The sequence below is a fragment of the Schistocerca cancellata genome, chromosome 6 (genome assembly GCF_023864275.1).
Source record: "Schistocerca cancellata isolate TAMUIC-IGC-003103 chromosome 6, iqSchCanc2.1, whole genome shotgun sequence".
Lineage (NCBI taxonomy): Eukaryota > Metazoa > Arthropoda > Insecta > Orthoptera > Acrididae > Schistocerca > Schistocerca cancellata.
In genome coordinates, this window is record NC_064631.1 from 349773015 (window position 1) to 349917193 (window position 144179).

General features: G+C 40.0%; 1 protein-coding gene across 2 annotated transcripts; it reads left to right on the forward strand.

The window, feature by feature from the left end:
* The first annotated feature begins 15907 nt into the window (after positions 1 to 15907).
* Positions 15908 to 69737, forward strand: LOC126191295 (ankyrin repeat family A protein 2-like). Of its 2 annotated transcripts, none has more exons than XM_049932120.1 (5): positions 15908 to 16441; positions 16512 to 16641; positions 17095 to 17318; positions 23346 to 23433; positions 50290 to 50425. In XM_049932120.1, exons 1-4 carry the CDS (start codon positions 16259 to 16261, stop codon positions 23397 to 23399), a joined length of 591 nt encoding a protein of 196 aa, XP_049788077.1. In that variant the 5' UTR covers positions 15908 to 16258; the 3' UTR covers positions 23400 to 23433; positions 50290 to 50425. The 2 variants fall into 2 exon arrangements, with proteins under 2 accessions (XP_049788077.1, XP_049788076.1); XM_049932119.1 differs by lacking the exon at positions 23346 to 23433 and adding an exon at positions 69398 to 69737 and having other exon boundaries at positions 15909 to 16441; positions 50290 to 50437.
* The last annotated feature ends 74442 nt before the right edge of the window (positions 69738 to 144179 follow it).

Below are 144179 nucleotides of genomic sequence, written 5' to 3' on the forward strand. Positions count from 1 at the left end.
TTTCGGCACGCTGCATTGAATGTCCACTGGAGATAGAGTGTTGCATAAAGGAGTGTCTCCCGACAGTACGCACTTGGCTGTTTTGACGTGTGGCTGCTGGAAGTCACGTGACTGTCCCTTCAGTAAACACCACAGTCTAACATAACAGTCGCGACACTCACTGCTGTAAAAGTTGTTGCCGTTTGACAGATGGAGCGACACTAGCGCTCCAAGCGGCAGGTAAGGTGAACATCAGACGCGTTGTAAGCATAAAGTTTGTTTACATCCATTTCCTACGTAATTTCCGAATTATTCGAGTTATTTTCTTGCCTCCAAGAGTTTGCTTAGTATCGGAAGGCATATATGTTTCTATTAATGATTCTAAAATAAGCGCAAGTATGGACAAAAACCATGAATAGTGTGGCAAGCTACAACACATTCGTGAAGAAACAGTTGTGACATTGGACAGAATTGCAGCTTACCACGTTGATATCAAAAGAATATAAACACACAGATTCACATGTAAGAAGCACAGACATGTACCTCTACATGCAAAAGCGATCGACAGCTCGTTTATCGTTCTGTAGGCCTACTGTGTGTGTCATTGTTGTCTGTTGCCACAAGTACGACCTTAATCTTTATACTATTCAAAGTGGGGAAAGAACCTGCCAAATAGGGGCAGAAATACGTTTAAAACATTATAATGAGCTGATTCCATTACATTTCACGAAAAACCAAATATTTGAATAATTTTCAAACAATCTGTCTGTAGGCACTTTCCTTGTCCCATAATAGTTTCGCTCGATCTGCACATTCTGACACTTCACACGCTTTTGTAAGACATGAACAGCTGCACTTAATCTAACCACTTTATCGTCAAAGCACGTCTGTGCTGACGATTCTCACGAATCTGGCACTGATACATGGAGAGCTGAACTGGCTTCTTCTGTGTCATACGACTGTTTTACAGCTTTAGATTGACTGTCGGATCATTGTGGCAGTTTCCTCTTCATCGGCAGTTGAGGTGGCTAATTTAGGATGTCAGTGTGGGTACTGCATTCCACACGAGTTTGTTATTGTCTGCGTTCATGAACTGGTTTTCTTCGAAAGGTAGCGGACAAAACCTAATATTATTACACAGGTAAACTGGGTCTTTCTTCATAAGGTCTTCTCGTCTGCTATTAACAAGCCATTTTCTGCTCCTAAAACGATACATTCATCATTTATACACATATAGTTTGCAAGTGAATCCTGACGATACAGTTTAGTAACATGATAGTATATACCTCTCAGGATCCTTAGGAAACCTACAAAGAGACAGCTGTGGTGTCTTCTTCCTGTTGTTGCTGCAATTTATTGCGCTACAAACGCTCCCGATGGTAAAAACCATTGTATAAATCAAAATAATCAATCACTATTCGCTTTCACGATCGCGCCGAACTCACAGTTCAACCTACCAGCCGCTTGGGGCGCTGCTGGCGCTGTAGGCAACAAAATCGAGGCGAAGTGTCGCGACTGTTATGTTAGACTGTGGTAAACACTTTGCTGCCAGGACGGTTTTCATGCAGAGAAGCGTCTCGCGGACCCCGAGGCATCATGACGTCACATCATGACATGACGTCGTCTCTCACGCTAGCCAATATCGCTGGTAGTTTTCGAAACGCGGATATTCTTTGAACATGACATGCTAATGCATTCTGGGTGTGTGTGTGTATAATGGCTGGTTTTGTGATTTGTGTGCGTTAAAGCTTTTCAATCACGGAAAAAAATTGATAATACTTGCTGCAAAAGCACATGTTTGCAGAGGAGAAAGGATAGTTTATATTCCAGATAATGGTCCTTAAATAACTTCCGTTAGTAATCGGGACTAGTGCAGCAGGGGATACAACCCGTCGGCTTTGAACAATGACGTCACAAGTCGCCAGAGAGCATGTATTACAGAGATAAAAGAGCTGAGGAGAATGTTGAGAAACAAAGGAATGCGAGAGAGATAAACATTGATCTTGTCAAAAGCATAAGTGTTTTTTGACTTTTTAAAAAAAATCTCACGAGGTAGAATAAACTGATCCTACTTTATTAAGCAATATCTTGTCAAAAGCCGAGAAGCGATTGTTCTTAATGTTCTAGCTCCCTTCAGTACGTAATAAGTGTTTTTTGACTTTAAAAAAAAAATCTCACGAGATAGAATAAACTGATCCTACTTTATTAAGCAGCTCCCTTCAGTACCTAATAAGTGTTTTTTGGCTTTTTAAAAAAAAATCTCACGAGATAGAATAAACTGATCCTACTTTATTAAGCAATATCTTGTCAAAAGCCGAGAAGCGATTCTTCGTAGTGTTGTAGCTGCCTTCAGTACGTAATAAGAGTTTTTTGGCTTAAAAAAAAAAAATCTCACGAGATAGAATAAAGTGATCCTACTTCATTAAGCAATCAGTAAAGAAATGATTTTTTGACTTTTAAAAAAAAATCTCACGAGATAGAATAAACTGATCCTACTTTATTAAGCAGCTCCCTTCAGTACCTAATAAGTGTTTTTTGGCTTTTTAAAAAAAATCTCACGAGATAGAATAAACTGATCCTACTTTATTAAGCAATATCTTGTCAAAAGCCGAGAAGCGATTCTTCTTAGTGTTCTAGCTCCCTTCAGTACGTAATAAGAGTTTTTTGGCTTTTTTAAAAAAAATCTCACGAGATAGAATAAACTGATCATACTTCATTAAGCAATCAGTAAAATGATGCACCCAATATCAAGCGATCGCTTTTAGATTAACATTCAATTATTTTAATGATAGTGCTTATTAGAACACAGAACTGCTTTATTATCTATGCCTCGAAGTGAAGACATTACGATCTATGACTAAGGAATGACGTCATTGTTCAAAGCCGACGGGTTGTATCCCCTGCTGCACGGGTCTAGTGCAGCAGGGGATACAACCCGTCGGCTTTGAACAATGACGTCATTCCTTAGTCATAGATAGTAATGTCTTCACGTCGAGGCATAGATAATAAAGCAGTCCTGTGTTCTAATAAGCGCTATCATTAAAATAATTGAATGTGAATCTAAAAGCGATCGCTTGATATTAGATACAGATGCTTCAGTAGCTGATAAATGTTTTTTGGCTTTTTAAAAAAAAATCTCACGAGATAGAATGAACTGATCCTAAGATACAGATGCTTCAGTAGCTGATAAGTGTTTTTTGGATTTTTAAAAAAGAATCTCGCGAGATAGAATAAACTGATCCTACTTTATTAAGCAATCAATAAAAAAACTAAACTAAAACATAACAGCAAAAGACAAGTGAAAGACAAAGGTTAAATAAACAATCAAAACATATAAAATGAAACAGGTTGCAAATGTAACGTACGTGTATTTCCACCTATTCGTAAGTAGGATCAGTTTATTCTATCTCGTGAGATTTTTTTTAAAAAAGTCAAAAAACACTTATCAGCTACTGAAGCATCTGTATCTTAGGATCAATTTATTCTATCTCGTGAGATTTTTTTTTAAAAGCCAAAAAACACTTATCAGCTACTGGAGCATCTGTATCTTCTAATGGGTGCGGGAGTTCCGACTCCTGGGGAGGTGGGTGGGAGCTGGCGATCTTTTTTCGTTTTCCAGCTCTAGTGTCAGCATGACATTTTCGAATGTGTACTTCCGAAACCCCCATCACAACAACATCCTTCACTTCGCCTTTACACTGATGACACAACTATAATTTGTATCCCGTACTTCACTTCGCTTTCACACTGACACTATATATGTCAATTCGCGAGCAAGATAAAAATTTTGAGTATAGCTATACAGCTCAAGTAACGAATGGGATACTATTAGCGTCCAAGGCAGAGTAGCTGATAAGTGTTTTTTGGCTTTAAAAAAAAATCTCACGAGATAGAATAAAGTGATCCTACTTTATTCTATCTCGTGAGATTTTTTTAAAAAAAGCCAAAAAACACTTATCAGCTACTGAAGGGAGCTACAACACTAAGAAGAATCGCTTCTCGGCATTTGACAAGATATTACTTAATAAAGTAGGATCAGTTTATTCTATCTCGTGAGATTTTTTTTTTAAAGCCAAAAAACACAATTGCTTAATAAAGTAGGATCAGTTTATTCTATCTCGTGAGATTTTTTTTTTAAAGCCAAAAAACACAATTGCTTAATAAAGTAGGATCAGTTTATTCTATCTCGTGAGATTTTTTTAAAAAAAGCCAAAAAACACTTATTAGCTACTGAAGGGAGCTACAACACTAAGAAGAATCGCTTCTCGGCTTTTGACAAGATCAATGTTTATCTCTCTCGCATGCCTTTGTTTCTCAACATTCTCCTCAGCTCTTTCATCTTTCTAATACAAGGTCTCTGGCGACTTGTGACGTCATTGTTCAAAGCCGACGGGTTGTATCCCCTGCTGCACTAGACCCAACTTTCCTCATATGGGCGTAGAGCTTCTTTCGCATTTTAAACTCTGAACTGCATTCCTCACACTTATAGAGCGTTTCTTGGGAATCACTCATGTTTACTAAAACAAACTAAACAATAACAAGAAACAATAACAAAACGGAACAGCAGCAACGAAATAACAAGAAGCAACAACAAACAACGAAAGCAGTTAAATGGAGCACAAGGCAAACATCAACATGAATGGCGTCTTCGAACAGGATGCCTCGTCATGTGAAACCAACTTCCGGTCAGTAAACGTCAAAACAGCCAAGTGCGTACTGTCGGGAGACACTCCCTGTTGCATAACTGCCGATCTGCAGGGTTGCAGAAAGCTAGTGCAACGTTTATGTTCTGAGTAACGTTCTTCCTTTGTGTGTGGTGTTTGTCATATATAGGCCATAGCACACTGGCAAGGTATTTTGTAAAATCTGCCTTTCACAATAACAGATTATCCTTCACTGATCCCAGCAGGTCAGAAATATTAGGTGGAGGGCGGAAATTCACATTCGCCTTAAAATTACTAAGAATTATTTCTGTTTTGTAGGAAATATTTCCAAAGAAAGAAAGAAAAGCTAGAGACTTTGCTGGCACATTTTCCTCTTTATCCATTTCATGCTTCTTGGTTTTAAAGGAGAATGCCCTATTAATTTGCTGGGTCGAAGATCGATTGTCTCAACAGTTAACTGTGCGAGCTCTTTAGGTAACTAACTACCTGCATCTGATGCTGTATAGGCCCTGCATACAGTGGTTTTAAGTGCACTCATGGTTTGGGGTGGGTGATGGCAACTTGAAGAGTGCAAGTACAAATCATTGTGAATGGGCTTATATAAACACGATATCTATAAGAGATACCACTCTTCCATCTAACCAAAACATCCAGGAACGGGAGCCCATCGTCTTTCTCTCATTGCATAGTGAATCAAATGTTCTCATGAATGCAGTTAAGATGATGTAAAAACTCCATTAACTTTTATTCTCCATGGGACCACACTATCTAAGTATCATCCATGTACCTCCAAAAAACGATTAATTAAGAGCCACCAATTCAAGTGCTCTTTCCTCAAAATCCTCCATAAAAAAGTTAGTCTCCAGGGGAAACAAAGGACTGGACATGGCGACGCTGTCAGTCTGTTCAAAATGTTCTTGATTGAAAATAAAATAGGTTGAGGAATGAGCATGCCGAAATAATGCAGTGCTGCCTGTATGAAACTGTCTACCACCTAGTGTGATTAATCAGCAAGAGGCAGCTTTGTAAAAAGAGATACTACATCAAAACTAACTAAAAGATCCAAACTACTTAGGTGGAGAGTCCTCAGTCTGTTGATAAAATCGGCTGAGATCCAATATGATATGGAGATTTGGCAACCAATGGTCTCAACAAAAAAGCAGTATGTTTGGCTATATCATATGTGTCATCATCAATATTACTTACTATAGGCCATAAAGGAAGACTATCTTAGTATACTTCAGGTAGACCATACAGTCTTGGTGGTACACTGTCATGTGGTCCTAACTGCTTGATGGTCTCTGGAGGTAATGACGAAGAATTCAGGAGTGTACACTATTGATTAGATTAGATTAGCTTAGTTTTTCATTCCATAGATCCATGCTGAGGAGATCCTCGTGGATGTGAAACATGTCAACTTTTTTTTTTAGCTGAAATAACAATACTAATAGTATGGATATATACAATACATCATCTGTTTCTATTAAAAAATTCGTCAATGGAGTAGGAGGAGTTGGCCACTAGTAAGTCTTTCAGGCTCCTTTTAAATTTATCTTTATTTGTAACTAAATTTTTTATGTTTGCTGGCAAATTATTGAAGATGAGTGTTCCTGAGTAGTGGACCCCTTTTTGAACTAAAGTAAGTGCTTTTAAGTCTTCGTGCAGATCATTTTTGTTCCTGGTATTGTATGTATGAACTGAGCTGTTTGTTGGAAAAAGAGATATATTATTTAGGACAAATTTCATTAAGGAGTAAATATACTGAGAGGCAGTGGTTAGTATACCCAGTTCTTTGAAGAGGTTTCTACATGACGTCCGTGAATTTACTCCACAAATAATACGTATTACACGCTTTTGTACTCTGCAAAACTTTTGTTTGACTTGATGAGTTACCCCAAAATATTATACCATGTGACTTTATGGAATGAAAGTAGGCAAAGTATGCAAGCTTTTTCATTTTTATGTCGCCTATGTCTGCTAACACTCGAATTGCAAATACAGATTTGTTAAGGCGTTTCTGCAGTTCTGTGGTGTGCTCCTCCCCACTGAATTTATTATCAAATCGTAATCCCAGGAATTTAAGGCTGTCAACCTCTTCTATCTGCTCTTCTTCATACTTTATGCATATGCTGGGTGGAAACCTCTTACAGGTTCTGAATTGCATGTAGTGAGTCTTTTCAAAGTTTAATGTCAATGAGTTGGCTTTAAACCATTTATTAATATCCATGAAAATATCATTAGCAGATCTTTCTAGAACTACACTCGACATACTATTTATTGCAATACTTGTGTCATCTGCAAACAAAACGAACTCTGCTTCTGGCAGTGTAACTGATGAGAGATCATTAATGTACACAAGAAAAGGCAATGACCCTAAGATGGATCCTTGTGGGACACCACATGTAATTTCGTCCCATTCTGATGATGACTGATGACTTAATTCACTAGTCCCTTGTACTGACACCCTTTGTTTCCTGTTAGCTAGACATGACTTGAACCATTTTGCAGCACTGCCCGTGACACCATAGAATTTTAATTTATTTAAAAGGATGTTGTGATTCACACAATCAAATGCCTTTGACAAATCACAGAAAATACCTGCTGCTTGTAATTTGTTATTTAATGAATTAAGTACATTTGCACTGTAGGTGTAAATAGCCTTCTCGATATCAGAACCCTTCAGAAATCCAAACTGTGTTCTTGATAATATGTTATTTGTAGTCAGATGGTTGAGAAGCTGCCTGTACATTACTTTTTCTAAAATTTTTGAGAATGCTGGCAAAAGTGAAATCGGTCTGTAGTTTGATGGTATCTCTTTATCCCTTTTCTTGAATAGAGGCTTAACAACTGCATCTTTTAGCTAGTCAGGAAATGTCCCAGTTATAATTGACTGGTTACACAAGTAACTTAGAATTGTACTAAACTCACAAGAACATACCTTAATTAACTTTGTTGATATTTCTTCGTAACCACTAGAATGCTTTGTTTTCAAAGATTTTATTATGGAAGTTATTTCTTTTGGTGAAGTGAGATACATGTTCATGTAGCTGAAGCTATTTGTAAAGGTTAGTTTCAGATATTCAAGGGCATTATTTACTGATCCTGACAATCCCATTTTATCAGTAACGGATATAAAGTACTTGTTAAATAGATTTGCCACACTATGCCCATCGGTTACTAATGTGTCATCTACCCTTAATGCTATTTGCTCCTGTTCCTTTATGGTTCTACCAGTCTCACTATATCCCATATTGTTTTTGTTTTGTTCCCAGACATTGCTATCTTCTTCTTGTAGTGCATTTGTTTAGATGTCTGAATCACTTTTTTTAATATTTTACAGTATTCCTTGTATTTAGCTAAATCATCAGTATTGGAGCTGTTCTTGGTCGACAGATACATTTTCCTTTTTGTCTTACAGGAAATCTTTATTCCATGTGTAATCCATGGTTTTATTATAGACTTCTGTTTAATTTGAGTAACTTTTAGAGGAAAACAGTTTTCAAACATGGTATCGACATTGTTCATGAATGTATTATTTTTTCAGTCATCTGTTGCACATGTGCTGTAGGGTCATGATCAATCTTCCCATACATAGTATCACTAATTAAGCATACATCTTCTTGAAATACAAACTACGAGGTAACAAAGCAGTTGAGTTACCTTTATCAGCCTTCAGCACCACTATGTCTGGATCCTCTCGGGCATTTCGTAATGCAGCCCTTTCTTCAGAGGCTACATGACTGCATTGAGGAGGAGCCTTCAAAAGAGCATGGGAAGTTTCCCATCTTATTTCTTTGGCAGCATTCATAGGAAAGCTGCACACAGCTTCTTCAATACCACTCACAAAACTTATCAGAGGTAAGGCACTTGCTGCAGGTGCAAAACTGAGTCCTTTACCAAATATAAATAGTGTTGCATCTTCCAAATGTTTCTCTCTGAAGTTAACCTCAGAACGTTGTGTAGTTATTCCCTGTGGCGACGGCTGTTGTGGCATCAAAGGACCAAATTTGGACACAGAACTTGCATCTTCATATACCCAGTCAAACTTGGCTGAAGTCACTCCATCAACCAAAACCCATGATAGAGGAGAGAAAACTGCTGCAGTCCTCAGACGTAGGTGGAACAGTTCTTCTGAAATGGCAGCAAACCTTTGTCCTGTATAACAGATTCTGTTTTTAACAATAGCATGACCAGTCTTCTCTGTTACCTTCTGAGCAGTTTCAGTCTTAAGAAAATGTGTCACTGCGGCAAATTTTGGTATTATGCCATAGTCCTGACATCTCATTAAACAACTTAAAGAATGTAATTCTCTTACCACATATCTTGTCGAAACTTCTTACATGTGAAGCCATCTCCTTCCCGTAAAGGCGTTTGATGTGAACTTTAAAATTTTCCCAGAAAATTAAGTATTTGAAGAGATTTCAGGACTATAGCCAGTCTTTGTAAACTTCACTCTGTAGTATATTGACTGGATACCTGCCAGTCATAATCAGGTGAGCTATCGAAGACTGATGAAGATGCTTCCACTCTCCCTTATAAAGTGCGTTGAGAGTATTGCCTCGTAACTTTGTAGAGTTGACATTTGCAGTTGCGCCAGCGAGGGAGCTGTCGCCAGGTGGTGTGGTTCTCCTGTCACTGTGACTCTGACTCATGTGTGGCACTATATAAGGCAGAGCAGAGAACGTCTTCGTCAGTCTTCGATGGCTCACCTGAACATGACTGGCAGGTGTCCAATCGAAATGTCGTGGAGTGAAGTTTATAGCGACTAGCTGCAATCCCAAAATCTCTTCGAACAATTAATTCTCAAGAAAAATTTTAAATTTTTAATGTCATTATTAATGTTCTATAAGCAAATGTTGATTTTTAATTATTTAGAGAGAAATATGCTATTTACTCATTCCAATATTCCATGGCGAATGATACATAGCTTCACATCAAAGTTACCAATGTGAGCCAGTCCTTAAACAAAATTTTGGAAATCAGTAATTCAAACATATTTGCTGAGCTGGGGGTGCTCAGTGTGTGGGGTTCTTGACGCAAAATTCGCAGAAGCACAGAGGTGTGGGTGAGAACCTCCCATCTTTGATTTTGGTATGCAGCATAATGTCATGATTCCTGATATGGCCTTGGAGAAAAGGAACTGCTCATGCTACTGTCAGTGAAATACGACATGTGCCACTGTCTCAGCTTTCATATGACACTAGAGATGAAAAAGTGCTGACAGATAAGGAGTCAGTGTTTTTGTCCAGAACCAGCAGTGCCCCACTGCTTACAGGATGGATTCCATGTTTTGTGTCAAATTAAAGACATGTTAATGCCATCAGCAAACATCCTAGTCTTTTGTAACACTGTAATAAATACCAACACAATATTAAATAGTCATTTACATTTTCAAGAACTGGCAATAAATCTCATCTGTTTTTGGATTTCAGTGCAAACGATAAAGTGCTCTGACTGCTTGTCTTAGGTCTCATCTCTACTCCTAGCTTAGTCATTGTCTGACATCACTGTGTCGTTAGACTTCACACAAGTCATATCAAACCATCGAATAACAACACTTCAGTGGAGGGATGGTAACGAGTGTGTGGTTTTGCAGGAGTTCTGATTTGGCCTTTCTTTGAGCTCTTTACGTGAGATACACGTTCATGATGCTAAATCATTCTACTGCCTATAGCAGCTGTATGTTCTATAAACGTTTGCAATAATGTTCCGCAAAAAGAACGCCCACAGATCTCTGAATTTCTTTGATATCTCCCTTCAGTCCAATTGTGTCAATAGAAAGTCCACTGCATTTTTCTTACATTGTAGTAGAAGTAAAGAATAGTTATAGCGCGTCTTTAAAATTTTACTAGGGGCATAGTTACTATACATCTCTAAGGGACATGCACGTAAGTAACGAGAATGGATCTAGAGAGATCCTGAGTACTTCCTCCACTTTGCTTTGTGTGTGTGTTTTTGTGTTTAGCTCTTCCCATGCAACACTTTGACTTACAACTAACCACTGAGATAGTGAGGTGGCATACCAAGCCAAACTGATGTATTGTTAAGGAACTCAACTAGGTGTGCTGATGGACCACCATGCCTTGGTAGTGCTCTTGTCTGCACCATTCATCTCCCGTTCTCTAGGATGTGCTGGAGTGTAGCATCTACTGCTGGTGATATACCCCCCCCCCCTTTCCCCCTGAAATGTATTGTGCAACAAGATTACTAACCATTACATCCATAACATGCATTATTTCTGCGACAAGATCTTCTGCGTTTTTGACAGCTGCAATCAACTTGTCACATTGCATAAATGTGTTTTGCTCTTGGTGTGGTTGTGTGGTGTATATAGCTTCAAATAAATGAGGAGGACCAGGCTTTTTAATAACTGCCATTCATCCCCCACATTTATTTTTCATGGTGAATTCTGAAACAGGAAATCTGATTTTTATCTTTTACTCCTCCTCCTTCTCCTTCAGAAACTATAGAAAGAGCATATATCTACTATATTTTGATTTGCCTGGATAACATCTGGGTGGGCTATTGGTTATTTTAAACCTAGGACAATAATGAATTTTCTATTATGTTTCAATATAAGTTTGAAGTATAAGTGTACCTCTTACATTTGCGAAGTTCCCCACCATTTTAATGGTGACCACGAGGGCTTTGACTACAGTGTCATCACGAACAGCAGCACTGCCACAACACTCTAACAAGTCAGACTCCAGTGGGGACAGTGGGTCAAGTAAATCAGTTGGATTTGGAAGAGTGCAAGACCTCATGGTGCAGTGTTTAAATAAAAATGCAATTGTTCCTATTCCATCTCAGCAGCTGTGGCAATAGTTTAAAAACTAAAAATGAGCATAGCACAAGCAGACTTAAACTTAGAGCAAGTCAGATCTTTAATCTCAAACTTAGGGTGATATATCAATTGTTATGTCAGAGAGGCAATTGTTTAAATTTTGGCCACTTAGGGTAGCAACATTTTAAACTTAGGGGTAGTGAACTATAATGTCAAAACTTTATTGGTACTTATGACATGCGGCTTGGCGAACATGCAGCCTGTTCAAATAACTCTCAGGTCAATCACCTTCGATTTTATACTTAGCACAAGTGATCTGGTAACCATTCAGCTTGTGCTCATATTCCAATCTTGACTTGTGATGTCATTTGACTATGCTTATATTCCCACATCATCAGTCTTGAATTTTGATGTCAGAGAGATGCGGAAAGCCAAATAAATTTGGCAATAACGCAGACTGTACCTGAACATAACCTACTCAAATCACAAAAAATGACATAAAACACGTACAACACTGCTCCCACACACAACTACATTGCCTAGAGACATGTAGGTGTATGGCATTATTCCTTCCTGGGAACCCTGTAACCCTTCACAACATGACCCTCTCCATGTACTTCTATCCTGACTTGTGGTAAACCTTCAAAATCGTACTTTTCCTCAGAGCACATAAACCAGCTAGCAATACTTTCTACTATCGACACATCAGCCTCGCCTTGGTGTTTTGATAGGTCTTTGAATCCATCCTCTCCCAGTGCATCCATAAACACCTAAACCAACACTTTATTCTTTCTTTAAACCACTGTAGCTTCTGTCCCAATTTCTCCTCTGATCAGCAACACCCGTACCTCACACATCTCCTATCCCATCACTTAACAACAGGAAACCTGCATTTTTAATCTCCCTTAATTTCGAAAAAGCCTAAGTATACCATAGCATTCCAACCTCCTCTTCAAACTGAAGATACATTGCACTTCTGAAAACCATGTCCACCTGACTGGTTCCTTTCTATATAATCGTCCTTCCATCGTCTCTATTAAGGGTGCAAGTCTTCTACCATACTGCAGGTGCGCTCCAGGGCTCTGTCTTCTCTTTAATGTACTTTATTTTCTTTTACGCTAGCAGGCCCAGAGGACTGCCTGCAGTTACAAGACCCTTCTTCCACTGGTTTTTATTTCCTGTTTTCTGACGCCAATCACGCACTACACCGATCTACAGCAAGTCCTCATGGACTCTATTTCTACACCTTTTCTTTGATCTGGCTAGTGGTCTTCTTGCTTAGGGAATAAAATCCATAGATTTCAAAGGCCATCAGTGTTTATCCATCCGAGCAGCATGCTCTGTCCATACATGCCATTTTTCATCAGACCTACAATATCTGGTGTGTTTTAGACCTAATCCAACACAAAATTATACAGGATCCTCCATTCCCCAACGATCGCATCTTGTACCAGCCCATAGATCTTCCTTAAGACTTTCCACTCGAAAATGAGAAGAATATTTAAGTCTTACTTTTTAGATCCTCCAAACACTATGTAGCCTACAGGTTGGATCAGTGTTTCATACAGCTAGAGATTCAACCTTGCTTTGATTTCTGACTTCCACAATGTGCCCTCTGTAAAGTTTGTCCCCCCTCCCCCCATCCTGGTGTTTGAAATTATGAGCCCGTTTGAAGGATTGGGTTCTGACTACCAGTAGGTGCTGTAGTTCCTTGAATAGGATGAATCCTGCTCATCGCCAGACAGCCCGACACTTAGTCTTTGTTGGCTGCGGTGGCCGAGCGGTTCTAGGAACTTCAGTCTGCAACTGCGCGACTACTACAGTCGCAGGTTCGAATCCTGCCTCGGGCATGGGTGTGCGTGATGTCCTTAGGTTTAAGTAGTTCTATGTCTAGGGGACTGATGACCTCAGATGTTAGGTCCCATAGTGCTCAGAGCCATTTGAACTTGGTCTTCGATTCTTTCGGAAGGAGACTGATTTTGTTCGCTGCCACATTCACCCTGTCGCCCTTCCACACTAATTTTTTCTTAGATTTAGACAGCAGGCCATGTTGTCTGTAAATGCAAGACGTGTGATTTCCTCATCTTCCGCCTATATTCCTTTGAAATTCTTCTGGAAAGCTTCCCTTAGAAATTTTTCTGGAAAGCTTCCTTTAGAAATTCTTCTGGAAAGCTTCACTCATCCTGAACAACATTGGTGACACGCCTTTTCTTTTTCTCAGCTCTATGTTTATGTTAAAACTATCTGTGGCTTGCTTCTGGAGCTTCAGTTTGCGTTTTGAATCAGTAAAACAAACTCGAAGCATGCCAATGGGTTTCTTGGGTATTTCAAACTCGGTTAGGCAAGTCATTAGGCTCTCTCAGTGAATGCAGTCGTATACCTTCCTAAAATTTATGAAGAACACATGAAGATCTTCACTGTATTCCCACCAAGTGAGGTGGTACAGCGCTTTACATGCTGAACTCCCCTTTGTGAGGATCATGGTACAAATCCCCATCCAGCCATCTAGATTTATGTTTCACCATGATTTTCTAAATCGCTAAAGGCAAATACTAGAATGGTTCCTTCGATAAGAACACGACTAATTTCTTTCATGATCCTCCACTAATACATTCTTGGTCTCCAGCTCTAATGACTTCATCATCCATGGGACATTAAACTCTAATCTTTCTTCCTTCTTTCGCCATATTCCCACATCTTTTTGGTGAGCTGTTGCAATACATAGATGTTGTCCACAGTCGAACTCCCCTATTCGAAACCTCCATTATATTCACCAGCTACTTTACCTTCAAATGGCTTGATTTTATGCAGTATATAGTTGGACAAGATTTTACAGCAGACCATTTTGTCAACTTTCTTATGCATGGGGCAGGTAACTGCTGTCTTCCAATCTCCTGTGAACTCCTCTATTCTCTCTCCTCTTCTTAGTATCCTCTACACAGCTGATATGCTGAAACCACCCCTTAAAGTGCGCCTCCTCCAAGATGCTGATGACAACTGCTTTCCTAGCTGTGTACCCAACACTCTAGAAAGTTCGCAATCCCTTCAACTCCATCTTAACTAGTTTTCGTCCTGGTGTAAACAGTGGCTCCTGAAGATCAACCTCCCCAAAAGACTGGCAATAATTATGGGACAAATCAATCATAAGTTGTATATCCATGACTTTTATCTAATCATTTATAGCTGTCCTGTTCTGTTAACTAATACACTAAAACATTTTGGACCAACCCTCGACCAGTAACTAACATGGGTGTCTTACCTACTAACCATACAACAGAAAACCCACAATATACTAAAACTACTAACTGGCTGAACATGGGGATTGTGGCTCTCCACTGTACTTCACACCTACAAAATGTAGATCCATCCTATTCTCTCCTGCATGTGTGTTGTCTGGATATTAGGCTCTAGCCTTAAAATCCTTGAACGGCTTGCACTCCATCTTACTTTCCTCATCTGTTTACCTTCTCCCACATGTATCCTCTACCATCACATTTAGTTCTTACTTTTCCTTTCAAACAGTGAACATTTTCACATACCTGCAACCTAGTTTCTGACAACTCCTCTCGTTTCCCTTTTATCATAACATTTATTATAAATCCTGGAATGCAGCCACACATTAATAATCCATCCCACTGACCCTACACCTATGCACACTTCACACCCTATCCCCATACAATTTCAACCGACTGCCCCTCTCACACGATGAAATCCATCGCTATATTTATCCATTCTATCAACTATAATATCTTCCCAACTATCCAACTCTGTATCACCCTCTCCCTTTCCCAGTTTCTCTCTGTCTTTTCACATCGCTTCTCCTATTTATACTAGGACTTGACCACATACCACTTCGCTTTCCATCTTCTTACCGTCCATTCAAACACCTACCTTCATTTATATAGATACTATTCAATGACCCTTATGTTCATATCCAGCTCGTCACAACCATTTTTCCCCAACGAAGGTCCTTCAGATTTTTAGCGAAAGAGCAGTACTAATTTTCACTGTTTTTAAATATCTATTTTTATTTTCACCTTTCAATCTTTCTGATTTCAAATAACAAGCAAAGAAAATCAGCAGTGTATTTTCGTGTAAATGGGACCAAACATCCACCGTCTTATTTTAGAAACGATTGTAATTTTTGTCATGTTTGTCACGTCTTAATGTAGAATTTCTTGCTTTTTTTTTTTACTGTAGAGCGGTATGTTGACCCTCTGCCAGTCCATCCCCGCCTTATTAGACGAGGGTGATGAAATAACAATGAAAAATAAAAGTGGAATACCAAGTACCGCATTTACAAATGAATGAATGAGTTAGCCAACAAGCAACCGCCACTTTCTAAAGGGAGTCACTGCTTTATAATAAAGAATTAATCACATTGCGATCAAATTAAGAAGACAATTCCCAAAGAATTTCCTTTTTTCCTCAGTACACTTTGAAAGTATGCAATTATTCGCCGTAACTTAGCATACAAACTTTGGAAGTGTTGTTGGTAGAATGTAAACACGGGTTGTTGACGTGTGACAGCATCCCTAGAGTTTGGATTCTGTTTCGTAACAGCCGTCTGTTATTATAAGCTGCTGCTGGCGATGTAACCACGCTAAGTACTCGAATAATGCTGTGATGCGTGTGAATACAAAGTAAATAGTGTGGTACAAAATGCGAGCATCTCTCAAGAATATGATTTGCGAAGATAATTCATGAAGAGGTCGTGACATATCAGCCGAATTAAGTCGTATTGCTACTTTGTAGAGTATGTCAGTGATTCTTGGGAGACATTGTTATCACTGAATGACATAAGTACAGAAGTCACAGGAGAATTAGGGATATGGATGTGGGCCAAGAATTTTCAGAAAATCTCAGCCACAAGAAACAGAATGTAGGCTGTGAAGTAACAACGAAATCAGTAGACAGCGGAGATAGCTCAGTTAACCATGGTTCAACAAAAATGAGATGGTCTCCAAGATCTTGGCAAGATGGTACTCGTAAAAGTGCGTTCCAGCCCTACAAGGTATGTTTTAATTATAATGAAATATGTTCCGTTATTGTTCAGTATAAGATATAGATACTGGTCTAATTAGCCCACTACAGTGCTGACAAACTTGCAACGAGGGAACATCCCGACTGAAACGCCAGTGACGGAACAAGTTGATCTCGGTTTTCATCACAGAGCTGGACTTGGAGAAATAAATGAGGCCGATATACGTCAAGGTATAACTGCACCCATAATTTTTATAGAAGTGCATATAATGACAAAACTATTACTGGTAGTTGTGTTGAAAATTTGTAAACGGTCACGAATGAAAAAGTTTCAAAGAATAGAGTATAGAAAGTAGTAACAGGCATTTCTTATTGCCAGTTCTTTTGGGAACAGAAGTTTCAAAAAATGTGTTCTATGTCTATTCCATGTCTTGAAAATTACTTACCTATCCATTGGAAGATGCTAAGTGGTACTCAAGTGCGATTTTGCCAAAGTGTGATGCTGTTTGTGAACAAGTATTAGTAATTTACTTTGAATATAACCTTTTCATGGTCACATTTAGAAAAGGAAACCTGTTTCTTCGATTGTGATAAATTCATGTTATGAAATAATTATCTGTGATTGGTAACATAGTAAGCTCAATGCACTGTTTATATTATGATAATGCACAATATTATTGACAGAAGCAGATGTGGATGCTGCAGATACAAATGGTCTAACAGCCCTGATGTGGGCAAGTTCTTATGGCCAAGTGCCAACTGTGCAGTTACTACTGCAGCATGGAGCAAGCATCAACAAGCAAGGGCCTGAGGGTGAGACAGCACTGCTGTTGGCAGCAGCTGGTGGACATCATGATGTTGTGCGAATCCTGCTGACAGAAGGAGCATCTGTTAATCATGCTGATGATGTGAGTTTAATGGTTGACTTTATTTGAAATCTTTGTGTGTTTCTATTATTTAATGGTACTGATTGTAGCATTGGGATACCTGCTGCTTTACTCATCAGTATTCATGTTTCACTGACTATCAATTAAAACATTCCTGCATATTTGCAATTCCTTCCTGATACTATATTACTAACTCTGCTAATTAAGGGTTATGAAGTAACTTAATTGTGAATTGAACTGTACATTACTGTATTATAGATTTAAATTTATATGAGTTTACTGCATATTATATAAGATTGTTCCAAGATGAGCACATTCTTGTATCAGCAGCCCATATACAAATTTCATTTCATGTACACACACACACACACACACACACACACACACACACACACACACACACACACACCTCCCTAAAATCTAGGTTGTGATAGCAGTCCAATCTGTAGTGTAGGCAGAGATCAAAGTTAGGTTGGAAGGTGATGGTTTGGTTCTGATTTGATGAAGCCACTGAACGTGAATGCGAAACAAAGATTGTGGGTACATATTTTCCTGTAGTGTATTCACATGTCTGTCTGTGCCATATTTAATGTACTTTGAATATTTAACACACTTTTGATGGTAAAAATTAAAACTAAGGTAAATTCAGAAAACACATATTACACAATAGACTATTCTCCAATGGGTATCATGGTGCATATTAGGTACATATCTCATACTTAATGTATAAGGGTCATTTGGAAAGTTCTCAGAATCACCATGTGAGGTCAGTTATATTCATTGGACTGTTGCCTGTAGACATGTACCACTCAGAACTCTTGGAAGAGAGCAGTGGTGGTGACCTGGCTCTGTTGTTGTGATTAAGTACTTTGTAAAGGAAGGTATGAAAGCAAAGGATATTCATGCCGATTTCCAGAATACACGGGGGGGGCCCTGCTCCTTCATATTCAGATGTTGCCAAGTGGACAAATGAATTTAAATTTGGTCAGGAGAGCTTATATGATGATCCACAGAGTGGTCGGGTAAGATGTGTCACTACTCCAGAAATCATTGCAAAAGTGCACAAAGTGCCCATGGAGGATCGCCGAATTCAAAGTGTGTGAAATTGCTCACACTTGCCAGATGTCATCTGAAAGGGTATATCACATTTTAACTGGCTAAGTAGAAATGAAAAAATTATCTGCAAGGTGGGTGCTACGACTCTTGACGCTGGATCAAAAACGTGCTGTCGCCATGGCAAAATTACATGAACTACGGTTTGACCACACCCACCTTATTCACCTGATATGGCTCCGTCAGACTTCCATCACTTCCCAAAACTGAAAATTTTTCTTTGTGGATGAAGATTCCCTTCAGACGAAGAATTGATAGCCGTAGTTGATAACTATTTTTGTAGGCCTGGAGGGAACTCATTTTCGAGATGGGATCAAGGCACTGGAACATCGTTGGACCAGGTGCATTATTCTACAAGGAGACAACATTAAAAAATAAAAAAAAGTTTCAGTGATGTAAGTACTTTTTTTCTGTTCCATTCCGAGAACTTTTCAAACCAACCTCATAATAAAACTCTGAAGAGGAGCCATTTTATAACTCTTACCCAGATATTAAATAGCTTAAAGGCCTACTTATTATTAGGCATTTGGCCTAAACTTTACAAGGGACACAAGCAGTCATATGTAGCAAATCCTGGCAACATAAAAGGTCAAGAGAAGTGCCCAATGCCACTCGTCTGCTTTGACCCATGACGTGAGTATGTTGTGCTGCATGATGTGATGGAAGGGAGTGCTGTATCACCAGTACGTAAATTTATTGTCTGGTGGGTTTATGCATTCATGTTTGCATTAGATATTTTCCCCTCGATCCAAAATGTAAAGAGTTTTGTTTATTGTTAGCCAAGGGTAAAATGGAAAAATTTAATATTCACTCCACACTGGACAATGATATGATGGTGACCATAAGATTTTTGCAAGGGTTTGGCTTGATTGCCGACTACATGAGGTGTCATATGTATAGCTAGATTATGAAGTTGACTATGGCCCCAGCTTCTCACATCAGTCTCCTGTATATGTGGCTGTGTCACTGTGGATGATGATTGGCAAGCTATACTGGGACCTGTTTCGAGAAATCTTAATTGGCCAATGGAGAGATTCTTTTATGATGTCTTTAATTATGTTTGACAGAAAATCTCAGAGCGAAATACGGTATATTGGAGTAAAAATAACTTATTGCTCCTTTCTTTATTGCAACCAAAAGTTAACACTGTTTGGTATGAATTTGTCTATAGTTTTTGGTATTGTGAATAAGTGTCAATTGTTTATCAGAATAAACATGATAGACTGCAATCTCATTATTTTCAACATGTTCACATATATAATGGATTTAATGTCAATGTGCTTGGTGTTTTTGTGATGTTCTGTGTATTTAGTCAGGTGAATAGCATGGAGTGTTGTTGGTTTGTCTAACTGAAAACTAAGTTCACTGAGAAAACCACACAACCAAACAACTTCAGGAGCAGAAACTGAAGCTGCTATGTATTCGGCGTCCGTTGTTGATTTGCTTACACATTTCTGCTGACGTGAACGGCATGTCACAGGTGCACCTGCTAACAATTTCACATTGCCTGTTATTGACAGACGAGTGTCACAGTCGCCAGCAAAGTTGGCATCTGAGTAGATCACCAGTCTAGTAGAGTCAGCTTTGTACCTTATGGTCAAGTACCTGGTCCCCTATAGATACTTCATAATCCTTTTAACAGGATGCCAATGATCAAGACCTGGACTATGTAAAAACCCACTCACCATGCCCACAGCATACATGATGTCTGGCCATGAGACAGTTGCTGCAAACATTAAGCTGCCGACTGCCTGCTGATAAGGTTTGCTTCCCATCTCCTTTACCTCATGTTGGTCTGCAGGAGACTGTCCACTGTGGAACATGGTTCCAACATCAAAAGAAATGGAGTTCGGTTTTGAATCATCCATCATCCATGTTGAACTTCTGAAGTAAACAATTTATGTATCTTTGCTGACCTATATATATTTCTTTTGGAGAAGGGCTTTGTTCAATTTAAAATCCACAGAAGTATTTTCCATTGCCCACAGTAATTTCAAACATTGATCCCTGTGCTGTCAAAACATTTTCCAGTATTTTTGGAGACTTACAAATAAGCAAGCTATCATCCATATACAGGGTGTTACAAAAAGGTACGGCCAAACTTTCAGGAAACATTTCTCACACACAAAGAAAGAAAATATGTTATGTGGACATGTGTCCGGAAACGCTTACTTTCCATGTTAGAGCTCATTTTATTACTTCTCTTCAAATCACATTAATCATGGAATGGAAACACACAGCAACAGAACGTACCAGCGTGACTTCAAACACGGTGTTACAGGAAATGTTCAAAATGTCCTCCGTTAGGGAGGATACATGCATCCACCCTCCGTTGCATGGAATCGCTGATGCAGCCCTGGAGAATTGCGTATTGTATCACAGCCGTCCACAATATGAGCACAGAGAGTCTCTACATTTGGTACCGGGGTTGCGTAGACAAGAGCTTTCAAATGCCCCCATAAATGAAAGTCAAGAGGGTTGAGGTCAGGAGAGCGTGGAGGCCATGGAATTGGTCCGCCTCTACCAATCCATCGGTCACCGAATCTGTTGTTGAGAAGCGTACGAACACTTCGACTGAAATGTGCAGGAGCTCCATCGTGCATGAACCACATGTTAGGTCAAACTTGGAAAGGCACATGTTCTAGCAGCACAGGTAGAGTATCCCATATGAAATCATGATCACATGCTCCATTGAGCGTAGGTGGAAGAACGAAACTAAAATGAGCTCTAACATGGAAATTAAGCGTTTCTGGACACATGTCCACATAACGTCTTTTCTTTATTTGTGTGTGAGGAATGTTTCCTGAAAGTTTGGCCGTACCTTTTTGTAACACCCTGTGTAGTGCCAGGTAAATATCAGTGTCATCTGTTAAAGCATGGAAAACACATTTCTCTGCATTCAGTTGCACAAAGCCAAACATTGTCAGAAACTGTACAAATTTTTGGTCCTACAATGTGGTGATTGTTTGAGTCATATAGACTCTTCTTCAGTTTGTGAACATTATTTGAGCCTTCTACAACGAAACCTTTTGGTTGCTGTATGTAAACTTCTTCTTTCAAATCACAATTCAGGAATGCAGTCTTAACATCAAACTGTTTAATTTCCATATCTTGTGAAGCTGCTATGGCTAATAAAACCCTGATTGAATCATATAGGACCACAGGAGAGAACGTCTCTTCATAATCAATGCCTTCTCTTTGTGAATAACCTTTTGCCATAATATAGCTTTAAAGCGGTCAGTTTTTCCCTCAAAATTCTGCTTCACACGATAGACCCACTTACATCCAACTGCCTTGCGGTTGTGCGGTGGTTTTGATCTTCTTCAAGGATGTCATTTACTCTTCCATTGCTTGTTTACACTTTGATGACTCTTTTGATGCCATTGCTTCTTTGAAAGTTTGATGTTCAAATATAATTGCGGAACAAGCTATATCTTGGTCCTGAAAACAAGCAGGTGCTTGCAAACTAGAGCAGTATCTCAGATTCATTCTTTGATTTTCTTTCATTTTTTTCACCAGTATCATCCTCTTCAGATTCCTCCTGCACATCTTTTGCAGTATGGTCTCCCAGGTAAAATTCAGTATATCTCCATTCTATGTTTAAGCTATAGGTTTGTTCTGCATTGAAAGAGACATTGCAGGTTTTTACTTAGGATTGTAGAGGCAAGAATTGATACTATACCCATCATAGCCAATTTCTTTTATTTACTATCCCATTTTGATCTAGATTTATCAGGAATGTGTATGTATGCAGCTGATCCAAACTTCCACATGTGTCCTAAAGAAGGAGGTGTAATATTGTCGTTTGATTTACATGGTCGCCGATTTAAGATATATGGAGCGCAGTTTACTGCCTCTGCCCGCAATTCGTGAGACAAGTCAGCGCTTAATAACATAGTGTGTGCACACTCAGCAATGGACCTGTTTTCTTGTTCAATTCGGCCATTCTGCTGTGGTGTTTAGGGACTTGTTTTCTCATATATTATATCATTTTGCTTGAAATAGTCTTCAAATTGCTTATTTATGAATTCGATTCCATTGTCACTTCTTGGAACTTTGATTTTGTTTCCAGTCTGTTTTTCAATCAGTCTCTGAAATTTCAAAAATACAGGGAAAGTATCATGCTTACTTTAAAGAAAATACACAAACCTGTATGAAGTGCAATCATCCTTGAAAAATATGTTCAATTTGGCACCTCCAAGAGATGGTTTTGTCATCCATCCACTCAAATCTACATGAATAAATTCACCAGGAACTTGATCTTGATTCCAAATTTGAATTAAAGATTTTTTTTTTCGTCTTGCCATACTGACATGGTTCACAATGAAGATTTTCAACTTTCTTCATATTGAAACCAGGTATTAAGTTCAGACCAGCCATATTCTTGAGGCCACTGAAATGAATGTGCCCAAGTCTCTCATTCCAGATCATGGTGGAATTCAGGGAAGCAGGATTTGCCTGTAGTACACCAGGACATTTAAACAACATGTGATAACACTGATTGTCCATCTTAGTTTGTGCTGCAATTAGACCTGAATTGCGAACTTGCAGTCTCTTGTCATCAAAAATAACTTTCATTGCTCTTTTTGTGACTGTTCCCGCTGAAAATAAATTTTTCTTTAGCTTAGGAATATATAATGTGTTTTCAAAGTGTGAGGTTGTTATTTGTGTTCAACTAATGACACTACTTAAATTGATCCAATGCCTTCTGCTTTGACGATCAAGTTGTCTCGAATTTGATGAAATGAGTCATCTGACAAAATTGGCTTAAATGTGTTTTGCTAAAAGTTTTCTGCACTCAGATTTAAAATGTCCCTTGTTAGACATAATGTTGTTACCGGTATTTGAAATGAACTTGCGTGTTTTGTCCACATTAACTGCTATGAAGGCTGCTGGGTTTTCATCACATTTAAAGGTTTTTGTATTGATCTTCAGCATGCGAGTCCCGGGCAGTTGAAAAAAATTCAGAGAACATATATTACACAATAGACAAGCCTCCAGTGGGTATCCTGGTGCATATTAGGTACGTATATCATACTTAATGTGATAAAAATCTAAGGAGGGGCCATTTTATAACTATTGCCCAGATTTTTAATAGCTTAAAGGCCTACTTATTAGTAGGTAGTTTTCCTAAACTTTACAAGGGACACAAGTACAGTCATATTTAGCAAATCTTGGCAACATGTCAGGCCAAGGGAAGTGCCCGATGCCACTCATTTGCTTTGACCCGTGATGTGAGTATGCTGTGCTGCGTGATGTTTCGGAAGAGTGTGTTGTATCACCAGTGAGATAATTTATTGTTTGGTGGGTTTATGCATTCATGTTTGCATTATATATAATTAGTGTGGATTTTTTCCGGTCCAAAATGTAAAGGAGTTTTGTTTATTGTTAGCCATGGATAAGATGGAAACATTTAATGTCCCCTCCACACTGGTCAATGGTATGACGATGACTGTAAGGTTTTTGCAAGGGTTTGGCTTGATTGCAGAGTACATGAGGTGTCATGGGGATAACGAGATTATGAAGTTGACTATGGCCCCGGCTTCTCACATCAATGTTCTGTACATGTGGTTGTGTCACTGTGACGATGTTTGGCAAACTATACTACAAGGGACCTGTTTCGAGAAATCTAAGTTGGCGAATGGAGAAATTGTTTTACTTAAATATTACTTTTTTTATTGTTTACATTTCTGTGCACATAAGAGGTAGGTGTGTGAGGTAGGTTGCATTGGTTTTCTTTCTGTAGGGAAGTGTATACTGGTTGTGCGAAGTGCAGGGTTTGTGTAGCGGGGAACAATGTAGGTGTAGTCACTGATGGCTTATTTGACAAGTAATTTTTGTTTTATTTGGATGCATTATTTATGGTTTGTTTGTTTTTGTGTCTGATTTTTTTTGTTTGCATTTTAGTCGGTAAAGTGAATCGGGGGGGGGGGGGGGGGGGTGTTCAGGGTGTTCAGTTTGTGTGTGGGGTTTTGGTTTTGTTTGCTTCGTTAGAGCTATGTAGGTTATGTGAAAATTGTGACGTTGTGTTTGGGTTTGAGGCGTCTGTGGCTTTGTTTGAGCTATATAGGTCAAGAGAAATTTGGTAATCAATGTTTTGGAGTTGCGTATATTGTTTTTTGGTACTGAGAGCTATGTTGGTCAGTGAAATGTATGATTCCTGTAGTTTTTATGTTTGTAGCACTATGTCTAATGTATGGAATTTTTTGTGTTTTATTGTAAATAATACTTGTTTTGCAGTGGTACTGTTTTTGTTATTGTTGTATATTTAGCTTGTCCCTGCCTTAAACCTCTTACTGCCCATGGTTGTCCCATTAGTTTCATTTTATTGCTGGTGTGAAATATTCTCGTGCTGTTTTTATTTTTGTTCACGTATATATGTAGTGATGTTATGGTTGCCATATTGTGTATGCTGGAAGTAGATGTGTCCACCATCTTGATGATGTCATGGATCAAAGGATCTGGGTGGAATCACACATTTCTGTAACACCAACATGTCATCCTGTGAAACTATAGGCAACATATGAGAGGATGTTATGGGGAGCATTTCGGAATCTTTAAGGATGAGAAGTACTAATATATTATTTCGAGTGTGAAATAATGATGTGGTTTTTATGTTTCAGTTGTGGATGCCATGGGTATGTTTTGTTTACATGTCTACTTTGTGTATGCGCCATAGCTGTCATTTGGTTTATATATTTTTTGTATTCAATTAGTTATGCATGCTGGTTTTTTATGAAGGCTGCTGCTCTACAAAATTTGTTAAGAAGAGTTGTTGTAGGGTCCTTTCTTAGTAATATTGTGGTGTTTATCGTGCTGGTTCACATTCCTTCCAGGGAAACATTTTAATGAATGCTGTTTTTCTGGAGAGGCTGTGCAGTGACTAAAAAGAATGGGTAGGTTTTTTTAAATGACAGTCGTATTGGGGAAAAGATGAGATGTTTAAAATGTGGTAATTAATTGTGTTAATTCTTTTGAGTGCTTGTCTGGGTTTCTTTTTGCAGGAGAGTTTGTAGTGCCATGATTAGTAGAAGGGACAAAATTGGGGTGAAGTACAGAAGGGTAATGGTAGCAGTTGAAGATTCTTGCTTTGGGGAAATTTAATATCATGCAGGAAAGCTTTTGGTTTGTGTTTGGGTCTTTGGTACTGTTTGTTAGATGAATAGGTATGATACTGCTAAATTCGAGTATTATTAAATTAAAAAACCACTTATGGATAGGTTGGAGGATTTAAATTGTCATTTTTTTGTTAATCAGACTTGACTAGATTATCCTCCAGAAACACTTGAAATATGTTAGTGTAGACTGGAAGGACAGAAGACTGATAAAGGAATCATATACAAGACATAACGTTAATGTAAAGATTGACGATAAGGAAATTTACAATACAGGTATTAGACAAGGGTGTGGTTTGATGCTAATACTTTTTGTTATTAGTGCAGAGAAACTAACAGACATAGTATTGGAAAAAGCAAGGGGCATAATAGTAAGAGAAGGGAAACTAGACAGTTTAGCATACAGATTGAAAGGCAATATATGAGGAGGACTGGAATCGAAATGAAAGTGAAGACTACTTGCTTTTAGAATGTGTCTCATCTTTCCCAGTTTTCGAAACCCAACAACTGTGTAATATTTTTTAGATTTGAACACCTGTAAATTACACAATGGATTTTTGTCCCAATTTTCATAGCCAGACGAACAAATGGGCTATCAAATTTACCATGATGAGACCTAGTTTTGCAGAAAAGAGTTTAATTGCTTGAAAGTAGTCATGTAATTACAAAAATTAATTAGCGACTTAAGAGAAAATTTTGGCTTGAAACTGCATAGCCAGATGAAGAGCGGGAAATGGACAAATGAGGTATTTTACTCCTGATGACAATGGTGGAGATAGCCATTGAAAGATTGAGTGTATTATTCTGAACTAGCTGTACCCTGCCATGCTTTGCTGTGGCTCAATTTGCTTAAATGGAAAGGAAAGAGAAGAGAAAGCACATGTTTCTAATATGTATGGGAATTGGATATATGTCCTAATCTCCTTATCTCTGCCCTGTCTCTGTCCATCTCCCCCCCCCCCTCTTTTCTTTGTCCATCTTCTCCAACCCCACCTCTCCCCCCCCCCCCCCCCTTTCAGTCCATTACCTCCTCCCCCGTTTTCTGTCCATCTTTTCCTCCCCCTCTTTCTCTCCATCTCCTCCTGCCCCCTCTCTCTGTCCATCTCCTCCTTCCAATTTTCTATTCTATTTCCTCCCATCCCTCTGTCCATCTCCTTTTACCCACTCTCTCTGACCTTGAACCTTGTGTGTTGTTATTGCAAATTCAGATTCTGTAGTAGTGTTGTACACAGAAGTGTCAAAGAAACTGGCATAGGCACTCATATTCAAATACAGAGGTATGTAAACGAGCAGAATACGGCACTGCAGTTGGCAACACCTATATAAGACAGCAAGTGTCTGTCGCAGTTGTTAGATAGTTGGCGCATGAGCGATGAAACACAGGCTCTCTGAGGTAGTGATGAAGTGCGGATGTTCCCATATGACCATTTCACGAGTGTACCATGAATATCAGAAATCCGGTAAAACATCAAATCTCTGACATCACTGCAGCTGGAAAAAGATCCTGCAAGAAGAGGGCTAGTGATGACTGGAGAGAATTGTTCAGTGTGACAGAAGTGTAACCCTTCTGCAAATTGCAGCAGATTTCAGTGCTGGGCCATCAAGTGTTGGCCTGTGAACCATTCAACAAAACATCTGATATGGGCTTTTGGAGCGAAAGGCCCACTCATGTACCCTTGATGACTGTACTACATAAAGCTTTACACCTTGCCTGGGCGTGTCAACAGTGGCATTGGGCTCTTGATGACTGGAAACGTGTTACCCTGGTTGGAGGTGTCTCGTTTCAGATTGTATCAAGCAGATGGCCTTGTGTGGGTATAGAGACAACCTCATGAATCCATGGATCCTGCATGTCAGCAGAGGACCTTTCAAGCTGGTGGAGGCTCTGTAATGTAATGGGGTGTGGGCAGTTGGAGTGATATGTGACCCCCTGATATGTCGAGATACAACTCTGACAGGTGACATGTACGTAAGCATCCTGTCTGATCACCTACATCCATTCATGCCCATTGTGCATTCCGGCAGACTTGGGCAATTCCAGTAGGACAATGCGACACTCCACATGTCCAGAGTTGCTCCAGGAACACACTTCTTAGTTTAAACACTTCTGTTGGCCACCAAACTCCCCAGACATGAACATTATTGATCATATCTGGGATACCTTGGAACATGCTGTTCAGGAGAGATCTCCATCCCCTTGTACTCTTACAGGTTTATAGACAGCCCTGTAGGATTTGTGGATTTGTTCTCTCTAGCACTACTTCAGACATAAGTTGAGTCCATGCCACAATGTGTTGCGGCACTTCCGCTTGCTCGCAGGGGCCCTACACGATATTAGGCATGTGTACCAGTTTCTTTGGCTCTTCAGTGTACATAAAAATATATAGTCTGTGTGTGTCTAAATGTGTTTTACAGTAAAATTTGTCTAAATGTGTTTTACAGTAAAATGTTAAAATTTGAACTAAATCAAATAGATACATTTTGAACATTTTGTTTTCCCTTTACGTATAACGCCCCCCCCCCCCTCCCCCGCCCCGACACACACATATTTATTTTAAAGAGTTGGGTACCTAAAAATATGCGCTTATTAGAATTCAATATTGTGTCAAAATTTCGAAGCAATTGGTCAAGAACTTTCGGAGGTACGCAATATTGAACAAAAAAACATTTACATTTGTTCCATGAAGTTTCAGGATTGCAGCTGTGTAATGTCAACTTCCTGCCCAATATTTTGGCTGACAACTATTAAGCCATCTTCAGGTGATTATTTTGCACTGTTGCTACCTTTATACCAAAAATAGGCGCGAAGATGCATGTGCAATGGCAGCTGCTACATGAGTGACCACTGTTGAGTTATGTGCTCTCTTTGAATATTGCTCCATCTATGATGCACAGGCACATCCATAATGTGATGCTACATGAGTCCTTTCTGTCAGAATGCACACTTGTGGAGTTGACATTCAGATGTCAATGTTAAGAAAATTAAATGTCACTAGTCATGTCATCAGTCATAAAATGTTTTCTTTTTTGAAGAAATGAAAGAAATCACTGGGTCCCACACCTTATCCAGTAGAAAGTCGCCATCGTGATCAATAAGATCTTGCTCTAAACATATTTCCACCGATTCATTAATAATCAAATCCCAGAAGATTTCCGGCGAGGCTAAGAGTTCTGTGGCAGAGTAATTCTTGGAATGTGCTAAGGAGATACAATGCTCCACTACTGCTGACTTACTGGGCTGCAAAAGGTGAATGTGGCAATCACGTTCTATGCATCTTGCTGCATGTCATTTGATAAGTGCGGAAGAACGGTGAAAAATAACTGTCATGCTTTTTGCACCATCTGAATTCTATCCACAAGAATATTGGATTTACGACAGAAATGCAGGAGGATGGCTGTCTGCCATTTCTGGACATTTTGGTCATAAGGAAAGTGGCTGGATCATTGGGATATTCTGTCTACCATAAGTGCACACTTTCAGATCTGTTTTTGCAAGCGTTTAGCTGCCACCATCCCTGACAAACTATGGGCGTCCTCCGAATGTTGGTGCATGTTGTGTCTGATGAGACAGCCTTGCAAATGAGGTGGAACATCTACAATCAGTGTTCAAAGATAATAAGATCATATCAGCACATCTTTAAGGAAGAAGAAACGTGACCACCCACAAGAGCAAGAGGAGGAGGAGTGGTTCGAGTCCGAGATATTCCTGCCATACATTGGCAATATTTTGTTGAAATTAAGCATAATCTTTAGAAAACGTCATGTCAAAGTAATCTTTCACCTGCCTACTAAGACTTGCACCCTCCTTGGTTCAGCAAAGGGGGTGTGGGATTGCAGAAGGCTGGAATCTACAAAATACCTTGTCAGTGTGTCAAAGCTTACATTGATCAGACGTTGCACACAGTGCATGAAAGATACGTTGAACATGCTCGCCACAGTCGCCGTTCACAGCCCAGTAAGTCAGCCATAGTGGAGCATCGTATCTCCACAGCGCATTTCATAATTACTCTGCCATGGAAATATTGGCCTCAATGAGGTCCATCTGGAATTTGATTATTAAGAAATCAATGGAAATATGTTTAACACAAGATCTTATTAATCCTGGCAGTGGCCTTCAACTGGACAAGGTGTGAGACCCAGTGATTTCTTTAATTTCTTCATAAAGAAAGCATTTTATGACTGATGAAATGCCTAGTGACATTTGATTTTATTAATTTTGACATCTGAAATTTTAACTCTGCGATTGCACGTCGCTACAGAGAGCAATTTAGTACCACATTACACATGCGTCTGCGTGCCATGGATGAAGCAGTATTCGAAAAGAGTGCGTGATTCAACAGAGTTCGCTCATGTAGCAGCTGCATTTGTGCAAATGTTTTTGTGCCTATTTTTGGAATAAAGTCAGTGATATGAACTAGCAACCCCTCCAGTGCAAATCACTCACCTGATGGTGGCCGAACGGTTGTCAGCCAAAATACCCATGACACAGCTTGTAAATGAAGAAGAGCTTATTCAAACACGCCATTTTGAAATATTCTGAGGGGTCACAAATGAAGTATCAAACTGATTAGTATGTGGTCTAGTTTTGCAAAAAAAGTGTTTCATTGAAACTTCATGTCAGAATAAAACTGTGTGCTGAACTGGGACTTTGTCAAACCTTTTTGAACTGGTACTAGGACCTTATTAATACCTTGAGCACCCAGAACCAATCTTACCGATCCATCTGATTTACTCTTTTGGTCGGTTTTGGAATAACCATGCTGGGAGGCAGTCCAATAACTAACACAAAGAGTATGAACGGCATGAAATTTATGTAATGAGAGATAATTACTACTTGCAGTACTGGAATTAAAGCATGGATTCTTGTTGAAACTAAATTGGTGCTATGAAGAGTCTTCCTTGTAGAGTAAGAAAAATACAATGCATTGTACATATACTGAATCACAAAAATGAATAATGTATATAGGATAATTATTCTTACTCTGTCGATGGAGATTTTTAGAATGTCTGATTTTGCAGCAAACTTGGTGCTTAGCAAAAAGTCAGTGGTTCGATTACTACACATATTTATTTGATAGAAGCCACTATTAGGTTGCACTGATATAATTAATTTACCTCTAAGTCTCTGTGGTTGCTGACCATGCAGTCCATCCATGAAATTTTGATCATTAGCACATATATATTTTAAGATGTCTTGCAGGATGGAAGAAGTTACTGCATCCTCTTATGATTGCAGGCAAAAGTCATGGTTATGAAGGAATCTTGGAATATTTTGGCATAATAAATAAGAATATTCTTGAGGTTATGATGATTTTTAATATACATATCTTCTCACACATAGCATTTACTACACACATTGTTGAAGCACTGAAGCACGAGTAAAAATTACATGTCCTTTTTATGTGAGATCTTAAGCATGAGTGCTGTCAAGCGAAACTGAAATGAAAGCTGTTAAAAAATAAATAAATGAATAAATAAATATTCTCCCGACATTGCTGTTCTGTTACAAAGATAATATTAAAAGCCTGTCTTTGCCGTCTTCTGTGGCAATGTACAAATTTCTTATTACTAATGAGAAAGACAAGACATTCATACAAACTAATAATGAGAAAAGATAAAAAAAGATAGGATGTTGGGTGCTAGTCGTTTAGGTGTTAAACAACTGCCCCCACTGTACACTGTGACATTATATGGAGGTGGACAGTGTTAGGAAGTATCATGTGATTAGTTGGTTGCTGTCTATTACCGTTGTGGGTGGTGGGAGGATCAAAGCCCTTTATTTCTCAGTCTTTTAGATGTACTTATGTTATGTTAAGTGAAGATGTCAACTTTACCCTATTATATCTACATACACATATACAAATAATTAAAAGGAAAACAAGTTATAAAAAATTGGTACAAATATCAAATACTGTGCATATTCAACAACACTTGGTACAGTCAAGTCTCTTTCATTATTGTGCCCACGTGCGCGGCAAGTAGTTGGCGGCCTGGCACTGGGTCTTTAACGGTTGCGTCCTTGCTGAATACTTTTAACCCATGCATGTCCATTTCACATGGAGTGAAACAGCAAAGTCGTTTTGTATTGCACTTTGGATTCCTCCACAAATATTTGTTCATTTCTTGGAAATGGTGTGCGTGCTTGTGGTAATTTCAATGCTGTGACAGAAGACCTCCAATTTTACGGTACAGGACCCATTTTTTACCCGTCATAACACGCTTATTCAGCAGAGAGAAAATCCGTCAATCAGCGCCCACCGATAAGGTAAGTTCCTTATAAAACACTTCTCCGTTTATTCAGAGTTGAGTGTAGTTTAGTAAAAATTTTTGTAGGTTTGAGATGAGGAGCACAAATATCTCACACTTTATAGAATTTTGTAGGTACTTCTCTTTGCAGCGGAAGAGGTAAGTGAAGCTGGTGATGTACTGGGTAGAACAAATGAATAAAGCGGCTGCATACTGGTGTAAAAGAATGATTGAATCAGTGGCCACTGTCAACAAAAAAAAAAAAAGCATTTTAATGCACAATGATGGACGCAAAAATTGTCTGCACGAAAGCCATTGTTTCAACATCTTACTTACTGCCAGTGCTTTCGTTTGGTAAGTCACATCATCTTTGTATATATATATATATATATATATATATATATATATATATATATATATATAAAAAGAAAGATGATGAGACTTACCCAACAAAAGCGCTGGCAGGTCGATAGACACACAAATAAACACAAACATACACACAAAACTCTAGCTTTCGCAACCAACGGTTGCCTCGTCAGGAAAGAGGGAAGGAGAAGGAAAGACAAAAGGATATGGGTTTTAAGGGAGAGGGTAAGGAGTCATTCCAATCCCGGGAGCGGAAAGACTTACCTTAGGGGGAAAAAAGGACAGGTATACACTCGCACACACACACATATCCATCCATACATACAAGACACAAGCAGACATTTGTAAAGGCAACGTGGAATGTTTCCCTCTATTATATATATATATATATATATATATATAATAGAGGGAAACATTCCACGTGGGAAAAATATATTTAAAAAGAAAGATGATGAGACTTACCAAACAAAAGCGCTGGCAGGTCGATAGACACACAAACAAACACAAACATACACACAAAATTCTAGCTTTTGCAACCAACGGTTGCCTCGTCAGGAAAGAGGGAAGGAGAAGGAAAGACAAAAATATATATATATATATATATTTGTCTTTCCTTCTGGAAAAGTCACATCATCTTTGTTTTTATATATATATAACTTCTGCACCATTTCAGTGCAGTAATGTGTTCATTGTAAATAATTATTGTAGTAGTTCTGTTACGTGTTTATTACCTCATAAATAAAAAAAACTTTTCCAATTGATCCATAGTGAGGAGGTCCTCCAGGACATGGAACATGTCAGAAAAACAATAATACATGACAAATATTTACAACTGAAACAAATAAGCTAATGTACCTTCCAAAGATCCCAAGTGGAATGATCATCATTTTTTTTAATGAACACTATATGAAAGAATCATGTACTGAATTTAAAATAAGCTTACAACTGAATTTTATTTGCTTGAGGTGCGGTATGTTAAACTTGTCTGGTACCATGCTAAGCATAGTTAGACAAGCAGTGCATAGTGTATTTGAAGTAGATGCCGATGCTTCTCCACCTCCTCCATAAATAAATATCAAGCTCCCATGAATAATGTGAAAGGAATTATGTATAATGTTTTTTATGTAAGGATTTGTGAAACTCAAACATATGGATGTACTTTTGGAATGAAAGTAAATCTAATCTAATTTAATTTAATCACATCACACACACACCCATGACCGAGGGGAGACTCGAACTTCCAACGGGGGAGCTGCGTAAACTTCGGCAAGGCAGTTCAGACCACATGGCTACCCTGCATGGCGCAAATGATAATCCTGTTTATAATGATCACGTACATATACATATATACATATTGTAAAGAGAAAATGGGTGTTGGGATTTTCTTAACCCTTTAACTGCTATGGACGTGTTAATGCGCTCGTCTTTGTACCTGTCCCTGTGTGCTCTGAATGTGTTTATGGGTGCCACCAGTCCTTCTACCTGATACTCTGAACATGTCTACGCATAGACACTTTCAGAGTACCAGGTAGAAGGACTGGTGGTGCACGTAAACACATTCAGAGCACACAGGGACAGGTACAAAGGCGCGCGCGTTAACATGACCAGAGCAGTTAAAGGGTTAAGCAGTGGCTGTACCCTGTGTGTAGGTCTGCCCCGTAGTTGTTCGGTCGCATCAAACCTATATCATTACGATGTCACCTACCTGGCTGTTACTGTGTATACTCTGAATCGTTCATTCATATCACTTATATATAATATTTCTTACAACTGAATTTTATTTGCTTGAGGTGCGGTATGTTAAACTTGTCTGGTACCATGCCATAGCTTATCATTTCTTCTTTCATGCCATGTTGATGCACTGGTTGCTGGGGGGGGGGGGGGGGGGACTTAAAACTAAATGTGTTGCAACTCAGTGGCCACTGATTCAATCATTCTTTTACACCAGTATGCAGCCGCTTTATTCATTTGTTCTACCCATTACATCACCAGCTTCACTTACCTCTTCCGCTGCAAAGAGAAGTACCTACAAAATTCTATAAAGTGTGAGATATTTGTGCTCCTCGTCTCTGTATCTTGCTTTCACCTTAGCTGTCATTGTACATATCCTTGAATGTATCTCACAAGTCCTGTAGTTCACATCCTGTAAACACCTGTATGCATCTGTATATAGTAGGATAACATTATTTATGTAGATATTACTTGTAGTCTCTTGTACATTTCCTTAGTTCAACATTGCTTGTATTCCACCTTAAGTTTATAGTTATAATATAGTTTTTCCTTCTTTCTTCCTATGTGTGTATAGTGCTTGCGAGTTGCGTTTAATTGTGTTAGCTGGCAGTCGTTTATCATGTCAGCTGTCTAATAATTAAATCTTCTGCAGCCATGTTTTCATGTGTACGAGTTGTTGCTTTCACCTCATCTGCTGACGTAGTTCACTGTTGCAGTTACACCACAGTGTGTGTTGCAAGTTCTGCTGCGCTTCACCACTCCCCATGTCATGTGAAGCACTGTATTGTTTAATATCGCTCTCAATTTCACTTACCTGCTACTTTATATATTAAAATACAAGTAAAATTAAATTACTATTATGTACAGTCATTTTCAGTAAAAATACTTGTGTCAAAAATGTTTATTCCACAAATGCCTTTAAGTCCTTGTGGGGGTGGAGACGTTTGTCTTGACCAGCCCTCTCATAAATCAGTCTATACACTCCCAGATACGTGATCTTGGAAATTATATATGGCCCTGTATAAAGTAATGGCCACCTCTTGTTTAACTTTCCTATTTTTGTTGACGTTTTGTTGGGTTCGTAACAGAACTCATTAGCTTTTACTAAACTGTGTGAAATGCTTCTGTTACTGATCATAGATTTTCTTCCTATGTTCAGCCGTGTTTTCTAGTGTCATTACTGCTTGTTATTTTCCTCCTGTAATGACATTTCCACTGCTGGTATTTTTGGGTCAAGTGACTCCCATTTGTCCTTTTGTCTGGTGTAAAACATTAATTCATTTGGTTTACTGTAAAACCAGTGGAAGAATTTGTGAATTGTTAATGACCTGCATGAAAGGTGTGACATTCTACTCATTTCATTATGTGTGTGTGTGTGGGGGGGGGGGGGGGGTTTCTTATGAACTAATTAAATTCCTTGAATATTCTTTCTACGGATGATGCCTTGGGGTGAAATCTTGATACTAAGATGTGTTTTATACCCTGTAATGTCATAAATTCAGTAAGTATCACTCTTGGCTCTCCTATCACCTTCAAGTAACCTTCTTTGATCCTTTTCCAGATGGAGGTTGCTGTTGCACTACGTACAGCATACATCTTAATGTGCTTTGTAAAAACATCATATAGCGCTACTACTATATTACTCCCCCCTTACCTCTTGGGTAGGGGCCAGCCACACCCAGAGATACTAAATCTAGAGGTTTCTTAATTAAAATAGGGTGAAGCTCAATATGTTTAGAAGAGTTACAATGTTTTGCCATCTGACCATCTATACATTTTTGTAATACTTGAAGTACTCGTCATCTTAAATTTGGAAAGTAGCTCAGTGTTTACCTATCTTCTTGGTACATGTACTTACTGCATAGTGTCCCCACACTTCATGGGTGTACACTATGAAATCCTCAATGTACTCCTCAGGAAGACAAAAGCACCATTGTTTTGAATCAGGATGTTTGCAATGGAGTACAACACCTGTATATTCCCTGTACCACATTTTTATCAGTTCGTTGCCTATCTGTGTTGGCTTTTGTTTGACCTTGCTCCATCTTAGGTCCTGTTCATGGTCTTCATTTGTTTACAAAACTTACTTTTTTCAGACTGCAGTATTTTACTTTGCGTAAGAAAAGTTCTTATCTCAGAATCCTATTCCAAAAAGTCACTAAATTCATCTAGACATTGAGGTAACCTTGATAGAGCATTGGCAGTGATGTCCTGACTGCCCTTGATATAAATAATTTTGAAATTAAATTCTTGCAGAAATAAACACCACCTTGCCAATCTCCTGTGCAGTAATCTGCATGTCAACCAAAATTAAAGGCAGTTTTTCAAAGAAAATTCTGCACTGGCTGTATGAATGATTTTTATTAAATCTGCGACCAGTTTTGCACCACTTATCGGCGCATCCTCAGGCAATCTGTACAAAAAATAATATAATAAGAGCTCATATAAACTATTCGATGCCCCAATACTGAAGTGTAAATTAAACTTTTAAATAGCCAGTTTTTTGAATGAAACAAGAAAGTACTCACATATGCTATATATAACATAGTAAGGTTGAACATTGCCCGTAGATTTAATAAAAATCGTTCATACAGCCAATGCGGAATTTTCTTTGAAAAAATGTTGAAGTTTGGCTGTAGTTGCTCGCCCTACAAAACAACATGTTACAAAATGAAAGGGATTGGTGATCACAATATACTTTTGTTCTTTTACCCCATAAAAAGCACTCAAATTTTTTTGAATGCCCAGACTACTGCCAGACTTTCTAATGCTGATACATAGTATGATCTTTCTGCATCAGGTAATGTGCAGCTAGCAAAACTAATTACCTGTGGCAAAATCTTACCATCTTACATGCCCCTAGATCCTGTGAGGAGGCACTTGTGCACAGACAGAAATCCTCCATGTCGGCGTGACTAAGTATATTTGCATTCGCTAATGTCTCTTTAATATTATCGTAATCCAATTGGCACTTGTCAACCCAAAGCCATGGTTTGTTTTTGCGTAATAAATTAAACAGGGCATCACTGTCTGTCAGTGATTTGGGTATGAACTTATAGAAGAATGATGCTAATCCTAAATAAGCTTTAAGTTGTTTCTTGTTCCTAGGTGCTAGGACAACATTGCTTGTGGCATCAAGTTTCTTAAGATCAGGAAGGATACCTTGACCGGAGATGATGTGATCAATAAATTTTACCTTCTCCCTGCCAAAGTCAGACTTTTTAAAATTTGCTGTCACCCCGGAATCTGAAAAAAAAAACAAGAACATTGTAAAACTTTTTCAGTCAACTGAATGTGTTCTGAACAAGTGGGGGTGGTGATTAACAAGTCGTCAACATAAACTGTAACCTTGCTAAGTAGCTCTGGTCCTAATACTTTATCTAATGCTGCAATGAATACACCTGTACTTATATTCAGACCAAATAGTAGGATGTAGAATTCAAAGCTGCTACCACCATGTACAAAAGCTGTGTACTTTCTACTTTCTGGATAGAGTTTGATTTGCCAGTAGGAGCTCTCAGGTCCAGTATGGTAAAATACCGGGTATTATGGAACTTCAAAAGTTGTTCATGCAGGTTGTCAGGCCTGATTCGAACTGGTTCTAGGATCTTATTAATGCCTTGAGTGTCCAGAACCAATCTTACCGATCCATCTGGTTTACTTTCAGGCAAAATGGGGCTACAATAAGGTGAAAATGTAGGTTGGATGGTCCCTCATTTAATCATTCAATTAACTTCTTCTCATACTGCCTGTCTTTTTGTCCAAGGAATGGGATATGATGATACACAAAAAGTTTCATGCGGGTAAAACTCCATTTTGTACTTATAGTCCTTAATAACTCCGGGTTGTTTTTCAAATATATGTGAATACTTAAATAAATCTAAAAACAAAGATGATGTGACTTACCAAACGAAAGTGCTGGCAGGTCGATAGACACACAAACAAACACAAACATACACACAAAATTCAAGCTTTCGCAACAAACGGTTGCTTCGTCAGGAAAGAGGGAAGGAGAGGGAAAGACGAAAGGATGTCGGTTTTAAGGGAGAGGGTAAGGAGTCATTCCAATCCCGGGAGCGGAAAGACTTACCTTAGGGGGAAAAAAGGACAGGTATACACTCGCACACACACACCTATCTATCCGCACATACACAGACACAAGCAGACATTTGTAAAGGCAAAGAGTTTGGGCAGAGATGTCAGTCGAGGCGGAAGTACAGAGGCAAAGATGTTGTTGAAAGACAGGTGAGGTATGAGCGGCGGCAAATTGAAATTAGAAATTAGCGGAGATTGAGGCCTGGCGGGTAACGAGAAGAGAGGATATGCTGAACGGCAAGTTCCCATCTCCGGAGTTCTGACAGGTTGGTGTTAGTGGGAAGTATCCAGATAACCCGGACGGTGTAACACTGTGCCAAGATGTGCTGGCCGTGCACCAAGGCATGTTTAGCCACAGGGTGATCCTCATTACCAACAAACACTGTCTGCCTGTGTCCATTCATGTGAATGGACAGTTTTTTGCTGGTCATTCCCACATAGAAAGCTTCACAGTGTAGGCAGGTCAGTTGGTAAATCATGTGGGTGCTTTCACACGTGGCTCTGCCTTTGATCAACAGACTAACACAGTTGGTGACCGATTTTCCAGGACAAAGTCATAGCTACACATGAACAGACTTTTTCTAGTGAATGTTAAATGAACATAAGCAAAAGTTTTTGTCATTATTGTGTAAAAGAAACACTAATTTTTGTCTATTTTCTTACTACATGATTACGAGTGCAACAAAAGCCATATTACATGAAAACAAGGAGCATAATATAAAAGATGAGGAGCAGAGAATTAAGAAGACCAATTTATTGACCAACAAGGGATGTAAGTGAGCTGCTTGACTACACATAGAAGGTAGGAAATTTGTGCAACAGCTTGCAACACTTAGTAGCACCTCTCTTGTCATAGTTAGCTTTTTTTGCTTTTTCCTCATCATTTCCCTTGTACAAAATTCATTAACCGAAAGGACTCGAAAATTATACCAAACTTTCACTTATCAGTATAGTGTAAATTATTACAAAAATTTCAATTGTGTGTGTCATAATACTTTTTGACAAATTGACAGGAATTTATCAAAAATGCGATTTCACAGGAAATTACAGGTTTCAGGTGCACGATTTATTTGAATAATAATTTTTCTACTGATTTTTATTAAATGTTTCATAACTTCTAGCACATTCGAAATGGCTGATTGAAAATTACGCTTTGTTGATCATAATACAGAAGGCGCAATCGGTCAAGATGGAAGTGATTTTCACGAACAGATAAATGAAAACAAAATTCCAACTGTGCAGCTAGCAGAAAGCCAACATAAATCAGAGATAGGTATCACAGATGTAACAAATGACAGCACAGATACACAGACAACCTATGACAATACCATGACGACTATCAATGAGACTGTTTCACGCATCTCCCGAAGTGATAGATCACTGCAGAACTAAACAGAGGAACGTGAAACAGCAATGTATTTTGACAACATAGGATGGACACTGATTATCAGTAATCCGAATATTAACACACAAAGTACAGCTGATAACAACGATAATAGTACCACCAATGTTCTGTTACTGCAATTACTGACAAATGTGAACACTAAAATTTCCATGATATGAATACAAAATTCAATACAGTTACACAACAGCTTTGTAACCTGTACTCAAAATGTAACTGTTTGTCACAAGGTTTTTCAGATTTCAAAACAGAACAAAAACAAGTGTTGGAAGATTTCCAAAACAGTGTCACTCAAAAATTCAATGATCTGACAGAACTCTACACACAGAGATATCTGAAAATTTTTAAAAAATGGAAAAATAATTAAATCATGAGGTTATTTCTGACATAAGTATTGATGTTTTCGAAGAAAAGGTAGGTTCAATTAGTGACAATCAAGAACACATAGAAAATGAATTAAAGAAAATCACAGGCATGAATAATAGCATAAGAGCAAATCAAAACCAAACATGTAATGCTATAAAGAAAGTGACCACTACTGTCAACAAGCTAAACAAGGAGTATGAAGGTTTACCACAGGCAGTAGAGGAGCTAACATTAGGAGCAGAAAGCTTGGAATTAGAGTCTGAATGTGTCATGAGAAAGATCTCAGACGGGAAAAATTTAGACAATATAACCAACAGAACAGAAGCAGGTACCTGAGACCAAAGTAGTACATTAGTGCAGAAGGTAGATCTGAATGGAAAGTATATGTAGACGTGGTAGAAGAGGCCATAATGAAAAGGGAAACCGAATCATCAAATGAAGGAGGTCAGGTTGCTAATATTCAATTACCTATGCCCAAGACTGATGCATGTGATATCACAAGCCCAATAGCAAGTGCAAGTGAAGATTGCTAAATTCGTATCTCTCTACAGCAGTACCTACAACACATGTGCAATTGCCACACAGTGCTCCATACACTTGTAACAACACACTGATGTCACATAATGCCGCATGTTTAACATCCATCTTCGCTGATGAAGGGTTGCTTAGACATGGGCAGCTTCCCACAGCTTCGACAGATGGAAAGCGGATAAACCCGGTAGTTTTTATCAGTGCATTCCACAAAGTAATTCCGTCTAACTGAATAGAGGCTCAAAAGATAAGATTTGTTGTTGGTTACATTGAAGATGATGTTTTTTGTGTGGACCACTGAAATGGCAGAATGTTGTCACAGTTACGAGCAATTTGAACGTGCTTTCTTAGGCAAGAACTGGTTGGAAGCCATTCAAGAGAGATTAAGACGTTAAGTCTTTAACCCAGCTCCATTTAATAGCAAGCATGGAAGCTTGTGGTTTTTTTTAAATGTATTTAAATAATACCAGATACTGGACCAATCCCATATCACAGATGGATGTATTGAAGATATTAAAGAGCCAACTTCCGCCAAACATTAAGTTAAAAATTAGTAACCACACCCGAACACAATATTGAGTACTTTTCGTCAATTTTGAATTGCATTGACCTGATTTATGGAGAGGCACCATGGCAACATAATGCAACAGATAAACAAATACTTCAACCCGTCTTCGGAAATCAACCTGTAAATAATAATGTTACTACATAACAAGCATGGTAACCATATCTAACACAGTACATACAAAAGGGGAATGGATATGGTAATGAAAACGGGAAAAACAAAAGAGTGAGGTTATCAGAACAACAGGAACAATTACAATGGACAAGCAAACTACGCTCCGACAGTACAAGGCTATCCGCCGCTCATAAGTGGTACCAGCCAGCCGACGCAGTGGCAAGCGGTCAGCAACAATCAAATGCCGCAAACTGTGCTGCAGCCAACCTTTGGACAACATAATAGTCGCAGCCAACCTTTGTACAACATAATAGTATGAACTATAACTTTGCAACTACCAACATGAACTTGCGCAAAGATGGGTCACACGCAGCCAATGACATGAACTGGCGTAACACAACACACACTGTACAGCTCACTGTAATTACTCCAGTCATCGAGGCCAATGCTCCGGCACTGGTGGAAAACTCCTACTGATCACAGCAATGTTCCATAATGCTGACCAGGTAGAGAGTGGGGGCAATACATTTATAAACACATGTTTTGTGAGATACAGTGAACAAGGTGACGTGAAAAATGATTTATACCCAGACATGAGGAGGAAGTTCGGGAAAACTTGTATGAAGAGTAGGTACAGGCAGTTTTAAGACAACGATGTTTGATACGGATGTAGACTTAGCTCTGGACACAGGTACAACGACAAGACTAAATTAATGTCAACTGAATGTTTCCAAGAGTTAAAGAAAAGAGGTAAAATTCCCACGTTCGCAGTGCAGAATTGTAGAATACAGATGGCCACTGGAAACAAATCAAAAGTAGTGAAGTTACAAGTACTATTGCACTGACAATAGGAAACTTTACTGTCAAATGCAATTTCCTCCTCACTGACAAATTAATAGTATATTGTGATTGGGATGGACACGTTTAGAACTTATAAGATGCAAATTGACACAGGAAGTGGTAAATGCTATTTCAGTGTAAACAAATAGGAATTTTCTGTCAATTTCATAAAAATGTCAGACAAGAATGTCAAGCAGGAAGAAGTCTGATGTGACAGTTCAATTTGTATTTCCTACTGTATTATTTGTAAACACGCACTATAATGAACAAGTGCCAGGATCAGATGTAAACTATGAAATGGTGGAGCAAACGGTGAGTGAGTCCAGCACCTTAAATGAACAGGAGCAACAGGAACTTATAGATCTCTTATTTAAGTATTCAATATAATAGAGGGAAACATTCCACGTGGGAAAAATATATCTAAAAACAAAGATGATGTGACTTACCAAACGAAAGCGCTGGCAGGTCGATAGACACACAAACAAACACAAACATACACACAAAATTCAAGCTTTCGCAACCAATGGTTGCTTCGTCAGGAAAGAGGGAAGTAATTGCAGTAACAGAACATTGGTGGTACTATTATCATTGCTATCAGCTGTACTTTGTGTGTTAATATTTGGATTACTGATAATCAGTGTCCATCCTATGTTGTCAAAATACATTGCTGTTTCACGTTCCTCTATTTAGTTCTGCAGTGATATATCACTTCGGGAGATGCATGAAACAGTCTCATTGATAGTCGTCATGGTATTGTCATAGATTGTCTGTGTATCTGTGCTGTCATTTGTTACATCTGTGATACCTATCTCTGATTTATGTTGACTTTCTGCTAGCTGCACAGTTGGAATTTTGTTTTCATTTATCTGTTCGTGAAAATCACTTCCATCTTGACCGATTGCGCCTTCTGTATTATGATCAACAAAGCGTAATTTTCAATCAGCCATTTCGAATGTGCTAGAAGTTATGAAACATTTAATAAAAATCAGTAGAAAAATTATTATTCAAATAAATCGTGCACCTGAAACCTGCAATTTCCTGTGAAATCGCATTTTTGATAAATTCCTGTCAATTTGTCAAAAAGTATTATGACACACACAATTGAAATTTTTGTAATAATTTACACTATATTGATAAGTGAAAGTTTGGTATAATTTTCGAGTCCTTTCGGTTAATGAATTTTCTACAAGGGAAATGATGAGGAAAAAGCAAAAAAAAGCTAACTATGACAAGAGAGGTGCTACTAAGTGTAATCATGCAAGGTGTTGCACAAATTTCCTACCTTCTAATGTGTAGTCAAGCAGCTCACTTACATCCCTTGTTGGTCAATAAATTGGTCTTCTTAATTCTCTGCTCCTCGTCTTTTATATTATGCTCCTTGTTTTCATATAATATGGCTTTTGTTGCACTCGTAATCGTGTAGTAAGAAAATAGACAAAAATTAGTTTTTCTTTTACACAATAATGACAAAAACTTTTGCTTATGTTCATTTAACATTCACTAGAAAAAGTCTGTTCATGTGTAGCTATGACTTTGTCCTGGAAAATCGGTCACCAACTGTGTTAGTCTGTTGATCGGTTTTGGAAGAACCATGCTGGGAGGCAGACCAACAGCTAACACAGAGAGTATGAATTGGCATGAAATTTATGTAATGAGAGATAACTACTACTTGCAGTACTGGAATTAAAGCATGGATTCTTGTTGAAACTAAATTGGTGCCATGAAGAGTCTTCCTCGTAGGCTAAGAAAAATACAATACAACTTACAAATACTGAAGTCACAAAAGTGAATAATGTATATAGGATAATTTTTCTTACTCTGCCCATGGAGATTTTTAGAATGTCTGATTTTGCAGCAAACTTGGTGCTTAACAAAAAGTCAATTGTTCATATATCTAAAAACAAAGATGATGTGACTTACCAAACGAAAGCGCTGGCAGGTCGATAGATACACAAACATACACACAAAATTCAAGCTTTTGCAACCAACGGTTGCTTCATCAGGAAAGAGGGAATGATGAAGCAACCGTTGGTTGCGAAAGCTTGAATTTTGCATGGGACAGGTTTTACACCGGGGGCGGTTACAAGGGTAGGAGCCAGAGGGTAGGGAAGGTGGTTTGGGGATTTCATAGGGATGAACTAAGAGGTTATGAAGGTTAGGTGGATGGCGGAAAGACACTGTTGGTGGAGTGGGGAGGATTTCATGAAGGATGGATCTCATTTCAGGGCAGGATTTGAGGAAGTCGTATCCCTGCTGGAGAGCCACATTCAGAGTCTGATCCAGTCCCGGAAAGTATCCTGCCACAAGCGGGGCACTTTTGTGGTTCTTCTGTGGGAGGTTCTGGGCTTGAGGGGATGAGGAAGTGGCTCTGGTTATTTGCGTCTGTAATATATATATATCTAAAAACAAAGATGATGTGACTTACCAAACGAAAGCGCTGGCAGGTCGATAGACACACAAACAAACACAAACATACACACAAAATTCAAGCTTTCGCAACCAACGGTTGCTTCATCAGGAAAGAGGGAAGGAGAGGGAAAGATGAAAGGGTGTGGGTTTTAAGGTTGAGGGTAAGGAGTCATTCCAATCCCGGGAGCGGAAAGACTTACCTTATATATATATATATATAGAAGCCACTGTTAGGTTGCACTGATATCATTAATTTACCTCTAATTTTCCGTAGTTGCCGATCATGCAGTCCATCCACTAAAGTTTGATGACTAGCACATATATATTTTAAGACATCTTGCAGAATGGAAGAAATTACTGCCTCTTCTTATTATTGCAGGCAAAAGTCATGCTTATAAAGGAATCTTGGAATAATAAATAAAAATATTCTTTTGGCTATGATAACTTTTAAGATATAAATTTTCTCGCATTTTTATACACACATAGCATTTACTACATGCATTGTTGATGCAAGAGTTAAAATTACATCCCATTTTTATGTGAGATCTTAAACAAAACTGCTCTCAAGTGAGATTGAAACGAAAGCTGTTAAAAAATGGAATATTCTCCTGACATTGCTCTTCTGTTACAAAGATAATATTAAAAGCCTATCTTTGCCATCTTCTGTAGCAATGTATAAATTTCTTATTACTAATGAGGAAAAGAAGACATTCATACAAACTAATAACCAGAAAAGATAAAAAAGATAGAATATTGGGTGCTAGTTGTTTAGTCCCTGTGTATACAAATCTCACATTATATATCCAACTAAGTGGATTTTGTACAACGGCCAAACACCTACAGACTTGAGGAGTTCGACATTCTCGTAGTGTTGACGTCTATACCTTACTACCGTAGTATGACTCTTTGAAATTATTGGCCAAAAGTTTGCCCTGGAGACCAGCAACTTTTTCAGACATGTGTTGACCTCTATTTAATTCCTCTTTGATGGAGCTTACTATGAGCAGATAGAGGGAATTGAGATGAATAGCCCACTACTCCTGGTTGTGGTCAACTTGTACGTGGAGCACTTATGAGATGAAGCACTGGAATTTGCTTTCCTGAAAACCATCCACTTCTTCTGATGATACCTTCATAAAAGACTATATCTACATCTAAGTCTATATCTACATCTATACTCTGCAAACCACTGTAAGCGTTTCCTCCTGTGCCATTCACATATGGACTGTGGGAAGAATAATTGTTTGAATGCCTCTGTGTGTGCAGTAACTGTTCTAATCTTATCCTCACAATTGCTGTGTGAGCGATACGTAGGGGGTTGTAGTATATCCTAGAGTAATCATTTAAAGCCGGTTCTTGAAACTTTGTTAATAGGCATTCTTGGGATAGTTTACATCTGTCTTCAAGAGTCTGCCATTCCAGTTCCTTCAATACCTCTGTGGCACTCTCCAACAAATTAAACAAACCAGTGACCATTCGCGCTATCCTTCTCTTCGTATGTTAAATATCCCGTTAGTCCTATCTGATACAGTTCCCAAACATTAGAGCAATATTCTAGGATGGGACCCACAAGTAATTTTTAAGCAATCTCTTTTGTAGAGTGACTACGCTTCCCCATTATTCTGTCAGTAAACTGAAGTCTACTACCTGCTTTACCCACAACTGAACCTATGTGATCATTCCATTTCATATTTCTACAGAATGTTACACCTAGGTACTTGTATGAGTTGGCCAGTTCGAACAATGACTCATTGATATAGGATACTACATTTTTTCATTTTGTGGCATATAGAATTTTACATTTCTGAACATTTAAAGCAAGTTGCCAGTCTCTGCACCATGTTGAAATCTTATCAAGATCTGACAGTATATTTATGCATCTGTCGGATAATAGATTATTATAGATAACTGCATCATCTGCAAAAAGCCTGATTTTACTATTACTATAGTCTGCAAGGTCATTAATATACAACATGAACAGCAAGGGTCCCAACACACTTCTCTGGGGCACACTTGAAGTTCCTTCTATGTCTGATGATGACTCTCCATCCAAGATAGCATGGTACGTCCTCCCTACCTAAAGGTCCTCAGTCCAGTCACAAATTTCATTTGATATCCTATATGATCGTACATTTGTCAATAAGCGTAGGTGTGGTACTGAGTCAAATGCTGCATCTACCTGTTTGACCGTGACCCAGAGCTATCAGTATGTCATGTGAGAAAAGGGCGAGTTGTGTTTTACAAGATCGATGTATTCAAAAACCGTGCTCTTTGGCATTGAGAAGCCCAATCTGTTCAAAGAGTTGAGCTGTATAGTTCTACACAGTCCTCAGCTCTTTTCACCTGAACATTGAATTGATGATGGAGATCAAAGTGGATGGTGAGCTGCCCTCTCTGACCTCAAGACTTTCAGCCATGAACTAAAATACCTGAATACAGTCTTAATGAAAATCGGTTACACTAAGGGCAGATTCGCAGGTTTAACATTCACTACGATCTACAATTACAGCACTATGCCCCAAGATAACGGAAGAGCAGGAAGTCAGTCTTGCTATTGCATTTGTGCCATACAGAGGGGCATTACTGAGGAAAATGGGACAGATTCTCCAGATACACCACAATTTTTTTGGTTTTTGGAGCCTCTTTTTCTGTGTATTATACCTCAGAAAAGTATTTTGCTTGTGCGACAAGGCTGTTTATTGGAAGCATGTAGGTCTAGTGGACATGGCAATACATTAAATGGGGGTTAATGAAAATGGCGACACAGTGAGGGGGTTACTTGAATCATATTTCTTACTGAAACCATATAGGGCCAGTGGAAACTGTGGTACTTTAAGTAGAGGTTTGCTTGGGTCATATTGTTTACTGGACCCGTAAAGAATTATGAGAGATAGTGAGCAATTGGTTACTGGAAGAGGGAATGGTGGTGGTTTGGCTCATATTGTATGTTTAGTATGGTGAACCATATAAAATTATTTGTTGATTCGTGCAAAATAATTTTTCAGGTGTGTGTGTGTGTGTGTGTGTGTGTGTGTGTGTGTGTGTGTGTGTGTGTGTGTGTGTCTCATCATCCATTAGATGATTCTTCAGACCCATTTGTCTACCATGTTGATAGTGTCATCGTCTATACATAATGTCATTCACTAATCCCAATTTCTCAGTCACACAACATCTCCCTGGTGCTAAATATGAATTGCTGACATTGTGTCAGTTGATAAAACCTTATACCATTTTCATGTTCTTTTTTTTCCAGACGGTGTTAAACTGAAAATGAAAATACAGTTTACTAAAATTCTCGATGTCCTGAGGTTGTGGTTGAATGGAAAGCGATACCTGAGTTTGCTGCTATCATCATCTTCTTGTTCTTATTTTGTATATGCTAAAACCACCTCACATGAAGTAAGATTCATTGAAAGCGTGCTTGCAGGTTCATGTGACGGCTCCCAAGCAGATAGCTTCACATGTTTTAGTGTGGCAGTCCGGCGCTATTTCCCTAGTAGGGTAAACTGATTGCTATGTACAGCAGCCAGTCAGGAGGCCTGTTGGCATCTGATGTCACAACCTGGAAAGAGCGCTATGCTGAAGGCACAACAATGTTACGGATGCAGATACAAAGGCACAGCCATGCTAGGGAGGCTTTCAGGTACAACATAGCCTCAGAGTGTGTTTTAGTTGTTGCAGATGTCTGCACAGTAGAGCAAAGAATGTGTTATTACTTTTATTGGTGCATATAGGAATGATTCATTCATATAATTGGAGAAAACTCCCAGTTACAGTAAAAAACCTCATTCTTGAATCAGACTTTTAGCCATGGTACACCTTGCAGCAGATCTTATACCCTGTGAGCTAGCTGTACTCACTCTCTGCTAGATGACCGTCAAATACGCCATCTAGCAAACTTATGGCAAATCTTACTGTGAGACTATCTTTAGGCATTTTCCAGAGTATGTCTTATTGTTAGAGATTATTCACATTCATATAAGTGAAAGTTGGTATCTTCTGTAACTACAGAGTTCACTGCTTATCACAAAAGCAGACACCAAAGCCCACAGATTTTTCTAACAGGTGTTGCACATTGTTTCCTCTTATTCAAAGTAATTTGAACAGGATAGATACAACTAAATTTTAAAAAATCTAAATATTGGATAGCAATGCAGATAATCTCCATTGTTGTGCTGGTTAAAATGGAGGTAGGTGTTGTTTACTTTTCCACCCTTGACTGTTGCAAATTATGTTATTTGTGTTATTGAACACTGAAATGTCAAGGATGCTTGAGTATTACATATTTGCATTATGATTTTCTTGTTGTGACATTGATGGAAAAAGAATAGATAAAATATTAGTCACCACGTAAAAGAGCACACTAATTGCTTAGGACTGCTGTGGATAGAGCAGGAATGGTACCAGGTGGTTAGCTGAACCAGCCTCTACTGATGTAAGTCGTGGTAGTGAAGAAGTGTGTATGTGCCAGTCAGTTGTACAGAATTAGCGCAGTAAGATGGGTTGATGTGGCAGAATGGCAGAAGGAGGTATCATGTTTGGACATACCCTTGACCACACTATGACTAAAGGTGCTCAATTTGTTCGTGTAGCAGCATGGACTGTCAAATGTGTCTTCAAGGAATGGTGTATCAAACTTAGTCATGTAAGACAGCATAAGGAAGTGGTCATAAAAAGATCCTAATTGATGGAGATCAGAGACAACTGTCACACCTTATCAATGACAATCAGTTTCAAACCCAACACAGGAATTGTTGCTGTCAGTGAATGCATATCAATCTCAACCAGTTTTGGAGTGAACATTTGGAAGGGAACTGCATGCAATGTACATGCTGTGACACTTAACCACAGTGACATTTAAATCTGCACTTCTTCAATGAGCTGAATGACAGAGAAACTAGACAGTAGTTGAGTGGAAGGTTTTATTGTGGTCTGATGATGCAATTTTGCCTCTTTACAAATTAAGTGAGGTTTAGTGTGCACTGATGATTCATTGAGCCATGAAATCTGCATTGTGTGGCAGTTTAGTTCAGGCTGGAGCTTGTGCTCTAATATTCTGAGGGTGTTTTTCATGCCATGACTCGAGCCAACTCATTCAGGTTACTGTGAAGATGAGTCTGGATGTTTATTTCAGCATTCTTGATGACCAAATGTTGCCCTTTCTTCTATATCTGTATGGTGGGTGTGTTGTAGACACACTAGTTTTTCAAGCTGACAACAGTCATGTTCACACTGTTGCAAGCATTCTTTCCTCATTTCATGAATGCTTGGGCTCCATATTACACTTTGATTAACCGAAAGGCTTGTGACTATTTGGAACAGTGCATGGAAAGTAGCAGTCAAGGCAACCAAGATTTGGTAGCTCTAAACTCTAAAGGATCTGTTCATCAATAATGGGTTTATCTGGATATGGTATACCTAAATAAATGTGTGGACACTCTTTCTCATGGAACTGAGGCCATTGTCAAGGCTGGAACTTACATTATCCAGTATTGGCGTGGTGTGTGCTGGGGATGGCTAATATTTTGTCTCGAGTGTTTATATTACTGAAATGTACCACACTGTCATTGAGAATTACCGGAAGAGGGAGACTGAGTATAATGCATCATCCAAATATTGAGATGTCAACAAAGCTTCATTGTTCTCACACCATTGCATACTACATGTGCATATGATAATCATATTAGCATGTCACCTCACAGCCAAATTTTTTGTGTTGCAATAATTTCTAATTGACACAATTTCAGTAACTTCTGTGTCTTGTTGATCAGTTGGAACTGTATTTAGTATTGATGGCTTCGTAGACTATAGTGTTGGATTTGTGTTTCATTGTTGTTGCTGTTGACAAGGTATTGGGGGGAAGCAGGCTGACAGTTTCTTTTTTAGGTACAGGAAAAGAGAGACAGTACAACCACAACTGTATATTTGACTGCATATTTCTGTTTTGTTTGTAAACTGTGGGTAAATTATTGATATGACTCATATTTATTGTCAGTGATATACTTATGGATGAATTACTCATTTTTTGTTTGTATTTGGTATTCATGTAAGGTGAGTAATCAATACTTGATATATTGTTATTTAATTATGTTTGAGCAGGTTGGAAATACTGCCCTGATATATGCAGCTCATGGCGATCATCCTCATTGTACAAATGAACTTCTTATAAGAGGTGCTGATCTCACTATCATGAATCTGAATGACGATACAGCATATGGCGTTGCAGTTTCTGAAGGCAGCAAGCTTGGTAGGTATAAAATTTGAGATGCTTCACACAGTTTATTACTATTTTGAGTGGGAACCTAACAACACAAAACCTGGTGCTAGTCTCACAGTCATAATGTTCACATCTGGTACGTATGTCCTTTGCAACATCAACTTTCACGGGTTGGATGGTAGTCTGAAGTATATTTTCATGTCTGACATTTCATTTCCTTCTCAGAATGTAAGGAGATATATTGATTTTCCACTGCTTAGCTTGCTCAGCTATCCAAAACTGCCCAACTGTTTATTTATAACCATATAACAGTTGTGTCATAAATCATCCGACTGTTGCCAGAGATCAGAGTCTCACACCAGAATGTGTTATGGAACTTGTATGGCAAAAGAGTTATCATCTTTTAGCACTAAGGCCCACAACTTGTCTCATTCCTGTCCTCCTGCTTGAATATTGAAGTTGTTAGTGTGTTTTGGATTTTGTCGCTTCTCTTTACATCCTGTTGTAACAATCAATAGCATTTGATAAATCTTTAGTATTGGAGAATCAAATTTGCTGGCCCCCTATTCCCAGTATAATTCATCTTTGTTGTCTCTGTGACAGTTGCTCTTTGTTCTTTAAATTGGTTGTTGATGTTTCTGTCAGTAGCTCCTGTGTACACTTCAATGCATGTGGATGTGCTGTTGCAGGTGTGGGGTGTAAGTCCTTTGCAGGATTCAAATTTTGATGCACTTGGATGGTCAAGAAGAAATCTACTTCTTGGTTGCAGTATGTTGCTGACTCTCCATTGTACAAAAATGAACTCTCAGACTAACTAAATTTTCAGAAAGGTATTAATGTAATGAAGGTTGGGTGTGAAGATGCATAATCTTCAGCATAGCAAGGTTATGTTAATGTTAGATATGTTTCGTCACACAAGGGATCTCAAGTCGAAGCTTTCCTCTGGAATACACAACCAAATAATGGAAAAAGGCTCCTGATTTTTTTCTGTTTGTCATCTTTAACAAAAGGAACAGAGTGTAATTGAAAGCCACCACAATGTACCAAATTATTTCTTGCATATGTTTAAGATACATTTCCACAACTTTCATAAGTTAAATGCTTAACTTTTTGTCTAATTTCTTTTCTGTTGATGTGGGCAATACAGAAAATGAATTGTGACAAGGAAGTACATTAACAATTTTGTGACAAAGTTGCTTGTACAGGTCTCTATAAAGACTATTCAGTCTAAATATCTTCAAATTTGTTAAACAAGTTTGCATTTAGTTGAAGTATTCTGCTTTGCTAGCCTCGGCTGTTATACCTCATTTCCACTTTCATTTGGTTTGCTTGACTGCCTTTCTGATGTAGGTAATTAACAAGTTCCATACTGTTTATAAGCATTGTTTCTTCTCCCTTAGTGATGAATTTTATCACTTTAGTGTACTTGACATATTTCATTCGTATTTTAATCTTTTAGCCTGTGATTTTAACCTGAATACAAGATTATGTGATTAACTTTCACTATTTTATATAGGCTAAGCAATAACTTGCTGATCAAACAAGAGTTCCCAATCTGAAGTAATAACAAGACAATTTAGTCACGCTCTTTCTATCCAAACTTTCCATGCCAACAGTGTCACACTTCGATTTTTCATTACTCACCTTTCAGTTTACGGGTCTCTACTCTTCATGTGTTGCACTAGTGACATTGTACACTGAAGCTCATAAAAGGTTTCTATTTTACATATTGATTCAAATACATGCTATACTATGAAATTCTTGAATTAGCTTTTGGCAAAAGCTACTCAGGTTTGTTATTGTTACATTAGAATATTACAAATAAGATAATCCCAAAGTCAATACTATATAAGTATATAATAGTTATGAAACAGCTAAAAAAAATGGAGAAGCTTATCAGAACACCCAGCAGAAACAGAAATTCAACAAATGTCCAATTCCTAAAATACTGTGTGTCCCAAGGAGGACTTTGCAACTTTGAAAGTTTGTACAGACATATTCATATGATTTAGACTTGCTCTTGGTGTCATCTTGAAGGAAAATAGATCAAGTTTTGAGTCACGTGGTATGCTAGTACAGAATTGTGCCACCTCAAATGCTAGCAGTAGTTGCATGGAAGATGGCTGCATTTACTGGTCCCAAGCATGCTCACTGTGTGTTTTGTTTTGAAGAGTCAAAGTTTACTGAGATATGCTGGAAAAATTTTTAATGTTCCAGATTGATATTGAAGATCAAGAATGTAGATATTTCACCGCAACACTACCTCTCTGACATCTGGAATTTCCTAAATGTCTGCTTTCCATGTAAGTGGATGAACAAAGGTGCACCAATTGTGTGGCCAAACATTCACTGGAGACTTTACATCGCTTGACTTTTTCTTTTGGGGATTCATCAGGGATACCATGTTTGTTCCACCCTTATCAGCTTGCATACCAGAGCTCAGAGCTAGACTCTACCTTACAGTTGTACAAGTCACACCTCACATACTGCTGTGAGTTTGGCAAGAAATTAACTTCCGATGGGGGTGTGTGCCACATAACCACTGGAAGTTATGGTGTAAGGTAAAAAACTTGTATTTTGCTATAAAATGATACCAAAACCATGTCTGTAAGTTAAGTGAATAAATCAATATGAGTTTTCAGGTCCCAAATTCGTGTCTCGGTCTGGCACACAGTTTTAATCTGCCAAGAAGTTTCATGAATTTTCAAAATTGTAAAGCCCCTTTTAATAAAACATTTATTTAGATTACTATCTTATGTTGCACTAACACATACAACACAAATCTTGAAGTTCGCAACAGTTTACCTTCGTTTCTTTGACTCTAAATCACATTTTTAATCTTGTGATAGTTTATGTGGTGCATGTAGATTATTGGTGCATTTCATTGTACCTTTGGTGATGTGGTAGGTGCTTAACCATCATTGGGTTTTTGTCTTGTGTTCTGGCATTATGTGAGAACATAATATATAAATCAGCAAAGATCCTGGTATTAGCCACTGGCATTAGCCACTGGATTTTGCACAAGTTCGAGAACTGTAGCTACCATTTGTGTATGCTCTGATCTGCTTCATTTTCTTGTTTTTTTATTTTTTTATTTATTAATTTTTATTTCTGTAGTTGACCAATCCATGTGTGTGCAATTCTAAACATTGCAACATGTTGTTTTTATTTTATAAGAAAGCTCCTTGCCAGGCTACGAAGGCCCAAGGATGTCTACTGGCGCCTTGTCATCCTCTGCCTTGCGGCATCATGTGGATGCTGAATGGAGGGGCATGTGATCAGTACACCACTCTCCCAGCTGTTTCACAGACTTTCCAAACTGTGGAGCCACTACTAGTCAGTCAAGAAGCATCACATGGCATCACATGGCTGAGTAGCCCCCTACCAGTCCTCCCACCGAGGAAAAACTTGTGGCAGTACTGGGAATCAAACTTGGGTCCTCCACATGGGAACTGTCTACACTAACCACTCAGCTAAGAAAGCAGACCTTCTTATCTTATCCTTACTTTAAAAGATTTAATGTAGTTTTTGACGTTATTGTGGTATACAAATGTGAATAACTCTGTTTCTGTTTGAAATGCAACTTGGTACAGTACTGTCATCACTGGTAGAAGTGAATCAAGAAACATTAGGATTTAACATTGTGTACATGGTAAGGACAAGAGAGGCAGAGCAAAGCTAGATTCGGAGGAGGGTGAAAAAGGAAACTGGCCATGTCCTTATCAAAGGAACCATAAAAAAATGCTGTCAGGAATGTAGGGAAATCATGGAAAACTTAAATGTGTTTGCTAGGACAGGCACTTGAACTTCAATCTTTCCAAGTGAGAGTCAAGTGTCTTAAACATTCTACCACTCACTTGACTTATTACCAGGTACACAATTTGTTCGTTCAGGCTGTAGGCAAGTACCAGCAGAAGGTCCACCTAGCAGCTCCTGGAACGAGAATAACAAGATTGTGACCACATTGATCAAAGTTTAGAAACACAGGAACACAAATCAAAACGATCTGTGTGGTCTGTTGGGAACTCGGATATTATCTTTTGTAGTCCATTATGTGCTTAGCTGTAGGATGTCATTTATTGCTACTGTAGACAGTTTGTCTGTGGTAATTCATTCTGACTGATATTTCGGTCATAGTGTCACCAGTGCAAAATATTTCACAAAACTTTCAGTTAAATTGTTATAGCTCACATGGGATCTTGCAGAATTACCCTTCCATTAGTTATGTATGTTCTGCAAATGACAGGACTGGAGTAAGTTACACACTGGGTCTAAAGAATCAGCAAGTAAAGTGACATGATTAGAGATTTGTTGATCTAGAAAGTTTTTTAACAAGGTTTGTTGGCCAACAGATAATTACTCTGTACCAAGTCCATTGGGGATGTAAAAAAAAAAAAACAATTCTTGATCTCTTTAAGAGCATGACTAGAATAAGTCATATCATTGAAATAAAGGCTAGTTCATAGGTTCTAATTGAAAATGATATATAATTTTATGGACCCTTTGTATGGCGTAAACGGTAATGGTCTGGGGAACAGTAATGGACTGGGGTAGGATAACTTTGGGATGCAGTAGCATATAAAAGGTGGATAGTGTACTTATTTGGGGAGTTTACTTCATAACTGTTGTGTGTGTTCTACAAAGTTCAAAACTGTAAGATGGAGAATGCTAATGTGGAAGGATTGTGATTCATGAAATGAAGATTTTGCTGCTTGCTGGCAGTCACAATATCTGAAGAAATTTGACATAGACCATCAGGCAGGGCAAAGTAAATCAAGGAAAACGGTAAGTTATTTGTTAAAATCCCTAGTTAAATTTCACAGGGGTTTAAAACATGGGTTAAGGGTTTGAGACCACAAGGGGCACAAAGGAGGACAATGATATTGTGTAAACTGATTATCAGAAAATGTTGCTTTGGAAAGAGAGAATGTTCCTAATTTTGGGATACAGAAAGACACAATCAGAGTCATAGTGGAGAAGGTGATTTAGTTACATACTTGGGTCCCCATACTATCGCCTCACTCCTTGTTACATTTCTAATCCATCTTATCACACCCATGACAACCTTCCTCTATCACTTTTTATGCTCAGTTTTCCACCCTCCCTATATACTCTCCCTTTTTCTATCAACATACCTTCTACCAGTTCTCTAACTACACAGTACATAGCGTGAAGTGTATTGGCCACCACTTGAAAAAGATGCATTATGAAATGAAATGTGTATGGTGTCATTGTATATTTGTCAATGTCTAACCAGAGTATGACAATTTATTTCAATCACTCACCTTTTAATTGGATGTTGGCCACATTACAGCAGGTCTCACCAGAAAGTGTTAAGTATGTAGGTGGTAAGGCGAGTTTTGAAAAAGATACTGCAAGTGCAGAAATTCCAATTCAGTGTGTTCTGAAAATCGTTTAATATCATAACCAGTTGCAGTGAACATTTTTAAACCATTAATCACATATGTCTAGCCAAATCTAATTCTTGATTATCTATTATTGGACAAGTAAATAGAGACTATTTTGTGACCTAGTACTGCAGTAAAGTTTATAACTACTGGTATTGTACTGTCAGTTAACACATTCCCACACAGGAGGCTCAGTTCAGTTTGCTATTGCTACTGAAGTTTCTCAATGATACAGACACAAATACTTTTGTAACAAATGACCATGCATACATAAGCACTACCGGTGAAAGTACTTTTTGTTTACTAGTGCATACAGCACACTTCTATAAGATATTTCCACCCAGTTCTTCACAACACTCAAGCCACGTTACACCAAACCTTATGATGTTAACAGAATCATTATGACATTCCATGTAACACGATTTAGATTCTGATGCTTCACTGTCTTGCCATGAACACAGGTCCAACACCTGCCTCACACCTTTGCTGGCAGCCCAGCCTGTCTCCAGTGACAATGTCCCAGTCCAGACTACTAGTGCCATCATTCTAGTTAAATGTTCAAATAGTCAGCAATGTAGGACAACAGTAAGCTCACACTGGTTTGAGAGAGTGAGGGGTGCAAAGTTGAACAGTGATATTGGTAGGTTGATTGAAAATCAGAAAATGTCATATTGAGACAGGAGAATTTTCCCATTTTGGGATACAGAAAGAAGTAATAAAAACCCTGGTGGATAATTTGATTTAATTATTGCACCCTTATGTCCTAATACGATAAATAGTTTGGACAAGAAGAGAATAGAAGCTTTCGAAATGTGGTACTACAGGAGAATGCTGAAGATTAGATGGGTAGATCACATAACTAATGAGGAAGTATTGAATAGGATTGGGGAGAAGAGAAGTTTGTGGCACAACTTGACCAGACGAAGGGATCGGTTGGTAGGACATGTTCTGAGGCATCAAGGGATCACCAATTTAGTATTGGAGGGCAGCGTGGAGGGTAAAAATCGTAGAGGGAGACCAAGAGATGAATACACTAAGCAGATTCAGAAGGATGTAGGTTGCAGTAGGTACTGGGAGATGAAGAACCTTGCTCAGGATAGAGTAGCATGGAGAGCTGCATCAAACCAGTCTCAGGACTGAAGACCACAACAACAACATGGCCTAATACTATTCTCACATTACCCCTGTTACATTTGTACTCCATCTTGCCTCACCAACAGTAACTTTACTTTATATCTTTTACTAGACTTTATTTTCCACCTATTCTATATACTCTCCCTTTTTCTAGCAACATATTTTCTACAAGTTCACTGACTTTCACCAGCATGCAATGTCGTGTCCCTCTCAAAGCATGATATTTTTAACTTCATTAATATGAGGTGAGAAATTACAGAAAATGCTTCATGCCTAAGAATTTTATAAATAATTTGTTGACTCCTTGGTGTGTATAACATTATCATGGAAAGTGTCATGACCTATCAAAAATTTACTGCTGCAGAGGCTACCAAAGAAGCATACCCACAGTGCCAAGTAGCATTCTCCTTTGAGTAACACAGATAAGGGGAATGCTTTTCTTTGGTCTTCATTGTTCTGATTGGTTTGGTGCAGCCCACCTCAAATTTTTCTCTTGCATACCTTCCAAACTTTACAGAAGCTCTCCTGCGAACCTTGCAGAACTAGCACTCCTGAAAGAAAGGATATTGCAGATACATGGCATAACCACAGCCTGGGGGATGTTTCTAGAATGAAATTTTCACTCTGCAGCGGAGTGTGCGCTGATATGAAACTTCCTGGCAGATTAAGGTTCGCAGGAGAGCTTCTGTAAAGCTTGGAAGGCAGGAGACGAGGTACTGGCAGAAGTAAGCTGTGACGGTGGGGCGTGAGTTGTGCTTGGGTAGCTCAGTTGGTAGAGCATTTGCCCGCGAAAGGCAAAGGTCCTGAGTTCGAGTCTCGGTCCGGCACACAGTTTTAATCTGCCAGGAAGTTTCATATCAGTGTACACTTCGCTGTAGAGTGAAAATTTCATTCTAGAAACATCCCCCAGGCTGTGGCAAGACTGTCTCCGCAATATCCTTTCTTTCAGGAGTGCTAGTTCTGCAAGGTTTGCAGGAGAGCTTCTGTAAAGTTTGGAAGGTAGGAGACGAGGTACTAGCAGAAGTAAAGCTGTGACAGCTGGGCGTGAGTTGTGCTTGGGTAGCTCAGTTGGTAGAGCACTTGCCCGCGAAAGGCAAAGGTCCCGAGTTCGAGTCTCGGTCCGGCACACAGTTTTAATCTGCCAGGAAGTTTCATATCAGTGCACACTCCGCTGTAGAGTGAAAATTTCATTCTAGATCTTATACCGTTTCACATTGTTGAAAGTTTTTTCTTGGTTGACAAATCCAATGAACATGTCTTGATTTTTCATAAGTCTTGCTTTCATTATTAAGCACATCAGAACTGTCTGTTGTGTTTACCTATCTTTAAGCCATACTGTTTGTCCCCTAACAGGTCCTCAATTTTTTTTCATTCTTATGCATGTTATTCTTGTCAGCAACTTTGATGCATGAGACATTAAACTGATTGTGTGATAGTTCTTGTATTTATTTGCTCTTTCTATCTGTGGGATTATATTTTTCTGAAAATCTGTCTGCGTACTCATAGATTCTACAAAATAACCTAAATAGCATTTGGCTACCATTTTACCCAATGAATTTAGAAATTCCATAAGAAATTTGTCTGTGCCTTTTACTTTATCTAATCATGGGTCTTCCAAACCTCTGTTAAATTCTGACTCCGGTAGTGGATCCCTTATATCTTTCATATTGACTCCCAATTCTTCTTCTATCAAATTATCAGGCAGTTCCTCCCCCTCCTTCAACATAGTCATTCCACCTATCTGCTCTCTCCCCTACATTTAACAATTAATTCTTATTGCAGTTTTATAATGTTGACACCTTTTATTTTGATTCCATTGAAGGTATTGTGACATTTCAACATGCTAATAAGTCCTTCCAAAAATCATTTCTGTTTCACTCACTTCACTTTTTTTTTTTTTGCAGGCTCTTCATCTTGGTTTCCCTGCCTGCCGTCTCTTTTTTTATTTCATTGCTTAGTGTCCTATTCTTCTGTATTCCTGTCTTTTTCTGAACATTTTTATATGTCCTGATTTATCAGTCGAAGGATTTCTTCTGTTACCCAAAGAGTCTTGGCAGTTACCTTTCTTACACCTATATTTGGCTGTCCGATTTCTGTGACTACCTTATTTAGAGATGTCCATTCTTCTTTTTGTGGTATTCATTATCTGAGTATTTACTGCTTTAGAGAATTTCATTCACTCATCATTCATCTGTACTTCAGTATCCAACTTCTTTCCACACTGATTCTCCTGAGTGATTCTTTTAAGCTTCAGTGTACTCTCCATCATTAGTAAATTCAGTACTAATGTGCTTGTCGGTACACCTTGCAATGCAATACCTGATATAGAATACATCTGACCATCTGGAATCTTCCCTTGACTCCAGGCATTGTCCACGTATACTCCCACCTATTGTGATTTTTTAACAGTGTTTTTGATATTACTAGCTGGAATTTAGTCTCTTTTTCTGTCTCATTTCCACTACTAAGCCCATGATCTACTGTAACTCTCTTATCTATTCTTCCTCCTACTGTAGGATTCCAGTCAGATAACACTATGTACACAAGTTAAGGAGAATGTTGAGAAAATACAACTGTAAAATTACAGTCAGTATATGTTGCATAACTGCTTGTTCAACAACACTGTTTGTACTGGCCACTAATTAAGTAACAATAAATCATAGAAAATAATAGATCGTGTCACCTTTTGAACCAAATAGAATAAAAGACTTCTAGAGGTGGATATCTCTTGGCAATTAACAGTCTGGTGCCCTTTGTAACATGCGTGTCACAGAAACCCGGGCATTTTTAACAAATCTTTGAGTACTTAACATTTCATTCTTATAATGTTATGTAGAAATATGGATGCATTTCTTCTTTAATTTAATTACAGAATGAAGCACATTTATTACAAATTTAGCACACGGGTTTTATTTTAAGATCAATACACATTTAATGAAAAATATTCTTTGTAGCTTCTTGTTACTAAAATTAACAATAATTTGCCCTTGTACAATACAATTTGAAACAGTCTGGCACGCACAGTAGAAATTTACTGCGAGGCCTCTGCCATACAGTTTCTTTTCTTGAAGACTTTCCACTGGACAGTACTGTTTCTTCTGAGCAAACTTTTTTAACACTTTTGTCGAAGGAATTCTGTCAGCTACATGTCTTCACAGAAATCTGTTGCTACACACATTTTGGGGAGTAATGTTATGCGGATGTATGCACCTCTTCTTAGGAAACTCTGCATTCATTTGAAAAAGAAAATTTGCCAAATGGCAGCCTTTGTCATGATTATTTCTTGTTTCTCGCTGCAAGATGCAAGTGTTCACTGCTGCTACAATAAAGTAGGTGGAAGAATATTTTCTTCCATCATTTCATTTGCCTTCTCTCTAAAGGATAGTAAGATATGAGTTGATCATTCCTGTATACACCTGTCTTGAGATTGTGGTCTATGATGGCATTAGGCTGTATCATCTTTGTAATCCATGTTTCTCTATGTACCTCTGCTTCTGTTTTTGTCCTCTTGTGAAATCTTGACGAACATGTCTCTTGTCGCTCCACTTCAGACATGACAAATATTTCCTTCTCATAAATATACAATAACCTTTCTTTAGCATTTTGCTGACTACACCTTGTTTAGGATGTCCTGTATGGTTGGACATGCTTGTTTCCACAGCCGCGGTCTTATCCTCTGACAGAAAATCAAAAACAACTGGAGAACTGTAATTTCTGCCTGTATAAATTGTGTTCCCTTGTTGAGATAGACAGACAAAAGTCTCTGCAAAAGGGAAGTGACTGAATTGTCTTCCTGTCCTTTACCTGTCTAAACTTCAGTGCGTAAATCATATCCTGTCTTCAAATCACATAAAGTAAATAGTTTGATGCTGTATTTCTCTGGTTTGTTTGTTATATAGACATGGAAAATAACTCTTCCCCTGAATCCACACACACCTTCATCACTGGTAAACTTTTCCTCAGGTGAAAATGATGCTGGAGACTGTGAAAGTAAATGACTTAAGAAAGGTCTTATTTTATGCATGGGATCATGACCAGGTAAGTTTCTGCGAATGTTATGAGGTGCTGTCATTTACATGCAGACAAGAGAGACTAGTGAAGAACCTATTTCAGGCCAGAAATGAACCTGAAAATGGTATGGAAACAAAGTTATTTGTAGACAAGTAATCTCATAGTCTGTTTTTCTTTGTTAGCACATGTGGATTATAACAGCAAAGAACAAATACATCTCATGAAATTTTACCCTAGTCCATATGCTCCACATGCTTGATTTTTTATCTTTTCCTTTTATCCGTTATTCATGTCACATAATTGTTAATTTCTGCCTTGATTTGATTCCGGGGGGGGGGGGGGGGGGCTGAGATGTATATATTGAAAGAACTGCTGCTTTCATCCACGTCTAACAAACATTCAACTTTTTCTTTGAATTTAGGCAGTGATGTTGCTCATCTGATGTGGTCTATCCTAGTTCCACATCTGAAGATTTTTCAACACTAGAATGTCTTCTTTTGCACGATGGCTCTAAAGACAGCACTATGTTTGAAGCAATACCTTGATTATTAGCAAGTATATTTATATTATGCACTGTTGGAGGTGGAATTTCATCTGAAAACACACTGGAAGCACAACATACCCATCAAATTTCCCAAGCAAAATAATGTAGAGCAATGGAACTGTAATATTTAAGCATTGTTGTTTTTGTACCTTAGTCTGATTCAGAAGCAGAATCACTGTATTCACTTTCAAAAACGTCCCTTTTGGAACCAAAATATTCCTATAGTTCATTCAAAATATACTTGAGCCCAGTATTGATCAAAAATGTTGACACATTTATCACTTAACACACTGCTAATACAACAGGAAACCCATGAAAGTTGTGGCACCACATGTCAGTGCAGTGGTTTTGAACAAATGAGGGTTGTCTTTGAGAATACTGAAATAAATTCAGAAACATCCATCCGAAGGCAGCATTTTGCAGAATCCAATACACAACCCCCACCCCTTCCCCCCTCAGCAGAGCTTGGACATTATGGTGTACCAATGTATGCAAAACTCTGATTTTGGTGTGACAAATTGATATTGTGGTGAGTGGCATATACTGTCTGCAAAAATCGGATGTTCCATGCTACGAATGCACCTCTGTGTCTTACTGAAAGATTTTGTTCTTGAGACTCTTTGTGAAGGGAATGGAGACATCGGACATGTGAGAGGAGAAGGGAGATTGTATTGTTGTGAGACGCCATTACGGTATATATGAGGGTAATCCCAAAAGTAAGGTCTCCTATTTTTTTATAAGTACATAGACATGTTTATTTCTACAATAGTTTACATCAGTTCGTAGCTTGAACATTAAGCTATTTTTTGACATAATCACCATTCTGTCGATGGATTTTTGTAGACGCTGTGGCAGTTTTTATGCCCATGTCATACCAGCTCGCCGCCATGCTGTTCAGAAAGTTATGAACCTCTTCTTTCACCTCGTTGTTGGAGCTGAAACGCTTTCTGGCCAAATGTTATTTTAACCTAGGGAACAGGTGACAGTCACTGGGTGCCAAGTCAGGACTATAGGGTGAGGGGGTGATTATGTTCCACGGGAACTGCGGCAGGAGAGCAACGGTAGGCCGAGCGATGTGTGGGCGAGTGTTGTCATGGAGAATGTGTATGCCCTTGCTCAACATTCCTCTTCTCCGGTTCTGAATTGCCCGTTTGAGTTTTTTCAGTCTCTCAGTACCTGTCAGCATTAACTGTGGTCACAGCGATTCAGCTCCAACGATGAGGTGAAAGAAGAGGTTTATAACTTTGTGAACAGCATGGCAGTGAGCTGGTATGACATGGGCATACAAAAACTGCCACAGCGTCTACAAAAATGCATCGCCCTAAATGGTGATTATGTCGAAAAATAGCTAAACATTCAAGCTGTAAACTGATGTAAACAATTGTAGACATAAACAGGTCTGTGAACTTATAAAAAAATAGGAGACCCTACTTTCGGAATTACCCTCGTAGTAAATCTTCAAATAGTTTTTTGCACAAAAAAATCCAGTAATTAACGTCAAGTATTCCAGGTCTGTATACCTCCATACTGAAATTAGTTTACTATCACGGTACAGATATTACGAGATGTAGATCGCTCGGAGGTGAAATTTGGAACGATAGTGTGAACCTGCATTTTCCACGGTCAGAATTGGTCGAGAGATTATCTCTGAATTAATAACTTGCTAAATTGTTGGACCTATCATCCAGACTCATCAAACAACATAGCACACAGTTGTGCCAAACGATCTGCGTAGCAAGTAAAGGTTTTAGAGATTTCAGGTGGAGCAGATAACGATGAGGAATTTCCGTGAGATTGCCACTGTGGAATACATCTCTTGCTCTCCTGTGGTTATTAAATCAAAATATTTTTATTTTCCAGGTTTTCCGGAAAGTAAAGATAAAAGGAAATAAGGAACTAAGCTAAACCAACTAAAATGAATAACTAAACCAGTAATTAAAAGAAAAGCACACATAAAGAATATTTATTTATAGTAATAAATAAATAAAGAATATTTTAATTAACTAACCAATAATAATATATTAAACATGGAACGTTTGCAGCATGTCTGCAAACTTAATCGTGTTCAGAATTTGTACTCAGACTGTTGAAGTACTCTGGAGATTCACTGAATAACTCAAAACCTTGGTTACGCTAGGAAGCAGTTTAATATGAACCACCCTATTGGTGTATGCATATGCCGTCGGGGCACTGACAGTAAGCTCAACATGCAGTCAGATGAAAAAGTGAAGAGTGAAGGAAAATAGACCAGTATGTAATCAGTATCAAAAAAGTAACCAAGTATCGCAAGGCAGTCAGATGAAAAAGTGAAGAGTGAAGGAAAATAGACATGTCTGTAATCAGTATCCAAACAGTAACCAAGTATTGCAAGGTCATCATGAATAAGTCCACTGGAGGGCATGTACTACACATCATTGAATTGGGACAAGTGAGCTGAGATGGTCCACGGCAGGCTGTAAATCTGCTATTGTCATTTATTCACGAGACCTTGCATTGGCGGTTGCATCACTCTGTACAGCATGTAATGACCTTGACGCATCAATATAGCCGGTGAGATAACAAGAGGATACTTTGAGTGCCAAAGCTTGTATTTTTACATGTACTGGCTCTTTAGCGTTAAGGCTGTGTATTGCATTTTTGATAAGACAATTCCAAGGTATATTAATGTTGCAGCATAATGGTGACATTTGTCTTGTACTGTGCTGAATGCAATCTTAATCTGTATGTCAAATCTATCTCCACTGTTGTTGCAAATTCCTATATCTTTCATTATTGCTCTGTTTCCCAAATATCTCAATCGTTTACATCACTGTTGATCACTAGGACTGAGGAAACATTTCATCCATTTTTAAGTGTGCTGAAATTATACTTTCTGTAATCAGCTAGTAAAAAAAATTGAATTAAGAAGAATGTTGCATATTTCCATTCATAAACACATCCTTGTGGAATTGCAAGATATCCTGCAACGTCTATGATGTGAGAACTGTGGGTATGACATCACTCTTAAACTAGTAGATCAATTACAGTGTTGTTGAGAGAAGAATCTGTGAGGTTATTGTTATATGCATAGTGACTGGCAGTTCTTAATGATGAAATATATTGAACTTTAAAATAACCGAAATTTAGGGATAGAAAAAATAAATAATAATGAGAAAAAGTAATCATTCGTGTATGGTGCCTAGACACAAATAACACCACAGAGGCTTAACCAGCTTCAAGCTACTGCTCTTTTTCTGGTGCAAGCAAAAACACAAACAACTATATGGACATCCAAACATTCCCACTTGTGACCATAGTAACATTGATGCCACACCCATTGTCGGATGTTTGTGGGGTTATGTTTGTGAGACTGAGGATTTATATTATAAAAAGAATAGTAGCTCAAAAGCTGATCTAGTGTCTGTGCTGTGACATGTCTGTGCCTATGGGCCATATGTTGATCAACTGTACGTGAATGGAAATATGTTCCTGTGTTGTAACTGTGATTGAGATGACAGATCACCAGTACACACACGCGCACACACACACACACACACACACACACACACACACAAAGGTGATTAATGGATTGTACTTTAATCCATTATGGTATTTCATTTGAAAGTTTTCATTTTAATAAAAATTTATTGTCTAAGGATGCAATTATTTTCCTTTTAATGGTGTACTTGAGGGTGTAGAGCTAAGTTGTTGTTTCTATTTCTGCACATTATTTCAATGAGCGACAGAGATGATGTCTTCAGATGTCGCAAGTTGTCCTGTTATGTGTACTCACTGCCTGGACTCCAACTGTGGAGTCCGATCTGATGTTTTTCCCAGTGTATTCGTAACTCGGGTGTCTGGCCCAGTCATATCATATTATTTTGGCGGACAGACTTGTTGCCAATTTCAGGTGGTACCTAATGACCGCTGCTCTGCTCTTGTCGGTGTCTTATATATGGTGGCCATTACTTCCTCCATAACCCAGGCCAACTGCTATATGTGTGGCTGGTGGCAGTGATGGGCATGGTAGAAGAGAGATGATGTGAATATACAGGGTTATTACAAATGATTGAAGCGATTTCACAGCTCTACAATAACTTTATTATTTGAGATATTTTCACAATGCTTTGCACACACATACAAAAACTCAAAAAGTTTTTTTAGGCATTCACAAATGTTCGATATGTGACCCTTTAGTGATTCGGCAGACATCAAACCGATAATCAAGTTCCTCCCACGCTCGGCTCAGCATGTCCCCATCAATGAGTTCGAAAGCATCGTTGATGCGAGCTCACAGTTCTGGCACGTTTCTTGGTAGAGGAGGTTTAAACACTGAATCTTTCACTTAACCCCACAGAAAGAAATCGCATGGGGTTAAGTCGGGAGAGCGTGGAGGCCATGACATGAATTGCTGATCATTATCTCCACCACGACCGATTCATCGGTTTTCCAATCTCCTGTTTAAGAAATGCCGAACATCATGATGGAAGTGTGGTGGAGCACCATCCTGTTGAAAGATGAAGTCGGCGCTGTCGGTCTCCAGTTGTGGCATGAGCCAATTTTCCAGCATGTCCAGATACACGTGTACTGTAACGTTTTTTTCGCAGAAGAAAAAGGGGCCGTAAACTTTAAACCGTGAGATTGCACAAAACACGTTAACTTTTGGTGAATTGCGAATTTGCTGCACGAGTGCGTGAGGATTCCCTACCACCCAGATTCGCACATTGTGTCTGTTCACTTCACCATTAAGAAAAAATGTTGCTTCATCACTGAAAACAAGTTTCGCACTGAACGCATCCTCTTCCATGAGCTGTTGCAACTGCACCGAAAATTCAAAGCGTTTGACTTTGTCATCGGGTGTCAGGGCTTGTAGCAATTGTAAACGGTAAGGCTTCTGCTTTAGCCTTTTCAGTAAGATTTTCCAAACCGTCAGCTGTGGTACATTTAGCTCCCTGCTTGCTTTATTCGTCGACTTCCGCAGGCTACGCGTGAAACTTGCCCGCACGCGTTCAACCGTTTCTTTGCTCACTGCAGGCCGACCCATTGATTTCCCCTTACAGAGGCATCCAGAAGCTTTAAACTGCGCATACCATCGCCGAATGGAGTTAGCAGTTGGTGGATCTTTGTTGAACTTCGTCCTGAAGTGTCGTTGCACTGTTATGACTGACTGATGTGAGTGCATTTCAAGCACGACATACGCTTTTCTCGGCTCCTGTCACCATTTTGTCTCACTGCGCTCTCGAGCGGCAGAAACCTGAAGTGCAGCTTCAGCCGAACAAAACTTTGAGTTTTTCTACGTATCTGTAGTGTGTCGTGACCATATGTCAATGAATGGAGCTACAGTGAATTTATGAAATCGCTTCAATCATTTGTAATAGCCCTGTAGATGCCATACCAAATTACACCCGCCCACCAAATCAGCCATGGCCAATCATAGTATAAAAACTGGTCATTCCATTGATTACGGCAGCACCAAAATACTTGGGCAGTCTTTCTCCTCCTGGGATTGCGTTACTAGAGAGACTACAGAAATTGAGTCTGAGATGGTCTAATTAATATAGATAGTGGCCTACAAATGAGTCATACGTGGAACCCTCCACTGAGCCTACAGAAAGAAAGTGTTTCCATGCAGTAAGGTCCACACCCGACAGTGACAGTGCGACACTAGACCAATGCTCAGAGCCTGGTGCCATTACCCCCCCACCACAGCCACAACCTACAACAGCGGCCACAGAGATAGCAACAGGAGCAGCGTGATGGAAGGAGTAACAGCCAACATATATAGTGTTGTGAATTGGCAGGAGCCAATTCACGGAGTTTTGAGGAAGCCGAAAGGCACGCGATAAAGCTCATGCAGGCTGGCGTGAGGTCTGGAACAGTTCAGAGAAATAAGACTAGCAAAACAAGAGTAACTGGTAGAATACTTAACTTTAATCCACAATGGGTGAACATCTCTCGTTACTGTACAGGCTTCACAATAATAATTATCAAATGCTATGGCGCCTTGCTAGGTCGTAGCAAATGACGTAGCTGAAGGCTATGCTAACTATCATCTCGGCAATTGAGAGCGTATTTGTCAATGTAGCTTCGCTAGCAAAGTCGGCTGTACAACTGGGGCGAGTGCTAGTACGTCTCTCTAGACCTGCCGTGTGGCGGCGCTCGGTCTGCCATCACTGACAGTGGCGACACGCGGGTCCGACGTATACTACCGGACCGCTGCCGATTTAAAAGCTACCACCTAGCAAGTGTGGTGTCTGGCGGACACCACATATAGGATGCCAACAGTAGCATAGGAACAGTCATCAGGGACCACCTGAAGATGGCAATAAGTCTGTTTGCTAAAATATCATGGAGTAATTATGACATGACCCAGAAGTTATACAAGTCAGACAGTCTATTTCGACTCTAGGCAGAGAGTATACATAACAGCATCTGCAGACAATGACTGGGATGATTGTCGAAATATTTTGCAAAAATGGAAACTTGGCTGTATACTTTGAAGTACACCATTTATCAGTAAGGCTTAGAAAACTTTGGAAATGATATTTTCCTTTTGGTCTAACAGTAATTTCTCATTTATATATGTAATGTAATTACATATAACATAATTATATAGTGTATAATTATACACTGAAGTGCCAAAGAAACTGGTATAGGCATGCATATTCAACTACAGGGATATGTAAACAGATGGCACTGCGGTCGACAACACCTGTATAGGACAACAAGTGTATGGCACAGTTGTTAGATCAGTTACTGTTGCTACAATGACAGGTTATCAAGATTTAAGTGTGCTTGAATGTGGTGTTATAGTCAACTAAGAGTGATGGGACACAGCATCTCTGAGGTAGCAATGAAGTGGGGATTTTCCAGTACGATCATTTCACGAGTGTAGCGTGAATATCAGGAATCCGGTAAAACATCAAGTCTCTAGCACCTCTGCAGCCAGAAAAAGATCCTGCAGGAACAGGACCAATGACTACTGAAGAGAATCGTTCAAGCTGACAGAAGTGCAACCCTTCTGCAAATTGCTGCAGATTTCAGTGCTGGGCCATCAACAAGTGTCAACGTGTGAACCACTCAACAAAATATCATCAATATGGGCTTTTGGAGCTGAAAACCAACTCGTGTACCCTTGATGACTCAAAATACAAAGCTTTACACCTTGCCTGGGCATGTCAATAGTGACATTGGGCTGTTGATGACTGGAAAGATGCTGTGTGTTCAGATGAGTCTCATTTCAAATTGTATGGAGCGGATGGATGTGTACGGCTATGGAGATAACCTAATGAATCCATGGACCCCACTTGTTAGCAAGGGAGCTTTAAAGCTGGTGGAGGCTCTGTAATGGTATGGGGCATGTGCAGTTGGGTTGATTTGGGACTCCTGATACATCTAGATATGACTCTAACAGGTGACACGTACTTAAGGGTTCTGACTGATGACCTACATCCATTCATGTCCAGTGTGCATTCCGACGGACTTTGGGCAATTCCAGTAGGACAATGCGACACCCCAGACATTCAGAATTGCTACAGTGTGACTCCAGGAACACTCTTCTGAGATTAAACACTTTTTCTGGCTGCCAAACTCCCCAGATAAGAACTTTATTGGGCATATCTGGGATACCTTGCAACTTGCTGTTCAGAAGAGATCTACACCCCCTTGTACTCATATGGATTTATGGACAGCCCTGCAGGATTCAAGTGTCAGTTCCATCCAGCACTACTTCAGACATTAGTTGAGTCCATGCCATGTCATGTTGCGGTGCTCCTGCATGCTCGCGGGGGCCCTACACGATATTAGGCAGATGTACCTGGTGCTTTAGCTCTTCAGTGTATATTCATTGGCTGTATTTGGAGCCTGAGGTTGCGTATACTATATTGTTTTTTAATTTGTTTTCTTTGTCCACAGCACAGCAGGTGATTGAAAACCATATATTGACACTACTCAACTGAGTAGTCATGCTGTTGGGACAGTGGGAAGCAGTTTCTGTGGTTTTTTAGTACAAATTATATGTAGAAAGTACCTTAGTGTGTTGAAAGAATATTTTTATGTTGTTTGAACTTTTAATTTTGTATAGTTTAATTATGTTGGCTATCATGTGAAGTAATATATCTTTCTAGATGCCTGTAGAAGATACAATGAAAGTACCTGTAAATTTCCATGAAACTGCTTGGAAAGCAAAGTTGTAAAAACATATGAAACTGTTGTTTTTCAATAAAATATTTATATCCTCTGATGATGACCCCTACACATCTTCTTGAATTGATGTATTTCTTATTGATTTCTGTCACATCAGGGAATGTCTTCGTCATGAGGTCCTTGTTGACTGTCAAAAATAACTTTTGTTTACACCCATGTATAACTCAATTAGACACACCTACCTTGTAGTGTGTAGCACCCATTTTCACTTTGATGACAGTGGTGATGTGTCATGCCATGGAGTTTACGAGACATAAACATATTGATAATTCATCCTAATTTGTGACTCCACACACACCACTTGCAACTGAGAGTAGGTGATTTGAAATGCTTCCAAGAGTTGCAGATCTTGTTCAGTGACATCTCTGTTGTGCTCAATGGCATGAAGGACCAGTGTTGTGAGCAGCCACATAAACACTCTCATATCCTCCAATCATTCTGCCACAGTTCAGGAATGATAGGTATGGTGTGTTGGCTTGCTGAAGGTATGGGTCATCTCTAAGCTGCTGTAACCAAACTCTCAGGTGCATTTGATTAAATAGCAGAATGCTATATTATTTGTTGTTGAGAGGTAATAGTAAATGCATCCGTTTCATTTCTTGCATGAGAATACCACCTCTGTCTGCTAAACCAGAGCCCATGACATAATGATATCTTCACTTCAGCATGTACCAGTCTGCACCCTGACTCATCAGCTCAACTGATTTTTTTCCGTACTTTGAGAATCCATTTGATGTGTTTCTCTCCCTGTGCCAATCTTTGAGGCCTGTGATGGGTAGTGAGCAGAGGTATATGTGTGGGGTGGTGGCTTCTGTACCCAATAGTGTGGAGTTAGTCCTGGTTGGTAGCTCATGAATTATTGTTGTGGTTGTTATTGTTGTCCATCACTGAACTGTGAAGTGATATGCTGCAATGTGGTCCATCTGTGTGCTGCTACAGAGTTTGATAGTACCAAGCAACACGAGTTTTGATTTTTGCATAATTTTTTTCTTTCTTGGAGTACTTTTTGTGCTAATCTCAGATCTGTTATTGATTTCTTTCTATAATTTGTAAATAATAGATTTCAGCTATCAGTTGTCCCTTGGAATATTTATTGGCAGATCTAGATTTCGGCTAGCAACTAGCCATTCTCAATGCACTATCCTTTTTTGATCAATGCATGAAATATCTGTTGGTCTGGCTTTGTACACAGTTCATGGAGTACTCTTTCTATAATATTTTTCACAAGGTTAGTAAACTCATTTTACACTTAAACCAAAGACAGAAAATTTTCTGCAAGTTGGGGATTTTTATTTCAGTAAGATGCAGTAGTTGGTTTCACTTTTCATTCCCACCTTGCTGTTAGACAGGAAATTTTAGTTCATTGTTGACATGCTGTAGTCTTGTGAGGTTATATATGTGCTATTAAATATAGTTTTGCAGTTTCTTATAAATGAATTCCTACAAGAGTCTGAATAATCCAAAAGTATTCTGCTATATTTGTGATAGCTATATAATTGCTATGCAAAGACAGGACATTAATAGTTTCCTGAAAGATACTTTGGTATGCCCAACTTTTGCCTTAACCACCAAGTCTTACACTAAAAACCTGGTGGTCAAGACAAAAACTGGGCACCATACAAGTCATACAAGGTATGCTGTGCATGTGTTAAGGGATTGAGACTGTGGAAGAAGGAAATCAGTGGCTTTTGTAATTCCCATGCTTTGGAGGGAGCCACAAATCATATATGGCTGTTATTTTTGTGTGGTTAACAATGAAGGTCATAATGCAAAAATTAAGGTGGATATAAAATATCCCAATATTTCTTTGGCCTTATGACTAGTTACACATAGTGAATCTCTCCGTATTCCAACTCCACCTACCATTCTTGAAGCTTTGCAACAGGAAAACAGTTCAGAAAGTGAATGTGATGATAGTGATGATCAGAAGTGGGAAGAAGATTCTGCACCAGAATTATTTAGTCAAAATGAACTAAATGATTTAACTCATGACCTAAATCTGACAGAAGATGCTGCTGTATGGCTTGGGCTTGGGCTAGGGCTAAAAGCAAAACATTTTCTACTACCTGGGCTTTTCAGTATCTTAGTGCTGTAATGGAGAAAAGGGATTAAAGGAATTATTTAAAGAAGAAGACCATATGGTATTTGTTACGATATTGAGGGTTTACTGACTTTCTTTAGTGTCATTTATGATCAAAATCTGTGGAGATTATTTATAGACTCGTCAAAATGTACCCTGAGAGGTGTATTTCTACATAATGGAAATTTGATTGGTTCAATACCTGTTGCCCATTCAGTCAATATAAGGAGATATATGAAGATCTCAAAACTGTGCTGAAATATGTGAATGTTGAAAAATATTGTTGGATAATATGTAGGGATTTGAAAGTTGAAGCGGATTGGGTGAGGGAGTGAAATTGTGGAACAACTTGACTAAAAGAGGCGACTGATTGATAGGACCTCTTCTGAGACATCAAGGAATCATCAGTTTGGTTGTGGAGGTAAATGTAGGGGTAAAATATGTAGAGGGATGAATACAGTAGGGAGGTCCAAATGGATGTAGGTTTCAGGGTAGAGCAGTTAAGAGAGATACACTAAACCTGTCTTCGAACTTAAGAAACAACACAGCTGTGTAATTAAACATTAGTATGGAGAGCACAATTACTGTTGTATAGGATGTGTCTCTTTGCTGTCACATAGCTTTCCTCTGATTCTGCAACTTATAATGTGGTTGATAACTTGATGCACTGTAAGTGAACATAGATTGTTACTTGTACATGATATCTGAACCTAACTGAAGGTTGTTATACAAAGTGATACAAGGTGGACAAAATAGAAGAGACCCTGTGTTATAATTTGAAGCTACATGAAGTGCAGGTAATCCATCTATAAGAGTAATCGTTACAATGTTAATAGTATTACAATGGGTGTGCATCTATTATAAATTGCTGGAGTGGTCAAAATTCTATATACCATTGTACACAAAGTAATTGTTAGTCTGCAGAATACACAAGTACTTCAAGGACTGTATAGCTAAAACAAAGCCTGGCCATGATTGACAATCAACACTTCATGCACTGAACACCTCCTGTATATATTACTGTGTGAGTACACACACACACACACACACACACACACACACACACACACACACACACACACACATGTGACCACAGTCTCTGGCTGCTGAGGCCAGACTGTGAGCAACTGCAAAAATGGCTCTGAGCACTATGGGACTTCACATCTGAGGTCATCAGTCCCCTAGAACTTAGAACTACTTAAACCTAACTAACCTAAGGACATCACACACATCCATGCCCAAGGCAGGATTCGAACCTGTGACCATAGTGGTCGCACGGTTCCAGACTGGAGCGCCTAGAACCGCTCGGCCACACTGGCCGGCGAGCAACTGCACCTGATGGGAGAAGCAATCTGTAGTGGTAGGAGTTAAGAGGAGGCTGGGACAGGGAGGGGGAGGGATAGCACTGTAGTGGTGGGGAAGGGTGTAGTGCTGTTTGTGGTAGTATTCAGGAACGTGGTGGGGATGAAGTATTGTTGCTGGGTGCAGTCAGGATGTTTGAAGGTGGGGGAGGGGGGGGATGGAGCAGAAAAGGAGAAAAATAGAGGGGGGGGGGAGACTAATGGATGTTTTAGTGGAGTAGAAGGCTGTGTGGTGCTGGAGTGGAGGCAGTGAAGGTAGGTGGATGAAGGACAGGAATAAGTGAAGATTGATGCCAGTGGGGATGTAGGATATAGTGCAGAGAGCATTCCCACTTTGCAGTTCAGAAAAGCTGATGTTGGTAGAAAAGATCCAGATGGTGCAGCTTGTGAAGCAGTAATCAAAATGAAACGGCTGTATTGGGCAACATGTTCAGCAGCTGGATGGTCCAGCTGTCTCTTGGCCACAGTTTATCATTGGCCCTTCATACAGACAAGCTTGTTGGTTGTCATGCCCACATAGAAATCAGTGCAGTGGCTGCAGCTTTGTTTGTAGATCACATGACTGCATCCCTGGTAGCTTTGCCTTTGATGGGACAGATGATCCCTGTGGCCAGACTGCAGTATATAGTGATGGGAGGATTTACGGGACAGGTCTTACATCTAGTTCTATTGCAGGGATGTGAGCCATGAGGCAAGAGGTTGGGAGCAGAGAGTGGAGTAGTGATGGACAAGAATATTGCATAGGTTAGATGGCCAGTGGAACACCACTATGGGAGGGGTGGGAAGGACAGTGGGTAAGATACTCTTCATTTCAGGACATGACAAGAGGTAGTCGAAACCCTGGCAAAGAATGTGATTCGAATTGCTCCAGTCCGGAGTGGTACTTAGTAACTAGCGGAGTGCTTTGAGCCTGGAAGATTGGACTGTTTGGGGTGGTAAGTTACTTGAGAGACAAGGCACAGGACATCTACTTCTTTACAAGGTTGGGAGGGTGAAATCTGACAGAGTTGACATTGATGTTTTATATGTTATACCTTGATCTTTTTGAGACCCTTTCTAATCCAAGCCAGCACTTGTCCATTGCAGCATCTGCTAATAGCAGCAATGTCAAATTGTTTTACAACAGAAGATTTTATGATAGTCTTGTATTTCATATTATAGCAATTTTTTTGAAGAATGTAGATTTTAATACTATGCTACACTGCCTGCAGAGACTTAAGAGGAATTTTCCATTTGTTTTGGCTCTTTTATGTACTATGGGCCTCTGGTAACATTCTTTGCCAATTTGTACATTACAGCCTTCAAGCAGTATTACTGTGTTTTTTGACTGAATGCAACTGGGGTTTTGACAAATTTTAGTAAAAATTTTCTGTTTGCTCGCTCTGTGTTCTGTTTTCATCTTTGTCTGTATGTGCAGATTTGCAATAGTGTAAACTTTGATTATTGAAAGGTTAATGTGAAAACTCATCCATCAATGGATTGCTGAGTTTGATATGTTTTTGTTTACAGTGAAATTTGTTCCAGATTAAGGTACTTTTTCACAAATCTTTTTCTAGTTTGCCCTTAAACATCCTGAATCCTTCTGAATCATAGGGAAGTTCATCAATAACTCTTGTTCCTTGGAATGCTGTTGTCATTATATTTTTTTCCCCATAGAAAATTTGTGCAAGTTTTCTGGCATGTAATAGTGAATTTACATGAAAAGTGTTGTGGCAACTAAAGGCGGTCGTGCGGCTGGCAGCCGCGATCAGCTGACGAAACGCAAGTGTCAACGATGTTCGCGTGCCAGCTGCAAGGAGCGCTGACATATACTTACTCCTTGCCGCAGCGCGTGAGTGTTCCATGACTTTTAAATGATTTGCTACATTATAATTCTTTTGTTGTTGATTTCACAGAACGTTTCTGGGGAGTTCTACCCAAGCTTTCTGTAATGTTACATTGGTTATTATTGTGTAATCACTGCCAATGTTGTGTGTTCTTTCCTGAGTGATCTTCAATAAAAACATGATAAACATAGGAGACGTACTTCTTCCACAATAAGAACGTGATAGTTAGTCGCGAGCCTAACGCACAGTGGGAACGTGACAGTGTGTAGGTAACTTATGTTTCTGTGCGTCATTTTATGCATTTGGTGTTGAACTTTTAACTGAATTGAGAGGCAGGTCAAAATGCACAATAGTTCTTGGTGACTTTAACATTAATGGTAACAGAAGCAATAAGAACAAGATACAATTATTAAATCTGTTTAACACATACAGGGTGTCCAGAAAAGGGGTCCCTGATTTCAAAATTAAATATCTCGAAAACAAAGATCGATAGAGGAATGCAGTAAACGGTAAGTTTATTGTGAAAGCTGTAAGAAGTTTATACAGCAGTTTGAAATAATAGTTACAAAAGCTGCTAACAGATGGTGCTGTACGCTGTACAGCTCATATTAGCATACATAAATGAAATAATCGTATGAGAACAATCTTTGCAAACAATCACATCACAATGTTTTCAAAATGTTCACCATTGGCACTACAGAGGTGGCGCAAACGAAGAATGAAATTCGCCATCACATTTCGTAGTGTCTCAACCGAAATGGATTCACATGCCACAGAGATCGCCGATTAAAGCTCGTGCAGCGTGGCGGGATGCTTCGGGTAGACCATGTCTTTCACTGTGCCCCACAAAAAAAAGTCACAGGGAGTCAAATCCGGCGAATATGGAGGCCAATCCATGCCTGCACCAGTAAATTTGGGATATTCCAAAGCAATGTCTCGATTCCCGAAGTATTCCTCACGAAAGCGAAACACTTGTTCGGTCCATTTTGGTCGGGCTCCATCTTGCATAAACTATTCAGTACCTGGTCGATCCTCTAACACTTGCTGTGTGGCGACAAATTGTTCCAAAACTGCAAAAAGTGCACCAGTAACTGTTTCTCGAATGAAAAAAGGGCCAATAATGCCTCTGCTGCATACTGCAGCCCACACAGTAACTTTAGGAGAATACAAGGGTTTCGCTTCACACCAATATGGCTTTTCGGAACCCCAGTTCTGCTTATTCACGAATCCATTCAGGTTGAAGTGTGCTTCATCTGTAGACTAGATGCACACATCATCAAATCCTTTGCTATCAATCATTGTGAGCATGTGATTAGCAAAGGCAACCCTTTGATGCACAGCTAGTACGGGTATGGCCTGTAGCGTTTGAATTTTGAATGGAAACATGTGTAGGCTCTTTCTCAGTATTTTATGCGTGCTGGAACGCTTCAAACCAGTCTCAGATGCAATTCTACGGATGGATGACATTGGATTTCGCTGAATAATTCCAGAAACTGTGGCGATATTTTCAGGTGAAACTGCGGTTTGCTTGCGGCCAACATGCCCCACTAGATCATCAGTTATGCTGCCTGTTCGTTGAAATTTTGCGAAGAGCGTACGAATGGTTTTCGCATCGGGTCCTTTTGGAACATTAAATCGTGCTTGAAAACTTCGCCTTGTTGCTGTAGGACTCTCTTCTAACCTGTGGTACTCTAGCACCAGAAAAATGCATTGTTCAATGGAGTACATGGTTTGAATCTCTTCCTTCGGTACGCTAACCTCCTTTTACGTTTCAATAGTGGAACTGATCGCTCTGGGCTTCGGATCACTATTTATACTAGGCATTACATATGGCAATTATAGCGCCATCTGTTAGCAGCTTTTGTAATTATTATTTCAAACTGCTGTATAAACTTCTTACAGCTTTCACAATAAACATACCGTTTACTGCACTCCTCTATCGATCATTATTTTCGAGATATTTAATTTTGAAATCCTGGAGTCCTTTTCTGGACACCCTGTACAACATGCAGCCTACAGTGCGGGAAATTACCAGATATTGGGATGTGTGTGAAACAAAACCTGATCAGATATGTACCAACAAACAAAGCTGTGAGTACAATGTTGAAGTAACAGATACAGGTTTTCTGACCATATGGCTTTAAAAATGATGATAAGGAATTAGAACAATAAGAAATACACAGTCACTGAAAAGTATGTACAAAGAAGACTTATTAACGCAGACAACATAAGGGTATTTAATAGTATGCTAAAATGGTGAAGATCCACAGAAATGGCAGTCTTCCAATTCGTGAAAATAGTTCTAAATGCCTGGGACAAGAATGAATTAAGCTGTGGGATATTCTTAGATTTATCTAAAGCGTTTGATTTAATCAGCCATGACTTATTGCTTATGAAACTAGAATTTTATGGGGTCCCCTCCAAATGGTTCAAGTCATATCTCTGATAGACAACAGAAAGTACAAATATGTCATGAAGTCAATAGTATCTTTCAGATTTCAAAAGAACTAGCCATGGAGTGCCCCAGGGTTCTGTGTTAGGCCCTCTGTTGTTCTTGGTGTACATAAACGATTTGCCAAACCATCCGACAGCTTCAAAAATGGCAATGTTTGCTGCTGACACTAGCATTTTTATAAAAGGATGCACTGAGGATAATCTACAGCAGGGTGTCTCTAGGACAATAAATGAGACAGGAAAATGGTTTAGCGATAATGCTTTGATCATAAATAAGGATAAAATGGTATTGATGAATTTCAGTAATATTAAAAGTAAAGCTAGAAGAAGAGTAAAAGCTAGGTTAGGGAACTATGTTATTGCACAAGCTCCATACACAAAATTCCTTGTTATATAGGTGGGTGAGCACTTGAAATGGGAAAAGCATCTAGAAGTTTTGAGTAATAAATTAAGTAAATGCTACTATGTGCTAAGAATGCTTTGGGAATGTTGCAACACTGAATCATTGCTGTGTGCCTATTATGCTTACATGAACAGTTTGCTTAGATATGGTGTGATCTTCTGGGGAAATACAGGTATGGCAAAACAAGCTTTCAAACTTCAAACTGGAGTCTTGAGAAGCTATGATAAAGTCACCCTCATTAGTTATTCAATCCATGTGTCTAGTGTTTTATGGCAACACATTTCAAAAAGCTTCTATTGTATTCTAGTCTGAGCTGTTCATAGTACATGTTTCACACTCAATAAAATATTTTATGCCACTTAAATTCATATTATATATTAAAAGATTTCTGGTTTTTCAGAAACACATTTCATGCTGTTACCAGTATGTATTTTATATCTCAGTGCCCCACACAGAAAGACAAATCACAATTACTCTGTGCTGTGCCAAATAAATTAAGAATGTAATTAACTACCTCCTGTGTGATAGAAAATTTCTCAACCTAGTACTAAATCAAGTACTAATATCTTGTTCGACACATATATGTACTGCATTCATACACATATACAACATGATGCTGTCATGGGGGATATTTCCAGACAGAGTGAGTACGCCATTGTCAGACAACCTTGCAAATTAGTAAAGGTAAATATTAATAATTACTGACAAGTGTCTCTGCTTACCTCCTCCTCAGAGGTACCTGAAGAAGATTACATATGCAAGAACCGTAACATGCTTTCTCAAAATAAGATGGCCAGTCTCAGTTTGTATTTCAAAAGGATGTTTCCACGGAAAATGCTATCTGCAAAATCACAAATCAGATTATACAAATTTAAATGACAAATTATCTGTGATTTTCCAAAAGCATTGATAGTGCAGTTCACAGTGTTCTCATGGATAAGCACAAAGTTTATTGTATCAGAATCTGAGTTTTTTTTTACTGACAGAGTATTGTAATCATGAGTAATGGAAAAATTTCAAAACCTGAAAATGTAAATAATACTTCTCTTGAATATAAGTAACTGATTATGTAAAAATCGACTGTCACTGAGCTTAGATAAAACGTGTTACTTACACATATGTACTACACAAAGCCTAATTAAACCATTGGAAATAGTGAATGAGAATAACTGAGTAAATGAAACAGAATACTCTAATTTCTTAGGTGTTTATACTGATATGAACCTGAACTGGAGTCAAATGTTAAAAATCAAATTTCTAAGATGTGCAGCTTTTATGGTGCACAACAAATATCAGATTTTGGAGATGAAAATGTCAGGAAGTTGGCTTACTTTTCTTGTTTTCATGGCTTAATGCATCATATTCTGGATTAACATGTAGTTGTGAAGAAAAAAAAATTGTAGCACAGAAATGTGATGCCCACTCTGCAGCCTCTTACTGACATCTCTGTAAACAGTTGGGATACTGAGAACAGCCTTACAGACTATTTACTCCCTTATGAAATTAGTTGCCAATACTCAATCTGTTCGCACAACAGTATCGTTCATAAATATGATACCAGAAGGAGCAATGACTTGTACTATCTGTCATTCAATCCTAGGGTAGCACAAAAAGGAGTGAGCTGTTCAGACATAAAAATAGTGTAACAGTCTTTTTTGTTGTGCCTGTCTGCAACTCAGCAGGTCAGCTTTACAGTGAGTAACAATCTATCCTTTTCCTAATACTGTTGATTTTCCAACCTGGAGTTTGTGTTGTTTGAAAGAAAGGAAAAAAAAGAAGATTCTTAGGATAACAATGTAAATGGTAACAGTGTTGCTATCTTTTTCACTGAAATAGTAGATTACAGTTATAAAAGTGACTCATTTTACATCATCATGAGAAGTAACAATGATGAACCTTGGAACATGGAAATAACCAAATCAAACTTAAACTGAGTCAAAGTTCAATTATATTACTTAACATCACATACAGTTTCCTGTTTCCTTAATGGTTGTCCCTTTTATTCCCTTTCACTGTAATGTGGGTTGATGTTTCTTACATAGTCTGAAACCTTGTACTGAGCTGATTTGACAGACTCGAGCACAGTGGTGGTTCAAGACTCTGTGATAATTATTTGATAAGATACTTGGGATGAAAGCTCTGTTTCTTCAATAATTTGGCTCATTTGATACAGGTGTCCACGCGTGCATGATTGTCTGTTCCATATGCTACAGGATTCACAATTTTGTTATGATTACTTCCTTTTTCAAATTTTTTGTATCAGGAAACATGTCATCAGTTTCACATTTTGTTTGCAGGAAGGTCTACAGTTATTTCAAAAAACGTGTTCTATTACTGTCAGTTTGATAGCATTTCATTTGGGACAGACCCAGTGGAACAGAACACTACATCATCAGTCATTTTTTGATGCCAATGTTTATTTAACACAAGTATTGTTCAACCAAGTTTACACAATAATAGCTAATAGCTCACTAAAGCGATATTATCGTACAGAGAATAGTTTAGTGATACATCAACACTGGATATGGTGTAGTTGTGTCCTGTGAAGTTGGGTAGTTGCTATCAGCTTTGCATTATAATAATTTGTATCCAGAAATCTGTGTAGTTTTTCTTCACCAATATCCAGAAATCCATTTATTTTTTATTTGGGAACATTTTGAAACAAGGCTTTACTCTTGAAACCAGTAATGGGAGAATAAATAAATAGAGAAGTAAATTGCAGCTGTGGAACATTAATTCTGAAATGACATCTTGAAACATTGCACCCAAGATACCTGAAAGAGACACTTATGGCCAGAAATACCTTGAGTAATGCCTTTTATGAGGTAGTGATTGATTGTCTTGTGTGGCTGGTCCATTGTAGGATGTATTCTACTCAGGGGCGTCTTCTGGTGAATCCATCCAGCTTACATCATTGAGGGTGTTTGGATCTGCACAAGTAACCTCAGTGGTACAGTGGTGACCAGTTACAAGTGGCACCTTAATGTCCATGAAATATTTGCAGGTGCCATTATGTATAGTGGCTAATGGCCCTGGATGTGATGATGCAGAGCACACGCAGGGCAAGAGTTCCCTCATGATGATGATGGCATAGAAGCAGAAGAACTTGTACATGGAGGTGCATCGCACTCGGGTGGCAGCTGCTGGAGGATACCCAAGTATCACATAATTTTAAAGGATAACAAATGATATTGCAGGATGCCGTTTTTCAGATCATTAAAATTATTCTTTTTATACTTTTAGTAATATATGACAATTGGAAGAAATTATATAATTTTTGTCATTAATGGGGGGGCTACAACAATGAGCCTACACAGAAATAGCCAGGGCAACATTTAATTATTACGTACTGAATCATATACAGGATAGGTTAACTACTCATGAAAATACACACTACAATTACTAATCTCATATCTATTTAACAAAATTATATTCCTACTACAAATACTTGTATCCGTTACAGACCGTGAAAATTTAATGTCCGTCAGTGAGGACCGCAGAATCAACAAGACAATGAAATAAAAAACCACTCATCCTTCTACAAAAAAAAAAAAAAAAAACCACGGATAATAATATTTGTAATTCTGATAGCACATACAACTCTTGTCCATTGTTAAGTCTCTGCAACTTATTTCTACTATTTTTTTACCGGAAGCAATGTTATAAAATCCCCCTGGAATGCAATTTGCATAGTTACATACAGTCTTGTAAATGGCATTCCACGATAGCAAATTTCCTTTTATCATTCGTCTACGTCTAAACAGGTGACGATAGATGTGTTTGATTTAATCTTTATTATTTAATTTTTATGTTTATCTCCATCCGAATGGCTGACTACAGATTGATGTGATGTATTTTATTATTATTATTATTGACTAAATTCATCTGGGTCCAAACAGGTGACGACAGATACATATTTTTTTAATCATTATACTAATATGTCTTAAGTTTGTCTGCGTCCAAACAGGTGACTGCAGACACGTGATTTTAATAGTTATGATAATACATGTGCTTTCTTACAATTCTTGCACATGGATGCTTTTACTCTAAAGTTGAGTGGACCTTTTATTTACTATTTCTCCTCAGAATGATTTGTTTCATGCTCCCCCATTTGGGTAAAAGCCACTGGGAAACCGAGGTTAAACCAGGGCAGAGCTGTAAAGACTCTACTCTTATTAAACATTTAAATACATAAATACAGACGTAGTTACCATCAATTTGGTTTGTTGTCAGGTTTTTACACAAAATAAAATGTTCATTGTTATTTTTCTTTCATGGTAAGTTGGTGTAGTGATGAGGGATTGGGTCCCCGTCAGCACGTACTGAAGGTCGTGATGTCGCCGATGCAAGCAATCAGCTGAAGCATGACAGCGACGACCCGCTCACAACTGCGTACCGTGCGTTGTCTGCTATCCTCCTGGCAGCTGTTCTCTGCCACCGCTTCACAGCAAAATTTCATGAAATACAAGAACAACAGCGGCATCAGTTCATTACAGATAAATAGATGTTTATTCCTGTGGTTGGGAAAAACATAAGATTATTAATCCAGCACCAGTTTATATCTTCATACAGTTGCTGTGCCTCAGAGTAGGCAGTCTCACTACTTCTGTTACACACCACACTGTCTACAATGTCATGAATAGGTATCTCCAGACACGCTTGCACATATCAGTTCTTCTTTTCGCTTGCGCAGGTGGATTCCCATTGTTGACTTAGTCCACTCCAATCGTTGGCGACATTTTGATTTTCTGATGTCCGTTGACATCAGCTGTGCTTCAACTGTGTTAAGTAACGTCCTTGTCCGAAACACGCTTATCAGTTTGCCACGGTCTGTAATCTATCTACTACAGTATATTTGACCTGGAAATTTCCAAGAAATATTGCCTATGGAAGTTGCGGTGTCCAAACGATACACATCGAACGTGCGATCGTAAATCGATCATGTGACTCTGGTCACAGTCTAATATATACAGTCGCGTCACTCTGGCTTATTTTTGTTATACACCGCGACAACAGCGCCCCAAGCGGTGGAGAAGCTACGCTGCTGAATACGGTATCCAGTAAATGTAAACAGTATCGTTTATATTAATTTTTAACATGGTTTTTACGACAGGCAGCGTATGTAGTGCAATCAATTGCAGTAATAATAGGAAGAAGACACCACATTCATCATTCTTCAGGTTTCCTAAGGACCCTGAGAGGTATGAAACATCACATTAGAGCGCTCTTTGTTTACGATTTTTTTCTAAACTGTATTGAATTACTGAATTTTGTTTTTCTTTTTTAGGAGCAAGAAATGGTTAATAAATAGTAGAAGACAGGACCTGCTGCAAAAAGATGTCCTTTATTTGCACATTAACGTGGAGTTTTGTGCGTTACATTTCGAGTCAAACCAGTTCATGAGCGCGGAAAAGAAGACATTGGTGTGGAATGCGGTTCCTACGTTATTTGACGTGTTGAATAAGCCATAACTAGTAACGATGAAGAGAAAGTTGCCATACAAACGTGAAAGTGTTACAGCAATAACAATAAGAAGAAACAGCTACCACAAGTGTTCCTACCCGAGAGACATATATAAAATCACTAACAACGGAATCTGCAACACAGATATCTTTTGAAGTTGAAATGCTTAGATTACGTGAAATTATTCGCGTGTTGGAAAATCGTGTGAAATGTAAGAATGTGCAAATCATTAGACTTCGTACAAAACTACTACGTGACAAGGAAAGAGCCCATTGTAAAAATAAACTGCAACCACAAGGTCACAGGACATAAGTTCAAAAGGACAAGCTCATTTTAAATGGTTCCAAGTACTTGAAAAAAGATGCTCTCGATTTATTGATAAGCCAGATCAGTGTACCACTGAATGGAAAACGTGGCGCGAGATGGAAAGATGAAACTAAATTATTTGCACTTAATTTGTTGTATTATAGTACTCAGACATACAGTTTTTTATCACACTGTTTTAGCCTTACAAAGGTATGTGGAAGATATACAATTAAATTGTAGGATAAATAATAACATATTTCATCTTTTAAAACAGAAAGTGCAGCAGTTACAAGAAACTGATATAATTGTTAATTTGTCTATGGGTGAGATGTCAGTAATGGAAAATTCGATATATGACAGCTCTAGGGTCGTGTTATTGGATTTGAAGACATGGGTTTCATACGTACATCTGTGGTTGCTAATACTGCATTAGTTATAATGATTAACGGCATATTCTCACATTTTAAACAGCCATTAGTATATTATTTCTCCAAAGGACCAGTAGGAGCCACCCATATGACGCGCATATTTTTTGAAGTTGTCAAAAAACTCACAGAAATTGGTTTGGTTGTAAAAACATGTGCGACTTACCAAGGCTCGAATTTCGTGGAGTGGAGGCACAGACTGGGTATAACACCAGTTAATCCATACTTAGTACACGAAGGGAGTAAGATCTACTTTTTTTATGACACCCCACAGTTGATAAAAAGCATACGTAATAATTTCTTCAGGTATAACATTATCCACACAACAGATGAAGGATGGATTGGCTCTGTTTCATGGAAAGACATTTGTCAGTTGTACGCAAGTGATTGTGAAACGAAGTACAAGTTGGCCCCCAAGTTTACTAAAAGAGCTGTCCAACTGCCTGCATTTTCAAAAATGAAGGTAAGCACTGCAATTCGTGTGTTGAGTCATGCGGTAGCAACAGGCATTGAGACACTTGTTACTTGTGGCACCGTATCATTATCTACTACTGCTACTGCAACTGCAGATTTTTGCGAAAAAGTAAACGATATTTTTGACATATTTAATGCATATAGTGTTAAAGGACCTTTATCCTTAAGGAACTGCATTACAAGTGGATCAAGACATTTGGAAATATTAAAGACACTGAAGTCATGGATACAGTCATGGAAATTTGTAGATGTTGATGGGAAACATTTTTCATCTAGGATTAAGTGTGTTAAAGAACTTCTGGGTAACATAAGCGCTTTGAACATGTTTGTTGATGATGTTTTGGATGGAACCAAGTTATATTTATTAACACGCAAAATTAAAAAGATCCACTGGAAAACGTTTTCTCAGTGATAAGGCATAAAGGTGGTTTTTGTAGCAACCCATCACCACGACAGTTTTGTGCTGCATTCAATAATTGTGTTTTAAGCAAATTAATGAACACACACAGTGTAGCTACCTCCAATTGTGAGGGGATCAACTAGGGTCAGACAATAGTGGATATGAAAGCAGTGCCCAAATTACTTGTTTCACCACTTGTTGACATTAGTAACACGAGTTCAGTGATCAGACTACCAAATGTGGAAGTCCAAACAGACCTCGGAGAGGCAAACAGCATGAGATACGTGTTTGGTTACTGTATTAAAGAAACTGCTTACAATTCATGACTGTTACAAATGTAGGACTGTGCTTGTAGACGGCAGCTAAGACTTAGATGCAAATGACAAAGTTTATTGTCATTTTAAAAGTTATGAAGGCAACTTTGGAAGCCTATTTATTTGTACAGAAGATGTCAAAGTTTTTTTAACTCATTGTGAGACTGAGATGACTTCTACTGTTGATGAATATGCTCACATAAGTAATTGTGGTGCTTTCTTTGTGAACATGTTGATGGACATCCCCAATTTTCCACCTGGATGCTATGCTGAAACCAAGCTGCTGTTAATAAGACTGTTTGTGAAAGTGAGGCTCTTTTACATTATTAAATTCAGGAATCAAGACTTAGTCTGTAGGAGCAAGAGAAGAAATAAAAATGTGATGAAGCTGGCTCATTTCGGTTGCTAAAGTGTTAGAACTGACTCATTCATTTAATTTTATTTTCGGTGAATGGATCAATGGGATATAATAAAGTTTTAAAACAGTCATGCTTTTTATTGAGAAAACCTGATACCACAAAGAATAAGATGGAATTGTATTTTTGGAAGCAGGCTTCCTGCAAAACAGAACATAATGAAAAGTGATATGTCGCTTCATTTTTACACAAGGAAGAGCATCTATATACTTCATATGTGGGATATACAGTGTGTATTCTCTTACTTTCAGTGGAATTAATGCTATTTTATGCTACTTCTTAATTATTTCTTCAAGAATATGTTACAGCTTATGTCAATTCATTCAATAGTTTGTGCTCTGTTTACTTATATTTCACGATCATTTGTGTCTCTCGCTGTTCTCCTAACACTTGTGACATAAAAATATACTACTAATTTGTAAATTATGTACAAACCGAATTAAAAACAAACATCATTTTTACGTCACATCTGCCGTCAGAGGAAGGCGAGCTTTCTGGCCGCTAGAGGCGCTAGTGGCACTTGAACTGTCAAATGGTAACAACTTTCACAGCAGTGAGTATCACGACTGTATATATTAGACTGTGCTCTGGTGGCGGGCGTTGTGAGTATGTTTACGGTGGTTGCTACAGCAATAACAAAAGAAGAGCGCTACAAAAATACTTGTAATTGCTAAGGAGACGACTTACCTTACTCGTCATCATGCGAAAGTCCATCGTAAGGTGGTCCAGATGGATAATTTGGAAGAGTCAACCATGTATTCTTCCTGATCCTCGTTCGTTTTCCGCACTGTATTTCAGCATCGAAACGGTTCTTACGAAGTTTTACACACTTCACACCACCACAGTCTACATAGTCCCTTCTTTTCTCGTCCGGTGGTACTCCATATTTGCGACAAAATGTCGAACTATTTTCTATGCTGGATAAACATGGAACTACATTTTTCCATGTGAGAGAATCCGCCGAAGAAACGTCAAGAACACCAGACATCCCACTCACTAACGATATAAATCGTCTGGGATTCCCTAGAAACTCACAAATAATTCGCGGAGGTATTTAATGTAAAGCAACTAAGGGAACGACGGAAAACTGGTAAAAATGACGATCACAAATAACTGATAACAACGCCCGCCACCAGAGTTGCATGATCGATTTACGATCGCATGTTCGACATGTATCGTTTGGGCTCCGCGACTTCGATAGGCAATCATTTTTGGAAATTAACTTTAACCTAAATACATTACAATAAAACCAACGTCTCTGGCGTTGTACTGTTTATAACGTTTCATGAACACTGTTTATTATACGATAAATGACGTTACTTTTGGTCACACTGAATCCAGTTTATTGACCCAGACTTCATTCAGGTCTATGCACACACAGTCACTGTTCCTCACAGTCTCTTGTGGCACATTAAACCATTCATGAAAACTTTAACAGTTTACTTACATGACGAAACAGACAATGTATTCGTATTCACATTATAACTCATAGCAATTCACATTAGGTATTGGTACCATTAGTACCTACCTGTTACATACGCTTGCCCAATTAGACCATTTTTTGGAGTTTTTGATACTGGTCTGGATTATACAATAACTCAGTTGGTCGTTCTTGCAGTGTGTAGCTGATGTCAGTATAAACAAATATTGCTCAACATGTCTTTCATATGACATTCAGTGTCGATGGAAAGCAATGGCTTGTTTCCTGCTACATAAAAAAAATTCCACCCAAACAGGCCATGAAGACCCAATGATACCAACCAGCCGCGTGTTATCCTCTAGCCACAGGCATCATTGGATGTGGATATGGAGGGGCATCTGGTCATCACACTGCTCTCCCGGCCATTTGTCAATGTACGAGACCGGAGCAGCTACTTCTCAGTCAAGTAGTTCGTCAGTTTGTCTCACAAGGGCTCAGTGCACCCCACTTGCCAACAGCGCTCGGCAGGCCAGATGGTCAATTAGTCTCAAGCAAAATTTGTGTTATTGATGCGTATTAACAGCAACAGGGAACCAAGAAGAATAAGCAGTGCTCCAGCAACAAAGCACCACCCTTTACTCCACAGACTTCTACCGCCATTCGTCAGTGCTGCTTAGTCATCACTTACGTACTGGTTTGTTCTTCATGTTTCACTTTTGTTGTTAATGCACATCAGTAACTTAAATATCACATTACATTAATTTAGGACTGCTCATAAAATTCTGTTTTAAAAAATCATTTTGTTTTTAGTGAGAAATGAACCGATGATTCCTGTCAATACTGAGATTGCTTGAAAGATGTGATGTGCAGTATTTGTTTGGGCAGACTCCAGTTACACATTGCAAAACCAAAATTGCAAATACCTGCCAAAACAACAGAGAAAATGAGCTTGATGACTCTTAGCAGAGATACCCTGAATATATTTACTGGTACGGTTTCATTAAGAGATTTGTGTATTTTCAGTAGCAATTCCGCAGTATTTTTGTTTCTTACCTCTAGATCTACTGGTTACTGAATGTAGCGAGACCTCTTAAGTATGACGTAATTTCTAGTGACGTCGTTCTGAGTTCGATGTAGTTGTTTGTAGCTCTGTCACAGAGGAGGTAACATGTCACTCTCACACCAGTTTGGATCTGAGAGCTACTGCCTCTTACTTTTTATAGTGCGTCGACATTTCCGTGGAGCACGCGACCAACTGCAGTGTTCGTCCCCTCTTCGTTGCCCTTGTGGCCGCCAGTACAGATAATTCGCAATGTAGACAACGAGATTGGTTGTAACTTCTGTGTGAAAGTAATCTCCCCTGTCTGTAAATATTTATTTGATAAGTACACTCCTGGAAATTGAAATAAGAACACCGTGAATTCATTGGCCCAGGAAGGGGAAACTTTATTGACACATTCCTGGGGTCAGATACATCACATGATCACACTGACAGAACCACAGGCACATAGACACAGGCAACAGAGCATGCACAATGTCGGCACTAGTACAGTGTATATCCACCTTTCGCAGCAATGCAGGCTGCTATTCTCCCATGGAGACGATCGTAGAGATGCTGGATGTAGTCCTGTGGAACGGCTTGCCATGCCATTTCCACCTGGCGCCTCAGTTGGACCAGCGTTCGTGCTGGACGTGCAGACCGCGTGAGACGACGCTTCATCCAGTCCCAAACATGCTCAATGGGGGACAGATCCGGAGATCTTGCTGGCCAGGGTAGTTGACTTACACCATCTAGAGCACGTTGGGTGGCACGGGATACATGCGGACGTGCATTGTCCTGTTGGAACAGCAAGTTCCCTTGCCGGTCTAGGAATGGTAGAACGATGGGTTCGATGACGGTTTGGATGTACCGTGCACTATTCAGTGTCCCCTCGACGATCACCAGTGGTGTACGGCCAGTGTAGGAGATCGCTCCCCACACCATGATGCCGGGTGTTGGCCCTGTGTGCCTCGGTCGTATGCAGTCCTGATTGTGGCGCTCACCTGCACGGCGCCAAACACGCATACGACCATCATTGGCACCAAGGCAGAAGCGACTCTCATCGCTGAAGACGACACGTCTCCATTCGTCCCTCCATTCACGCCTGTCGCGACACCACTGGAGGCGGACTGCACGATGTTGGGGCGTGAGCGGAAGACGGCCTAACGGTGTGCGGGACCGTAGCCCAGCTTCATGGAGACGGTTGCGAATGGTCCTCGCCGATACCCCAGGAGCAACAGTGTCCCTAATTTGCTGGGAAGTGGCGGTGCGGTCCCCTACGGCACTGCGTAGGATCCTACGGTCTTGGCGTGCATCCGTGAGTCGCTGCGGTCCGGTCCCAGGTCGACGGGCACGTGCACCTTCCGCCGACCACTGGCGACAACATCGATGTACTGTGGAGACCTCACGCCCCACGTGTTGAGCAATTTGGCGGTACGTCCACCCGGCCTCCCGCATGCCCACTATACGCCCTCGCTCAAAGTCCGTCAACTGCACATACGGTTCACGTCCACACTGTCGCGGCATGCTACCAGTGTTAAAGACTGCGATGGAGCTCCGTATGCCACGGCAAACTGGCTGACACTGACGGCGGCAGTGCACAAATGCTGCGCAGCTAGCGCCATTCGACGGCCAACACCGCGGTTCCTGGTGTGTCCGCTTTGCCGTGCGTGTGCACATTGCTTGTACAGCCCTCTCGCAGTGTCCGGAGCAAGTATGGTGGGTCTGACACACCAGTGTCAATGTGTTCTTTTTCCATTTCCAGGAGTGTATTTAGACGCACTGCTCGCTGCAGAGAACTCTGTCTATCCTGTGAAGAATTCTTGCTACTCTTGCAGAAATCCATCGTCAACAGAAAACAGATAGCCACTCACTTCTTCTCGTCATGGTTATATATTCGTATCGATGATGAATCCCTTGAGGCCTGTAAATGACTCTTGCACTGTCATTACTGGTGGAATACACCTTGCCATGAGTGAAAATGACGTTTTATCGCGACGCACTCAGATGGAGATCTTGAAATGCCAGCCGATACAAAACATTGTCTTTGCTGAGTTCTTGTTTCATGACAGTTTGTTGTGCATGTAGTACAGCATCCCTCAACCTTTGGCGAATAGTATCACTGGAGCCGGAGAAGTTGGTCTACTGCTGCAACAGCTTCGCATTCTCTGCTCTTAGACACTAGTTCCCTGTCTTCCCGCTATGTGCTCACCCTGAGCCAGGAGCTCTGCTACTATCTTTCAAGATAATTCCTTCACCATCTCATTTCAGTCGTATGTGGCACGCCACACCTTGTGCCAGCTTCTCTGATGGAACATCCATCTTCTTCATTAAGAGCGATGCCTCTATCTCGAGTTGATCTTTTCCAGTGAGCCATTGCAACAGGCGGCCTGATGTGTATTTCTGCTTGCCGCTCGTCGGCTTGCTCGCTTCGGTCTCGCCTCGGCACCAGGCTGTAGCCTATCGGCCAGCCAGTCAGCCGTCCAGCCTGGCTGGCCCTAGCTTGCGAGCCGCGGCTCAAGTTCGCGTCATGTAGGAAAAGCACTCCGTCTTCGGGCAAGTGGCCCGTGAGGACCATCCGACCACCGTGTCATCCTCAGGTGGTCAGCACACCCCTCTCACGGTCGTCATGATGGTTTCCTTTGACCGGAGACGCTACTGTTCGCTCGAGTATCTCCTCAAATGGCATCACGAGGCTTAGTGCACCCAGAAAAATGGCAACAGTGCACGGCAGCCTGGATGGTCACCCATCCAAATGCCGGCCACGCCCGACAGCGCTTAGCTTCGGTGATCTTACGGGAACCGGTGTATCCACTGCGGCAAGGTCGTTGCCCGTCATGTTGGAAGCTGGCCATATTTTCAGCCGTTCTGCGCACCCCGCCCTTCCCCCCACTATTAATTGCTAGCAGCCAAAAAGATGCATTCTCTCTCCGTGCGGCTAGCCGCGAGTTACAGACTAGACTACTAGAAACACTCTCCCGCATGCTGTGCTCTTGTCGAATTTCGCGACAATGTAATTTTATTCGCAGCGCGACAGAATTATTCATTCAGACATCGATCTTACTTTGGTCCGCCGCTCGTGGTCTCGCGGTAGCGTTCTCGCTTCCCGAGCACGGGGTCCCGGGTTCGATTCCCGGCGGGGTCAGGGATTTTCACCTGCCTCGAGATGACTGGGTGTTTGTGTTGTCCTCATCATTTCATCATCATCCAGGAAAGTGGCGAAATTGGACCGAGCAAAGGTTGGGAAATTGTACGGGCGCTGATAACCACGCAGTTGAGCGCCCCACAAACCAAACATCATCATCTCATCGATCTTACTTTCTTGTAGCAGTATACCTATGAATGTGTATCTGTAAACGTTTTATTGTGTTTCCAAATGAATATGTCAGGTGACGGCAACAAGTGTGAAGTTCCTAACAAGCAACTTTAATTGTTAGTTGTGTGACTGGATTTGTGATTTCCTGTCACAGCATGTAGTACTCGACGGAAAATCATCGAGTAAAACAGAAGTGATATCTGGCGTTTGGAAGGAAGTGCTGTAGGCCTTCTGCTGTACCTAATCTAGTAAACGATTTAGGAGACAGTCAGAGCAGCCCTTTTAGACTGTTTGCAGATAAAGTCATCAGATAATTAAAGCAAATTACAAAATGATTTAGACAAGACCTATGTGGTGAGAAAAGTGGCAGCTGACTTAAATAATAATTCTAGCCTCTTCAGTCTGGAACCGCGCAACCGCTTCAGTCGCAGGTTCAAATCCTGCCTCGGGCATGGGTGTGTGTGATGTCCTTAGGTTAGTTAGGTTTAAGTAGTTCTAAGTTCTAGGGGACTCAGAAGTTAAGTTCCATAGTGCTCAAAGCCATTTTTTGACTTAAATAATGAAAAGTCTGGTCATTCACATGAGTGCTACATCTATGGACTCAAATGGAATACTGTTTTTTACATACATAGTCACTCCCTCACCCCACAAGGGACTCCTTGAAAAGCAGCCAGCTAATCTGTACCATGGTAAAGGAAGCCTCTGAATTGTCAAATTATTTAAGTGATGTTCCGATATACCAATAAATTCAGAGCCAACATCTATAAGCAGTTCACTAACTTTATCTCTGATGCCTCTTATATTTTGATGAAATATCCTAATTCATTCTCTGCTTGGAAACATGACGTCCTCTGAAGGTGAGCCCTTAGTTAGAGGGACTTCCTTTAAGCAGGTGTACCTATCAGCTGACTTCAATCTAAAAAAGGTGCAGCTCTAACACCAACTACTACAGGAATATTTCCATGAGTGATCCCACCACCACCCATTGCACTGTCACCTATAAGGTTTGCCAGCCTCCCCTTCCCATGCCTATTGAGGTGCAGGCCATGTCTAGTGAACCCCAATCTACTGATAGACCCAACTGCCACCACTGAAATGTGACCCATGCCCTCTGCCACCAGCATCCCCTCCAGCCCCATGTTAACGCGCCTAAAAACCGCTTTAAGATGAGGCCAAGCATGGCGCTATAACAGTTGCACGAACTGCACATTAGTGCCACCTTTTTGAGTAGCTGTCTTTACCAGGTCACCACCTACATCATATTCCCCGTCCCTATCAAGGCTGCTCCCTGCTCCACCCGCTATCACTACCTGATCCTACTTCGTAAAATTCCTACATAACTCCCCTATGCTGCCAGTCACCTGAGGCAACCCTGCACTAGGCTTCACAATGCTGGTGACCTGGTACTCACTCCCCAACATTTCCTGCAACTGCTGGCCCACACTTCTACTATGCGAACTACCTCGCAGCAGAACATTAATCTTTCTGTTAGACTTTGCAACTGACCTAGGCCTCCTAACTGCTGAGGGCTGCTGCATTTCCCTACATCTATAACTACAAGAGGCTCCTCTCCACTCAACTCTGACAGTTGGTCAAATCTATTGCGTATACGCAAAGTGTAACTGTCTGAATACCTCCTCCTCCTAGCTGCCTTCCTGCCAACTGCCAGTTCCCATTCCCCATCACCCTTCATCCTCCTCAACCTATCTAGTTCCTCCTTTGCACGTTGCAACTGCACCTGAAGGACGCATATCTTACGCTCCTGCTCCTCTATCAACTTATTTCTGCTACAGATTCTGCATTCCCAGGAGAAGATTTCGCTAGAATGTCCACTGGCTTCCCCTCTGCGTTCCCCCCAATGAAAATGTACTTCGAACAAATCCCACACCGTAACTCACTACTCACGAACCTACGACAGAGTCCACACTTCTCACTCATGGTAAAATTTTACGTTACTGAAAAGAACTATTCGTCTGCATTACACCAGTAGAACTATTTATAGAACTAACAGCAACGGTCTCGAAATTCTCTGTCTACTAAGAAAGCAACAACTTGTTTTAATACTACTACACCACAGCTAATGCCAGTACCAACGAAACTTCACAAAATTACTAACTAAAACCACAAATTCAAGTGGCCACTGGAACACTCAACGGAGTTAAAACACTGAATAAAAATTTTACTGAAATATTTCACTAGAAACAATAAAAAATCTCAGCACAGAAAACTCTAAGAGACAGTGAGCGAACGTTTCCAAAAGTTTATTAAATCGTTATTTCGCCACAAACAGCACGAAACACCGCTGAAAACTATTAAACTCAATAACTGTGTAACAGTGCACAAATAACTTTGTCAATACTTAGCTTTATAACCGCTACAGCTGCAACTGCACACCGCAAAATGTGAACACACTACTGAGGTGTATAGGTGTGATACTGTTGGTTACGTAAGCCCATCCACCACGGCAGTGTCATATCACATCGGGTGGGTATAAAATAAATAAAATAAAAAATATTATTTAAATATTAATTTTTCTATCTGTATGATGGTGATTGTGATTGTAATTGTAATTAATATTTGCTTATCTGGAACGTGGACGTTTAATTATTCGGTATCAGACGCTTGACAATGGCTTTCTCGTAAAGGCAATGTTACTCGTAGTTGACCGTGAAATAAAACTGAAATAATCGGACTTCGTAAATAAATCGTTTCCAAAGACTGCTGCGGTAGGTGCGGACTCATAATCTAAATCTCAATATTTCAATAATTTGCCAGCCATGCCAATACGTCATACAGAGGTGATTGTCTACTAAACATAAAAAGTTACACAGTTAGTTAAATCAGATATATTCAATGAATAAGCCTACAGTTCATAATCCTACTTACTTTTATAAATATAAATTCTTTACAGAATCGAGTGCCTAGTCTGGTTGCAACTCGCAGTATTCTTCTATAACATGAAATATGGCGGTGTGCCAGACAATAGAATAAAATACGTGCTTCTCGCACCACTTCTACCAGAGCTCTCTCTTTTCTTAATCAAACATAAGAGTAACGTAATTGTGCTTTTGTTTTATCAGCGACACAGCGCTGCAGTTGTGTGCCATAGGTTTTATTTATTTGTCACTGATTATTTATTTAATTAATATTTCGCGTTTCCGAGGAAACTCACGCTCGGCATGCAAATGTGCCTTTATATTGCCCCCTGAATTGCGAGGCGAAAGGACACACCTGCAGGCGAGCAATTCACCTAAAGGCACAAGAAAATCTAAGTTATCTACAACTATTTACATGACTTACATTATACACATTATATACAAAATTTGAATGATGCGGGTGCGCCGTAAAAGTTCTTATGTTGGCAGATAGAGTGCGCGCATGCGCAGAAGCGTCTGTGTGACTCCGGCACTGCCGTTATATCGTACAGTTAGATCACGCGGCACAGTATTGCAGTTCATATTGTTCGTGTGCGCGTGTTTCTCAGTCGTTGCACAAAGAAAATATCAACCAAGATTACATATGAAGACTACATTCTATGACAGGTAACTTAGTTTTAAATTTACAATATTTGTTATAACACAATACAACTTAGATTGTTGAATGTTCTTAGTTACATAGTATTGTTTTGAAATACTTCAAAGAAAAATGTCCGTATGTTTCAGGTGCGTTGACCTATACACATCGTGTCGTTATTACAGTTCATATTCATCTGCTGCACAATAATTTTTTTTATAGGTTAGTATCGTCGTGGTAAAGTTTTTTTTTTTTTTTTGATCACAGTAACATCGTTGTATAACAACGTGATTAATACATAAGCGTGTCCATTTCCCATTTCCATTATAGTCGTTGTGATGCAGTTCGTTGTGACTAAAGGCATTGCTCATTACAGATCAGACGTGACCCGTCGAGTAATTGGTCCACGTGCAGTTCGTTTTTTTTTTTTTTTTCATTCCGTGGAAGCTTGGTTGCAGAACCTCGGACGGCACATAGCTGGCGTCGATCCTTGGACAGTCCAGGTAAGAGTGTCCGTCACATTTCGAGAACATTTCATTCCCTGAAGTTCCAACCAAAATTGTTCCACCCGTCATGTTGTTTTCTGGACAGGCACTTTGTGTCCATTTAATCCAGTTAACATCTTGAAGTTAGGCACTGTAGTAATGTCACTAGACGATGCACGAATTATGCACTTCACATTTTCAGTTTTTTTTTTGCTGAATATAGCTCACCTAAATGTTCGTAGTTATTAATCAAAGAAATCATTCATCGCGTTTACATAGATACGCTGCATAATGAATGGCATTAACCGTTTTTTTTTTACATAGGTTTCTGCGTAGTTGCAGAGTTAGTAATGTTCGTTAATGTCCGTGAACAGAGGTTCACTATGCAATGTCTTTTTGGCACTCGTTTTGTTCAAATTTTTTTACATAGTAACAGTTACATGATACATCAGTTAAAAAAATAAGTAATTATACATACACACGTCACATATTTTCTTAGCATAAACATAATACAGTTGCACATAAACATGTTTGCATCATCATTACATAGCTATAGGTTATTACATTGTGTCACGTGATGTCATCTGAAATTAAGATAGGTTAGACACAACATTCATTACATCAGTAGGCAAGACCAGGCGTTTTCACTACTCAATAAATATTCAAAATAGTAAGAGAGAAAAAATGTTCGATTCCTCGCGTTTTGTGCGTGTGTGTAGAGTGTCTGTGTGGCCTTGACTACTGATAGATGCTTTTTGTGTTGAGAGATGTGCGTCTAATCTATTTCTCAAAGTAAAAGATCGCTTCACAGATGACGTCTGTCGGTTCGTCAGGTGTCATACCAAGTCAGTGGTACCTACAATAACAAATGTTCCGTGAAAAATTAATATATCATTCACTGCTACGTAATCATAAATTTTATTTTGATATCCCGTCTTCCAGGTGGTGGCGCGCGCTGAAAGAAGAGTTCTTCTGCCTTCAACTGCGACTCTGGAACCGCTGAAATGAAAATTTCTACACTACTTATTATCTGTGTTGTAACAACAGAGTTTTTCGAGTTGCTTAGCAATATTTCGATGGGTATGACTTCGACATTATTCAGCATGAAATGCTCTAAGATCTCGGTGTGCGTATTTTTCTAAAATTCTTTGAAGTGTGTCAACGTGTTCCTTCCAAGACTGTGTAGCTATCAGTATATCATCTACATAGTGTGTGACTGTCTCAACTAAATCATCGCCAAGCACGGTATCCAGGGCTGTAATGAATACCCCAGAGCTGACATTCAGTCCGAAGGGTAGAACACAAAACTGATAGGTTCGCCCCCCGAACATAAATGCAGTATATTTCCGTGAATCAGGAGTGATACCCACCTGCCAAAACGAATTAGCGAGATCTATTGTGGAAAAATATTTTGCATCTAGAAATTTCTGTAATTGCTCTTCAAAATTTTCGGGTTTTGTGTGAACCGGTAAAATTATTTCATTAATTGCTCGTGCGTCTAACACTAACCTAATGCTTCCATTTGATTTTTTGACAATAAGTAGAGGACTACAATAAGGTGAGGTGGATGGTTCAATGACCTTCCAGTCTAACATTTGTTTTAATTCTTGCCACACAGCAGGTCGTTGAGATAACGGTACGTTATATGTCTTGTGGTAGAATATCTTGTGAGGCTTAACTTCAATCTTGTACACATATGTGTTGATAACACCTAATCGTTTGGTAAAAACTTGTAAATATTTGGATAACACTTCCTGTAGTTTTATACGTTCATGTACACTGAGAGCTGTAGCTTCACTTATCTTATGATCAAGCAATGTTTTCAAGTCCAATAGCTCTGTGTCAGATGAGTGTGTTTGCATATCTTGAATGTCATTGTCAAGTACTAACTGAACCTTGTACCCTGTACAGTGTTTGTCATGCTTTAGAGTTCTCCTGTCCAAATCAATAATAATTACACTGCGTTTATCATTTAAAATACATTTACCTTTGGAGAAGTCTATAATAGAGTCCTTCTCGCTCATAATATCTATTCCTAATATGCAATTTGTCACAAGGTTTTGTACAACCAGGAATGGCCATTGTACGGTTCCATTACCTATTTTAATGTTTACAAAAACTTGCTTCGTAACCCTACATGACTTATTACCTAGTGCAGTAGTTATTTTACAGTTTTGGGCAGGAAACTCAGGCACAGGTTCCAATTCACACATCTTTTTATAGAAATTAAAAGACAAAACGCTCACAGCTGCACCTGTATCTAGGATAATAGTAGTTGGAATCCCACCTACTACACCAGTAGTAGATGCTAAAACAATTTCATTTGTGTTTGAACGACATTGTGTACTGTCTTGTAAAAGTTCATCTGATATATTCTCATTGTGGTTGTATCTTATAAATAAAACAGGTAATTTTGTTTAGAATTATTCGGCATATCATTATTCTGTTGTTCAAGTGTGGTGTCAAATAACTGATTAACATTGCAGTCGCCCCGCAAGAATTCTTCAGCCGCGACCTGGGGCATAGAAGTGACTGTTTCTAGTTTGTCGGATTAGCATTTGTACTAGGTACTGACACAGATTGATGTTGTGCATCAGGTGTCATTTCTATTATATTCACATTCGGATATTGCCTATTATGATCTCCAAACTTTTGCGGTTGTTGTTGCTGTTGCGCATTATAACTTACCTGTCGGTCGTAAGGTATGCTCCAATTTTGTCCTGGTGGATGCTGTGGTAAAGCAGAGTTTGAATGGAAGTACTGATCGTTACGAGTCCAACCTTGATGCTGTCTTGGCTCGTAGTTATTATTATTTCTATTTCTGTTTGTGTTTTTGTTGTTGCCTTTGTATCCGTTGTTACCGTTGTAGTTATTACCGCGGTGCCTTTTGTATGGATTGCCGCATGAAGTGTTATTACTGTTGTAACTATTGTTTGTATTGGAATACGCGTGTTGATTTTGATTTTCGTATTGAAACGGCATGTGAGTTTGCTGTTTTTGCTGTACCGCGTATCCAACTGTGGGCGCGCCAGAATTGAGTTGGCAAGCCTGCTTGTTTTGCATACCACTAGTGTAAACATTAGTGATGGGCTAAACTGCGATTTTCCGATATCAGTGATTTCTGTGAATGCTACTTTTGAGTATCTGTGATTCTTAACTGTGATTTGTCGCAGTTAAGGAACATAGGTCGTGTATCCCTCCGCCACTGCTATTTCTGCGATTTCTGCTACTTCCGCGATTTCTGCTACTTGTGCGATTTCTGTGACTTCTGCTACTTCTGTGATTCCTGAGATTTCTGCGACTTACCACCGTATGAGAAAGTTACATCTGTCAACACAGAAAATTGCATCTCAACAAACCTGTCTTTGGCAAGTATGTTTTACGTTTTTTCTTCTGTTGGCTTTAATTTTGTATTAAAGAAACAACTGTGAAAATATTAATAGTGTAATTAATATGTAAGTAGCCGTACAGTACCATAATAGTTCGTATTTAGAAAATGAATTCTAACATATTGTTATGTTCACAGGTACCTGAACTACATTTCAGTCACTCAGTAAAGTGATAACTCAAAATATCATCGTCAACAGATCTGAAGAAATTGCCACTGCGTCTTTAGACCGTTTTCGTCAGACGAGAGGTTAGTTTCTAAGCGTTTCGATGAACTTAATTACTTCAGTGTGATCGTTCTTGCAAATGTGATATTCATTATAGCAAATATTAGCAATCTACTCTGTCAATTATATTGCTAGTAATTAATGACAGCAAAAATTGTTTAATAATCCTTGTGTTTTTGCAGACACAGTTCTGACTCTGATTACTGGTTGCTGTACGTATCTATCCACATCAAGGCTGTTTTTGAGAGAGACTAGTGAAGATTCAAGACAGTTCTTAGAGGATTTGCAGTTTAAAAGTGAAATAATTGTGAAATAAGTGTGTGAATGATTAAACTGTGTTTTATTAAAGTTGTTGTGCGATTTTAAAGGAATAATAAATGTCAAATACAGTGAGTGAATAATAAAAATCTCATTTTCCACATGTTTAAGCCGCCCTATACCCATAATTTTCCGCCACTTACTTATTGGTAAACACTTGTTGGAGAGTGACATGCCGCCCCCCCCCCTTTCACCACAATCTTGGTGTGACACTGACCTGTAACTTATCCCGAAGTCTACAATATGCATTTTGAGGCTGTTGATATGAAAGTGGGAAGTACAGATCTTCCAGTTAAATCAGGAATAGCTTAAGTGCATTACTTGAAAGTAACACAGGAAAAGCTTACTTATGTAGGTGGTAGTAGTGTCGGCAAAAAGTTCTTGTGTGTGAAGTTGCCATGTAGAACACCAGGTGTAAAACTTTTCTCCCGAGTCTTGAAGTGTGTCGGAACAAAAGTGAGGCATTCATATGACTGTTTTCATTTCTCTACACTTATACAGATGTCTGAGTTCAGCTGTGTTAACATTGCAAAGTCCTGTAGGCATGTGGAGTATTAACCAAAACTGTCATATTGGAAGCAGAATCAAACACATTTGTTACGTTACTTGATATTTTCAGGAGAAAAAGGCAATGTTGTTTCTTATTAATATAATACATTCAGAGTCACAGCAGTATTTGACCAACCATAACTGATGCTGAATGTGCATGTCGTCATATAATATGAAGGGCTTATTTCAATAGTGGTACAAGTCCATCACCTCCACTTTTCTGTCTATAATGCGTCTGAAATTAGTGATCCAAACAAACATAAATAAAGGTTCATCTCTAGCAAGAAGCCATATGCTTGAATATTTCTGGTATCTCAAATGCAGATTTGTCAGCGCTCATTTAACTTTACGACTCTGTATCTCAAAATGAACAAAAATGGACTTGTACCACTATTGAAATAAGCCCTTCATATGCACACACAGCACATCGAACTCGTGAGGCACAAGGCTCTCATAACGAAGTACGTACGTCGGTCAACAGATGACACTAGGAAAAGTACGTTAACTGCGCTTTTTAGTTGCTACTTGCGACCCTTAGTTGCGATTTGTCACAGAAATCGCAGTTTGACTCAGTAGCGAATAGCGTAGTATGAACTTTGCTCAACAGATGGCAGTGCTAACTGCGCTTTTTAGTTGCTACTTGCGACTCTTAGTTGCGACTTGTCACGGAAATCGCAGTTAGACCCGATACCGTATCGCAGAGATGGACGTAGTACGAACTTTGGCCAACAGATGACACTGTTAACTGCGCTTTCTAGTTGCTACTTGCGACTCTTAGTTGCGATTTGTCACGGAAATCGCAGTTAGACCCGATACCGTATCGAAGAGATGGACGTAGTACGAACTTTGGCCAACAGATGCCACTGTTAACCGCGCTTTTTAGTTGCTACTTGCGACTCTTAGTTGCGACTTGTCACTGAAATCGCAGAAAGCAGTGCTAAATTCGAGCAATAGATGGCTCACGTCTTTGAATATGAAATACTACTTGCGACTGCTAACTGTGACTGAAATCGCAGTTAGATTCTGTAAAGTTGCTACTGTGATATCTGTGACTTCTCAGTCACTGTGATTTCTAACAGATACGCGATTTCCTGCCCACCACTAGTAAACATTGTGGCTGCTGTTTTGCCGCGCGAAGCGCTGATCTTCAAGTAACATGTCAACCGAATCTAAGGCTGTTAAAAAATAATCTGAATCGTCATCCGGGATATGTAGGAGTTTTTCTTTAATGTTGAAAGGCAATTTGGCCTTCAACGCACGGAGTATATCACGCGTTGCGACTGGTTCGTCTAAAAAGTGTCCCATGTTCAAGTATTTTTCAAAATATCTGCGTAAGTTGCCATTTTTACTGTTAAAAGTTTCAGGTTCTAAAATTTGTCTTCTGAGTCGCTTCTGGACGGATTGCGACCAGAATTTGTTCAGAAAAGCACGCTCAAACTCACTGTACGTGGTACATACGTCAGCTTGACTGTATGCCCAGACAGCTGCATCGCCTTGGATGTAACCGACAATATATGAAATCTTTTTCCGGTCACTCCAAGTGCGTGGAAATGCGTTACTAAAAGATTTAAGAAAAATCACCGGATGAATGGTTCGTTTTTCTGGGATAAAAATCTGAAATTGCCTGTGTTTCATTAAGCTTTCTTCTTCCTTCGTATTGTGATATGGATTTATTCCACTGTAATTACTGGTATGTTCAGCTGGCGAGTAATTACGATAATGTTGCTGTGGTTTACCATGATAATAGCTTGTGTTTGTGTTTGCACATCGTGGTATGTGTTGTAGTCGTGGTGTGTTTTGTTCTTGTGTGTTTGTCGTGTGCGGTATGTGTGTGTCATACTCGAATGTATATTGGTTCCTGAACTGTGCATTTTGACTGATATTTTCGTTACATTCAGACTGTGGTCGATCGGTGAATTGTCTCATGGGTGCAGTGACGGATTGTACTGCGTCACTGATCAGCTGTTTGTTATTAGTAATGTATTGCGCTACGGAGTCGTGCACAATTGTTGGTAAATTTTCACGTAAGCATCTATCAAAATGTTTGTCTTTGTTCACTACCCAATCATGAAATTCTTTATTAATATTTTGAAAATGAGCTGTGGCATCAGATTGTAAGATGTCAGTCAGGTGTTGTTCAACATTGTCAAATTTATTCTGTACGTCAGTAATTCGTTTTTCAAGGTTGTCATGTACTGAAGGATATGTTTGAATTTGTTCAGTAAGACCTTCACACGTGACATTAAGGTTTTTTACTTGTGTCTGTAAAAGTGCTACGTCAGTTGTAGTCTTTTCTTGTCTCGTATTAAGCTGGGAAAATTTAGTACTGAGTTCAGTCATCTGTTTGGTCAGTGTGGCCTCTATAAGTTCCACACGTTTACATAAAGTGTCATTACCTGTCTTGAGTGCTATGAGGTCAGATTTAATTGCGTCATTTTGTGTCTGTAAGGTTGCCATGTTTTCGGCGTTTTGTTTCATTAGCATTTGTAACATGTCGGCAATGTTTACTGTTTGCAAGGTCTGTGCCCCCGTCGCGTCATTAGACGTGACGTCATGCATCAACATGGGCTCTGACTGAGACTTTGAAATTTTTGTAGTGGACGGCCTATTGCCAAAATTTCCGTCAACACTTGCGTCAATGTTTGATAAATCGTCACTACCGGTTGCTGTCGTAAAGTCATTTTCTAAGATTTGTCTCTCGTCCGAGTCGGATTGCGTCTGAATAGTACGTCTTTGCTGTTCCATTTTTGCGTATTGATTTCTAGTTATTACCATGCCACACGTGATATATGTTTCAAGAAAATATTTGACACTGATTTTAAAATAAAATGCAGTTGAGCATGAATCGCTCGTAGCAACAATGGCTGTCTGTTAATTTAAAAATATAAACTGAATTTGAGATTATTGGTAATGGCTGCTGTCCATGTTACTACGTATCGTACAGAAGTCGGCCATATTGTACACTCGTGTATTGGTATTGTTGCATACGTTATTGTTTAAGGAAAAGTACTGAGAATGAAATTTATCACTGAAAACTGTTATGCACGAAAGAAACACTACAGAATCTACTGAAAAGCTAATACACTGAATTATACGTCTGGTCAAGCCTGCTAATGCAAAGATGCTGCGTCTTACCTTATTTTACTGGAAGTTTCATTGCGTCTTCCCGCAAAATTTTAGAATTGGAAAATATCTTCAGATTTTTTTTGTTATCTCTCATACATTCACGTCCAGGTCCAGAAAGTTGATTTTTCACATGAAACAAAGAGAACAATGTAACAAATGACAAAATAACAAGTCCGACACGCAGTCGCCAATATAAAATAAATAAAATAAATAATATTATTTAAATATTAATTTTTCTATCTGTATGATGGTGATTGTGATTGTAATTGTAATTAATATTTGCTTATCTGGAACGTGGACGTTTAATTATTCGGTATCAGACGCTTGACAATGGCTTTCTCGTAAAGGCAATGTTACTCGTAGTTGACCGTGAAATAAAACTGAAATAATCGGACTTCGTAAATAAATCGTTTCCAAAGACTGCTGCGGTAGGTGCGGACTCATAATCTAAATCTCAATATTTCAATAATTTGCCAGCCATGCCAATACGTCGTACAGAGGTGATTGTCTACTAAACATAAAAAGTTACACAGTTAGTTAAATCAGATATATTCAATGAATAAGCCTACAGTTCATAATCCTACTTACTTTTATAAATATAAATTCTTTACAGAATCGAGTGCCTAGTCTGGTTGCAACTCGCAGTATTCTTCTATAACATGAAATATGGCGGTATGCCAGACAATAGAATAAAATACGTGCTTCTCGCACCACTTCTACCAGAGCTCTCTCTTTTCTTAATCAAACATAAGAGTAACGTAATTGTGCTTTTGTTTTATCAGCGACACAGCGCTGCAGTTGTGTGCCATAGGCTTTATTTATTTGTCACTGATTATTTATTTAATTAATATTTCGCGTTTCCGAGGAAACTCACGCTCGGCATGCAAATGTGCCTTTATATGGGGAAAATCGGTTTTTTTGTCCTGAGGCCAAAAACCGCATATAAAGCATCAGTCACATCGATTTTTTTTGTCCTGAGGCCAAAAACCGCATAAAAAGAGTCAGTCAAAATCAAATCGGATTATTAATTTCTGTGTGACTGGCGCAAGACATGTTCAATTTGCTGTCCACCGTTTTCTGCAACAAGTTCAAATCGGGAAACAGCACGTTCCACAACTGATTGAAGTGTTTCCGGCGTCACGTTCAGAACGTGTTGCGCAATGCGTGCCTTCAATGCAGCTAAGTTTGCAATCGGAACACGGAACACAGCATCTTTCAGATAAGCCCCACAGCTAGAAGCCACAGGTGATCGGGACGGCCAGGCTGTAAGGAAATGGCGGCCGATAATTTTAGCATTTCCGAAATGGCGCTTCAGCAGTTGCTTAACTGGATTTGCTATGTGCGGAGGTGCGGCATCTTGCATAAAAATGATCCACGCTGTTGGGGAGCTGGAATGTCGTGGTTGCGCAAAAGACACTCATAGCACTTACCAGTGACGATACAGGCAACTGGACCGGAAGCAGCTGTCTCCTCGAAAAAATATGGCCCTGTGATAAATGTGACCTTTTCTAGATGAAGTGGTATTGGTTGATTTGCTTGTCGTTTTTCCGCTGCCCGTATTCGACAATTCTGTGTTTTGACATATCCTGTCAGATGGGAAGTGGGCTTCGTCTGTCTACAAAATCTTCCAAGGCCAATCATTGACCACTTCCATGCGAGCAAAAAATTCAAAAGCAAAGATCTCTCTTTTTGGCAGGTCAAGAGAAAGCAACTCGTGCACATGGGTAATTGTGAATGGATGTTTCATAGGATTTTACGCTCTGTGCTCACGGGTATGTCCGATGTTCAGGCAATTAATTCTGCGTGCACTACACGTTTGCACACCACCACTCGTCTCCTCCTGCATTGTTGTGGACACTGTTTCCACTGACGTCGAATCAATTCTCTACTAAGTTGCATACCAAAAGAATCCGTCTTTTCGAATTTCCGAATAATTTTTTTTGGAAATTTGTGGTCATCGGTGCCTAAGCTTACGCACTACTTAATCTAACTTATACTAACTTACGCTAAGGGCAACGCACACGCCCATGCCTGAGGGAGGACTCGAACATCCTACGAGGGGAGCCGCGCGGACCGTGACAAGGCGTCTCAGATCGCGCGGCCGGAATCATTTTCTCCAGACGCATGGCAGTCATCGGACTACCGCCTTCTTTTTCAAACCCTTCAGTGTCCGGAACTTCAGCGGAGCGACGCGTGTACAGTCATCATTCTTGTAATACAACTTTACAAGCAGAGCGCGATCCTGCATTGAGACAGTCATGGCGAACGTCGCAGAGGCGAAAAGAGGAAAAGCCGTGTACCCAGCGTTTTTATACCAACTTCAATGAGTCGTGAGCATGACAGGTGTTTTCATTTACGTATTCTTACACATACAGCGTCATCTATTGACCAATTTTCACACTATTTTTTTCTTCTGTCGAAAGTATTTCGCCTTTTCGATAATATTCCGTTGGAATTTGACGCAATTCTGAGCAGTGGTGTTATTTCTACAGCGTTTTTAAAGTCTAACTTTAATTATAATCACTCTTCATTTCGGTGTATTGCACAACGTTGGAACAAAGTAATTGTTCACATGTCTTGCTACATGTTGATGTCAATGAGTGGATCTGTAACTCGGTGGATTAGCCGGCTGTGGTGGCCGTGCGGTTCTAGGCACTTCAGTCCAGAACCGCGTGACTGCTACGGTCGCAGGTTCGAATCCTGCCTCGGGCATGGATGTGTGTGATGTCCTTACGTTAGTTAGGTTTAAGTAGTTCTAAGTTCTAGGGCACTGATGACCTCAGATGTTGAGTCCCATAGTGCTCAGAGCCATTTGAACCATTGTGAACTCGATGGATTAAGTTTATTTTCTTTCTATGTATTGCCGTGGTCTGTGCAACTTTCCATTCTTCTCATTCAATAGAAATACCAGAATGCTCCTCATGACGCCGTAGGAAAAGTAGTTAAGCTGCTGCATCATTGATGCACGAGATGCGTTCCTAGATTGTTAGCACACCCAAGAGAGACATTGCCTATAGAAACATAATCGATCTGCTCTGACTATGATAGAGTCATGACAACATAGTGGAACACGTCTAGTGCCACTGTGATAGTTTAGTTACTTTCTGGAATGGCAGAGAATTCACTTGATCTATTCTTGGTATACCAATTAAGAATTCTAAATGAATGCTAGTTTGGTGAGTCATATACTTATCAAATAAATATTTACAGACAGGGGTGATTACTTTAATACAGGAGCTACAACCAATACCGTTGTCTACATTGCGAATTATCTGTATTGGCGACCACAAGGGCAATGAAGAAGCGATGAACACTGCGGTTGGTCGCGTGCTCCACGGAAATGAAATGTCGACGCACTATAAAAACTAAAAGGCAGTACCTCTCAGATCCAAACTGGCGCGAGAGTGACATGTTACCTCCACTGTGACAGAACTACAAACAACTACATCGAGCTCAGATCGACATCACTAGAAATTACGGCATCCTTAAGAGGTCTCGTTACATCCAGTAATCAGTAGATCTATAGGTAAGAAACACAAAATACTGCGGAATTGCTACTGAAAATTCACAAATCTGTTAATGAAATCGTACCAGTAAATACTCTGTTAGCAAGTTTTGTCCAGCAACTACTCTCACAGCCACATTGCCATATTTACGCTGTAGGCCAGTAAAGCTACCTGAGTATGACAAAAGACTTCACGTTTAAATAAGATAGCCATTCGTCGTATGGTATTATGATGAGACACCAGTCGTATTAGTCTAGTGCATATTAATAGCGTTTCCTGTTATGTTATTGAACAAAATAGACACAAATATCAGAGAAATTGTCAACAATATATTTCACCTCATTACAGTTTTTCGATTCCACGCGTGTAGCGACTTGCTGATTCTGATTTAATCCACGTTTAAAGCGCAATTGCCAAAACAAAACAAAAACACAAAAACAAACGAGAGAAAACAAAAATTAGCTTTCTTGGTGGCTGATCGATAAGGGGCGAGAAAGGTAAACACATGCGTGTGCAGATTGGAAGATGGCCTCTATAGTTCACATCATGTAAGGAAGCTACCAATTTTCAGCTGTTCTGCGCCTCCACCTGCGTTGACTGCAAGCAGCCGGTAAGATTCTTTCTCTTTCGGAACTGGTAGCCGCTATTTATAGGTGACTGATGCGCAGCGAACAATTTTTATCCAAAGAGCTGGGCGAGTTCATTTGTCTGTTCTGAAGGGGAGGCCGACAAGTGTTTGCCACCTTACGGCCTGTGGCACTTCGTGTTCAGGCCACAAGTGGCCCATCGGGACCATCTGACCGCCGTGTCATCCTCAGCTGCCTGCCGGTGTGGCCGAGCGGTTCTAGGCGCTTCAGTCTGGAACCACGCGACCGCTACGGTCGCAGGTTCGAATCTTGCCTCGGGCATGGATGTATGTGATGTCCTTAGCTTAGTTAGGTAAGTAGTTCTAAGTTCTAGGGGACTGATGACCTCAGATGTTAAGTCCCATAGTGCTCAGAGCCATTTGAACCATCCTCAGCTGAGGATGCAGATGGGAGGGGCGTGTGGTCAGCACACCGCTCTCCTGGCCGTTAGGATGGTTTTCTTTGACCGAGTAGCTCCTCAATTGGCATCACGAGGCTGAGTGCACCCCGAAAAATGGCACCAGCGCATGGCGGCCTGAATGGTCACCCATCCAAGTGCCGGCCACGCCGACAGCGCTTAACTTCGGTGATCTCACGGGAACCGGTGTACCCACAGCGGCAAGTTACTGCCTGTGAGCGATGACAGAATCAACGCGCTCGCCCTGCAATCTTCCTCGAACGATTTTAGAGAAACAATTCGGTAAAAAAAATTATTTTTTGCTCTTCTTGTAGCTTTATATGTCAGGTTCATTATTACAAAAAGTTTTGCACAGTCGTCTCTAATTTTTTTATTTTTTGCAGGAGGAGAATGAAATTTTTTGTGAACAAACTTGGAACATTTAGCTATGAGTTGGTATATTAAAGTATTTTCTTTTATTTACATGTGAGCCATAATGGACCATGAAGTAGATGTCAGGTTGCGACAACGGTCGGTGATGGAGTTCCTCTTCAAGACTGGCGATGACTCTGCCACACCAATTCACAGGAAGTTGCTCCCTGTTTATGGGGAGGGACACAGTGGATCGCAACAGTATCCAGCGGTGGTTGCAAAGGTTTAAGGAAGGTGATTTCTCTCTACTGGACAATCCACTATGCGTTAGACCATCTACAGCAGTGAGTGATGTGAGTCAGAAGACCATTGATCAAATAATCCAAAATGACAAATGTGTGACGACACGACATCTTGCTGAAATGACTCGTTTGTCATTGGGTTGTATGGTATCACTGGTACAGTCACTAGGGTACAGAAAAATCTGTGCACTTGGGTGCCTAGATTATTGACAAGAGAAATGAGAACGATGAGGAAGAATGCGTGCAAGGGTCTCATGAAAACCTTTACTGAAGAGTGGAGACAGTGTTTTGATGGCGTCATTACCCAGGACGAAACACAGGTTTTTTGTCCGAACCTGAGAGAAAAATCAAGTCCATGGAGTGGCTTCATCCGGGTTCTCCTCGGAAGAAGAAACCAAGACTTTCACGAACAGCAGGTCGAAAGATGATGACCTCCTTCTTCTGGGATCAGTGTGGTGTCATTTTCATTGACTCTTTGGAACCTGACTCCACAATTAACCGGGACAATTTCTGTTTGTCAATGGACAAGCTGCGACGTGCCATCAAGACTGACAGACCACAGCTTAAGGGTCAGCTCATCAGACGACACCATGTCAATGCCATATCCCATACAGCCCTTATGACGCAGGAGAAAATCAGGAAAATGGGTTGGAAAATTGTTCCTCATCCTACAGGCCAGACTTGGCTCCAAGTAATTTTTGCCTCTTTGGTCATCTGAACTCCCACCTGCTTGGTAAAACATTTGATAGTGAGAAAGATCTTATTTCCTGTGTCAAGCGATGGTGTAAAAGTAATTCCCCAGAATTTTGCCAAAGTGAATTACGTCATGGAAAGAACGTTGGGCCAGATGCGTCACAGCTGATGGAGGCTACATTGAGTAGGCTCAATATATAGCTAAATGTTCCAAGTATGTTCACAAAAAAAATTCATTCTCCTCCTGCAAAAAATAAAACAATTAGACGACTGTGCAAAACTTTTTGAATGTCCTTTGTATGTGCCCATTATTTCGTTAATGGTCATAGTTATTGTGATATTTATGTGGAATAAGACACAGCACGAAATTCGAAAAAGTTTGCAATGAAAAATTGGGGTCACCTTGGTTCTGGGTTTAGTCCATATTACATAATACATTGTTGCGTATGAAATTTAGCTTTTCTTTAGACTTGGGTGGAGGTATCTATCTGTCACCAGTCTCGAGAAAATTGATCTGATGTAGCACACTCTTCTGCGATCGCCCTGCGTAAGCGATAAAGCCAGAGTTAAATGTCCACGACATTCTCATACTTCATAAACAGTTTGGGATATCTGAATGAGATTTTGGCAAATGGTAGCACACAATGAGAAGAGTACTTTGCTGTATGGTTCTTATGCAAAATTTCATTATGTACCTGTTGTTCCACTAACTGCAGACTTTCTCGGTGAAACAATACTAATTTTTAAGAGCCAGCTGGTGAAACGAGAAACGCCATGGGTTTTGCAACAGCATAAGCAGAGTCATTAGACGTTTATTTTGTACCGAAGATGTGCTATTTCATAAGACACTGACCTTACATTTCCTCAGTTCCTCACTTAACAAACTTAATAAAACACTATTTCAGAATTCTCCCGCAGTTGAGCCTGCACAAAATGTTAGTGAGGTGAGACTGTGTAAACTCTGCTGAGTTTTGGCAAATGAAGCAAATTTTGACATGGCAACAAGAGAAATGTGCAGGTTTTACTCAAAATTCCCCACTCGTGACTCTTCTCTGAAGGTTTACAAACCAGGCGAAAATAAATTGCATCGTTTTCGGCTGAATTCTTTTTAGATACTAACCAAAGAAGAGATGGCAGATCTTTTTGAATGGTGTGTGGGCGTGGAGGGGCCCCGCTTAATATTTTCCAAAAATGTGAGTGTAGGCTTCAGTTTATAACGGCACTTCCCTTACAGCGCTCTGACCGACCTCACACCACTGCCGTTCTCCCCTCGCTTCCCCAGTCGACTGCGCATGTAGCGGCCAGAGCATTTTGCGCGAACTGTGCAACTAGACTCCGGGAATCACTCTCCTGTGTGCTGCGCCATTGTACGTCGGACAATGCAGTTTCATTCATAGAGAGCAAGTGTCGATGTTACTTTCTTGTACCAGTACGGCTGTGAATGTGTCCCTGTAAATGTTTTAGCGTGCCTGCACATAAATATGTCAAATGACGGCAAGAAACGTGAATTGCTTCACAAGTAGGCGAGTAGGTTTATTTATCACATTTACAAATTTTTCAAACGTGGTTATGAAAGTGGGACTCCTATTTTTACATTTTGAAGACAAGAGCGGACTGCAGAGGCTCTTGTCGGCAAGAGAACTGTACAGGGAATAGTAAACGGAGGTGTCAGAGCTGTAGAAACGTCAGGAAAATTTGGTTTCGTGTCGCTCAGAAAGCATCCATATCTCAGGAAACATGTAAAGAAATTGATGGTTTTGACAATATTTCTGTGTGTGAAATGTATATAAGTAATGAATACCCGGTACCACAAAAAATTGTTACAGTAACACATGAGAAAATTGGCTTCATAGGCAGCACTTCGTCAAAGCAAATAATTTTTAAAGGCATTGATTTCAAATATGTTAAGAAGGGAGTTTTTGATTGAAAAAGGTGACATAGGTGCAGCACGGATCACATCCCTTAAAGGCGATCGATGCAAGAGAAGGAGGTAGTTTAGAATGTATTGCCTTGATGATACGTGGGTGAATTAGAATCATTCCATGAATACTTGCCGGAAAATGAGTGATGGTAAAGGCAGTTTTGTAGTTCCCATAGGAAAAGGTTCTCGGATAATTATTCTACATTCTGGCTCTTCTTCTGGTTTTGATCCTGACAGTAAACTGGGATGTGGGTGTAAAACAATAGCAACATTCATAAATGAACACGGTCAGTTCCAAGAAGTGGCTCACTGAACAATTCTTACCATATCTTACTTCGAAGTCGGTCATTGTAATTACTGTGCCAGTTATGATTCACCTGTTACAGAGAAAACACTAAGTAGAAACACCAGCAAAGCGGATATAGCACTCATATATACATATTCCGAACATTATAAGCCAGACTCGTGCTTAACTTCTGCAGGTTGTTAATTTATAGAAATCCCGCAATAGAACGTGCAAATTTGACTTTCATGCACATGAATGCGGTCACAAAGTTTTACGTATATCCGCATATCACTGTCAGTATTATCGATAGAATTAAACAGTGCACAGGTTAAATGATATGTGCGGGAGAAAACAAAACATTCAACATAACAGACACAGCTTCGCTTGTGCATGAAGCGACAGACATCATCTCCCTGCAATATGGGCACGATGTGTGCGGCAAGCTGAAAAGCTTCAGAAAGAAGACTTTGATAGGGGGATGAAGATGGATATAAGCCTTGAACCTATCATTCTAAATTTACAATCAGGTGATTCAGACAGGATTTAGAGAGCAGTAACTTCCTGATTTACAAAAAAAATGTTCAAATGTGTGTGAAATATTATGGGACTTATCTGCTAAGGTCATCAGCCCCTAAGCTTACACACTACTTAACCTAAATTATCCTAAGGACAAACACACACATCCATGCCCGAAGGGAGGACTCGAACCTCCGCCGGGACCAGTCGCAGAGTCCATGACTGCAGCGCCTTAGACCGCTCGGCTAATCCCGCGCGGCTCCTGATTTACACCCATGGCTTAAAATACCTATTTGTCAACACATCAATCGCATACATGGTATACGATAACTTCCTAGCCTTTGTTGATTAGGAATTCGTATCTTCTGAAGAATTCAGTCTATAATGTTCCACATATTGCCCAAGGAGAAGTTAAGCTTCGCTCAGAGTGTCGTGTGCTCTAATTACTCGCGAGAGTGCGACTGGATAAATTCATCGAAAACTCCGATGTTTCGACGAATAAACACCTATGATGTTCAAGGCGCGTATTGGGAAACGTCTTAAAATGATAGTGAGGGCTGCCTATCGAGATATCCGTGGTTTTCGACGTTATCGGTCAGCATTCCCTAGAGTTATTCATAAAAGATGGTTAATTGTTTGCCTGTTCAATGAATCATAAATGTGGTCTCTCACTGTAATGTCGAACAAGTTAGTTTACACTCATAATGCCCGCTGACAGCAAAAAATATGATTACATACTGACAATTTTCATGTAAGTCTTTTGCACCAGTCTTTGCTACCAGTAATTCATTTTACTTAGACTAATTTACATTTAACTACAATCAGACACACACACACACACACACACACACACACACACACACACACACACACACACACACACGAGTTATACACATTGAAAAAAATTATATAGGGTAGAAACAATTGTCAAGCATATACGTTGTTGTTGTTGTGGTCTTCAGTCCTGAGACTGGTTTGATGCAGCTCTCCATGCTACTCTATCCTGTGCAAGCTTCTTCATCTCCCAGTACCTACTGCAGCCTACATCCTTCTGAATCTGCTTAGTGTATTCATCTCTTGGTCTCCCTCTACGATTATTACCCTCCACGCTGCCCTCCAGTACTGAATTGGTGATCCCTTGATGCCTAAGAACATGTCCTACCAACCGATCCCTTCTTCTAGTCAAGATGTGCCACAAACTCCTCTTCTCCCCAATTCTATTCAATACCTCCTCATTTGTTATGTGATCTACCCATCTAATCTTCAGCATTCTTCTGTAGCACCACATTTCGAAAGCTTCTATTCTCTTCTTGTCTAAACTATTTATCGTCCATGTTTCACTTCCATACATGGCTACACTCCATACAAATGCTTTCAGAAACGACTTCTTGACACTTAAATCAATACTCTATGTTAACAAATTTCTCTTCTTCAGAAACGCTTTCCTTGCCATTGCCAGTCTACATTTTACATACTCTCTACTTCGACCATCATCAGTTATTTTGCCCCCCAAATAGCAAAACTCCTTTACTACTTTAAGTGTCTCATTTCCTAATCTAATTCCCTCAGCATCACCTGACTTAATTCGACTACATTCCATTATCCACGTTTTGCTTTTGTTGATGTTCATCTTATTCCCTCCTTTCAAGACACTGTCCATTCCGTTCAACTGCTCTTCCAAGTCCTTTGCTGTCTCTGACAGAATTACAATGTCATCGGCGAACCTCAAAGTTTTTATTTCTTATCCATGGATTCTAATACCTAATCCGAACTTTTCTTTTGTTTCCTTCACTGCTTGCTCAATATACAGATTGAATAGCATCTGGGAGAGGATACAACCCTGTCTCACTCCCTTCCCAACCACTGCTTCGCCGTAGGGTCAGTATTGCCTCACGTGTTCCAACATTTCTACGGAATCCAAACTGATCTTCCCCGAGGTCGGCTTCTACCAGTTTTTCCATTCGTCTGTAAAGAATTCGCGTTAGTATTTTGCAGCTATGAGTTATTAAACTGATAGTTCGGTAATTTTCATATCTGTCAACACCTGCTTTCTTTGGGATTAGAATTATTATATTTTTCTTGAGGTCTGAGGGAATTTCGCCTGTCTCATACATCTTGCTCACCAGATGGTAGAGTTTTGTCAGGACTGGCTCTCCCAAGGCTGTCAAGCATATATAATGATTTCGATTTGAATTCGAAGTTAATTTCCCCATATATTACTTTTTTACTTATAACACAGTCCAAATCGCAATAAATGACAATTGTGGCAACCAGTTTCGATTATTTTGTCGTTAGACAATCGTCATTTTGAGAAAAATGCACTTGACGTTTTGACGAAGCTGCATCAGTTGTTCCTCCCTTCCGACGTCACGCGGACTAATCATGTGGAGCAGCGGATGCAATATCAAGACGTCTACGTCTACGTGGATACTGTGCAAATCACATCCAACTGCCTGGCAGAGGGTTCATCGAGTCACCTTCACAATAATTCTCTGTTATTCCAATCCCGTACAGCGCGAGGAAAAAACGAACACATATATTTCCGTGCGAGCTCTGATTTCCCTTATTTTTTTACGATGATGATCGTTTCTCCCTATGTAGGCCGGCGTCAACAATATATTTTCGCATTCGCAGGAGAAAATTAGTGATAGAAACTTCGTGAGAAGATTCCGCCGCAACTAAAAACCACCTTTGTTTTAATGATGTCCATCCCAAATTCTGTATCATTTCAGTGACACTCTCTCCACCATTTCCTGACAACACAAAACGTGCTACCCGTCTTTGAACTTTCTCAATGTACTCCGTCAGCCCTATCTGGTAAGGATCCCACATTGCGCTGCTGTACTCTAAAATAGGACGGACAAGCGTAATGCAGGCTGTGCCTGTAGTAGATCAGTTACATTTTCTAAGTGTCCTGCAGTAAAACGCAGTCTTTGGTTAGCCTTCTTCACAACATTTTCTATGTATTCCTTCCAAACCGAGTTCCTCGCAATTGTACTTCCTAGGTATTTATTTGAATTTACCGCCTTTAGATTTGGCTGATTTATCGTGGAATCCCCCCCCCCCCCCCCCATGAACCATGGACCTTGCCGTTGGTGGGGACGCTTGTGTGCCTCAGCGATACAGATAGCCGTACCGTAGGTGCAACCACAACGGAGGGGTATCTGTTGAGAGGCCAGACAAACGTGTGGTTCCTGAAGAGGGGCAGCAGCCTTTTCAGTAGTTGCAAGGGCATCAGTCTGGATGATTGACTCATCTGGCCTTGTAACAATAACCAAAACGGCCTGGCTGTACTGGTACTGCGAACGGCTGAAAACTACGGCCGTAATTTTTCCTGAGGGCATGCAGCTTTACTGTATGATTAAATGATGATGGCGTCCTCTTGGGTAAAATATTCCGGAGGTAAAATAGTCCCCCATTCGGATCTCCGGGCGGGGACTACTCAAGAGGATGTCGTTATCAGGAGAAAGAAAACTGGTGTTCTACGGATCGGAGCGTGTAATGTCAGATCCCTTAATCGGAAAGGTAGGTTAGAAAATTTAAAAAGGGAAATGGATAGGTTAAAGTTAGATATAGTGGGAATTAGTGAAGTTCGGTGGCAGGAGGAACAAGACTTCTGGTCAGGTGACTACAGGGTTATAAACACAAAATCAAATAGGGGTAATGCAGGAGTAGGTTTAATAATGAATAGGAAAAATAGGAATGCGGGTAAGCTACTACAAACAGCATAGTGAACGCATTATTGTGGCCAAGACAGATACGAAGCCCACATCTACTACAGTAGTACAAGTTTATATGCCAACTAGCTCTGCAGATGATGAAGAAATTGATGAAATGTATGATGAGATAAAAAAATTTTTCAGGTAGTCAAGGGAGAGGACAATTTAATAGTCATGGGTGACTGGAATTCGAGAGTAGGTAAAGGGAAAGAAGGAAACACAGTGGGTGAATATGGATTGGGGGAGAGAAATGAAAGAGGAAACCGTCTGGTAGAATTTAGCACAGAACATAACTTAATTATAGTTAACACTTGGTTCAAGAATCATAAAAGAAGGTTGTATACGTGGAAGAATCCTGGAGATACTAGAAGGTATCAGATAGATTATATAATGGTAAGACAGAGATTTAGGAACCAGGTTTTAAATTGTAAGACATTTCCATGGGCAGATGTGGACTCTGACCACAATCTATTGGTTATGACCTGTAGATTAAAACTGAAGAAACTGCAAAAAGGTGGGAATTTAAGAAGATGGGACCTGGATAAACTGACTAAACCAGAGGTTGTACAGAGTTTCAGGGAGAGCATAAGGGAACAATTGACAGGAATTGGGGAAAGAAATACAGTAGAAGAAGAATGGGTAGCTTTGAGGGATGAAGTAGTGAAGGCAGCAGAGGATCAAGTAGGTAAAAAGACGAGGACTAATAGAAATCCTTGGGTAACAGAAGAAATATTGAATTTAATTGATGAAAGTAGAAAATATAAAAATGCAGTAAATGAAGCAGGCAAAAAGGAATACAAACGTCTCAAAACTGAGATCGACAGGAAGTGCAAAATGGCTAAGCAGGGATGGCTAGAGGACAAATGTAAGGATGTAGAGGCTTATCTCACTAGGGGTAAGATAGATACTGCCTACAGGAAAATTAAAGAGACCTTTGGAGATAAGAGAACCACTTGTATGAACATCAAGAGCTCAGATGGGAACCCAGTTCTAGGCAAAGAAGGGAAAGCAGAAAGGTGGAAGGAGTATATAGAGGGTCTATATAAGGGGGATGTACTTGAGGACAATAATATGGAAATGGAAGACGATGTAGATGAAGATGAAATGGGAGATACGATACTGCGTGAAGAGTTTGACAGAGCACTGAAAGACCTGAGTCGAAACAAGGCCCCCGGAGTAGACAACATTCCATTGGAACTACTGACGGCCTTGGGAGAGCCAGTCCTGACAAAACTCTACCATCTGGTGAGCAAGATGTATGAAACAGGCGAAATACCCTCAGACTTCAAGAAGAATATAATAATTCCAATCCCAAAGAAAGCAGGTGTTGACAGATGTGAAAGTTACCGAACTGTCAGTTTAATAAGTCACAGCTGCAAAATACTAACGCGAATTCTTTACAGACGAATGGAAAAACTAGTAGAAGCCGACCTAGGGGAAGATCAGTTTGGATTCCGTAGAAATGTTGGAACACGTGAGGCAATACTGACCCTACGACTTACCTTAGAAGCTAGATTAAGGAAGGTCAAACCTACGTTTCTAGCATTTGTAGACTTAGAGAAAGCTTTTGACAATGGTGACTGGAATACTCTCTTTCAAATTCTGAAGGTGGCAGGGGTAAAATACAGGGAGCGAAAGGCTATTTACAATTTGTACAGAAACCAGATGGCAGTTATAAGAGTCGAGGGACATGAAAGGGAAGCAGTGGTTGGGAAGGGAGTGAGACAGGGTTGTAGTCTCTCCCCGATGTTATTCAATCTGTATATTGAGCAAGCAGGGAAGGAAACAAAAGAAAAATTCGGAGTAGGTATTAAAATCCATGGAGAAGAAATAAAAACTTTGAGGTTCACCGATGACATTGTAATTCTGCCAGAGACAGCAAAGGACTTGGAAGAGCAATTGAACGGAATGGATAGGGTCTTGAAAGGAGGATATAAGATGAACATCAACAAAAGCAAAACGTGGATAATGGAATGTAGTCAAATTAAATCAGGTGATGCTGAGGGAATTAGATTAGGAAATGAGACACTTAAAGTAGTAAATGTGTTTTGCTGTTTGGGGAGCAAAATAACTGATGATGGTCGAAGTAGAGAGGATATAAAATGTAAACTGGTAATGGCAAGGAAAGCGTTCCTGAGGAAGAGAAATTTGTTAACATCGAGTATAGATTTAAGTGTCAGGAAGTCATTTCTGAAAGTATTTGTATGGAGTGTAGCCATGTATGGAAGTGAAACATGGACGATAAATAGTTTGGACAAGAAGAGAATAAAAGCTTTCGAAATGTGGTGCTACAGAAGAATGCTGAAGATTAGGTGGGTAGATCACATAACTAATGAGGAAGTATTGAATAGGACTGGGGAGAAGAGAAGTTTGTGGCACAACTTGACCAGAAGAAGGGATCTGTTGGTAGGACATGTTCTTAGGCATCAAGGGATCACCAATTTAGTATTGGAGGGCAGCGTGGAGGGTAAAAATCGTAGAGGGCGACCAAGAGATGACTACACTAAGCAGATTCAGAAGGATGTAGGTTGCAGTGGGTACTGGCAGATGAAGTAGCTTGCACAGGATAGAGTAGCATGGAGAGCTGCATCAAACCAGTCTCAGGACTGAAGACCACAACAACAACAACAACAACATCGTGGAATCAAGTTTAATGGATTCCTTTTAGTACTCATGTGGATGACCTCACACTTTTCGTTATTTAGGGTCAATTGCCAATTTTTGCACCAGACAAATATCGTTTCTAAATCGTTTTGCAATTTCTTTTGAACTTATGATGACTTGATTAGTCAATGAAAGACAGCATCATCTGCAAACAACGTCAGACGGCTTCTCAGATTGTCTTCTAAATTGTTTATGTAGATAAGGAACAGCAAAGGGCCTGTAATACTACCTTGGGGAACGACAGAAATCACATCTGTTTTGCTCGATGACTACAAGCCGCTTGTGTGGTACAGTGTCAAAAGCCTTCTGGAAATCTAGAAATACGGAATCAGTTTGAAATCTCTTGTCAATAGCACTCAACACTTCATGTGAGTAAAGAGCTAGTTTTGTTTCACAAGAACAGTGTTTTCTAAGTCCGTGTTGACTGTGTGTCAATAGACCGTTCTCTTCGAGAAAATGCATAATGTTCAAATATAATACATGTTCCAAAATCCTGCTGCATATCGACGTTAATGATATGGGCCTGTAATTTAGTGGATTACTCCTACTACCTTTCCTGAATATCTCTGTGACCTTTGCAACTAGGTACGGAGCTATTGTATCAGCATACTCTGAACGGAACCTAACTGGTATACAGTCTGGACCGGAAGACGTGCTTTTGTTAAGTGGTTTAAGTTGCTTCACTACTCCGAGGATATCTACTTCTACGTTACTCAATTTGCAGCTGTTCTTGATTCTAAATCTGGAATATTCTTTGGTGAAGGAATTTCGGAAGGTTGTGTTTAGTAACTCTGCTTTGGCAGCACAGTTGTCGATAGTATTTCCATTGCTATCGCGCAGAGAAGGTATTGATTGTGTCTTGCCGCAAGCATACTTTACATACAGTAATCTCTTTTGGATTTTATGTCATGTTATGAGACAAAGTTTCGCCGTGGAAACTATTATAAGCACCTCGCATTGAAGTCCGTGCTAAATTTCGAGCTTCAGTAAAAGTTCGCCAGTCTTGGGGATTTTGCATCCGTTTAAATTTTGCATGCTTTTTTTCGTTGTTTCCGCCACAGTGCTCTGATTCATTTTGTGTACCATGGAGGATCAGCTCCGTTGTTTGTTAATTTATTTGGTAAATATCTCTCAATTGTTGCCGATACTATTTCTTTGAATTCAAGCCACATCTGGCCTACACTTACGTTGTTAATCTGGAAGTAGTGTAGATTGGCTCTCAGCAAGGCGTCAAGTGAATTTTTATCTGCTTTTTTTGAAAAGGTGTATTTCTCATTTATTTTTGGAGGATTTGGGAGTTACAATACTCAGTCTCGCTACGACAACCCTGTGTTCACTAATCCCTGTACCCATTTTGATTCTTGTTATTAGCTCAGGGTTGTTTGATACTAAGAGGTCAAGTGTGTTTTCACAATCATTTACTATTCGCGTGGGCTCATGAACTAAGTGCTCGAAATAATTTTCAGAGAATGCGTTTAGCACAATTTCTGATGATGTTTCATGCGTACCTCCGGATCTAAACATGTGTTTTAGCCAACATATCGAGGGTAAATTAAGATCACCACCCACTATAATTGTATGAGTCGGTGTGCAAATTTTTTTAGTAACAATAAAAATATCTAAATAAGGAAGTTAATTTTTTTGTAACCAGAAGTCAATTATTTTGTTTTACAATTAATGGCTAAATTGCTAAATTCTGTAACTTTGTATCTTCTCTCCTCTGGGTCAGTATTAAGTTGAACTTACTTCCATGTTGTCGTGATCTACACACTTCTGTTAGGTGCTTCTTCTGACGCCACAAAACTTTTCATTCTTTACCGTGTAGTTAATGCAATTTTCATTTGTCGGACTTCTTCCTCATATGCAGGCAGCAGGTGTGACATGATATCTTCGTGGTGCGTGGAAGAAAATAAAAAGGCTTCATATTTTTGCACTGAGAGAAATTATTATTTAGATAACGTGAAAGCTACTACACGCATCTTATATCTAAACACGTCCTCTCTCCACGAGAACTCAAACTATAAGGTCTGTTCTCGCCTTCCGGGGAACCAAATACATCTTTTGCGGCCGCTTACAGGGGTTACCCTTGGCTTTTTCTACGTACCAATACATCTAGTACATGTCTGAAATTAAACTCAATTTTTCTTTGAACCTTTCAGCGACTGTATAATCTGAATGGGATGTCGGTAAAAGGATCCAATTGTTATTTTATTCTGGTTGCCAAGAATAACCTCTGCCCATATTAACACACAGGAACTATCTACTTCAATTTCGCGACAAGATAAACTACTCTGATTCAGACCTACCTTTCAGCTCTGTACCAGAGAGCAGCAATCCTGTCGACTATGCTGCAAATGGTCAGCTCTACTTTCATCTTGCAAGCAGGACTGGCAGCCTTCACCACTTCTGTTAGCCGCTCGAAACCAGAGAGAATCTCTTCTGATCGAAAGTGACACACATCATTGTTACCGACGTGAGCCACCACCTGCAGTTGGCTGCATCCTGTGCTTTTCATGGCACCTGGAAGGATCTGTTCCACATCTGGAATGACTCCACCCAGTATGCACATGGAAGGCTTTCTTCCCCTTCTTGTCACCCATATCTCTAAGGGCCCCCTAACGTGCCTAACATTGTAGCTGCCAGCTACCAATAATCCCACCCTCTGTGATTGCGTAGACCTTGCAGGCTGAGAGGTTTCTTCTGAAACAGGACAGGCTACTGCATCTGGCTGAGCGACAGTATCAGCCACAGACAGCACCTGGAATCTGTTTGTTAGACTAACTGGGGGGGGGGGGGCTTATGGGCAACCCCCTTGTAAGTCTTTTGCCACTTGCCACGCCCCGAGTGGGAACTCGATCACAGGTGAGGGGTCAACCTGAATGCAAGCAGTAACTGGGCTGATCAATGGTGAGGGCAGTTCAGAGGACTCTGGCGTGCTGGACGTAGGTTGGATTCCCAAGGCTGACCCACAACAGTGATGCCCATCCACTGCAGCTTCAAGTTGTGTAACTGAAGCAATCACAACCTGGAGCTGAGAGCAAGGTGTGACCAACTCGGCTCGCATCCACACACAGCAGTCACAATCCCTGTCCATACTAAAGACTGTGGAAAACTACACTACTAAGACAAACGGACTATCAAATGGTTCAAATGGCTCTGAGCACTATGGAACTTAGCATCTGAGGTCATCTGTCCCGTCGACTTAGAACTACTTAAACCTAACTAACCTAAGGACAACACATACATCCATGCCCGAGAAAGGATTCGAACCTGCGACCGCAGCAGCAGCGCGGTTCTGTACTGACGCGTCTAGAACCGCTCGGTCACAATGGCCGGCAAACGGACTATCGACACATGCTGTGGAACCCTACTGTAGATTCTGACGAAAACGCAAGAACTCTGTTTAATAAACCAGATTAATACGCAGAGGTTCAAAAACCGAACTACCGAAGCACTCAGGTGAGATTAAATAATTCGCCCCTGATCAGGAACTTGTAATATGTCACAAAATCGGTTTACTTTCCGTTAGATATTAAATTAACACGAAGAAACTGAAGAAACTAAACTATCAACGATATGATACAATTCGCTTCTGTTTAGGAACTCGTAAAAGTCACAAAATCGGTTACTTCCCTTTTGCTGCTTCAGTCTCGACCGGCTGCTGTCTTACGTTAAGTAAGATTTCTCTCATGTAGACGGCAGATCGAAATCGGTTTTAACATATATTATTCCCCATACAGATTTGAACATAAAATACGATGTACCATAGGGAAATGAACCTGACTGTTAACCGCAGCAACACAGTTCAGCAACGCGGGCTTTTTTTCCTGCTCTCTGCCGCCACGTATGCACAGACCACCTATCGTCCACGCTTGCCTATCGCTCCGTCTCTATGAACGGAAGCGCGTCCTACGTGACGCGAGCTATAGGCATATTTGCCAAGCAAGCTCCTTGGTGCTGTCTTCCAGGTCGTATTTGTCGCTCTGCGACTGCAAGACATCTCATTTGTTGGCGACAAATGACAACTGCAAAGGACATATCCCTGTGAAGCACTTCATAACACAAAACACCTTCTTTGTTCCACCAGACATATCAATAACAGCACATTTTGTAACTTATATAGGCCCTCGTTTGAGATAATACACACATCAAAAAAAGGTTTGCATCACCCCAGTTCCCAGAACTCCTAAAGATAGACGTTGGCTGTGGGTATTGTATCACAGACACAGTCCCTCTGACTGTTCAGAGATGTCACTAAACCTGCCCAAAGATGTAAACTACCATGCATGAGCAGCGTCTATTAGACGGAGGGGGTCCGACAACCTATCAGTTCCAGTCATTCCACCAGGAAGGAGGTACACGGCTCATGTTGTCTGTAGTTCAACCATGCCTAGACGGACAATACCACGGTTCGATCGCATCCGTATTGTTACTTTGTGCCAGGAAGGGCTCTCAAAAAGGGAAGTGTCCAGGCGTCTCAGAGTGGACCAACGAAATGTTGTTCAGACATGGAGGGGAGACAGGAACGGTCGATGACATGCCTCTCTCAGACCGCCCAAAGGCTACTACTGCAGTGGATGTCCGCTACCTAAGCATTATGGCTCGGAGGAACCATGACAGCAACGCCACCATGTTGAATAATGCTTTTCGTGCAACCACAGGACGTCGTTTTACGACTCAAACTGTGAACAATAGGCTGCAAGATGCGCAGCTTCACTCCCGACGTCCATGGCGAGGTCCATCTTTGCAACCACGACACCATGCAGTGCGGTACAGATGGGCCCAACAACATGCCGAATCGACCGCTCAGGATTGGCATCACGTTCGCTTCACCGAGGAGTGTCGCATATGCCTTCAACCAGACAATTGTCGGTGACGTGTTTGGAGGCAACCCGCTCAGGCTAAACGCCTTAGACACATTGTCCAGCGAGTGCAGCAAGGCGGAGGTTCCCTGTTGTTTTGGGGTGGCATTATGTGGGGCCGACGTAAGCTGCTGGTGGTCATGGAAAGCGCCGTAACGGCTGTACGATACGTAAATTCCATCCTCCGACCGACAGTGCAACCATATCGGCAGCATATTGGCGAGGCATTCGTCTTCACGGACGACAATTCGCGCCCCCATCATGCACATCTTGTGAATGACTTCCTTCAGGATAACGACATCGCTCGACTAGGGTGGCCAGCATGTTATCCAGACATGAACCCTATCGACATGACAGGGATGGATTGAAAAGGGCTCTTTATGGACGACGTGACCCACCAACCACTCTGAGGGATCTACGCCGAGTCGGCGTTGAGGATCTAATGAATTCTCTTACTACTTTGGTTTTGATGAAAGTCTATGTGTGTGTGCGCTATCTTGGTGTAATGTTTTGTCTGTACAGAAGTGTATCTGTCGCCTTTATCGCTCTCTCACCCTCACACACAATTCTGTACAATAAAGTCAAGGGCTTAGGTTTTCTTATCAAGCTTATCCGTGCAAAGACAGACAAAAAAATTATACTAATGGGAGGATTCTGAGTAACTTCTAGAATTCCATTCGCTCTCGCTCTCTCTCTCTCTCTCTGTCCTTTATCTGTGTACAGTTCCAATATAAGTTACATGAAATCAGCCTAGTAGAATCTCTGGTGGAGCCCTTCGTCTTAATATTCAGCGGCTGGCTTGCTAGAAAAGATCTTTACATACGTTATTATTATTAAGCGCTGCATTCAGTTGGGAAAATCGATCGTTTGAACACTTCGTTCAGTTTACGACAGATCTAAAATTTCAGATGTGGACGAAGCCTTTTTGGACGATTTCAAAAACTCTCAGAGATTGCAGGCTCTCTTCGTCACAGCTGAAACTTCCCAATTAATTACAGGGCCCAGACAATCATCAATGATTCAGACAGAGAACGCATTCGTCATTCACTCTAGAATAAAATGGTCACAAACCTTATTTCTGAGGAAAATTGTATATTGAATCCATTTCCGTACATGTTCCGTTTCCGTGGATTTTAAGTCTCATGCAATTTACTTTTACAAGTCCTTCTTTCTCTTTATCTACCACGCTAGCGGCACAAACTTTCCTGTCTCGCTTTAGCGCGAAGAAGAGTAAATAAAATCTCCTTTAGCAATCCGAAAATCTTCCAACCGATACTTTCCGAAGCTGTTCCTTTCTCTCTCCTCCTATAATGACCATGGAGCATACGTCTCTGTACCTCTGTTGTTCCAAAGAATAAACGTACTAGAAAAATACCTTGTTGTCGACGAGCTGTCGGCGCATATATTACTAGAAAATCTGCTCAGATACTTTTCAAACGTAAATAAATGTGGATGATTTGATTGACCATTATTAATTATTGCGTGGTAGAGGGTAATTTTCCGTGGGGCGATTACAATGCCCCTCGCAGCGAGCGAAGTTTGTGAGGTCAATTTTTATTCACCGAACACACTTCGCGAGCTATCTATTAGCGTGGATAACCCGGAAGTGATGATTGTCAGTCCTCCGACTGAAAAAGAATATTATGTTTGAACTAGACGAAGAAAAGAAATGTTGAAGACAGAAGAAATGAAGAGACCGGTACCGCGGCTGTATTACTTTTACGTGCATCTAGGTGTTACGTTTGCTGTGCACAACCAAGGAAGATGATCTTTCATGAACTTATGTCAGGGTCTACCCATTCGGGAACTTTCTTAAGCAGGGAAACCTTGGAAAACCTCTTAAGCCTAGACCCCCAGCCTACGGTAGATAGAAGATAGGAAAGCCTATAGAAGAACAAAAATAATTTTGAAATTTATCTCTAAAGGAAAGATAGGGCTTAATTTGTATCACGATTTGGAAAAGAGTAGTTTGTGCCTCTAGCAAAAAAAAAAAAAAAACGTTTTACAATAAATAACGTGAATTTGCGTTTTACAATCTTGCTCCTAGGACAATATCTTGCGGTGCTAAACTCCCCCGGGTCTTGCATGTCCCCGACGTCCACATTTGTAGTCGGTCTTCTATGCGGCCCCCTCTGTCGTTGATCTTCTACGCGGCCCACAATGGGAAGAGTAGAAGGGACAGGGATACTCGAATACACATGCAACATTCATTCCAAAAGAATTAGCAATGACCAAAAGGGAAACTCTTCCTGTAAGAGAACTGATTAGGTTGCACCGTCCAAGATTCTCCTTTTTGAAAGCAAAATCCTTGTGGCTTCATGGATCCTTTTTGTTACGACGTACTTCAAGGAATTCAACTCTTAATTAATGATGTTGCCAAAAGCATCATTCGATTTACTCTCGTTTGAATACTCCTTTTGACTTTGCCTCCCCACTTGTGCTTATAAGTCCAAAAATTTTAACAGATTTTCTATGACTGATTTGTTCTTCGTAATTTAAAGGATTCATGTAACTGACTATAGATTTTGGATTCAAATCATCGAATAATGGAAAGTGTAGTTCATTTTATTCCAAGACATCATCCATATTTCCTTGATAAGTCATATAATTTAGCTATACTCAAAAAAAACTTTTTATTCTAAATACATATATTTCTACGCTTGAGTGCTGAAATGTAGAAGTTATTAGCATTGAGGAATGCGGATTCACTTCTTTCATTTACTCTCTGATTCATACGGCGTTCATCCATGCTCGTATGTGGAAATGGATTTTTCACACAAAATTCCCAAACGAACACGAACCATTAAATTACTACTGAATCTATGAATACTACTTTCTTTAATCATTCAATAATAAATTAAAACTCTTAACTTCAAATTATACCACCTATTCCTTTTAAAGTTCAACATGAATCAGTTTATCCTCGCGTTTGGTGCGAGTCTCTTACAAAGGATATCTGTATCGTCTATATCGATTTTAATTCTCGCGCCGACGTCAACTGTTTTGCGCGGGAAATAATCTTTGCGGCGTTAACCGTCACTCACGATTCACTACCACAACACATCCCTTCACATATTTACACATTTAAGCGTTCACATGAGATTATATATGAATCTTCACTCGAACCTCTTTAGACTATTCAGCGTCATTTGCGGGGAAACATTTCATTCTTCTTGAAGGTCAGTCAGATCCTTTATAAATCTTGATAACATTAGCAATGCTAAAGTTCTATGTTCACCCAAACCACAGGTGAAGCCTATGTCCACTATCTTTTTTACAACACTCAATAGTACTAATTAGTCACTATTTCTATACTCTATGTCACTGACTAACTATTTCAATTTAAAGGCTTTTAACACTACACACACACAGTTTATTGTTATATATATATATTCCGAGTGACAGAGATGAACGCTCGTAAAAAATATATATAAGTTTTTTTTTACGAGCGTTCATCTCTGTCACTCGGAACACCATTCCTCCCTATCTTCTAATCTTCATTATATCTTTTTAAGTCGTTATGAGGAAATAACCCTTTTATTTTGTTCGATCCCGGGTATGCTAACAGATAAGCTCCAGGATTCGGAATTTGTAGGATAATGTATGGTCCAGTATATAGTAACTCCCATTTCTTTATACTTTTCTTTATTACGGATGATTTGGTATGTCGTTTAAGTAGTACCTTCTCGCCGACATGGTATGTCTGTACCCTCTTGATTACTTTGTCATATCGTTGTTTTCTTTGATCAGCCTTTTTCGTCATATTTATGATAGCCTGTCTTATTTTTTCTTCCCAAGGCATCTCGGTTTCCTGAGTTTTGGGGATATGGTCAGTCCAGAAGTTTTCCTCTTTTGCTTCGAACATCAATTCACGAGGTGTATATCCAGTTGAGGAGTGGGGCATGTTATTGTATATTTGCTCAAACTCTTCTACATAATTTGCCCACGCAGTTTGCTTATTATGGCAATACGTCCTCATAAACCGATTGAATTCTCTAAAAATCCTCTCCACCAAATTACCTTGTAGGTGGTAAAATGATGTTAGTACGTGTTTCACACCGACTTGAGACAAAGTCTGCTTCCACCGGAGTCCCGTGAATATTTTAGCATTGTCAGTTATGATCGCCTTTGGTGTACCAACATGTGGAAGATAATCTCTTATCAATCTTAATACAATTACTTTGGCTGTAGCCGTCTTTATCGGGTATAGCTTTACGTATTTCGTGCACACATCGAGAAATGCTAACACATATTTAACACCACCTCTTGAAGTAGGTAACGGTCCACACAGATCGCACGAAATTAATCCTTTTGGTTCTTGTACTAATATAGAGCATAATGGGTGCTTAGTCCCTTTTGAATCCGGCTTTGTTTTTTGGCAGATTATGCACCTCTTTAAGACCTCATGCACTCTGCGCTTTATGTTGGGGAAATAACAGTACCCACTTATCTTGTCTGCACATTTTGTCGCACCGAAATGTCCCCAGGTTAAATGAGTGAGCCAGACAAGTTTCTCTATTTGTGCCTCAGGTATACAAACACACCAACGGACTTTGTTTGGCCTTTCACAGCGGAAAAATAATACGCCATTTACCAGCTTGTAATTATTTGCGATCTGATCCGAAGGTTGCTGTTGTAACCTTTGAATGACACTTCCCCATTGAGCATCCTTTTTCTGTAACCGGGCCATATGCACACACAAATTGATGTAGTACGTCTTATATGGATTTTCCTGCTGCAGCAATATAGGGAATTCTGAGGAATTGTTTACTTCAATCTCTTTGGTTAAACCCTGCGGTGACCTTGATAGAGCGTCCGCAATAATGTTTTGCTGCCCTGAGACATGTACGATCTTAAACTGGTATTGTTGCAGAGCGAGAGTCCATCTAGCCAGTCTGGGGTGTAAAGTTTACACGTTTGTAAAAACGTTAATGATTGGTGATCGCAATATACGATAGTCTTCGACCCATATAAATAATAATGAAATTTTTTAAATCCCCAGACGACCGCAAGAGCCTCTAATTCTGTCGTCGTGTACGTTCGTTCACAGTTGGACAAAACACGACTAGCAAACGCAATAGGACAAAAGGTAAGCTGTCCATTTATCTTGCGTACTTGGAAAAGGCACGCTCCAAGACCCACATTTGACGAATCTGTTGACAAGTAGAATTCCTCTTGCATGTCCGGATGGTACAAAAGCGGTGCATTTACTAATTGCTTCTTTATCTCTTCAAATGCTTCTTGACACTCTAATGTCCAGAGCCAGGGCACATCCTTCTTCAGCAAACTATTCAGAGCTGCTGCATTCATGGCCTGATTCGTTATAAATCTTCTAAAAAATGATGCAAGACCCATAAACCCTTTTAATTGCCTCCTATTTCTTGGTGTTGGAAACTTACTAATCGCCATTAGCTTCTCCTTGGTCGGTAAAATTCCCTTTGCGTCAATTATATGCCCCAGGAACTTGATTCTATTTAGTGCAAAATATGATTTCTGTAGGTTAGCAGTTATTCCCATGGTTTTGAAAACGTCCAACACCCGACTCAGTAAAGTAATATGCTCTTCCCAGGTCTTCGATGCAATAAGCATATCATCAACAAATACTGTTATCCTGCTTCTTAGTTCTGGGCCTAATGCGTAAGCTAGCGCTGCTATAAAAATTCCAGCACTTATGTTGAGTCCGAAAGGAACTACAGTAAATTGGTAACTTCTTCCTGCATAAATGAAAGCTGTATATCTCCTTGATACCTCATCCAGCTTGACTTGCCAATAAGAACTCCGCAAATCGATGCTCGTCAAATATTGGACATCCTGGAACCGTTGTATCAGTTCGTCTATGTTTTCCGGATGTGTCCTCACTGGAATTATAATTTTATTTATTTCCCTGGCGTCGAGTACCAGTCTCACAGTTCCATTTGCTTTTGGCACAACCAACAATGTGGAGCAGTATGGGCTTGTAGAGGGTTCGATCAAACCCCATTTCAACATGCGATCTATTTCCTTTTGAACTTGAGCCTTTAACCTCCAGGGAACAGGATAGAAAGTTCTACAATACGTTTCGTGCGGCTTAACGTAGAGATGGCATATGTATCCTTTAATCACTCCTGGCCTTTCATCAAACACGTTTTCATACGCTGATAATAATTCTTTGAGCTGCTTCTTCTGATCTTCAGTGATGCAGTCGGATTCATTTAACTTCTCATACACTAATTGACCGAAATCTCCTTTGACTTTGAACTCATTATTCACGTGCTGTTTAGAATTTTGTGCAGTCCTGATTACTTGCACACTGATCCCACTATTATATTTACTGGTAAGGCTTTCTTTTTTCAACAAGTCCAACTCAATTTCTTGTTTATTTACATTTAACCAAATTTTTCCTGTTTTAAAATCTATTCTGCATCCGTATTGACGTAGGCTGTCGACTCCGATAATGCAGTCTACCACCAAATTTTTCACAACAAGGAATGTGCTTAATATTGCTACCTTTCCTACTTCTACACTAAGTAGTGACTGCACTTTTACATTCGCCGATCGAGCCCCAACGGCGCCTATTATTTTGCAATTTTGAACTGGAAAAATTGGTACTCGTCTTATATTTCTGATCTTGTTGAATAGAGCCTCCGAAATAACATTTGTGGTTGCAGCTGTGTCTAAAACCGCCACTATAGGTACAGTTTCCAAAATGACTTGCACTTCGGCTACTGCCACCTGTTCCTTATTCTCATCTTGGGGTTCTAAGTCCTCGGTCAATTCATCTGCCAGTAATCGTCCATCATTATACGTTAGCATGGGTACACATATCCTGTTGCCCCTCAACCTATTGTTGACCGCTCCTCCGGGGCACGAGTGGGTCCTTACAAGTTTGTTGGATTTTGATTCACCTGGTGGTTGACCTCATCCGTCACTTCGGTAATTACCGGTTAATTCGCGGATGTCCGTCCCCACTGATGTTGGTTATTTGAGTTTATTCCCCCCGGTTGGTTCCACTTTCTATTACTGTTATTGTTCCAAGCTTGTGGTCTGAAATTCCTTTCGTTCCCCCATACGGGATTGTATCGTTTCCCATTCCTGTTGTTCCTTGGATAGCCCCTCGCAAGACTATTGCCGGTATTATTATTGAGATTTTGAGGGGTTTCTCCACTATTTATCGATCTCTGTGCGTTCCCTTGCCTACCATTTGGCGGAGGTTCTATCTCCCTATATTGGAATCTGTTGTTACGGGCTTTCTGGTTGTTCTCTTCTATAATGTCTATATGATCTAACGTCGTGAGGAACGACTCCAGGTCTTTATCGTTGCCGTAAATTAATTGATTCCGGATGCTAGTTGGTAATCTTGCCTTAAGTATGTTTATTATGTCTGGCAAAGGCATAGGTCTGTCCCAATATCTAGTTTTATTTATATATTTTTCAAAACACTTCCTAAGGCTTCCTTTCGAAAAAGAGAAAGGCTCTGGGTAGAGCACCTCCTGCCTTAGGCGTTCCTGTACTCCTTCTGACCAGAACTTTGCTAAAAACGCTTTCTCAAAATCGTCATAGGTCGAGCAAACAGAAGTCAAGTCCGAGGCCCAGATCGCCCTCGAACCTTGTATATACCCAGTAACGAAACTGTTCTTCTGCCACTCCGACCAATTTCTGGGTAGAACTCCTCTAAAACTTCGAATAAAAACAATCGGATGGACCCCCCTTTTGTCAGTATTAAAAATCTGAAATTGCCGATGCTTTATCATTTTTTCTTCGGCATGGCAAAGGCTTTCGTAATCTCCGTCAGATAAAACTTCACGCGAACAACTAGCTCGTGGCAATTTAATATTTGAGTTACTCACACAAGTCGGTATTGTGTGCGAATGTGCAGTAACTGGCTCTATAGTCGCTGGCAACTTCTGCTGCTGGCCTGTATTCATTTGTTCTGAGCCTTGTTGTGAAACGCGTATCGACTCTGCTATCGTTTGTTTCCAATGCTCGAGATCAGCACCTAACTGCTGTCGCACTTCCTCTAGTCCTTTCGCAAACAAATTCTCTTCCTGTTTGCCGCACAGACTCTGGAATGCTTCTTTAACATTTTGCTCAACGTTTTCACACATTAGCCTTTTGTTTTCTAATGTGATTTCGGATAATTTACCCGTTAATACATTAATCTGGTGGTCTATAACGTCTTGACGTTCTGTCAGATGTTCCACACTTTCCTTTAGGTTCGTCTGCGTACGTGCCAATTTGGGAAGTTGCGCAATTGCACATGACATGGCATCTTGCTTTTGTACTAATTGCGGAACCATTTCCACCTGTTCGCGTACGGTATCTATCTTAATGGCCACGTACTCCTTCGTTTCTACACGTACGCGTTGAGTAGATTCCTCACATTGAGCTTTAACCAATTCGATTTGTGCAGTTAATTTTCGTTCCGTCTCTTCGGCCTGATCTTTAAGTTCCTTTGTCTTCGCCTCTATCCGTTGTTCTAATTCGGAAAAACTGTCATGTAACTGCTGCTTAATCTCAGCTTTCAGCTTTTCCTGCCCTTCCGTAATTGAGGCTAACTTCGTATTCAAATCATTTTGCCCCTCATTCACTGCGGCGAACTTCGCGTTAATGTCGGTTTTCAAATTTTCTTGCCCTTCAGTAACTGAGGCTAATTTTGTATTCATATTATTCACGGTCTCCGTTAACATCTGCATCTGCCTCATGATAATGACCAATGGGTCTAATCCATGTTGCGTACTGGCTGTTACATCTCCAGCCGTGTCTACCGGGCGTTCTATTGCGCTATCTGTAGCGATCGGTTCTACAACACTTCTTACTACATCATTATCATCAGTGCTCACAGCTGAAGGCTGTTGCGTGTTGCTCTGCTCTGCTTGACTCATCTTAAACATTGCCCTAGTTAAAACCATATAAATGTTCTACAGTCAAGATGTATATATATCTCCCTTCACAAGAATACTTCTATGGCTACTTTGTTATAGTACTTATACAGGTAAATGCAACTAGGGCAGGTCAGTCAAACTACTTCTGTTATGAACACAATTAGTAAATGTTCAAATCTACGTCTACTCCCTTCACAAGAATACCTCTATGGCTACTTTGTTATAGTACTTATACAGGTAAATGCAACTAGGGCAGGTCAGTCAAACTGCTTCTGTTATGAACACAATTAGTAAATGTTCAAATCTACGTCTACTTCCTCAATACTAGCAAGTTTAATAAAAAAGTATAGCCGCGTCCAGCGTGCTGCTTTTATTTGTAGATCAAATAATACGACTGCGAGTATTTCTTCTCTTTTCCACGTTAAGTTGTCTCGTCGTAGTTCACATGAAACAAAGAACAAAATTATTTTAACAACGTCCAAAAACGTGTCCTGTCACGGATTGGCCATTCTAATGAATTCTCTTACTACTTTGGTTTTGGTGAAAGTCTATGTGTGTGTGCGCTATCTTGGTGTAATGTTTTGTCTGTACAGAAGTGTATCTGTCGCCTTTATCGCTCTCTCACCCTCACACACAATTCTGTACAATAAAGTCAAGGGCTTAGATTTTCTTATCAAGCTTATCCGTGCAAAGACAGACAAAAAAATTATACTAATGGGAGGATTCTGAGTAACTTCTAGAATTCCATTCGCTCTCTCTCTCTCTCTGTCCTTTATCTGTGTACAGTTCCAATATAAGTTACATGAAATCAGCCTAGTAGAATCTCTGGTGGAGCCCTTCGTCTTAATATTCAGCGGCTGGCTTGCTAGAAAAGATCTTTACATACGTTATTATTATTAAGCGCTGCATTCAGTTGGGAAAATCGATCGTTTGAACACTTCGTTCAGTTTACGACAGATCTAAAATTTCAGATGTGGACGAAGCCTTTTTGGACGATTTCAAAAACTCTCAGAGATTGCAGGCTCTCTTCGTCACAGCTGAAACTTCCCAATTAGTTACAGGGCCCAGTCAATCATCAATGATTCAGACAGAGAACGCATTCGTCATTCACTCTAGAATAAAATGGTCACAAACCTTATTTCTGAGGAAAATTGTATATTGAATCCATTTCCGTACATGTTCCGTTTCCGTGGATTTTAAGTCTCATGCAATTTACTTTTACAAGTCCTTCTTTCTCTTTATCTACCACGCTAGCGGCACAAACTTTCCTGTCTCGCTTTAGCGCGAAGAAGAGTAAATAAAATCTCCTTTAGCAATCCGAAAATCTTCCAACCGATACTTTCCGAAGCTGTTCCTTTCTCTCTCCTCCTATAATGACCATGGAGCATACGTCTCTGTACCTCTGTTGTTCCAAAGAATAAACGTACTAGAAAAATACCTTGTTGTCGACGAGCTGTCGGCGCATATATTACTAGAAAATCTGCTCAGATACTTTTCAAACGTAAATAAATGTGGATGATTTGATTGACCATTATTAATTATTGCGTGGTAGAGGGTAATTTTCCGTGGGGCGAGTACAAGGAGTGGGACAACCTGGACCAATAGTGCCTTGATGAACTTGTGGATAGTATGCCACGACGAATACAAGTATGCATCAATGCAAGAGGACGTACTACTGGGTGTTAGAGGTACTGTTGTGTACAGCAGTTTAGACTACCACCTCTGAAGGTCTCGCTGTATGGTGGTACAACATGAAATGTGTGGTTTTCATGAGCAATAAAAAGGGCGGAAATGATGTTTATGTTGATATCTATTCCAATTTTCTCTACTGATTCCGGAACTCTCGGAACTGAGGTGATGCAAATTTTTTGTTGTTGTGTGTATTTGTTAAGGCTTATCCACTATTTTATCCTTATGAGGTACCATACGGTACTTCAAATAGCCATCAGGCGGCACTGATTTAGGTTTACGGCGACCACCTTAAATCTATTATGGCAAATGCCAGGATCAATCCTTTGATAAGGTCCCCACGACTTTCTTCCCGATCCTTCCCACTTCGAGATTTTGCTTCGTGTCTAATCTCGTTTTCGACGAGATTTAGTACTGTAATCCTCCTTCCTTTCTTTTGACCTCAACATAACCACTGAAGGCAAGTGTGGCACGAAGGTTAATTGGTCGTCACACTTGCCAGTTATCGGATACACTGTCATTGACCCTAGTAGTAAATGGCAGAAACGTCCTTCATCAACGTCTGTTTCTCTTCCTGAATGCGGTGTTTAATATATCTCAACCGATGGTATTTCAAACCAAACAAATTTACTTTATCGATAGCACTCAATCCATATAAGACATCCGTGTTTCAAATTGCCTCCACTGCTTTCACCCTTTTATTAAACACAAACAGAACACAATATCACAAATGTTAGACTTACTCCATTTTAGACTCTGTTTTCTAATGCATAAACGATGCTCCTTATATTTCATGAGAATATTACAAACTTGAACGAAATAAGATCACAGTTAAATATGCTTGTATCGACATGCCATAGAAAACTGCCACAGAACATGCTGAAACATAGTACTGTATCATATGCACCGTTCATAACGTTACACTTGTTAATTCGAGCACAGAAAAGTCCGCTGGAGATCATAAGCTCTATTCCAGATGCGTTGCTATCATATGGGCGGACGCCTAAATTGGTCTTACCCACGGGCCCTATCACAAAAGTGTCCGCAAGATTTTTTTATTACTGGCTGGTTAGAAAATGGACGTTCTGTCAGACTGATGCTCTTAGCAGACAGATGGAGTACGGGTTAAAAAGGAAAGGAAAAGTATAGGTTTGATATCATAGCTTTGTGTTCGCACTGCATGATGTTGACTACTAGACCGCGGGTAGGTTGTTAACAACAATAGCTCGAGTGTAAGTCAGCATTTCTCGTACCGTGTGCTGCGTACTCCCTTATGACAAAAAACATGATGCTAACACTTACGAAACTCGCTGGTTGGTTGGACTGAGGCTAGCTTGCCATGGCTGAGTTGTCGGTTTGATTCCTTCTGGGGTATCAGTTTTTAACAGCCACAAACGTATCCCGTTCACCTCCATTAACACCAAGTAAAGAACGCAGGACTGTGCCATGGTTCCAAATCAATATTACACGTGTCCAGTCGCTACTGACTGTAACAGAGTTGGATTAGTTTTGGCTATCGAAGGCGGAAGTCGCTGCTTGCAGAAACCCTGTCTCTAGTAAGCTTTCTTAAACTAGTAGTGTTATTTTAGTTCACGAACCAGTCGCCATGTAAGGTCATAGGACTTTCACTTCTGATTTTAAGTGACTTTGAGATGTCGAAAATGTTGGCACCGGAATGGGATTCGAGTTCAGATTCCAATTTTTCTCTGGATTTGAACCCTTCGGGATGATGCTGTCCCATCATTTCGTTGTTTCCACCCGATGCCAATTTCCTCCATGTCTCTAAGAACGGCGCTATCCTACTAGTGGACGGAAACTGATAGTTGACATCTCTTTGTGTGGGCTCAACAATGACGATATGAACGGGGTCAGAGTCCAGGCAGCACAGAACTATACGTTGCATTACGTCTACCTGAACATGTGCACATCTCGATTTTGGTGAAGAAAGAATAAATATTCCATGTCTATTAGTAGCTATAAGACAATAGTGAACGGTGCTGGATTCGAATCCCTACCAGGCAAAAATCATTTGTATCGTCATGTCATGTTCTCTATTGGTGAACATGTTTAATATTTGACTGCTGATTGTTCTTAGTTAACAGTTCATGTAGATACTGGATTCTGCTCCCGGTCCATCACCACAGCTTTATGCTTCGTGGTATTTCACACTGGTGCGTTGCACGTTTTTACATACATTTCGTGGTTACTTCTCAGGCGTAATATAAGCTTCCCGAGATTCCCGGTGCAATGCTAAACGAATCGTCATTTATTTCCAGGTTCGGGAATTCGGCCTTGTAACCTGATGCTGGTAAAAACTTCGATATTTTACGTCTCCTTATGCCTAGTCGAGTCTCGATTAGACATGAAAGCTTTGTTAGCAGTGGGTTCAAATTCAGATCACGAACAAAAACTCTCGTATCGTTTAATGGGCGTAATAAGACTTTGGCAGTGTCACTTTTTGTAATGAAGTTTAATTTACAAGCTTTAAGGGCTATCTTATGTCTAATAACGTGTTTTCTAATATTTTTTGTGTCGCGGTATTAGTTTACATCTGGACCGACTGTCATAAAGAGCAGTGTTCTCTAGTAGTCTCTTGTGGTAACCATTGTGTATAGTCAAACGATTAAGCTCCACCTGCGATACAGTGACGTTATGTTGATTGTATTCAGCAGTGGACCACTTTTTTTACTGTCATTGGTCCTAAGAAATAAGAGAAATATGGGAGAATGCGAGCAAGAGTGAAGACGAAACCTCTTGTAGTCACATAACTTGTTTTCTTTAATAACACCGAAGGAGCTGAATGCTCCCATTGTAGGATGGATAAGCATTTATATCTACATACATACTCCGCATACCACCGTAGGGTGCGTGGCAGAGAGTACCCTTAGCACTATTAGTCATTTACTTTCCTGTTCCATTTGCAAATAGAGCAAGGGAAAAGATATTGCCTATATGCTTTCGTACAAGCCCTAGTCTCTCTAATCTCTACCTCCATGGTCTTGGTCAAATGTATGTTGGCAACAGTACAGTCATTCTGTAGTCTACCTCAAACGCCTCTAAATGTTCTCAATACTGCTCCTGGAAAAGAACATCACCTTCCTTCGAGTGATTCCCAGTCGAGTTCCCGAAGCATCTCCATAATACTTGTGTGCTGTTCTACCCTTTAGAATGATTTATACCCTCACTCCACGGGTCACTCTGTCGTGGTTGGTGATTTATTGCAGAACACTGGTACATGGCCTGTTGACAAGTAATTGTTAGTTGTAAACTCGCCTCCTGATAAAAACGTCAAAATTCATTACTGTGAAAATAATCTATGGAACATGGAAAAGGTTAAGTGATTTAAGCCTCTAATACGAGGGTTATCCCAAAAGTAAGGTCTCCTGTTTTTTTTATAAGTACATAGACCTGTTTATTTCTACAATGATTTACCTCAGTTTACAGCATGAACATTTAGCTATTTTTCGACATAATCACCATTTCTGCCGATGCATTTTTATAGACGCTGTGGCAGTTTTTGTATGCCCATGTCATACCAGCTCGCCGCCATGCTGTTCAGAAAGTTATGAACCTCTTCTTTCACCCAGTCGTCGAAGCTGAATCGCTTTCCGGCCAAATGTTCTTTTAGCGTAAGGAACAGGTGATAGTCACTGGGCGCCAAGTCAGGACTATAGGGTGGGTGATTATGTTCCACTGAAACTGTTGCAGGATAGCAACGGTTTGCCGAGCCATGTGTGGGTGAGCGTTGTCATGGAGAATGTGTACGCCCTTGCTCAACATTCCTCTTCTCCGGTTCTGAATTGCCCGTTTGAGTTTTTTCAGAGCCTCACAGTACCTGTCAGCGTTAATTGTGGTCCCAGTGGGCATAAAGTCGACTAACAATACCCCTTTCCGATCCCAAAAAACGGTTGTCATGACTTTACCGGCATGCTGTGTTTGTTTGAATTTCCGCGGCTTTGGCGAAGAAGGATGTCGCCACTGGCGTGATCGTTGCTTGATCTCAGGTGTAAAGTGGTATGCCCAGGTTTCGTCACCCGTGACAACTCAGTCCAGATTCCTGTTCGGCTGCAAGGCGGTGAAGAACTGCGCGGGAAGCATCAACTCATTGCCGCATGTGGTCCTCAGTCAGCATGTGTGGCACCCATCTTGCGCACAGCTTCTGGTAGTTCAGTGTTTCCGTTAAAATTCTGTGAGCGGTGCTTCGGGAAACCTCAGGAACCAACGTGCAGAGATCATCCAGAGTATCCGCCGATCTTCACACTTGCTTTGCTCAACATTCAACACTATCTCCTCAGAAGTTGACGATTTCCTGCTCCTTTGTTCGTTGTGAATTTCCGTCCGACCAGCTGCAAACACTCTACACCACTTATGAACATTTTTGATATCCATGCACGACTCGCCATACACTTCCGTCAATTGGCGATGGATTTCAATCGGCGCAGTGCCCTTTGCGTTCAAAAACCGAATAACAGCGCACAATTCGCACTTGGCGGTAACATCCAATGGGAGCTCCATTCTTAACGGCTGCTAAGCCAAGAGTGAGCGCTTCAGCGCGGCGTGCGCATGTTTACACACAGCGCGTGAGGCACTCTTCATAACAGTGTGACCAACTGCTACACAAACAGAGTTCTGTACTTATAAAAAAATAGGAGACCTTACTCTTGGGATTAACCTCGTATTTGAACTAGCTACCCACGGGTGAAGTGCCACTGTACTACAGTTTGTTAGTGGCTTCTGCTACTGCTGATTCAAAAACATTTTTCTACACAAGTGACCTATAATTTAGTGCCCCCTATCCAGAATCCTCCCCCTTCCCCCATTTGCTCTCATCCATGACCTTTTTAGCTATTAATTGTGATACGCGCAGTACACAACCTGGCACTTCGGCGCCTCTGTCAGCTAGGCGCTCCAAGTGGCCGATGCTAATCCTGATACGCGCTGTATGGAAATCTTACAGTTGTGGCACCCCTCTCAGCTTGGTGGCTGCTTGTGTTGCTTGGGCCTTAAACCGACCCTGGATGTAGCATGCTGTACATTTATGTTTCTCGTCTGTTCAGTACTCGTATTAGCGGTGTTGTCGACGACTGGGAGTATTTTAAAAGCAATAAGGGGATCAACAGTCTTATTATCTTTATATGATAGATGAAAACATCACACATTCATATTTTGATATTTGATACTTTAACACAATCTCATAGCCAAGCATTGAACTTCAGCTTTTTTTTCTTTCCAGTCAATATTTACAATCAAAATTCTTTCAAGCTTTACGATTAACATTGCTTACTTTTGGATAAACAGCCACTGACTTAGATCCTTGATTACTGAAAAAGGAGACTACTCAGTTAGTGACAGATTGTGCAAAGGCGGCAGCAAGCTTTTTACAATAAAGAACAGCAACAGCAGTAACTTTTTTTCATACTAACTCAACTGTTTCTATTATAGGTGTTTGAGTTATAGAAAATCAGCAGTATTTCTTGTCCAATAGTACTGACTAGGGCATATTCAAAAGTAAAAACTGGAATAATTTACATTTTTTGTCAGTCACTTAGAGCTGGTCATTTCGTTTACTCAGGTAGAAATGAAAAATTTTACAGTTATGAAAGGAATAGAATTTATTCACACTATGCAGAAATTTTTTTCAAATCTTACTGTTGCTGTAGGCAGCTTTATGGTACAAGAAAACCATTCCATTTCCAACATTTGGGAAGTTTTTGTTGTAACAGTATCTGCCACGTATGGACTTTTCTTTAGGCTGACGGACAAGATTGGCTTTCCCTTTCTTTACTTTTGGTAAACGAGGTGGTTGTTTAGATTTAAGGGAATACAGCTGTTCTATAATGAAAGTGAAAAGTCCAACGATGTGTCCCAGGAAGAAAACTGCAAATACTCCTTTCATATTCTCTAGACTGAGGGGTGTGTACACTTCATCGTCACTGTCGCCAGACCCTTCATCACCTTCACCCGTATGTTCAGGATATTTTTTCACTCTTGTCACAGCCAGAATGTCATGATTCCACTTTTCAGTGAGACCTGACTGCACTATCCACGATAGTAACATGTTGATCGGTTTCTTGAAAGGAGAGTTTTTACAGAAGTACATTACAACACCACTGGTTATGATGTCCTCGTCCAGCATCTTGTACTTGGTGATCCTTGTGTGGGGGAAGTTGACAGCCAACTCATACAGGAAGGCGCGCCTGGGGACTGCCAGGCACTTCTCCCTGTGACTGACCAGTTTGCGCACACAGTCACGGAGTGGTGTGCACTTGTGCGTCCTGAGCAGCATCGCATTGATCCTGGCATCCTGTGGCTCCTTCATGAAGAGCATAGTCCCTGGAAGGGCAGTGGCGTCCCAACCTGATGCTACCAGCTCCTCCATGCTGTTGATAGATGCCCCGTAGCCTGGATCCGTCATCACAGCCATCAGTGAGGTCTGGAAAAGCACGTTGATCTGCAAAAGAAAACACAATTGTTTGAATTTCCCACCTCTTATTGAAACATTTTTTGCAGACCATAGTACTCTGACCTTACAATTCAAATAATGGGTGTCGTTCTAGTCGCCAAACTGCTTACATATGCGCTTACCACAGCATTATGAAGTGCCATTAGCAATGGCTCACTCGACTGTGAGATGTCCCAATAAACTTGAAAAACAATAGCATCTATAATTTTTTTCATATTACGGACTGAACATAATAGTGGTATTCTTGAAATATGAATTTGATTGAGACATGTATGATGATGAATCTAATGATAGGGGTAGCCACCTAAACTTGGTAGTGTACACTGAATTTAATGAAGAATAGCACACTTCAACCTCATCCAAGCATGTAACTGTATCGAAGTTACATAATTAAAACTGCAAACATTCCCTTGGTTTATAATGTTACTTAAAATCAGATTTTAACTAACATTATAAAATCACTGATTGCTGTTATCCCATAAGACATTATGTCTGTTTTTGCAAAAATTCCCTTGGTTTAGTGTACCTATGCCATGTGATATGGGGAATGTTCACATGCATTCTTGACCTTTAGTCCCATGGAATGAAGATAATTCCACAACGTGTACCAAACCTTTAAGGTCAAAATTGTACAATTGGTAAAAGAACCTAAAATAAATTCTTTGAAGTATCGTCAGAAATCAATAATTATTAACAAAACAACTTACAACTTATAACAACAACTTAAGCTGACAGCAGTTGTTGAAAGTATGATCATATCTCAATGCCATATTGGCATTAGCATTTGACGCAATATTTTGTTACACTCTTAAATATCCCTGTCTTCTGTTGTAGTGCAGTGCAAGTGGCGGCCATGATCTTACCTTCCTCCTCTGATTTCAACACAAATGACTTCATGTAATCTACTAGGAAAAGAACAACTACGAACAGCACATGACTGTGTATCGTTCCTTAAGGCATGGGAATCTATGGCTGGTTCTGATGAGTGGGGTCATAGTTACATAGTTTGTTAATCCCACGATCTCTCTCTCTCTTCCTCCCCCCACCCCCACTTTCTGGTAATAGTAATTTGTTTAAGTCAGTGCTTAGTGCATAACATTAATGAAATTGCAGTCCAGAGAAATGCAAAATTTAAAAAGCATTTATTTAAAAATGTGAGAAGTAGGCCTAGACGGATCATGCAGTTCGTTTAAGAACTGTACTATAATAGCAACAAACTCTCACAGCTTCGACAGCATCAAAATTTATACAAGATAAAATCAAAGAAAGTTATCGCCGTTATTAGTATTTCACTTGGCATTACAAATGTGAGCACAGGTCTGCATACTATGGCTCTGGAGTGTGTAAATGAGATGACTGCTCTTTCTTTTAGTCATTCTGCCTGTGTCCTGGAAGTTGGTCCTTCTGTAATTTTTGCTTACTGGAGAATATTTTCCTATCTGTCTTGGTATACTCATCTTCCTGTGGTTTGTGGGTCCTGCTTATGGACTCTCGAATGATATTGGATTCATGAGAGTTAAGTTTCTCATGACGACTTCCTTGTATAAAAAATTGTTCTTTTCTTGCTGCAACGACTATGAGTAACACCTCCAGTTTTCTAAAAAATTCTCAGTCTTCGTCACGAGCAACTGACTGTTGCGGGTGCTGTTGTGGTGGCCATTTATAGCCCATACATGACCTGTGATTGGTCAGCGTGCTTCATCACTACATCACGCTGCCAAGGACTGTATCAATGTTTGTGCTGGTTGCGCCCCCACTCTTGTAGAAACGTAAATAATTGAATGCATTTATCTGCATGCTATCAGCCTCGAGACCTCACTTCCAAGCTCCACTAAGATTATAGCTGCTGTCCAGGTTGAAGTTGTTCTAGCAAATTCTATTTTCAACTGCTTCTTCAATAACAGAATTCTAGTGTGTTGGAGTAAGGGCCAAAATTTTAGTTTCGTCAAACATTACTCTGTATTCATTTGTGAGATTGTGCTCAGTAACTGCTGATTCCTCAAGTTCTAGATTTTTAAACTGTCATTGGTATTCCGCACAGCAGTCAATAATGGTAAGAATAGACTGACTAGTGCAATTGATTCACAAGAAATAATATTAATTCCAGAAACCTTGGGACTGAGAATGTCCTTAACTTGGCACCGGATCTCTTTTTACTTTGTTAGGGGGTGGGAAAATTGGTCTTACGGTCCCGAAGCATCTCCATAATACTTGTGTGCTGTTCTACCCTTTAGAATGATTTATACCCTCACTCCACGGGTCACTCTGTCGTGGTTGGTGATTTATTGCAGAACACTGGTACATGGCCTGTTGACAAGTAATTGTTAGTTGTAAACTCGCCTCCTGATAAAAACGTCAAAATTCATTACTGTGAAAATAATCTATGGAACATGGAAAAGGTTAAGTGATTTAAGCCTCTAATACGAGGGTTATCCCAAAAATAAGGTCTCCTGTTTTTTTTATAAGTACATAGACCTGTTTATTTCTACAATGATTTACCTCAGTTTACAGCATGAACATTTAGCTATTTTTCGACATAATCACCATTTCTGCCGATGCATTTTTATAGACGCTGTGGCAGTTTTTGTATGCCCATGTCATACCAGCTCGCCGCCATGCTGTTCAGAAAGTTATGAACCTCTTCTTTCACCCAGTCGTCGAAGCTGAATCGCTTTCCGGCCAAATGTTCTTTTAGCGTAAGGAACAGGTGATAGTCACTGGGCGCCAAGTCAGGACTATAGGGTGGGTGATTATGTTCCACTGAAACTGTTGCAGGATAGCAACGGTTTGCCGAGCCATGTGTGGGTGAGCGTTGTCATGGAGAATGTGTACGCCCTTGCTCAACATTCCTCTTCTCCGGTTCTGAATTGCCCGTTTGAGTTTTTTCAGAGCCTCACAGTACCTGTCAGCGTTAATTGTGGTCCCAGTGGGCATAAAGTCGACTAACAATACCCCTTTCCGATCCCAAAAAACGGTTGTCATGACTTTACCGGCATGCTGTGTTTGTTTGAATTTCCGCGGCTTTGGCGAAGAAGGATGTCGCCACTGGCGTGATCGTTGCTTGATCTCAGGTGTAAAGTGGTATGCCCAGGTTTCGTCACCCGTGACAACTCAGTCCAGATTCCTGTTCGGCTGCAAGGCGGTGAAGAACTGCGCGGGAAGCATCAACTCATTGCCGCATGTGGTCCTCAGTCAGCATGTGTGGCACCCATCTTGCGCACAGCTTCTGGTAGTTCAGTGTTTCCGTTAAAATTCTGTGAGCGGTGCTTCGGGAAACCTCAGGAACCAACGTGCAGAGATCATCCAGAGTATCCGCCGATCTTCACACATGCTTTGCTCAACATTCAACACTATCTCCTCAGAAGTTGACGATTTCCTGCTCCTTTGTTCGTTGTGAATTTCCGTCCGACCAGCTGCAAACACTCTACACCACTTATGAACATTTTTGATATCCATGCACGACTCGCCATACACTTCCGTCAATTGGCGATGGATTTCAATCGGCGCAGTGCCCTTTGCGTTCAAAAACCGAATAACAGCGCACAATTCGCACTTGGCGGTAACATCCAATGGGAGCTCCATTCTTAACGGCTGCTAAGCCAAGAGTGAGCGCTTCAGCGCGGCGTGCGCATGTTTACACACAGCGCGTGAGGCACTCTTCATAACAGTGTGACCAACTGCTACACAAACAGAGTTCTGTACTTATAAAAAAATAGGAGACCTTACTCTTGGGATTAACCTCGTATTTGAACTAGCTACCCACGGGTGAAGTGCCACTGTACTACAGTTTGTTAGTGGCTTCTGCTACTGCTGATTCAAAAACATTTTTCTACACAAGTGACCTATAATTTAGTGCCCCCTATCCAGAATCCTCCCCCTTCCCCCATTTGCTCTCATCCATGACCTTTTTAGCTATTAATTGTGATACGCGCAGTACACAACCTGGCACTTCGGCGCCTCTGTCAGCTAGGCGCTCCAAGTGGCCGATGCTAATCCTGATACGCGCTGTATGGAAATCTTACAGTTGTGGCACCCCTCTCAGCTTGGTGGCTGCTTGTGTTGCTTGGGCCTTAAACCGACCCTGGATGTAGCATGCTGTACATTTATGTTTCTCGTCTGTTCAGTACTCGTATTAGCGGTGTTGTCGACGACTGGGAGTATTTTAAAAGCAATAAGGGGATCAACAGTCTTATTATCTTTATATGATAGATGAAAACATCACACATTCATATTTTGATATTTGATACTTTAACACAATCTCATAGCCAAGCATTGAACTTCAGCTTTTTTTTCTTTCCAGTCAATATTTACA

Bases quoted from the DNA above. Each gene is read 5' to 3' on its own strand.
- LOC126191295 (XM_049932119.1), top strand. From the start codon at position 16,259: ATGGATGTGGGCCAAGAATTTTCAGAAAATCTCAGCCACAAGAAACAG. The intron at 16,442-16,511 runs GTATGTTTTAAT...TGGTCTAATTAG, and splicing joins GTGCGTTCCAGCCCTACAAG to CCCACTACAGTGCTGACAAA. The intron at 17,319-50,289 runs GTGAGTTTAATG...ATGTTTGAGCAG, and splicing joins CTGTTAATCATGCTGATGAT to GTTGGAAATACTGCCCTGAT.